The sequence below is a fragment of the Coptis chinensis genome, chromosome 5 (assembly GCF_015680905.1).
Source record: "Coptis chinensis isolate HL-2020 chromosome 5, ASM1568090v1, whole genome shotgun sequence".
Classification (NCBI taxonomy): Eukaryota; Viridiplantae; Streptophyta; class Magnoliopsida; order Ranunculales; family Ranunculaceae; genus Coptis; species Coptis chinensis.
Genome location: NC_141460.1, coordinates 96,346,083 through 96,488,833, shown reverse-complemented (window position 1 = coordinate 96,488,833; position 142,751 = coordinate 96,346,083). Strand labels below are relative to the sequence as shown.

Genomic DNA, 142,751 nt, shown 5'->3' with positions numbered 1-142,751 from the left:
TAGCGATATCGACAAAAAATGTGAAAAGGATGAGATAATTTTATTGTTTTCACATTTTTGGCTTGGTTGTAGTGTTCCATTTCGGAAATCAGTTTCTGAGTTATTAGCTCGATGGAGAGTACATCCTTTACAATTATCTCCTGGCTATTGGGCTATATTTGCTCGTGTAGCGAGAATTTGTAAGGTTTATCAAAATAGTATGTCGTCAGACCTTTTGTTTGAGTTATTGAAGCCTCCTGACAAAACAAGGCCTCTTCTAAAAGTTATGCATTGGGATATCATAACCATCACAAACCAGAATTATCGGTTTTATGGGATGCCTTCAACTACAAGAATGCGAAAATTGTATGGTTTTAAGATTAAAGGCAATTGGAGGTTCAAGATATTGATTATCCTAACAATATATCAGGTAAGATATTAACTTAATATTCTTATAATTATAATTTTAAATAGTTAGCATCACATTTTGATTATCTTTTTTTTTTTAGGGGATTTTTCAAGTTTCCAAATAAGTCGGTTAGTTTAGCTTGTGAGATGATAAAAAGAAATTTGTTAGTTTGTTTAGTCATAATGCGATGTCATGATCTTTCGTTTCCGATCGATATAGTAGATTATTATCATGATTTAGAAACTAGATCTACTTGAATGAGCCTAGGGAATTAGCACCTTCGCGGGTCAAAGAAGAAGAAAAGAATATTATTGTGGATGATAGCAAAGGTGAAGATGACGAAGAAGTAGAAGGAGATGACTCGAGGATAGTGGACAAGAAAATATTAGAAAGAAGAAAAGAAATGTACGTCCAAAAAAAGAAGGAAAAGAAAATGGGGATAACTCAAGTAAAATTGAGGAAGAGATTGATAGTCGAGAACCGGTGCACGATATAATATTTCTTTTAAATATCATATATGTAATACCTATAATATGTTTTGGAATGATGTTTCATTGTCACAGGTTTTTTGTCTTCCCGTACATAAAAACTACCGATGTGCTTGATATTAATGATGATGATGATGATATCGGTGGGGAAGCGATGACTAACAAAGATATTTGGACTTGATGTTAGTGTTGATCTTGTTTCTGTGATTTTGAATAATATTCGTTATTTATTGTTTAATGGTTCTTTTGGTAATGTAGATGGAAAAAGTTGACGATGGTGGAGATACAATGGGTTCAGCTTCTGTTGTCAAAATCAATTTTGGACTGCCAACTTCTTTTGGTGGAAGTAGTATTGGAGTTCCAACACCTGTTGTTGGCACCAAAGCTGGTGTAGCAACTTTTGCCGATGGCACCATTGCTGGTGTGTCGAGTTTAGTATCAACTGTTGTTTGCACTAGTGCTGGATTGCCGACTTCTGTTGTTAATACCGATGCAGGTATGTTAACAGAAGTGTCAACGATTGTTGGTACAAATGCTGGATTGCCGACTTCTGCTGACACCGATGCAGGTGTGTTGTTTCGACCAAATATGATCAAAACACCAAGTGTTGATGAAAAAGACGAAGAACGTAGAAAAGTAATTAGAAAAATGATGGTGATCGGGGGAATGATGAGACTGTACTTTGCGGTTGCCTACGTACCCAAATTATTAGTGGGATCAAGTCTCAAGAACGTAGTTCTGAATGAAAAATAGTTTTGTATTTATATAGGTAGAGTAGAGAATCCTTGTAGCTCAAGTATTCTTGTAGCTTTAGTCATTGTGATAGAATATAACTCTCAACTGATAATTATCTCTTTGATAAGAAATGAATGAACTGACATAAATCAATGTACATTATTGGCAAGCCATGTGACTAAGGTTCAGCCTTAGACATACACGAAGAGTTAATGGCCCCATACATTGATCCATGGTATTGCAAATTGGGCTTTAGCCATGTCGATTAAATGAATAAAATAGAGACTCTTACCAATGGACGTTCGCCACGTAGGTGGGGGTCGAAACACCGCCCCCTCTTTGTCATGCGAACAAAGTTCACATGGCAAAGAAGAGAAGAAAAATCAAGGAAAACTTGGAATAAGAAAAGAGTAAGCGGAATGTATAACAAAGTGTCGTGTGAACGTAAACGATAGGAAAATGGACAATCGGAAAAAATTCGTGAATTATTGGAAACGAAATAATGTCAAATTAACGTATACGAAAGTGTCGTGGTGAACGTAAACGATAGGAAAATGACAATCGGAAAAATTCGTGAATTTATCTCGGAACGACATAATGTCAAATTAACGATATACGAGGGCGAATGTAGTTAAAAAAATGGTTGAAAAATGCAATCAAAAATAAAATATGCACAAAAAAAAATTCCAAAAGAAATTGAGTGCGAAAATGTACCGAACGCATGACGAACAATACGAAAAGTTGATTTCACGACGCCAAGCAACCACGAATAGCGATACTAGGATTAGACCATTGAAAATAAATGTAGGAGCAATATAGTAATAATAGTAATCAAAGGAAGTTAGCTACTAATCGGACTCAAAGTGTTCGGATGAGATAAGAATTGAGAGTAGAGATGAAGTTGGAGTTGGAGAAGAATCCCACCAGTACTTAAGTCGGTTTGGATAATAGAATTAGATAACACATATACCACTGAGTCTCCCACCGTACCATAAACTGTTTTGGATGAGTACTGTGCTTGTCTATTTATACGGTTTTAAAACTGATAGCCACCCACTTTCTCGGTCTCCTCTGCTTTAAAGTACCTTCTTTCCTCATCTTCTTTTTTCTTGCCTTGATGTTTATGGTGTCGTGATTCTTTACATGCAAAGATCTGCCACATGGATCATTCTGGTTTAGAATGTGAGTAGTTGGCATCGAGTCCATCTTGGCATCTGAAAGCTCCACATGTTACATGCAACTATTAGTTTTCTCCTTTACTATGAGCTCTACGCCTCGTGTGCTGGTGAGGAACAAGCGAATCAATGCCCTGGTGACAACACCTTCTAGGCACTTTGTCAAATATAAAGGCTGGAAATGTTTGGTCTTTAAGTCCTATACAGAAACTCATGGACACAGGACACCCAATTATGTTTCGAATATTGAGGCATGTTAAGTTGAGGCAAGTGGACGCTGAATATTGAGGCATGCTAATATTGAGGCATGTTTAGCTTAATAATACGGATTGAACGGCGACAAAATACCACCAAATTAGGGGAGGGGCAGTCATGGAAGGTCGGTGAGAAAAGTAACATGTTGTAATTGGAAGAAGTTAAAAACAGAAAACGTGAAGGAAAAAAATAATGGATTTGAATATTGAGGCAAGTTAAGTTGCTTTTGATTTTTAATGAGCTTAATAGATGAGAGTAGAAAGGGTCGGGGAATCCCTGTACATGACACAGGAACCTAGGTACATAAAAACCAATTGCCGGAGAAAGGTATCCAACGACCATTGATAAGCACTGGCTAGTCTGGCAGGTGCAATATATACCGGTCACGGAGGAAAAACGCGAGGCATGTTAAAAGTAAGATGACGATAACTTATATGTATTTCTTTCTATTTCTAAAGTGCGAATTTTTCTTGGGTGTTTTGTATCCGACATTAATCGAACTAAGTTTGTAGGTGAAATTGATATGCTCAATAATGGAAAGACGAAGAACTTAACTTAGCCCGACCAATCGAAATACCAAGGACACCGGCGAACGCAGTAAATAGAAAGCAATAAAGAAAAGAAGGTTTGGATCACTACTGAAAATAAAAAGACGAGCAAGCAAGAGAAATTGGGTAATGCCCTTAGAAGAAAAACAGAAACCAATGGAATTTTGGTCCAGAAAAACTGACGAAAACCGACCAAAAGTGTCGGTAGGGAGGACTTGTTGCTGGAATTCGGTGAGTTGTTGAGTTTGTGGAATAACTTGATGTTGGAGATGGGGTTGAAAATTAGTGGTGGTGGCATAAAATTGAGGAGTGGAGGTGGTTTGTTGTTGATGAGTGGTGATGGAACGAAGTTGTCGGAAATCATCTGTTTGAACGTCGAAAATTTTCGATCGGAAAATTTCGCTTAGAAGATCAGTATATTGATTTAGAAAAAATAATGAAGCTGTCAAAAAAAAAAAAAAAAAATTCACTCGGAAAATTTCTCGTAGAAAGATCGGCACAATGCTTTCAAAAAAATAATGAAGCTCTTAAAAATTTTCGCTAGGAAAATTTTTCGTATAAAGATCAGCAGAATGACTTAGAAAAAATAATGAAGCTGACTAAAATTATCGCTAGGAAAATTTATTGTAGAAAGATTGGCACAATGCCTTAGAAAAATTAATGAAGCTAACGGAAAGATTAACTCGGAAAGTTATGCTCAGAAAGTTCGACTTAATGCCTTAGAAAAAATAATGAAGCTGGATAAAGTTTTCGCGAAGACAGTTGACGTAATGTGAATTTTCGCCGCATGAAAAAAACGATGATACGAAAAAATTATATTCATAAAGAGTCGGCGGAGAAAAAGTTTAGCACGTAAAAACGCCAATAAATGTCGAGAAGAATTAAAAGAAGTTTGTGAAAGTTTCGTTGAGAAAGAGCCGCACAATGCCTTAGAAAAAAATAATAAATGCGGAAGATAGTTAACCGAAAAGTGCTAAAAGCGAAGCAAATGCAGATTTCAAGAAGAAAAACGAAGATTTAATCGAAGGCGACCGTAAGACAATTGACAAAGACAATTGATTAGGTAATTGTGTGAATGTAATACCATAGAGCTAAAACTTTTTGATGAAAAATAAAAATAAAGTATGAGTTTGTTATTGAATATTGTTGTTGTGTCGATAAACATACCCGCGAAAAACCCAACAATGTTGTAGATTTATGTAGTTGAAATGAAATAACGAGGCGCCCAAATGCTAACTTTAAACTTGCAAAATTAGATTGAGCGAAAAAATACTCCGGACGCCAGAACGAAGCGAAAACGGGGGGTAACTTCATCGACATGTTGACATAAGCGAAAATAACCGACTAAGCGAAAATCGCTCAATTTAGACCGACGAAATTAAATGTGGTAAGTTCGTCCGATTTTGTCGTAAATATAATACTGACTAAACGAACGTAACATCGTTCAACTTAGACGCGAAATTAAACATGGTAATTTTGTCGATTTTGTCGAGCCGATAATAACGACTAAGCCGGCGTAAAACGTTTCATCTTAGACCCACGAAATTAAACATGGTAATTTCGCCCGATTTTGTTGTAGTGATAGTAACGACTGACTAAAAGCGGCGTAAAAGCGTTCAACTTAGATTGACGAAATTAAACGTGGTAATTTTGCCAGATTTTGTTGTAATGATAATAACGCGTAACAGCCGTTCATCCTAGATTGACTAAATTAAACGCGTAATTTCGCCGGATTTTGTTGTAGCGATAGTAACGACTAAGCGAAATAAAAGCCGCCATCTTAGACCCATCGAAATTAAACGCGGTAATTTCGCCGATTTTGTTGTAGTGATAGTAACGACTAAGCGAACGTAAAAGCGTTCAACTTAGATCGACGAAATTAAACATGGTAACTTCATCAGATTTTGTTGTACCAATAGTAAACTAACTAAAAGCGAAAAAGTGTTCAAACTTAGATCGACGGTTAAACGCTAAACGCGGTAACTTCGTCAGATTTTGTCGTAAAGATAGTAACGAACTAAGCGAGCGTAAAAGCGTTCAAACTTATACTGACGAAGCTAAACGTGGTAACGCCGTCGATTTTGTTGAAGCGATAGTAACGAACTAAAAAAATAAAAGCGTTCAAACTTAGACCGACGGCTAAATGCGGTAACTTCATCGATTTTGTTGTAGCGATAGTAACGAACTAAGCGAAGCGTAAAAGCGCTCAAACTTAGGATCGATCGAAGCTAAACACGCGGTAACCTCGTCAAATTTTGTCGTAAAGATAGTAACGAACTAAGCGAAGCGTAAAGCGTTCAAACTTAGACTCGACGGCTAAACGCCAGAAACTTCGTCGATTTTTGTTCAGTAGCGATAATAATGTTGCGATGGAAACAAAATTATGTCATTATAACCGGCGAAAGAAAGACTTTTATTGATCACCAAATATTGAAAAGTGCAAAGATGATAAATGTAAAAGAAACTATTGAACCGAAACGGACTAACAAATTTTTGTCCGGGTTTTTCGATCAACTTGTTAATTTTGTCCGCTCACTTAGTAAAATAACTTGTTGCGACGAGCAAGAAACGAACACCGCCGTGGGTCATTCGAAAATAAACCAACCATGTCAAAGCCCCATTTCGCAAAATGACCAAGGTTTGTGGATTGATGATGCTTCGTCATGAAGTTGACCCATATCATATATCATGTGTTTGACAAGGCACACACTTCTCGACAAACGCTTAACATCCTTTGGCATGTATGGCCACCAATACCATTGATCATTGCTATGTGGAGCCGGTGACTTCGCCGAGTGGTGTTCACATAGTCCCCGAATGAATTCCTTCGAGGCCTAGTAAATTATTCGCTCGCCAAACAACAAAGGATAGGATTGGTGATTGTCTTCAGGCCGCGGATAGAGTTTTTAGTCATCAAGAATTCCCGAGCATCGCCACCGCGATGATCGCCGCCGGTAGATACCGAGACATTATCGCCAAGCTCGTTGAATCATCTTACAAAGATAAGTGGTTAATCCAAGTTGTCATAACAAATGACGAATTTGATTTTCCACGGATAAGTATGCGATAGAATCAGGATGACTTACATCATAACGCGGATATTGTATAATACTGATAGATGTAAAATTTCATGCAATTCGTTGAACGAAGTCCAAATAACGCCCATTCTATCATTGCGAGCCGCATATTATCATTCAAAGTAGCTAGCGACTAATTTAGAATAATTAATCGTAACTTAGTCGCCCCCAACTGAAGAGTTGTGCGTATATCGCAAATGACAGTTTCGTACTCGGCCATATAATGTGAAGCGTTAAAAACTCAAACGTAGAGACCTCGCAACTTCATTCAACTTCAAGATGACAAAAACAAGACCGGAGGCAAACTTATTATGTGAACTATCGGTGTAAATCTAGCAAGTAGCTGATATATCCGATAAATATTTCAAGTCATCGCCCCCGGGAGGTAATGACATTAGAGATCGACGTTTTCCTCATCGAGTAATGCTTTCGACATAGGAATATCATCAATAAAAAAATCAGTCATTAGCGAAACCAAAGTTTGTCTCTGTTTAATTGTATGAGTGTCAGAGACAATGTTGTAACGCTAAGGTAACTTTTCCATTCTGCGACTCGATCCGTAGATATTGCGAAAAAACTTGCGCAGCGGATATTCGATCAGTATAAACTTCGACTATTCCTTCCTTGAAAGAAGCTGAAGACATCTAACAGCATGAAACAAAGCCAATGCAATTTTTTCAATGCAAGAATGCCGCCATTCAGCTGATATAAAAGTCTTACTAACAAATAATATTAAACGACAACATCATGTTCGCGATGATCGTCAGCAATTGCATCGGGACCTTGAGCTCTTCTAGTATTCGTCATAACTTTTGTAGAACGTGATCGTCGGTTTTGAATAAGAACCGCAGACGGCGCCAATTATGTTTCGACCAAATATGATCAAAACACCAAGTGTTGATGAAAAAGACGCGAAGAACGTAGAAAAGTAATTAGAAAAATGATGGTGATCGGGGAATGATGAGATCAGACCTTGCGGTTGCCTACGCACCCCCCATTATTAGTGGGATCAAGTCTCAAGAACGTAGTTCTGAATGAAAAATAGTTTTGTATTTATATAGGTAGAGTAGAGAATCCTTGTAGCTCAAGTATTCTTGTAGCTTTAGTCATTGTGATAGAATATAACTCTCAACTGATAATTATCTCTTTGATAAGAAATGAATCTGGACATAAATCAATGTACATTAGTGGCAAGCCATGTGGCTAAGGTTCAGCCTTAGACACATGAGTTAATGGGCCTGTACATTGATCCATGGTATTGCAAATTGGGCTTTAGCCCTGTCGATTAAATGAATAAAATAGAGACTCTTACCAATGGACGTTCGCCACGTAGGTGGGGGTCGAAACATGTGTCAACCGAAGTGTCTACTTTTGTTAGTGCCGACATCATTGTTGGATCAACTGTACCTTCTTCGTTGCAGCCAGGGATGAGCGGTTGTTCTACAACACCTATGCTCATCACTCCAGACGTGCCAGCCTTGGCAATTGAATGTTAGATGTTGAATAGCTATTTAAATAGTATTTACTGATTATTATATATTATTATTTTAAAACCTTTTGTCTAATATTTCAGATCCAGAGTTATTGTGTTTGGATTATCAACGGCGTAGATTTTGGAAAAACCGCTAATATGTTGAATTCAAAGCTTGCAGAGGTAATTTTAGTGTGTGTGTGATTATTTTTTTTTTTTTTTTTGAGTAACACATTATTTTTTCTATTAGGTCGAGCTTGGGGATTGTGCCAAAGAAATCTTAGAAGCAAAAAGAAAATTATAAGATTAAAACCAGTGAATATGCGAGATTGAGAAATATTTGGAAAGAGAGAGCTCATCTTCGTGAGAATGAACATTTGAGAGGAGTAATTTTGAGAAATGAAGTAGTTTTGCACCACTATGAGATGAAAATGAATATCATGAAAGTTGAAGTCTAAAAAACGAAATCAAGAAATTGTTGTTCTCAAGGAGCGTAAGGTTTTGAGTGATGAAGTTGCAATTTTAAAATGTGAGAAATTGGAATTGTCAAAACAAGTTTGCATGGTGAGGGGATTAGAGGAGACTACAAGGTACTATTGGAAGAGAATGCATTTTGAAGAAGGAGTTAGATGAATGTCATGAGAGGGTGAAAATTTTTAGAGTAGGGTGTGAAGAGAAGGATGATATAATTGAGAAGCATGCGGTTGAAATTAAGAAATCAAGCTGTGTTGCGTGAAGCATCGGCAAGTGTTGGACTTTGGAAATCAAGAGATTCGAGAAACGGGAAAAATTGCAGCAAAATGTCGGATTATTATACTATGTGTTATAGGAAGTTGGAAGATGTATCTCCGCCGGATCTATTAGGTGTTCCAGTTCCCAAAGGGAGGATAGCATTATGCCGCAACTTCTTGAGTGAAGTTTTTATTTTTTATTGTTATGATGATGTGAGGTTAGGTTACGGTTTTTTCTTTCTCGATTATATTTATTTTTTCCACTGTATTCATGATATTTGGTTTTTATCTATTTTTTATTAGATTGGTAATCATAATAGGTCGGTCAAAATATATAATAGTTGGGTAATCTGGCCTTGAGGTAGGTCGGCAAAATAGATATAAGTATTAAGGATAATGTAATTGGGGTGTCGCCGACCCCATAATATAATAACGTAATGAAATTTGGGGTGTCGCCGCCCCCATAGTGTAATGATAACGTAATGAGTTTTGGGGTGTCGCCGCCCCCATAACGTAATGAAATTTGGGGTGTCGCCGACCCCATAATATAATAACGTAATGAAATTTGGGGTGTCGCCGCCCCCATAGTGTAATGATAACGTAATGAGTTTTGGGGTGTCGCCGCCCCCATAACGTAATGCAATTTGGGGTGTCGCCGCCCCCATAGTGTAATGATAACGTAATGAAATTTGGGGTGTCGCCGCCCCCATAACGTAATGCATTTTGGGGTGTCGCCGCCCCCATAGTGTAATGATAACGTAATGAAATTTGGGGTGTCGCCGCCCCAATAGTGTAATGATAACGTAATGAAATTTGGGGAATCGCCGCCCCCATAGTGTAATGATAGAAATTTGGGGAGTCGCCGCCCCTAAAGTGTAATGATAACATAATGAAATTTGGGGAGTCGCCGCCCCCGTAGTGTAATGATAACATAATGAAATTTGGGGAGTCGCCGCCCCCGTAGTGTAATGATAACATAATGAAATTTGGGGGGTCGCCGCCCCCATAGTGTAATGATAACAAAATTTGGGATATTTGATCTCTAGTTAAAATGAAAGATGGATCGAATTTTATTGAATTATAAAATGATTACAATGAATGAAAAACAAACATTCAACGATAAAACTTTTTCAAATGAAAAGCATTCCATGGCTTGGCAAATTTTTCTCCGGTGATTCGACGAAGGAAATAAGACCCTTTAGCTGCTGCCCTATCAATGATGAACGGTCCTTCCCAATTCTCCGACAAACTTCCCGTGATTCAATGAGCTTCGCTTTGCGGCTAAGTACCCAATCTTCCGGTTCAAAAACTCTTGAGGCAAAGCTTTTATCATATTTCATGTTTCATGGTCTGCCTGATATTTTATTAGACATTGTAAAGCTTCTTCGAAGTTTTATCAATTGAAGTCCGCCACCAAAGTTAAGAGCAAAGATCATTGTTACCAGGTTGTAATCGCTTCGTCCTTGTAGTTGGTGCAATTAATTCTGCCGGAGGACAAAGATCCATGCCATAAGCTAAATTGAAAGGGGAAAGATTGGTAGAATGCTTTGGAGTGGTGCGATAAGCCCAAAGCATCACTGCAACAACTCTTTAACCCAATTTCCTTTTGCTTCATTAAGCTTTTTCTTCAAAGTCGAGAATCGCCTTATTGGTTGCTTCGCTTGTCCATTTGCTTGTGGATAATATGGAGCGGAGAAATTATGCTGAATTTTTAGTGAGGCGCAAAATTTGTGAATTTCTTCCGCATCAAATTGTTTACCGTTGTCAGAGACGATTGTAGATGGAATTCCAAAGCGACAAACGATGTCTTTCCATAAAAAACGTCGTACATCTGTTGCTGAGATGTTGACAAGCGGTTGAGCTTCTACCCATTTAGTGAAATAATCAGTCGCAACCAATAAAAATCGTACACTTCCAGGAGCCTTTGGTAGGGGTCCCACAATATCCAAGCCCCATTTCACAAAAGGCCAAGGGCTTAGAATTGGGTGGAGTTCCGTTGCTGGAAGTTTGCCCATATTTGCATGTTTTTGACATGGTATGCATTTTTGGGCAAATTCTGTTGAGTGTCTTTGCATGCTAGGCCACCAGTATCCTTGAGTCATGGCTTTATGTGCAAGACTACGTCCCCCATAATGGTTTCCACAAAGTCCGGAGTGTATCTCTTCGAGAACTAGATGACCTTGATCTTTGAAAAGACATCTGAAAAGAGGACTGAAATTATTTGCTTTCCTATAAAGTAGGAGATTTCCTTTAGAATTTGGAATTATGACAAATTTCCGTGCATCTCTTTAATTTTGTAGGAAAGTTTAATCGAATCCTCGTAGAGTTCCATGTTGTAGAAATTCTAAATAAATAGGTCTCCAATCATCTGGTGAAGTGTCACCGTCGGTAGATTGGAGATCCAAATGTGGTACTTCTGGAGAATTATCTGCTTCGTGGGACTCATCTTCCATATCAACATTGATTTGGTCGGCATCATGTGTGGGTGGAGAATCACTCTCAACAAGATGATCGGCCAGACCTTGATGGTCGGCTAAATCTTCTTGAGCTGCTTCCTCTGAGTGAGATTCTGAACTTGTGCCGGCCGATTGAGCTAGCTCTTCTCTCTTTCTTTTCCTTGTTGTTACGGCATTCATTTGGTCGAATTCAAATTTTCGAGATGTCATCTGGAAATAGCATAGATGAGCAATATATAAGTTTTGAACATGTTCTTCTATGACAGTTATGCTTGGAAAAGGTTGGAAATCAATATAGATTTTTCTTTCATTGTTAACATCAACTGCGGCAGAGAGATAGGCTAAGGCATCGGCATGACGATTATCATTATTGAGAGCTACCGTGAACAAAGAATGGATTTGAAATGAATGGATAGCTCATGCATTTTTGACATATGCAGCCATCCTATCATTTCGAAAGCAACAAAAGATCCACCAAATTGATTCGGCAAATGCTTTGAGTCGCTGAATAACTCAATTTTTGTCGCCCCCAGTCAAGTGCCGTTCGCGATTGCATAAAGAACCGCTTCATATTCAAATTTCATTGTTTGATGCACAAAATCCGGTATGCTAACAGATTTTTCAATTTTCTCGCCATCGTCGGATCAAAACACAACCAAGGCCCGAACCTGATTTGTTCTTGAACCGTCCCGTGTATAGTCCATAAAGTAGGTCGGCACTTTGTGGATGGATCGGCCGATCCTTGTTGTGGATTAGGAGGAGGTTCGTCAAACCGCTTCTTCCATGGTCGGTATGTCATCGACAGGAAAATCGCCATAAGTGATGCCATTAGCGGGCCTTTCTCGATGATCGGGCTTTGTAGATAATTTCAGAGGCACTCAAATATGTTTCCCATTCTCGCTAATCTGCTCGAATCAGCATTTCAAGAACTTTTCTCAAGGGTATTCAGTGTAGACATTGATGATACGTCCTGAAAATAAGGCTTTAATCTTCGCGGCACTATGGACAAGTGAGAGAGCTATTTTCTCAATCTGTGAATACCTTGTTTCGAGTCGTAAAGGTCTTACTTATGAAGAAAATTGGTTGTTCATTTTCATCATCAATGAATAAGACTCACTCACGCCTATTTCGATGTCGCCAAATAGATGCCAATTGTTTGTCCGTGGTCGGACTAGCAAGAATTGGGCTACCGCACTAGGTATTCTTTCATTTTCTCAAAAGCTACGTCACACCACTCATCCGTCCATTTTGGGGATCCCTTAATGGCTTGGAAAAGGGGTGGAGCCGATCCAATATTTTGAGATAAATCTACCCAAAGCGGCTATCCTACCCGTAAAGTTCTTTGGATTTGCTTCTTGGTTTTTGGCGAGGGGCATTTCAGTAATTGCACGGATTTTATCGGGTTAGCTTCAATGCCTCGCTTGGTCATAAGATATCCAAGAAATTTTCCGATGCTAATCCAAATGCGATTTTGATGGATTTAGACGATTCAAATATGCATCGGCCGATCAAAATATTTTTGCAAGTGATGAAGGTGTGATGACTCTTCATGCGACTTGATGACCATATCGTCAATATAAGCTTCCATAAACTTGCCTAAGAAGTCCGAAAATGATGTATTAATGAACTTCCGATATGTTGCGGTGCATTTTTTAGACCGAAAAGGCATTACCTTATAGCAAAATAAGCCTTGGTCCGTTATGAAAGTTGTAAGTTCTTGTTCATCTTCGCTAATGCAATTTGATAAAATCCCATTGAGGCATCCATAAAAGAAATTATTTAAACCCCGGAAGTGGCATCAACCATTTCAGAAATACGAGGCAAGGGATACGGGTGAACAGGACATTTTTTATTGACATCAGTAAAATCAACACAGATTCTAAGTTTCCCATTTTTCTTAGGGACTGCTACTACATTTGATATCTATTTCGGATATAGTACAAGCCTAATAAAATTAACACTTAGAAGTTTGTCGATTTCTTCTTTCACTTTGAGCTTTCGATCGGGAGCCATTCGGCGAGGCTTCTGACGCACTGGCTTTTGTGTTTTGTCGATATCCAGCCTGTGACATGCAAGTGAAGGATCAATCCCAGGCATTTGTTCGACCGTCCACGCAAACACTGTGCAATTTTTCTTCAAAAGCTCAATGAGATTATCCTGTTCCTTCTTGGAAATTTCCGCAGAAATAAAAGTGGTTTCTTCTTCATTGTTGCCGATCTGTACTTCGAGGAGTCTGTCGATGGTCGGGGGGCCACCTAAACGCTGTTCCATAGCGTTTACCCGGCCAATGGAATTCTGTAATTGCTACTTTTTTCCATCGACATTTAGGATGGTGTTACCCTCACCACACCAGAATGGTCAATTCCTAACAGACCACTTTTTTCATTTCTAACGGATATATCTGTTACCAACTTTCTTACGAATATATCCGTTACTTATTAAGTTTTTCGTTAGTATATATCCCAAATAAGATATTTTAATTATTTTTTAATATATGTTTTAGCGAGAAAAAGAAAATAAAACAAAAGAACAAAAAACAGTAGCGTCTAAATGGTAAAGTTTCTGCCCGCAAACAAAAAAAAAAGTAAAGTTTAACGAGGAAGACAATGTTTTCCTTCCTGATCTATCACTCGAAGAGGAAAGGCTCGTCTGTTCAGAAGAACAGAGGTACTCTACCATCTGATTTCCTTATTGTTCTTAGATTTAATCCCATGCGGTTTTCTTAAAATAGTGTTCATAGATTTTAGTGATTTTTCAGGTAAAAGGCGTTTCTTTTATATAGCTTTAATGGTGGAGACCAGGTAAGCTCTCGCTCGATCTATTTTCTCTCATTTGTCTAAATCTATACATTTTTTTAATTTCACTTCTATTAAGTTCCAGCTATTCAACCGACCGCCTTGCGCTTGGAGCACCAATAATTTTCTAGGGTTTTATGAATTTCGTTAAAATTAGGATTAAAAGCTTGAGATTTCGCTATTGAAGCAAAAAATCCATTCCAATATGTTTCTCTTTCCCGAATTGAGATTCTTCTGTGTAAAAGAGTACTAGCTAGTTGGGGATATCTTGCATTCATTTCCAATTTGAAGGTAAGAACTTTTGCTTGCTTTGTTCCTTTTTAATTTTTTGTATTTGTTTATTCTTGCTTATTTACATCTTTGTTGTATTTTACATTTCGTTGATGTTGTGATTTCTAATGGTGAATTGGCTAATCAGGCCGTGGGTGGCAGTTCTGATTTGGTTCTGAGGAGTTCAGAACCGAAATTGAATGCTTTTAGGATTGCTAGTAGTACTGAAACAGTTCAAGTGACTGGTGTTGTTAGCTCTCCAAAGAAAGCTTCTTTGCTGAGAGCTGGAAGTGGTAATTTAGAATGCAGGTGAGTTTGCTGGGACACTAGCTTTTTAAATTTGTGGTTTATAGATTATCATATGCTCTTTCAGCTTTATATAAATATGAAATATCTTATAATGTGTCGTTTTATAAACAATGACCACTTGCTAGTTGCTTAACATAGACTATAGAGAGTATGAAAATGCATTTGTTGAAGTTATTAAAGTTAAATGTATTTAGAATGAGAATAGCTAATTACTATCTAGTTCACTCATCCAAGCGTAAAGTATATTGTAAGATGTGTATTGAAGTCGTCCAATTTATAACTTGGTTACTTGTCAACATGTGTTCATGGCTGATTAATTCTTCTTTTATTCACGAATAATGCTCGAATTATATGAATAGCTACTGTACCTCATAATATGAACGAATGCATGAATCCTGTGTGTTAACCATATGTGGTAATCCTGATAACAGAGCAACCGTAGTAGTGAAAAAATAAATAAGAACGAAGAAGAAATATGAGTATCATATAAGCACGCACAATTATGTTAAGGTGCCCATTTCTACAGGCTTGTTATAGTACTGGTTCTTTGAATTGTATTGTTTCTCTTTTAGCTACTCTATATATCCTATATAAGATTTTTCCACCTGAAACTGAAGAAACTCTAAATGGCCCAGCTGTAGCAGCTTTGAAACTAGAGCAAATGGGTCCTGTGACAAAGAATGAATGGGTGACGGTGGGTACAATGCTTCTTGCAGTTTCATTGCGGATCTTTGGGTGAGTTTCAGCTCCATCCTTTATGTTTATGTTGCTCATCGTGACAAAATCTTTATAAACATGCATGATTTACAATCGGATTAGTGAAGTATTTGGCTTTTTAAGCAATACAAGCGAGAAGCAGAAATAAGGAAGTGTCAGGCTGCTGACATGTATATTTGGACCCTGTTATGTGCATGAACTTAGTGTAGACTCCCCCCAGAATTGAGTGTCCTTGTTTTTGGGGTGTGATGAATCACTTATAAATGCTTATCGGGTTCTTACATTCTATATGATTCACGAAATCTTGAATATTGTTGTAGCTTGTCTTCACTTATAAATAGAAATTGATGCGTCTTCGTTGATGTACAGTGCCGATAGATATCAGCATTTTGGCACTACTAGAGCATTTTAAGTATGCTACTGTAGTATATACCTATTACTATAGCAAGACAAAAATGATTAAGAACCATACAATGAAAGTCCTTGAAGTCTTGAACTTTAAGCATAGGAGAAAACAGAACAGAACAATGACAGAGAAGCAGGCGCATAGAATGATAGAAAGCTTAGATTGATAGGAATAGGAAAATAAGTAGTTCGGTTAAAAATAACTCCATGAGCCCATAGTACTTGAGTAGCTTAGCTATGTTTCTGTTTCATAACACAACATGCACAATAATTTTGGCTACCCATAATTTTTTATCAGAGAGCAGATGCAGAACACTATTCTGCTTGCATACCCGTTTAGATGGAATGCTAAAAGAACATTTGACCAGTTTGGGACTCCTTGTCATACCACATTCTCTACTTTGCTGAAGTTGGAGGAAGTGACGTGTGCACTTGAAATTTATGTTTGATTTTCTTTTGTAGGTCTTGAAAGACAGTTCTAAAGTAGAAGCCAGTTTGAGTTCCAAAAAGAGTGTGCAGGGGCCAAAAACAGATGAGAAGTCAAAAGTAGACTCGAATTCAAAGAAGACCGATGAGCTGGAGGCCATCTCAAACGCAGAGACGAATGATAAGCTAGAAACAGACACAAGTTCAAAGAAGAATGCTCCTAAGGTAGCCTGCTTGTTATGTTGTGTTGCAGTTCTTTATGTTCCATCCTTTAGATGCATGATGTCAATTGTAGCTGTGTTAAGCTCTTTGGTATGGTCGTTATAATGTCCACACTATGACATCTTGGCTGTGTTTGTTTGGATCTTCCAGAAAAAGGGTGGGTCAGATGGTAAAGTTACCGAGGAGAAGAAAAAGGCACCAGAAAAAGAATCAACTGCGAAGGATGTTGAAGTTAGCGTTAGTTTTCTTAATATACAAGTTGGCCTTATTCGCAAAGCCTGGAAGCATCCATCTGCAGACAGGTATACCTAATAGAGTTCCTCTTGTTTTTCTTGATTTAAAACTTGTTTTTACATTTTGATATTACCATGGAGGCATGAAGTCATTTCATTATGGCAATTTGTGTACATAAATACATATCGGTAGTGTTCATAGTATTATCTTGTAACCTTTTCAGGGTAAGCCTACTTCCAAAATTACACATTTAATTACATGTTTATGGAAGAAAGTTGAACTTTAATTTTAATACATATTTGGCCTAAAAAAGTCCGTGTTGAAACTCATCTGACAGAAACCAAGTTACAATGGAATAAACCTTATATAATCAAATTGTGTAATTAAATAATTTAGTGTGATTTCGCCATATGTTGATATGCGAAGAAAGCTACACTTGCTGTTTGAACATATAATTACCTTGACATGTGTAATAATCTATGAATATATGGCCATACAGAGGTTCTAATTGTTAGAGATATAGTTTTAGGATAGTCATTTATGTCCTATGTTTGGGGGTGTTATTCTCATGGTTAATTTGCAGGACATGTGGTAAGAGAGGTGATCACTGGACTACACAGTGCCCTTTCAAGGATCTTGCTCAACCACAAGAAAGCTTTGTCGACAAACCTCCCGCTTCTGAAATCGCAGCACCTAGTTCTGGCACATCAAAGGGAGTTTATGTTCCTCCTAGTCAGAGGGCTGGAGCGGACAGGATATGAGGCGTAGGAATGATGAGAACTTGGTTCGTGTTACCAATCTCTCGGAGGACACGCGTGAGCCTGACCTACAAGATCTCTTCAGCACTTTTGGTCCTGTAAGCTGTGTTTACATTGCTTACGACCAGAAAACTGGCATGAGCAGAGGCTTTGGTTTTGTCAATTTTGTACACAAAGGTGACGCCGAGAAGGCTATTGCAAAGCTCAATGGCTATGGTTATGACAACCTCATCCTTAGAGTATAGTGGGTCTGCCAAGAACAAACTAGTCGATTGTTAGTTGCTCCTTTTCGAAATGTCAAGATGAGGTCCGCATTTGGTAACTTTTTTTTTTTATGTATGTATGACTATCAAGTTTTTATGTCTTAGATTGATGACTATATTTTTATAATATTGTTTAATTGATTGGTGACTTTGTTTTTTGTTATTCATTTGTTGATAGTTTGTGGAATGTGATCTTTATATCATATTTGCTAGAACTAGATGTGCATGGTGGATAATATTTGACTCAGGAAAAAATATTTTTTTTTTAGTGGTTATAGTTTACTAACGGATATTTTCGTTACAAACAATAGTTAGTAAATAGCACATCTATTACTAACGGATATATCTGTTAGAAATGACAAATGTAATCGGTCCATTAACAGTTAGCTATCTGTTACAAAGAATTTTAGTAACGGATATAACTGTTACTAAAATTATTATCAGTAACGGTTATATCCGTTACTAATTTTGGCCTAAGTGAGAGTGACGCCCCAGAGCTAACAGATATAACCGTTAGTAAAAATATAAGTAACGGATATAACCGTTAGTAAAAGCCTTTTCTGGTGTAGTGCCTTGACTTCCGAATCTTTATAATCTTCGAGTACAGACTCATGGCACTTCAAAGCTGCTATCTGATCACTTCGAACTTTGCATACCCTACCATCACACCGTAACTTGATAGCCTTGATGAAAAGTAGAAACGACAGCTCCCGTTAGAGTGAATCCAATCTCTTCCCGAATGACATTGTAGGAGGAGTTACAATCCAAGAGAAGAAAATCAATTGTAACTTCCTTGTTCATTAATGTCACCGAAGAGAGCATCTACCAACCGATGTTCTTCTTTGTCCCATCGGGCCAATGATAGGATTTGGATCGGGAACTATCATTTTCTCGGGAGGTTGAGTCCTTTGTAACAACGCTTTGTAGATCACACTTGCCGAACTACCTGTGACGATCATGATTTTCTGGACACGATGAATTCCAACAAAAGCTTGTATTACAACGGCATCATAATGAGGATGGTGCACTCTATCGTCATTGTCGTCCAAATGAGAGAGGTCCTTCCTCATAAGTTTCAGATTACCCATTCCGTGGAGAAAATCATATCCACTATAAACATAGTGGTGGCTGAGATCGATGATCTTGGAGTGATTGAAATTTTACTTACCGGGTGTTAGACATTGAATCAACTCGCATGACCGACTTTGATTACATTGTGTGCGTAACGACTAAAGCTTGTTTCGTTTTACCCAAAGACGTAATCTCGAGCATACCCTTCTCGATCAAACCTTGGATTCTACCCCTTAGAGATCGGCATTGTTCAGTTTCATGACCAAAATCATCGTGAAATTTGCACCACAGGGATTTGTCACGTGTAGCCTTGGTATCTTTGGAGAGAGGAAAAGGTAGAGATAAGATATTCTTTCCCTTAATCTTCTCATAGATAACAGACTTCGCTGAGGGCGTAAGCTTTAACTCGGAAGTTTCTTTTGTTCTTTGCCGTTCCATTGTTGTGGCCTACCATCACTCTTTGACTTTTGATCGGTTGTTTGTTGAAAATTTGGTTTTTGACTCTGTTCCTGCGGCTTGCTTATTCGATCCCTATCTCTGTGAACTCGTGCCGATGCATCATCTTCAACTCGAATAAACTATTGAGTTCGAGAGAAAAGTTCATAACGAGTTGTTGGGACGTCTTTTACAATAGAGTTGTAAATGTCGTCCCTATCATAATTAATGCCTTCCTTGAAGGCATAAATGACAAGAATATCGATGCATCCGGGATTTCAACAAATGCTTTCGAAATCTCGCAACAAACTTACCGAGCTTTTCTTCTTTGTTGTTTAATCTTGAATAGAGAATCAATATGTTTCGGTTCTTTCCAGTTGACGAAAATGCTCTCAAAAACTTGTAAGCCGATCGATAAAATTGTGGATGGATCTTTCCTCGAAGCATGTTAAACCATCTCATCGACTCAATTCCAATGAGTGTGGACGGGAATAATTTGCAAAGAAGAGCATCGTCGAAAGTCCATAAGATCATCTTGTTTCTATAATTAACAAGATGCATCAAAGGATCTCCATCAATCTCATCATACTTTTCGAATTCCGGCTGCTTGAAGTCCTTGTGATGAACAGTTGTTTGGATTCGGAAAGAGAAGGGAGAATCGATACCACTCTCGATAGCAAGATTTCGTATTTTATTTTCTCGTGACTCCTTATCATTTACAGCTTTCAATATCATTTCGTGTAGACGTCGTTCAGAAAATAGAACATTCTCTTGACGATGGTCACGACCGAACTGTGGACGTTTTGGCCAAGATTTCTTCAGAGGAGGTGGAGTGAGTTCTCGTCGACCCGTCCATGTAGGTGAAGGTGACCGAGCCAGTAGAGGAGTTCGGTTCCTTCGTCTTCTATTGTGAACATCGGGAGAATACTGGACGAGTTTGTCAACCGCCACAACCATTTTCTTGACCTGATGCAAGTGAGTCTCCATCTCCATGGCTACCATTGTCAACATACTTTGGCCGACAATGAGCTCTTGGATTGGGACTACAACTTGAGCGACTTGGTTGTGAACCGAACCGCCAGTGAATAGTGTCGTTGTCGAGATCGGGCGATACCGCCTTTATTGCGACGAGGACTTGCAGTGGTTTGCCTACCCCTTCTATAGCTTGAGGTAGGAACTTCATTGGTTTTTCGTTGGTTGGGTAGTCTATCTTGCCGACCTATATGAATATTTTGCCGATCTCCCTTTAGTACGGTTCGAATCGATAAAACCGGTTTTCGCCATGAGATCTTTTGTGAGTTGGTGATCCCCGACGAGGTGGTCGCATCAAGGTCGGCAGAGGAGTTTGTGGATTAAACTACGATTACACCGAAAGTGTAGGCTTTCGGCGCACATTTTGTTTGCTTGTGAAGCCTTTAAGTAGTTTACTTCGCATCGCGGTTTCTCTTAGTGCGGGAGTTTGTACTTCGAGTCTTTGACGATGATGCTTTAGTGTTCAAACGATCCCAAACACTTTTTGCCGTAGACCCTGAATCATCTTCGAAAGTTGACGTAGTCGCTTTCTTGATTGTTATTCTTGCTCTCCAATTGTCGGAGACGAAGGTCTACCTGAGTTGATGGATCGGATACATGAATACCCACTCTCTCAGTCGCAGATGGCCGAGGACCATCGGACTTGGAAAGTGAATTCCCAGCAGAAGGTGAATGCTGAACTTGTGAGGTAAAAGGGATACTTTCACCGTTGTTTGTTTTTCGAGAAGCCATTGACGTAACTTTTGTTTTGTGGTTGAGGGTAGGAGCACAGACGGCGCCAAATATGTTTTAGCAAGATTTGCCAAAACACACCATTGAGGTTGGAAGTAATGTTTTTTTTTGATATGGTGAAGGAGATGGTGATTGGGGAAAGATGAGACCGACTTCGGTTTTGAAGTTGCCTCTACGCACCCAAAGATATTGTTTGGGATAAAGTCTCGATTAAGGTAGTTCGGAAAAAAATGACGGAAGGTTGGATTTTATAGGTAGCATTGGTGATAGTTACTTCCTCGCTCTCCAATATTCCAATCGTGGGATGAAGTTGAACCGGCGAGAACTCGGCCCAATCATGGGATGAAGTTGAGAGGCTGGCGGACAACCGCCACCGTGGGATGAAGTTGAGAATTAGCGGAGAACCGTCGGGTTCGTGGATTGAAGTTGAGAATCGGGCGGAGAACCGGTCCGTTCGTGGATTGAAGTTGGAGAACCGGGCGGGACAACAGTAGCTCGTGGAATGAAGTTGAGAACTGGCGACATCGGTCACTCGTGGGATGAAGTTGAGAACTGGCGGGACATCCGGCCGATCGTGGAATGAAGTTGAAGAACCGGCAGAGAACCGCCACCGTGGGATGAAGTTGAGAACTGGCGGGACATCCGTCACCTCGTAGGATGAAGTTAGAACTGGCCGGAGAACCGTCGGTTCGCGGATTGAAGTTGGAGAACCGGGCGGAGAACCGGCTTTCGTGGAATGTGAAGCTTTGAGCATGGGCTTTTTCAAAGATAAGCTCTGAGCATGGGCTCTGAGCGTGGGTTTGTTTATAGTTGGGCTCTGAGCGTGGGCTTGTTTATAGTTAAGCTCTGAGCATGGGCTCTGAGCGTGGGCTTGTTTATAGTTGGGCTCTGAGCATGGGCTCTGAGCGTGGGCTTGTTTATAGTTGGGCTCTGAGCATGGGCTCTGAGCGTGGGCTTGTTTAAGTTGGGCTCTAATCGTGGGCTTGTTTATAGTTAAGCTCTGAGCATGGGCTCTGAGCGTGGGCTTGTTTATAGTTGGGCTTATATTGGGCCACATTTGTGGGGGCCGGAACAGGGACCTTGGAAATTTGAGAATCAAATTCTCAGGTTAACAAAGTGGAAGCCAGATTTTGATACTAAAATCCAGCGCATTTCTCATGCAATGGTGTGGGTTAAATTACCTAAACTAAAACAACAATTTTGGGACTATGAAATACTCATGGCTATGGGTAGATGTATTGGTTTCCCATCGGAATTGATAAAACAACCTGCAGAGAGAGATTTCGGTTTTATGCAAGCATCGGGTTGATTTAGATCTTTCTAAACCAATTCCAAGCCGATTATAGTCGGTTCCGGATGGACAAGACTTTATCCAGAAAATGAACTCTCAAAGCTTCCAAAATTTTGCTCCCATTGCAAAGTCAATTGGACACTTGATGAAGCGATTGTAAATCTCTACAGAAAGAGATAAGAAATGAGAAAGACATAAACCGGAAAAGGAACCGAGGCAAGAAAATCAGCATGCTACCGGGTTTAAAAATCATCGAAGGAGGCGAATGTAAATCAAAAATAATAATCGAAGCCGGAACTAGTAGGGACAAAGACTCACGGGTGTTCCCATTCCTACTCCAATTTCTACCGCACCGGGGATACATTACCGAAAATGTGGTGGGTCTAGAGGCCGGAGATGCACAAACACAAGAAGTCGAACCGATCACGCTTGATGCTATACCACAAGTTGGGGTAGCAGAAAATATAGCTATTGATGCCGTTGCATTGCTTCCACTAGTTGGGGAATGCAATAAGTGCATCCTTTGAATGCACCTCAAGCCGCTGTTACAGACTACTAATCGCTCTCTAGTCACGCCGCAAATTCTGTTTCTCCAAACTACATTGCAACTCCACTTTCCGAGAGTTACTATGGTGAAGATCCAATTGTGCCGCAAAGAGAATAGTCGAAAGACTTATTCCTATTCTCCCATTGCAAGGACTATGAAGAGTGGAGCTTTAGAGCCAGATTCCTCTTCAACGACGAGAATGGCTGAGTCCAATTCTTCTTCCACTACTGGAAAAGGAAACAGGCTCAAATTATTGAATGAGGCAAATTCACTGCTAAGATCGGTTAATTGGGTTGAACTCGCAGATGAAAATGATAATGCCGAGGATGGTAAAGAAACATGGCAGACCGATAGCAATGAAAAAGTATAAACCTGCATGGATGGTGCAGGAGCATGCTGATGATGAGGATAACTCAAAGGATGGTGAGGAACCATGGCAGATTCAGAAGAAGAAAGGAAGCAAGACAAAGGGGAAAGATGTCGATCCGACTCCTCGTCCACCCAGAGCTAGAAACATTCCCGCAAGATATAAATTAATTACTCTTATTGGAAACACACATGGTTTAGAAATTAGAATGAAGGCTTTATCACCTTCATGGAATATATTTTGTTGGATTCAAAGTGGGAACTTAATCCAGCCCGGGTGGTGTTTAACCTCTATATTGTAACCTTATTATTATATACTAGTAAGCGGGCACGTGCGTTGCACGTGTTTCAAAGATAATTATTTGGGAAAAGAGTGGGGATGGTGTGTTATTTGCTAACTCATCAGTCATTTACACTCAAGAAAATTTTGAGCATACCACTGCTTTAGAAAATACAAACAAAGATTTGCATTTTTTACCAAAAACACAAAGATTTGCATTTACATTGAAATCCAGTATGCTCAAGCAAGTTTTGAATGACATTCTTACAAATAAACTTCTGTTTAATGCTTAATATATTTAGTTACAAAAACGAAATTGGCATAGCCTTGCAGAAAAAAGAACTTCACATTGGCGTTCTCACAAAGATGCTGCTAGCATTTGAAACTCTCATAGACGTCAGATGTGACCCATATGGACCTGTCAATGAATTTCTTTGCCTGACTGAAACAAGGGAATTTTAGGTTCATTCCTTGGGTGTTTACAAATGCCGCCTTGGGGTTAGTATGTCACAGATCAACGGTTCATTGTCTCTTGCTGAATGTGGCGGTTTAAATGCCTTACATCATAAGAATGGAAAGCTTCAGGGCACGTATGTCGTAGAAAATAAAAATTTGCTGAAATGGCCAAGAATCTAAGATTACCTTAAACTGTACATAAGTCCTACTTGTAGAAGCTCATACCCCATTAAAGAAAAGTCTATTTACATGCACATATAGATGAGTTACAAAACTAATTTCTTGTTATTCTAATGGGATATATATATATATTGTAGAGAAAAAAGAGTTTTTTCTGTTTTTTACGTTCAGAGCTGCGCTGGCCAGAGTTAAGCGACCAGCTCGGAAGAAGCGCCAGCGCCAGTCCTTTTTGTGGGCTTCATTAAAGAATCAGCGATTTTGGTTTTGGTATAAAAACAAAATCAGTTTTTGAAAACCCTAACTTTTCCAAAACCAAGAAAGAGAGAGATTATAAGAGAGCAATTCTTTGTGAGTTGAGTGTTCATTCTTTGTGAGTGAATTGAGAGACTTGTGTAATGTTACTCGGGACATCCAAGAAAGCTTGGAACTTCGCGAAGTGTGGAAGTAGGCAAATTGCCGAACCACGATATATCTCGTCTTGTGGTTTGTTCTTCCTTTACATTAATTGTTTTACTTTATATGCTTGTTATTTGATATTGAGAAGTGTTGGGATATTGCTTGGAGGGTGTTGAAGTCTTGTCTAGTGTGAAGGATCGATCTTTGTGTAGGATTGATCCGTTTGTTGTGGGTAACATTGTTTCCGCACTTATATATTCACAACATATATGAATGTGGCTTTATTTGTTGTTTAGGTGTACTCAAATGGAGCAAATATTTACTTTGTAATACTTGTGTAAACATCTAATAGGGGTGTACTCAAATGGAGCAAATATTTACTTTGTAATACTTGTGTGCAAACATCTAATAGAACCACAGTATAAAATTAGATCATGATGGTATTAAAAATCTATGGCAATAAATACAAAGTCTTAATTAATATTTTGACCAAGATGGTCAGATGGTGTTACTTGGTTGAGGGCCTTCTAATTCTAAACGAGTGGTAGTCTTCTAAACATAAGTTCTAATGCAAACTTTTGTACCTTTACAGTTTTGCATGCATTCTAAATGTAGTTAATAAATATAATTGTGGATTGCATGCAGGTCAACTCACAATAAAGTTTCAACTATGAGTATCTAGCTAAGTTGACAAAACTATATATAACAAAATTGCTAAGAATCCAAGATAAGTACCTTAATTAAATTGTGCATAAGTTCTACCTGTAGAAGGTGATAGTCCTTTAGGTAGTGAGCCTGAGAGTCACAAAACTAATCTCATTTTCCTTTTTGGTCCTTTGTCTTTGTCTTTGTCGGTTGTTGGTCGGTAATTCTTTTACTGCTTCATTATAAGCATTAAAATAGTAAAAATAAAACAAACTAACATAAATAGTAAACAACTTCTGTTTGGAAAGCATGTAGGTGTTAGTTTATACTAAATGCATGACCGACCAAGTCCATAGGACATACATTTTGTATAAACCACTCTTAAACAAAGAAAATATTTCTTTATGGTAATAATCATATAAATGCACGCGTAAGAGTAATCAATAATAGAAAATGTGTTAATAAGGTGCATTCGGACCTACTTACCCATAGGGGTTTGTTATGTCCAAGATTGATTGGATGTTGTATGCCTTGGTTTTTTACCAAACAAAAATCATTAATCACCACCCTTCAACCCTCTGAATTAGGACGACGGAACAACACGTTCATTCAAAACTCTGGAAAACATAATCAACTTAGAAGAGATCTTAATTTGCAGCACATATTAAAGACAAAGAAACCTATCAAATGAAGAATCAGTGTATCCAATATCCACTAATATGCTATAAGATGATAAAACCATGCCTTAGGATCAAAGATATGGAAAAAAAAAAAAAAAACACAACAACAACAACAACAATTTTCTTTTCATGTGTCCCATTGGAATGAAATTCACTAAAATATGAGTAGGTTCAGTGTATTTAGAGGGTACATGAAGCTAACCATTTTTCTGTGACAGTTTATGACCTTTAAAGGTAAATGTTGCCTTCTCCAATCCGTACAATACCATTAATCATTTTAGGTAGGCCAACCTTCAAGAGAGCGCAAAATTTTGAACAAAACAAACAACCGAATTGTAGTTACTCAAAAGCAAATAGCACACTGTAGTTCTTATAGACCATCGGTCTATGTTGATATTTTTCATAAAAACGCAACAGGCGAATCATTTCTAGAGGTTTGTGTTTAGTTCATCGTTGTATGCTGAAAATTTATGCAATAACAAAAGTACATTGATCGAAAATTCATTCTATAGAGCATTTCACATTTCCAAAAGATGGACATTCATTGAATCAGAGGAAATTAAATAAATACCAAAAATATTTCCTGGGTGCAATTTATTATGTTGGTATAGGTAATCTAAACTATATGCCTGGTCATGGTCAGAGTACGTTAAAATTTCTAGCTAGCATACAAAGAAGTTACTCAGCTTCTCTCTATTTGGGCGTCTAGTGGTTGTCAAAAGGATCTTATACTTCAAATTACGATAGAATATTACATGATGTCAGTGGTTGATAAACAGTCTTCAACCATGGGATCAAAGAAATGGTCAAAGTCATTCTAAACCATCCAAATAACTAAGCACTTGGCATAATGATCATGAAACAAAAACTGTAGTATGTATTCCATGTTCAGTAATTCTACTAAACAACTAATATGTGAGTTGCATACAAAAGATCACCCATTAATGACAAAATTTATACAATCCAAATTTCAAGTACATTCTTAGGTTCTCAAAGAGACCCAAGCGGAGATTGTACTGATCGAAGTGGTACATCATTAATTCCGACAAATCCAAAAACCGAAATTTATTAAATTTCGACTCCTATCACATTTGGAATTTCGGCTGATTTCAGAATTTCAGATATTTCAACTCTATATTTGAAATTCTGGTTTTTTTAAAATCCGAAATTTCGGGCGGAATTCCGAAGTTTCATTAGGAACCAGGAACTATGGGTACATGTGAAACTCAAAAAGAAATTTAGTTCTCACTACTAAAAGTGTCAAATAGGTGGTAGTGCCGAATAGACACAGTTGTTAGAAAATTAAAAAGTTCATGTCGGGCAGTCAAACCTATAAGTATAATCAGTTGGCAAACAAAACATATAACAGCAAGAAAATAGAATATATACGTGATGAGAATGAACATTCAATAACCTTGATAGTCTGCTTATTGGTATTGAAATGGGTATAAAGCGATCAGTGCACACTTCTTCTTGAGTATGTTCAGAAGCATCTTCTCCTCAACTTAATTCTTCGTGTAATTGATTGAGTAGTAACGCCTGTTCAACCTATAAATCGATTACTTGCAGACGATGTCATCAACAAAAAAAAACAGACTAAGATTCATTCACAACTAAGTTCATTAGCAATTAACAACACATTACGTTTACAGTCTACTCAATACATGCAGTTCTCTTTACAGCAATCACCCGGTTCCAAGTTCTCATATATGATCTAAGTAGTATTATCCTTCATCAGCTATTAAGTTGCTTTCATTTGGATATGATTGAGTTTTCGGAATATTGCCATGTTGGATACTGATACACGGACCCATGTCAATGCCTCTGGTTTGCTAATGAAACAAGTACTAGTGCTTTTGGATTGTTCTTCAAAATAAAAGTCAAGGCTGTATTAATCAGTTGTGACTTCTATTTATTTGTGGGTTACTGAGCTTGCTTTGGGTTTGATGTTTGAAGATTAAAATGATTATTGCGCTTGTTAGTTTACATCGTTGTCCACTTGCATTTAGAAATGTGTTCGACTATCAGACTAGGCCATATCTTAGTTCAAGTCTTGTTAGGACTTATGGATGCATTTGGTAATAGTAGCGGTCAGTTATTTTGAGCCCTTCAGTGGATGGGCTTTCTCCTCCTGATTTTTCTGTTTTAGTTTCTTTTGGCCCACATTCTAGATTGTTGTATCCAAGTGTGTGGACGGTTGAAGACGGATTAGTAGTATTTTCTAGTTAGAAAACCTTGGAAAGTGATTATGAAATTTTTGTATGTATTGTTGAAAGAAATGAAAGGAGTTGTATTCAGGAAATTTATTGTACAGGAGAAAAAGTTGCGTGGATGACAGAGCAATAAGCATTGGTCATGGTTTATGTTGTGAGGATGTCGTGAGATATGAAACCGTTTAAGAATTGGCCAAAGTTACATCATAACATCAACAAATGAAATGCATAAAGATTGTACATGAGTCTTAGTAGTTGATGGGGAGATGCGAGAGATAAAAGTGCATACATATATTGAAGTAAATTTACAATGTTGAAATCATCTCTCGCAATGCCATAATGGTTAGAGATGGGAATTTCTTAAGACTAAATGGTATGCCTGTAGAAACTTGGAACTATATTGGATGTTATTGGTTTGTCTTGGCTAACGTAAGTTTTTCAGTAATAGTTGGAGACTTAAGAAGATACATCAAAACTTTTCATAAGAAGAAAGCAGACACAATTGAGAGATGGGATGGTATGGCATTAGAAACTTGGAACTACATTGGATATTATTTGGTTGTCTTGGCTTACTTGAGTTGTCCAGTAATAATTGAAGACCAAGAAGATACGTCAAAGCTTTTCGTAAGAAGAAAGCAGACACAAATTGCTAGTCATTGAGGCATTTTCTTAAGATCAGAAACTTGGAATCTGGAACTGTGCGATCTTCTTTCCAAAGAGAATGTGGGTCGGCCTAACTAATGTAAGGCTCATTTACAGAAAGACTTGACCACTTGACCACTTAGGGTCCATCTAAAGTAAACTTCAGTATTTCACTTGAGGCCATCCTATAAGACCATCTAAATACTCCATGACTAACCCGTGCCATCATACCCACTTGTTTTGTCCTAACCATGCCACTTCTAATTCCTCCAAAGTTCTGACTCGGATTAAGTTGTGTGTAAATAATATGTATAAATTATTTTTGTTGTTTATTTATAACAATTTCTTGAATCTGACAATTCGCCAACTCGATACGATTCACGATTCGCAAAATATAGAAAACGATCCGTGAGTTGACAACTATGTTTGGAATTAGGTTAAACTTAAACTTATAACCGTTGCTTTTAGTCGTGAATAATAACATGTATTAAAACTTATTCTAACAAGTCATCTGAAAAAGAAAAAAAAAATGATGATGTTTACAACTCAAGATCCTTCAGGATTATGCCTCACCTGAATTATCCTTCGATATTGTAAAACATTGTGGGGGGGACTGAGCAATGTGTTACTCGCCATAATTAATGGCGAGATGGGTTACATCGGTGGTGCTTACAAGTAGGGCGCACTGGAATGGAGTTGTACTTTGTTTGACATGGAGGGGGAGATCGGCGTGCTGGAGAAGACAGGAGTCGGTTGCGAAGACGGAAGGGGCTAATCTGATCTGGAATGAGGAGCTCCATGTGTCAGGGTTAGAGTGGCTAATGTGGGGCAGGAGATTGACAGTTAGATTGTAGGTATTTTGTTGTAATTGGGTGTTTGGGCAGGGTATGTTTGTAACAATGGCGTACATGTAATTTCTTTGTACTTGGGTCATTGCAAGTACCCAGACCAGTACTTGGGTAGTCTGGGGTCTTTGGAGAATTAGCTACTTGCTGATCATCCATATGTAATCTTCTTGATGTTATTTCTAAATTATATAAATGAAACCTTTATATAAGACTGAATTTCTAACATGTCATCTGAAAATTTAATGAACTGTCGTTGCATCATTTTCTATTCTAGAGTAGGCAGATGTAATCTGATACACTTATTTAATGTGTCCTTTCTGTCTTCTTAGAGAAGATAGATCAATGATACTGTTGTATTAGGCTTCTGACTGTCGATGTCTTGTTAGTTTTGCCAAGGGTTTTAGCCTTTTAGGTTCAATAATAAGACAATAATACCTAGGATACTGGATCACCTTACTCTTCATCACTATGAGTCCAGAAGCTGACATTTTTCTCTTGCTCATTTTAATCGTGGCAAATAGTTGCCATTGGCAATTCGTTCAGCAGTTAGTTTATCCTTGATCTATATACAATATGAAGTACTTTACCTACTCTTCTTTGTGCAGTTTCGGATCTTTTGCTGTTATCTTCTTTGTAGATATTTTAGTTCCGCTGGACAACTATATATCCAGGAGTACAGCACATTTCCTGTCATGCAAAGATCCAGACTACCAGAGAAGCCTTTGGAATACGCTCTCATCTGTAAGCTGTTCATGTCCAATAATTCTTGTTAACTGAAACATGTGTTAAGTGCAAATATATGGCGCGTGATACGCAGTAGATGGATCCTCTAGGGAGCTAGCCTAGGCTCACCTACTCCTGTGCAGGCCTGTCATTATGTGCATGACAATAGACAATAAGATTGGCTCCCCCATTCTAAAGACCTTTGATTTTAATTAACTGTCTATTTGCACCATGGAATGGCCTGCCGCCTTAGGCGCCATTGGCAGCCTTAAGCCACCTCAGCGCTGTCTTGGGCTGCTGTCTTTGGCAACATAGCAAATTAGGAATTGTTGTTTGCAAGGAACTGCTCAAGATACTGTTCATTTTGTGAAACAACAAATTGTCTTAAAGGTTAAACTCCTTCATTTAAGTCTTGTTGAACGGTTAATTTGTTCAAGTGTAAATGGATGGCGCTGTTGTTAACACATACTTGATATATTTATCTTCTGTGCTGGATATTGATTGCACAAGATAATGCATGTTTAGATGTATTTTTGTAGTATTTGTACCCATTATTTTCTGTATTAACATGTTTGAAACCATTTGTGTGTGTTGGGTGGGTGTGTGGTGGTGGTGGTGCGTGTGGGGGGTGGGGGATTAGGCAATAGCCTGGACGCCACGCTCAGTGCTGGTACCTAGCTCGCTTCTTCACCCATGAGCATAGGGTGCATGCAAAAGAATAAACTTTTGTATTTTCCGGCAATTAGATGGCTTAGTATTCTTTAGTTTCTTTTTGTTTCTACTCTTGTTACAATCACTTGTTTTGGTATGCAGATCATGGCAGATAAAAATATGGTGGACAGTGATATAGAGCCTGCTCCTAAGCTTATTCAAGTAGTCTTTCAGAATTGCAGAGGCCAAGTCGATCAGTGGATTGAGCCATATCTCAGAATCACAATTGAGCGATTGCGTCAAACAGAAAAGCCTTATTTGAAATGTCTCATGATGCAAGTGGTAAGAATAGTTTTGTATATGGTATTTACTGATAGCAAAATATAATCATGGTAGTAGAATCCCTTCCAGCATGAACTATTTACGGAAAGATTAATGACGTTCTGAAGGGTTATACGGTTATATCATTCACATTCTGCTGAGCCATTCCTAAAAATCAAAGAGTACTTTTTATCCCCTTACCTTCAAGTCGTTTACTGGAATATTGGCCCAATCCATGTTAATGGGACAGTACCTGGATTGATATTTCTAAACCAATTTTCCCAATTGCAAAAAGTTGGTGATGATGATGTTTGACATTTTCTTCATTATATTTTACTGGTCATTTTCACGTAGACATTGAGGTTATTTGGAGGTGAAGGTTTCAATTAATACCTTTTTTCGTTTGGCAGATTTCTGATGCTCTTGACTATAATGCGACTTTGACGCTTAGCATACTTCAAAAGCTTGGGGTCGCAACAGAGGTTTTTAACCTGTGGTTTCAGATGTTGCAACAAGCGAAAAAGAGTGGCATGCATGCACATTTTAGAAGGTAGCTCCAATAACTCTGACCCTTTTTCTGTGGTTCGTCTGTTATTTCTTGCCAACCTTTTATTAGATAGATGCTGATGGAGCTTTTACTAATATGTTTTCAATTCCGGGGTACAAGATAAGAAAATTTGCTGCTTGGGCTTGACATCACTTTTTGTGCTTCCTGGAGATAAGTTGCCAGGGGAGGCTTTGGGGCGAGTTTTTAAGGCAACATTGGATCTGCTTGTTGCTTACATGGATCAAGTGGCAGGTGGTTCATTGAACTCTGTATTTCTAAAGTGATATTATTATTATTATTGATTCTTTTTTGTATTTCGAGTTGTGTATTGTGCGATGCTGCTTCTTCTCCTTATCTGCTTCATCTTTATATGAACAGAAGCAGCAAAGCAGGAAGACGACGAGGACGCTGATGATAATGGAATGGACGGTTTCCTAACTGAGGATGAAGATGATGATGAGGAAGGGTCTGACCGGGAAATGGGAGATGAAGCTGATAGTGTTAGATTTCAGAAATTAGCTGCTCAGGTGTGTCCGATTTTGGCTTTTAAAATGTTTTCAGATTTCAGTATTACACGAGTGGTTGAAGTCTTTTTAATGACTGAAGTCTTACTTAAAACTTCAGTTCAGTGGAATGAGATGAAAAATTGGCTATTACAAACAAGGTAACTAATGTGCAAGGGAAATATAAGCTGCCAAAGCTGAGTATTAAGTATTAACGGAGGCATGAAATGAGCACTCACCTGAGTAAATGCAATAAGTTATAGATGTTGATGAATGTACCAAATCTTTCTACTATGCTGTTGTTTTCAACTCCTGGTTACACATGAAGTCAACCCGATGTTAAATGACTGCGGGCCTTGTCAGAAATGTTCTACTACTCGGATAAGAGGGTTTGCCACTAGTCACTAGTCAAGAGTCCGGCTTTGGCATTTCTGAATATATATTTGAACCCTTGTTTGTGCTCTTTACTGCTTTTGGATAAAGGACATTAAATACACATGTGAAAATGAAAATGGGAGAACCAGGAGTTGAGCTGTTTTCTTTTCCCTGCTTTTGTTTTAGTGACATGCAATGATTTGAATAGGAGAAGTCCTAGCATTAAATTGTTTAATTTTCCATCCTCTAGTAAAGAAAAAAGAAAATTGATTTTAATTTTATATTTTTCTAATGTATTCGCACCGTCTTCAAATTTTTTTTTTCTGATTGTAGATGTTGATCCTCGTCACTGCTGATTCTATATTACAGGCAAAAGCTTTTCGTTCAATCGAGGATGACGATGATTACAGTGATGATGAGGAGTTGCAGTCACCAATGTGGATACCATCAAAGGTAATTTGGACTCAAACTTTGAGTTCTCTTCAATTGTGTTTTCAATACCTGACAATGTATTTGCTTAAAGCCCTCCAAGGTATGGACCCAGCAAGATTCCAAAGCCTTATGCAGATGCTTGATTTTCACTATCAGGCGTTAGGCTAGTGGTGTGGGCCGTGTGGCTCAGCATGCTGAACAGAGAAGAGCAGAAATTGAGAAAGATAAAGTGAATAAGGCAGAGTTGGCTGCCTCATGATTTAAGTTGTGTTCAACATGTCGTCAATTCAGTTTTGATTGTCTCCCTATTCTTGCTGGATCCATCTAACATGTGCTAAAGCGAGAGCAGTACAAGATCCGTTTATTATTTGCCGGCATCTTCTCTAGAAAATATTGAATATTTGCACAGTTACCAAACCATACTGACAGTTACCACTTTCCTTGCTTGATTGTAGAAAAGTTTGAACTAATTTATTTATTATTACCAAGCAATATACAATGAAATATAGATAGCTGTTGATTTTTCCAAACCCTAATTAATGGATGGTGATAATTGACTTCAAACATAAATTTGAACAATGATTTATTTACCAATGTGTTGATTTAGATTTGGTAATTAATAATTATATATTCTTAAAACGGTAACTATATTTGATCAACTATTTATTTCGTATTGATTTAGATTTGGTAATTAATAATTATATATTATTGAAACGGTAACTATTGTTTTGTAATTCATAATTCCTTTTATGATTTCACGGATTCTCGGAAAAAAAAGATTTAATTCCTTTTATGATATTAAGGCACGATTTACGGGTGATTATATTATGGCACAATTTATCTCCCAAATGTACATGTGGAGTTTCTATTATTGTAACTCTGTGGTTTTGGTTTTCTAACAGGGAAATCTAGGCTGGAACCGCTGGATACATGTAACAGGTAACAACAGGTGTACGATAGGTTAAAAGTCAAGAGTCAGAGAAAAGCGGCACTCTGTCTCCCCGTGCGTTTCAAACTTCTTTTGCTATCTATCTAACCATCTAACCTCTTATTAGCCATATTTGCATTCTCCTCCCCATAGTACAAAATATCCCGATATATCGCGATATTTGGGAATATCTATCCATATTTCAGAAAAAGATATATAAATATCACGATATGTTAAGAGATATATACGACTGCAAATATCTACGATATTTTGACGATATTTGTGATATTTGGGGATATTTGGAGATATTTAGCGATATTTTGTGTATATAACAATTTTATTTAATATTTACCATTATATTTTAAATAAATATAAATAATGTATCATGATATATCAAGAAATATCCACAATATCCACGATATTTGTCGATATTTTGGATATATCCACGATATTTGCATGTGAAACAATGTCAAATATCCCCAAAGAGAGAGATATATCCACGATACATATCTAGAAATTGAGTATCGATAAATACCCATATCCTGATATTTTGTACTATGCTCCTCACAGCCTCCTCTCCTATCTTCTCAACCTTCTTTCTTTTCCTTCCTTTGTTTTCATGTGGCATCGTTTATCCAGTAGTATTTGTATTTAATCATTATGGTTTTGTTTAGTTGTTTCAATTTTGTGTGTGATGTGACAAGTTGTTGTGCGGTGAAGAATTCAATGACTATGGCCTCTGATATGGGTGCATCCCACATGTTAATGCCTATGTCTAGATCTTGTGTTTCCGAGCACCAAATTGTCAACTACAGTCACCAGCATATGTCTTTGATGCTTAAATTTTTTGTTTTACCTTGTAATTTGGTTTTTTCATTTAGATCTGAGGCCTTTTTAATTTTGTTTTTCTGTATGTTTATATATATGAAAGATGATTTTTCAATTGTTTGCCTAGTTGTTTCAATTTTGTTTGTGATTTGTGGAGAATTTTATAAATATGTCCTCTGGATCTGTGTGTGATTGCCTGGAACATGAAAGTTTTTTTTTTACGCTAGAAGTATGATAAAAAAGAAATTACTCTTTCATTATTATTATTTTTTACTCCTAAATAATTTTGACTCGTATATATAATATAAAAAATGTTAATTTTGACTCTTATATATTAATATAAAAAAGTGTTAATTTTGAGTCTTATATATTTATAAAAAATTGTTAATTTTGAGTTTGACTTTCTATTGAATAATAAACTAAACCCTTACATTCTTTTCTTTTTCTCGATAAACTAACCCTTACTTCTAGCGCTGATTCCCTTCTCCTTCCAAAATTGTCTCTCGGACGGGATATCTTCTTTCTCTCTCGGTGATATCTTCATTCTTCTCTCGGATACCCATCTATTTCTCTATTTCTAAAATGACTTACATTTCTAAAATGAATAGACTCCGAAACTATATTGTTCCTTTTCAAAGACCCTTTTTTTATTATTTAAATGATAGACAATAACATAAAGTGTCACTGAAAAAAGTATTTAGAAATAGTTATCGAACATGAAAGTTTTTTTTTTAAGCTAGAAGTATGATAAAAAAGAAATTACTCTTTCATTATTATTATTTTTTACTCCTAAATAATTTTGACTCGTATATATAATATAAAAAATGTTAATTTTGACTCTTATATATTAATATAAAAAAGTGTTAATTTTGAGTCTTATATATTTATAAAAAATTGTTAATTTTGAGTTTGACTTTCCATTGAATAATAAACTAAACCCTTACATTCTTTTCTTTTTCTCGATAAACTAACCCTTACTTCTAGCGCTGATTCCCTTCTCCCTTCCAGCTTGTCTCTCCGGACGTGATATCTTCTTTCTCTCTCAGGTGATATCTTCATTCTTCTCTCAGATACCCATCTATTTCTCTATTTCTAAAATGACTTACATTTCTAAAATGAATAGACTCCGAAACTATATTGTTCCTTTTCAAAGACCCTTTTTTTATTATTTAAATGATAGACAATAACATAAAGTGTCACTGAAAAAAGTATTTAGAAATAGTTATCGAACATGAAAGTTTTTTTTTTTTACGCTAGAAGTATGATAAAAAAGAAATTACTCTTTCATTATTATTATTTTTACTCCTAAATAATTTTGACTTCATTATATATAATATAAAAATGTTAATTTTGACTCTTATATATTAATATAAAAAGTGTTAATTTTGAGTCTTATATATTTATAAAAAATTGTTAATTTTGACTTTGACTTTCCATTGAATAATAAACTAAACCCTTACATTCTTTTCTTTTTCTCGATAAACTAACCCTTACTTCTAGCGCTGATTCCCTTCTCCCTTCTCCCTTCCAAATTCCTTCCCTTCTCCCTTCTCCCTTCCAGCTTGTCTCTCCGGACGTGATATCTTCTTTCTCTCTCAGGTGATATCTTCATTCTTCTCTCAGATACCCATCTATTTCTCTATTTCTAAAATGACTTACATATATTGTTCCTTTTCAAAGACCCTTTTTTTATTATTTAAATGATAGACAATAACATAAAGTGTCACTGAAAAAAGTATTTAGAAATAGTTATCGAACATGAAAGTTTTTTTTTTACGCTAGAAGTATGATAAAAAAGAAATTACTCTTTCATTATTATTATTTTTTACTCCTAAATAATTTTGACTCGTATATATAATATAAAAAATGTTAATTTTGACTCTTATATATTAATATAAAAAAGTGTTAATTTTGAGTCTTATATATTTATAAAAAATTGTTAATTTTGACTTTGACTTTCCATTGAATAATAAACTAAACCCTTACATTCTTTTCTTTTTCTCGATAAACTAACCCTTACTTCTAGCGCTGATTCCCTTCTCCCTTCTCCCTTCCAGCGCTGATTCCCTTCTCCCTTCTCCCTTCCAGCTTGTCTCTCCGGACGTGATATCTTCTTTCTCTCTCAGGTGATATCTTCATTCTTCTCTCAGATACCCATCTATTTCTCTATTTCTAAAATGACTTACATATATTGTTCCTTTTCAAAGACCCTTTTTTTATTATTTAAATGATAGACAATAACATAAAGTGTCACTGAAAAAAGTATTTAGAAATAGTTATCGAACATGAAAGTTTTTTTTTTACGCTAGAAGTATGATAAAAAAGAAATTACTCTTTCATTATTATTATTTTTTACTCCTAAATAATTTTGACTCGTATATATAATATAAAAAATGTTAATTTTGACTCTTATATATTAATATAAAAAAGTGTTAATTTTGAGTCTTATATATTTATAAAAAATTGTTAATTTTGACTTTGACTTTCCATTGAATAGTAAACTAAACCCTTGCATTCTTTTCTTTTTCTCGATAAACTAACCCTTACTTCTAGCGCTGATTCCCTTCTCCCTTCCAGCTTGTCTCTCCGGACGGGATATCTTCTTTCTCTTTCAGGTGATATCTTCATTCTTCTCTCAGATACCCATCTATTTCTCTATTTCTAAAATGAATAGACTCCGAAACTATATTGTTCCTTTTCAAAGACCCTTTTTTTATTATTTAAATGATAGACAATAACATAAAATGTCACTGAAAAAAGTATTTAGAAATAGTTATCAATCAAGTTTTGTGAAAGATTTAGGCAGTTACTTATCCCTGAAAGGTTCAGTCCTTCTGGTAAGCTAAGCTAGTCCAATCTGGAGTACCAAGAACACAGCATATTTTGGAAAGTTGATATGTTTCACTGCAAATGCACACCAATAATCTTTAGTATCAAGTTCTGTTTTTACCAAAGATTCACTCCGCTGTTCTTCCACTCTAGATATTTTTGAAGTTTGAACTTATCCACTAACAAACATCTTTCTATTGCAAGGGAAGGTATCCCTCTAAACCCACTGCAGCCAAGGTAGAAGCCAATAAAATTTCTTGATAGCTCTGATGAATTTCTGAGCTCATCAAATTGCCAATTCAGGCTGGACACAAGCACGCAGCTTGCTGTCGTGCATTTAATTTCCCTCATGCTAGCTACATGTAATTGTGCAATTATCTTTGCACATTGATTTGAAAGCAAAATTGTTTCTACTATTCACCAAAAATTTATTTCATATCCATGCAAAGAACAAAGGACGCCTAAGATTTGGATAATAAAAATACCTTTCACCAGGAAAAATAGGAAATGACGTGAAAAGCTCAGCTAAAATTGCGCCAACAGCCCCACATATCTGCAAATCAATTATTACTCAATTAATGAAAAGATATAAGAATACCCACATCAATATAGTAGTACATGAATGGCAATAGATAAAACAAACTAGCAAAAAAAATTGAAATATAACAAATAATAGTTAAGCCTGATGAAAATGCACATATTTGTTTCTAAAATGACTAACTTCAGGGGTATATGGTCAACCAATATCTGCACACCGGCAGAGATATCAATACATGTTTTCCTCGACGAAAGTACGAAAAATGATAATACAAATGTTATAAAAGTAACTTCGATTATCACTTTGGGAGAAGAATTTCGAGCAAACAACTCAGTTCTTTGTTTCTTAGTTTTCTTCTTAATCTGTAAACAGATACATAAATAAATGGCCTATATAGCCTTTAAAGAAGACTCTAGATACTAGAAACCTCATTAACTATATCACACATTTTAATTAGACTTTTCATTATCCTAGATACAATTTAACTTTCACCAAGACTCTTTGACTTCTAGAAATTTGGTTTAGTTTTCCAACAACAGATGCCTCATGAAAGTAGAGAATGCTAGCTTGCACATCAAGAGCAAAAGAGCTTGCTGTTGGTTCACAAAAAATTTCATGACCATTAGTTGTTTGTGCAGGGAGAGGACTTTGACATGCAAATTATTTAGATCACAATAGACGATTTATTTTATTATTATATTTTTTCATTAATTATATTTTTTTAAATATTTGATGATTAATTGAGGATTGTTTGATTTAGAGAAAAGGTAAGGAACCACATACCAATAGCAGGAGTGACAGAGTGTATGATGATGATTGCAACAAGACCTCTGGTGCTCGGTACCTTCAGATATAGGACAAGAGATGAAGAGAAATGATAAATAATGTTTATCATGCCCAAACCAACTTGCATGGATAGCAGAAAATGTGGTAGTACAGTTCAAAGCTACTCACCAGCATGTAGAAACATAGTCGGTGTATGGTGGTGGCTTTGACGATACTTCTCTTGCCAATCCAAAATCAGCAATCTTTATTTTCTCGTTAGTCACCAGCAGATTCTCTGAAGGCACACATTTTTTTTTTTATCACTTCCCATACAAATAATCTTGTATTTTATGTGAATGCGTAGAAACAGATGTTTACTACACAAGTGAAACAAGTCAATACAAAGCAAAACATACCAGGTTTCAGGTCCCGATGAAAATATCCATTGCTGTGCATGTATGAAAGTTCTTGTAACACTTGAGAGATTAGGCTTCGTATATCTGCCTCTGGGAGAGGGCTTTGCCTACTTCTCATGATATGGAAAAGATTAAATTCCTGGAAACACGGCGATAAGAGTAAACTATATATAAAAACGGTCAAAATTGCATTGAAAAGAAAACAAGCCTTACATCTTATCGCCATAAATACATAAAATGATATGATGCTAAATTTCTAGATTAATTCATCACATACTAAATCCAAGTTTCAGGCAGTTGACCTTGTAAATCTCAAGACCTTACCATGTACTCAAAGATGAAGAACAACTCCTGATTCTCCCGAACACCTTCCTTCAACTTAACTGTAGAGAAAAAAGGCGTATTTTTCTTTTTCATGGCTAGAGCGCACCTGCCCCTCCGATGGGCGCGACCCTCCAGTCTTTTGGGCACACCGCAAGATACGATGGAATTCACCAGCCCAACCTCCAGTGTTTTAGCACTACGCCTCACGATGAAAGCGACCAGCCCAACCAATTTCAGCCCGAAATTCACTGTTTCGGAAGCTTTTCCGAAATAGTATAAAAATAGGTTTTTTCTGTAGAAACCTAACTTTTCCAAAACCAAGAAAGAGAGAGATTATAAAAGAGCAATTCTTTGTGAGTTGAGTATTCATTCTTTGTGAGTGAATTGAGAGACTTGTAATCTGTTACTCCGGACATCTAAAGTAAAGCTTGGAACTCGCATGTGGAAGTAGGCAAATTCTTAGAACCACGATATATCTCGCCTCTTGTGGTTTGTTCTTCTTTTACATTAATTGTTTTACTTTATATACTTGTTATTTGATATTGAGAAGTGTTGGGATATTGCTTGGAGGGTGTTGAAGTCTTGTCTATTGAGAAGGATCGATCCTTGTGTTGGATTGATACATTTGTTGTGGGTAACGTTGTTTCCGCAGTCATATATTCACAACAATTGGTATCAGAGCGTAAGTATACGACCTAGGATTTTGAGTTTAGTGCTCGAAATTTGTGTAGACAAGGTGTTCGATTAAATTCCGAGGTGAAATTTCTTTTTTTGGGTTATTATGTGTAACTTGAAAGATGGCTCCCAAGATGTCAAACGCAAGGTTTGAAGTAGAGAAGTTTAATGGAAAGAATAACTTTGGGATTTGGCAAGTCCAAGTAAAGGACATCCTCATCCAACAAGGTTTGCACAAGGTTTTAAAGGGGATTAAATCTAAGGCGGCGCGTATGAGTAATGATGATTGGGAAGAGTTCGATCTTCAGGCTTGTTCATCAATCCGATTATGTCTTGCTAATGAGGTCATGTATAGTATGATGGGAGAAAATACATTACCGCCGGTATTTGGCTCAAACTAGAGTCTATGTATATGACCAAGAGCATGATCTAACAAAATGTACCTTAAGAAGCGTCTTTTATCGGTACATGATGGTCAATGGTTCAACGATGCAAGAGCACGTTAGTGAGTTCCGTCGGCGTCTAGCCGGATTATTTGAATGTTGGTATGAAGTTGGATGATGAGGATCAAAGCGGCATGTTTAATATTCTCCTTACACGAAAGCTATGAGCATCTAATGACTACATTCATGAAACGAGAAGTTGTCGATCTTGGACGAAGTTCGAGTGCACTTCTTTCTTATGAGTTGATGAAGAAGACACGTGTAGAGAATAGCATTGATACAGTCGGGGGCTAGTGGCAAGAGGAAATTGCATTATGAACAAATTATTCAAGTAATGAGAATTCTAGGTCCAAGTCAAATAAGCCTTTAAAACATGTACGGTCTACAATTGCAATGAAAAGGGACATTACACGAAGTAATTGTCCTCACCGAAGAAGGAGAACAAGAGATGGTCGAAGAAAGGTAAGGCAAAAATTGAGGCAAATTATGCTTGTTTCTCAAGAGGATGAGTTAGGTCTCCGTGTCCACACAAACTATATGACCCGAAAGGTGGATTCTTGATTCCGGATGTTCCTATCATATGTGCCCTAATAGAAAGTGGTTTACTTTTTATGAGAACATTGATGGTGGTTCCGTTTTAATGGGTAATGACGTTGCTTGTAAGACGGTAGGAATTGGAACCATACGGGTCAAGATGTATGATGGTGTAGTGAGGACTTTAACCGATGTGAGACATATTCCTGAGCTAAAGAAAAGTCTTATTTCTCTTGGTACCTTGGACTCCAAAGGCCATAAGTTTGTGGGCGAAGGTGGAGTCCTAATATTGTTAATGGCTCTTTAGTTGTTATGAAGGGTAAAAAATATGGAACCTTGTATACTCTGATAGGTAGTATGGTGATAGGCGATGTAGCAGTGGGTGCATGTAGTAATGATTATGAGTGCACTAAGATATGGCATATCGTTTAGGGCATATGAGTGAAAAGGGTTTGTCCGAAGTTGGCAAGCGAGGTTCTTGAAGAACTTGAAGAAGCCAAGTATGGGGTTCCGTGAGCATTGCGTCTATGGGAAGCAAAGCAGAGTCAAGTTCAAGTCAAGCAAGCACATCGACAACAGCATCCTTGACTATGTGCATAACGGATGTTTGGGGACCCTCCAGGTGGCTTCAAAGGGAGGTAACCACTATTATGTCTCATTCATTGATGATCATACTCGCTATGTGTGGGTGTATATGATGAAATTGAAAGATGAAGTATTTGAGACATTTAAGAAGTGGAAGGCAAGGGTTGAGAATCGCACAGATAGGAAGGTAAAGACATTACGGTCTGACAATGGTACTGAGTATACCTATGGACCTTTCCAAGAGTTCCCGTGCGAAAACAGGAATTGCCGCATTAATCGGATAGGGGAGCCACAGCAGAATGGAATGGCGAGAGGATGAATAGAACCTTGCTTGAAAGAGCAAGATGTTTATTGTCTAATGCCGCCTAGGCAAAAGAGTATTGGGCGATCACGGTGTCATGGCGTGTTACTGCATAAATAGGTCACCAAGCATACCATGCTATAGATTGCAGGACACCTTATGAGGTGTGGTCAGGTAACCGAGCTGATTATAGTATTTTGCGAGTGTTTGGATCGACAGCTTACTACCATGTGAGGGACAGCAAGCTAGATCCTAGAGCTAAGAAGGCCATATTCTTAGGCTTCGCAAATGGGGTAAAGGGATATAGATTGTGGTGTGACACTACCTCTTTTTGTGTATGTAGATGGTATATGATCGTTGAACAAAAGAGAAGCGTATCAAAACCTAACTATCCCTCAATAAGTAAAGGATGAGTAGGGTATCGTTCCACTTTTAAGTGTATGTTATGTGAAGAACAGGACTGGAAAGGGGGTTTGAGGGATTAAAAACTAATATTGTAGAGATTGTAGATTCTAATGCTAAACTAAGCTAAACTAACTAAACTATTGAGAATTTATAAGAGAGGGAATTCAAGAGATTAGAATCCACCAATACTTTTAATCTATGATCTTACGCTTCATGGTTGTTCTTACAAGTAGACTACAATTAGGCAATCGAAATGAGTGCCGATACCGCACAGGATCGAAAACATCGTTAACAATTAATTCTACTTAAGGTTGTTCCTATGTTTATGTTATTAATATCTTCTTTCCTTTTATAAGCTCGGGCACCATTCAATGTATTACCAAGAGCAACATCAAGGAGTACTTCCCCAATAAGGCCCCCACCCCTGAGCTACCCTTCTAGGGCAACACAAAGAATACTTCCCTAACTCTAAAGAATTATACTACTAGAAGAAAAGTAAAGAACACTAACATGATATTAATATTGCAAAACATAAACCCTGTTCTATACTTCCATCCCCTGGTGTGGGCAATGGAACTAATAACTACAAACATAAAGAACTAACCTGATTGAAGAACACCATGAACCAGAAGAATCATTAAACTTAAAGCACTGGCTTCATCTTCTCCCTTGAAGGAGAAGATTAGCCTTCCATAAAGAAGGAAGAACACGAAGAACGAGAAGAAGAAGAGTTGAAGAACATAAGACTAGAAAGAATAATTTATTAAGACTCTCTGCCTCAAGTTATGGAGACAAGAATATAAGTGAATTGGCCAATTACATGAGGCACTTAGGTCCTCTATTTATAGGGGTTACAATGAGCTCTAGAAGCATTCCAAACCGTCATTTGTTTCCTAATACAAATAGGTTTCTTTCAGAGTCCAACTTCATGTCCAAAACTGAGAAGGAATTGGCTACAGTGTCGATTCATGCGTCTGGACGCATTATTCATGCGTCCTAGACTTAATCAATGCGTCTGGGCTCGATCTATGCGTCCCAGACTCAATCAATGCGTGCGGGCGCTTGATCCATCGTCCCCACGCGTAAGCCGATTTTCTCTTTACGCTTTCTATCCTTCTATCCTCTTTTGCGGGCTTTGGTCCAAACAACGAACCCTTTGGCCTTGGGCTTCCAAATAGACTTTAATATAGGTCCAAGTCGCATATTTAACAGCTCCAATTCCTTGGCCTTCTCCATGATTGTCCACGGGCCTCCCATGTGATACTTAATGCTCCGAATTGCTTCGTTTTACCCCATTTTCTCTAATATTCTACAAAAACTCTCTTTTTACCTGTAGAGTCTTAAAACACAACTTATAAACACTATTAGTCCACTAAGATGGCTAAACAAGAGGCATAATCGAGGGTTAAATAGTACTTTTTGAGCACTTATCACAACTCCCAACTAGCCTTTTGCTAGTCTCTTAGCAAATAAGATAAAAAATAGATAAGTGATCAAAATCACATCCTAATAACAAAAAATAAAATCCTAACTCATTTTCAGCGGGCATCGCATTGCATTTACCATATGCAACAAGGCTTTAAACCTTTAAGTTCCCCAAAAGGACGAAGTTATAGTCTCGTGAGGGTTTTTTAGGTGATATACCCACAAAATCAATCAATAGCATGTTCAAGAATGATAGTATTTTTCGAGAGAGAAATTCCTTACCCACTTAGTGCTTACTCCAATAGACAATCTCCATTGCTAACTACATTGCTGCAAAGACTCATAGATTATGATGGGAGATAGTAAAAATTGACAAAATTCTCAATCAAGGCTTATGTGTGTACTTAGTCAATCTCCTATACTCTCCTATCTAAGAAACGGAATCACTAGTTTACTATAGGTAGATAATCTCGACTTTCAATCCTCACTAGTCATACTCTCAACAAGAATCTCTCAGAATATGGTCTACTATTTTACCTCATGTATGTGGGGAAAAGAATAATGCATATGAACATCCCACATACTACCTTGAAGAACAGACTTCTGAATAAAAGTAGTCTCATGGAAAGAATGTCAATCACATATGAAGTGTCGGGTCCTTCACTTTAGCATCCTCTCACCTATTCTAGACTTAGCATTACCATCTTTGAATGATAAGTCATGGTTGTAACTTGGCTTGGGTATTGGTTTATGAAGGAAAGGTAAAAAGGATTCTAAGGTTGTTTCAAAACACTAAGGGTTTTGCTTCTTTCTTTGGAAGATTTCTTCAAATTACGTATTGCAGAGAAAAATCTTTCCTTAGCTTTTCCATCCATTCCATTTCTTTTTTTTTTTTTTTTTTTTTTTTTTTTAAAGCTCGGTGGTATATCCTTGATTAGTACTGGATATGCTTGTTTTCCACTAACTTATTTCACTTGAACAGAATGATGGACTTCATTGTATCTCTCTGATATTTCCTTGTAATCTTCCTTTTGTGGTCTTTCTTCCTCCTTGTGCCCCTTGTATTCTCAGAAACATATAGGTATGGCTGATAAAGATTTTGGCTATACTCCTTGTCTGGAGTTGGGTGATGGTTAAAGAGTTTTATGAAAGAAAATGGCTTATTGTAAGGCTCAAAAGGGTTTAACATGATGGTCCTACTAGGTGGGATAAAGGTTGAATGGGTTCACTACTTGACTTATCAAGATGATACTGTTTGAATAGACTACAAGACCTAATGGCTATCTCCCGGTTGATGTCACTTAAGTGATTAACCAAATCAACGAATAATGAGACTATATTACAAACGACATAAAGAACTCGAAAGATGATGAGTCACTAAGACTCGGATTTTTTCGTAAGAACTCTCCAAAGAATGAGTATAAAGCTCAAGTCTCACGGGCTAAGTCTAAAAAAATTCTACTTCCAAATTTACTAGGGGTTTAAATCTCTCTTCTAGCAAAAAGTACACAAACTCCACCAAAGATATTATGGTGGTGCCTTGATAAAGAATTCTATCAATAAGAACTATGTCCGAGCATAATAAATAGTCTAAGCGGTAATGAAATCAATAATATCAACTATCTATCAAACTCAACACTAAAGCGTTATAGAATATATATACCGGACTCATCATTAAAATTCATTTTTCTCATGCTCTTCGATATAGTAACAAAAATATTTTTGTTTTTTGAAAACTAATTTTCAAATTCATTTCTCAAGTACACCCTCCCCTACTTATGCATGCATTGACCTCAATGTATAAAGAAGTAAATGAAATGGATGAGAAAAAGTTAGGATATTACCATTGATGCCGATATCGAATTAGTTCAAGAAACAAATTTTTAGGTCTTTTACGTCGGATCCCCAAGCGTAATGTGAGTCTTTTAAAGTCGATCCTCAAGACTTTTGAGTCCTTTATAGTCAGATCCTCAAGACTAGTACTCCCACCCACTCGGTTCCACTTTGTTGGAATTCTTCCGATCTCTCTCGGCGATGTGATTGACAAAAGTATACCTTGTACCAACAATTTTCTCTTAATGGTCAGAACCCAGACAAGTTTGAATGGCAATTCTTAAAGAACCTAGCTTACGCACTCTCCTCTTATGTGCAAATGGACTTTTACCGAACCCTATAATGAGCCATACAAATTATCTTCCTTTGAAGGTCAACAGGGAGTAAATCCCATAAACTAACAGGTGGGGAATACTTAGGTTTCCATCTCAAAACCGATCTTTTCGACAACATGCTTACTTCTTGTAGACATTTTCGCTCGATCTACTAGAATTCCTTCCAGTGAGATCCCTTCCTTTACCATGAAGTGACACTTTTCCCCGTTCGGAACTAAGTTGGTATCGCAACAACGTTTAAGGACTAAGGAGAGATGATGCGCACAATCTGAAAAGGACATGTGAATGTCTTCTCTTGGTTCTCGTGGTGAATATGGATCTGAAAGTATCCCGAAAATAACCATCAAGAAAGCGGTAGTAAGCTTGTCCAAATAATCTTTCTAATATCCGATCGATGAAAGGCAATGGAAAATGATCTTTCCTCGATCGCTATTTAACTTCCTCATGTCGATGCAAACTCTCCGGTCCAAATCAACTCGGTTGGAATCAACTCATTGTTCTTATTCTCGATTACTGTGGTTCCGGACTTCTTCGGCATATCTTGAATTGGACTAACCCATTGTCTATCAGAAATAGGGTAGATAACGTCGGCGTCAAGGATTTTGACAACCTCTTGCTTAGAAGTCTTGGAATCCTCTTCCAGATGAATCCTATGTTGAACTATCATAGGGCTGATCCCCTTGATATCATCAATTGTCCAACCTATAGCAGACTTGTGTTCCTTTAAAAGTGCTACTAACCTGGATTCTTGCTCAGATTAAATCGATCTGATGACTGGCGGGTAGGTTCCCAAATCTCCCAAGAAAACATACTTGAGTGTAGACGGCAAAGGCTTCAATTCTAGCTTAGGCGGCTCCTTCTTAAGCTCTTTAGGTGGTCCATCAAGCATAGGTGATTCAAGCTTTTCTTTGAACTTGATGTCATCCATGACAGGTGATGAATCCAAATTTGCATTGATTGACTCAACACTAAGTTCCTCACAATTTGAGTCTGTCAGAGCTTTCAACACTTCGTCAGCAGGATATGAATGATTCTGATAATCCTGTGCTAACGCTTCAATCATACAAACCTCGTTCACGCGACACACCTCCCCGGTTCTTTGCCGCGAACGTATGGAAAATATTGGTTTCAACTTTCATATTACCAAAGGATAATGTCATATTACCGTTTCGACAGTTGATGAGTGCATTTGCAGTGGCTAAGAATGGTCTTCCTAGAATGATTGGTATCTGCCTACCAGATGTAGGTTCTGTGTCTAGTACTATGAAATCAACCGGATAATAAAAGTCTTCGATCTTGACTATGACGTCTTCAATGAGTCCTCTAGGTATCTTCATTGATCTATCTGCCACTTACCGTAAAGTAACATCGATCGGTTTTAGATCCTTCAAGCCCAACTTCTCGTAGATCGAAATATGGTAGAAGATTCACACCGCACCCAAATCTAATAAAGCTTGTTCCTCCAAAGAATCTCCACCGCATGCATATAGCAGTTGGACTTCCGGGGATCTTTTAGTTTCACAACCGATAGATTACGTAGGTACGATGAACATCTTTGAAGATAAAAGCTTCTTTCGAATGTTGGTCTTCTTCTTTACTAGATCTTTCGAACTTGGCATATGAGGGAACTTGCTTGATGGCGGTCGAAATGGGATATTAATCATAGAATTCTGAAATACATCGCAAAATCTCCTTTGTATCGGGTCATCCTCGCTCGGTATTCACTAGTTTCGAACGGGCGGTCTTTGGCGGATTCTTCAATATCGGTTCTCTCTTCTTTTCGGCTTGGCTTTGGTAACAATTAGTGGAGTGACGAGGTGGAGTCACTCGTGATGGCTTCTTCTTTACTTAATTCCACAAGAGTTCCTTCAACTTCTTTTTGCAACAGTTTTCTTGGCCGAGGTTGCCTGAACACTAGATATATCCGGAATGTTAGAACCAGGTGGGATGGTGGGGACATAAGTTACCTTAGGTTCCACGTAATCTTTTCCCTCGGTTCATAGACAATCTTGTTATCAACTTTCTTGCCCGACCTCCAGTGGTGACAAAGATTAACTTGTTCATGAGTAATCTCCGGTTATCTACCGCAGGACACCTCTTCCTTTCGGTTTGGCTCGGTTGGCTTGGTAATGTTCCTTTTGATCTCTCTGTCAAAGGCGGCAGAATTTGCCCTATCGGCCTTGAATGACATTAAAGTTATTCTCCAACTTCGGGTTCTTTGATTTGTCCGTTTTTAGCTCATTGACAATGGTGGTGATAGCTTCTTCCGGATGTGGGATAACCGCTTTGCTTTCCGAAAGCGTAGGGGCAATATATCCGCCATAAGATCTCGGTACTAACTCTCTGTTTGTGTTGGCTTGGTATTCTTTGGTTCTGGGTATGACCGTTGATTTCGGTATGGTTCTTTGGCGGTTTTGGAACCGATCATTGGTTATTCGAACCCCGATTTGACCGATTTTGGAATCCTCGGAGGAAAATTCCTCCGATTTGTATTTTGAGGCTTCCAATAATTACGTCCTTGATTGAACCGGTTATTTCTTCCTAAAGAGTTGATACTACATGCCTCTGCATTAGTATCCAGATAGTACGAACACTCTTCAGTGGTGTGGCCTTCATCAGAACATAGCTCACAAATTACATAACAAGGCTTAGATGGCTGAGGTTTAGCTTGGAAATTGGTTGGTTTTGGAGGATTCATGGAGAACTGATCAAACTTCTTGTTCAGATTTTCAAGTCCTGTTGATAGGCTTGCCATAATTGATAGCATTGCTTGATTTGGGTCTTCTTGAATTTGGTTGCCAAATTTCTTCTAAGACCCCCACTCCACTCTAGCTACGTCCTCGTTGCTAGTACTCCATTGTTGAAGTGTCTTCACTAAATTTTTCGAGAAAGTTGTAAGCTTCCTCTCCATCCATGATGTAAATTTACCTTGATGCATTGGATCATCATCCGCTTGTTCATAGTAGAAAGTCCCGAAAAGAAAAAATGAGCGGTGTGCTCTTATCATAACCATGATGTGGACATGAGACTAGCAGATTATTGAATTTCTCCCAAAAATTGATGATATTCTTCACCACCTTCCCTTTGAAATTGCCGATGGCTTTGCATGGCATGGCATCTGCCTTTTCAGGGGTAGAACTTGTTCATAAACTTTGTTCTCAACTTCTCCCCAGTTGTTGATTGAATTGATCGGTACCGCGGCGCTTAACCATTCGGATGCTTTACATTCGAGTGAGAGTGGAAAAAGAATTAACTTGATACTCTCATCCCCGATATTCTCGTTCTTGAAAGTTCTCGAGGATGATAGAAATTTGTTCATGTGAACATAAAAATTTGAACATTATGCGAACCATTGAACTTTGGAAGCATAGAGATTACCGATGCTCGAAGTTCAAATTGATTAGCTTCGCCTCTCGGAAAAACAATACCGTGGGGTCTCCAATGATTGGCGAATAGAAATCGCCGGCTTCTTCCTCTGTTGTGGTTTGCATGGGTGGGATAGCTTCGGGGATTATTGGTGTCCAAAACACCTCCATCATTGCTTGCGGCCATTGTATCAATCTCGCCTAGTATTCTTGTGAGTGGGTTGTTAAACCTTGTCCACTTTGTTGTGTTCTTCTTGGACGATGATATGGACGACGGGGCATACACTAGAAAATTATACGAAAAATAACAATAAACTATCCTACTATGCAACTATTCTAACTTATACTAGAATGTAAAACTACTTTTCTTCAACTGGGTTGGGCTTTGCAGCTAGTACCTCGCCCGTTGTCTAAAGCTTTCTCTTCTAGGGCTATGGTGAATCACTTGGATTGCTTAAGTACCACTGCCCACGCATCTAAATAGTCCGCTTTGTCAAGATTCAGACAAGAAACACTAGAGTTTGATTTTTCGCTGTGTGGGCTTACAACTTCAATTGTTGAAAAGATCCTAAATGCAATTATACTAGAAAACAATAAAACTAAATATGATGCAACTAAACTAAGAAAGCAATAAAAAGAATGAAGATTCGACTAACCTGGATGGTAGATCTTGTCTTCGAGATGTCCTTCAAGCTTCTTTCTTTCTTAAAAGGATGGATGATGCGGCTAAAATTACCTCAAGATCCAAAATTCTAATCTTGAAAGAAAACCTTAAACATAAACAACTTAAAACGGCAGCGGCGCCATTCACACTACCTCTTTTTGTGTATGTAGATGGTATATGATCGTTGAACAAAAGAGAAGCGTATCAAAACCTAACTATCCCTCAATAAGTAAAGGATGAGTAGGGTATCGTTCCACTTTTAAGTGTATGTTATGTGAAGAACAGGACTGGAAAGGGGGTTTGAGGGATTAAAAACTAATATTGTAGAGATTGTAGATTCTAATGCTAAACTAAGCTAAACTAACTAAACTATTGAGAATTTATAAGAGAGGGAATTCAAGAGATTAGAATCCACCAATACTTTTAATCTATGATCTTCTGCTTCATGGTTGTTCTTACAAGTAGACTACAATTAGGCAATCGAAATGAAGTGCCGATACCACTTTGAACTAAACATCGTTAACAATTAATTCTACTTAAAGGTTGTTCCTATGTTTATGCTATTAATATCTTCTTTCCTTTTTATGTAAGCTCGGGCACCCATTCAATGTATTACCAAGAGCAACATCAAGGAGTACTTCCTAATAGGCACCCACTCGAGCTACCCCTTCTAGGGCAACACAAAGAATACTTCCCTAACTCTAAAGAATTATACTACTAGAAGAAAAGTAAAGAACACTAACATGATATTAATATTGCAAAACATAAACCCTCGTTTCTATACTTCCATCCCCCTCAAGTGGCAAATGGAACTAATAACTACAAACATAAAGAACTAACCCGATTGAAGAACACCATGAACCCGAAGAATCATTAAACTTTAAGATCGGCTTCATCTTCTCCCTTGAAGGAGAAGATTAGCCTTCCATAAAGAAGGAAGAACACGAAAGAACGAGAAGAAGAGAGTTGAAGAACATAAGACTAGAAAGAATAATTTATTAAGACTCTCTCTTCGAGTTCCGAGACAAGAATATAAGTGAATTGGCCAATTACATGAGGCACTTAGGTCCTCTATTTATAGGGTTACAATGAGCTCTAGAAGCATTCCAAACCGTCATTTGTTTCCTAATACAAATAGGTTTCTTTCGTGAGTCCAACTTCATGTCCAAAACCGAAAGGAATTGGCTACAAGTAATTTTATCATGCGTCTCGGGCGCGTTATTCATGCGTCCCTGGACTTAATCAATGCGTCGACGCTTCGATCTATCGTCCGGACTCAATCAATGCGTCGACGCCGATCCATCGTCCCGACGCATAAGCCGATTTTCTCTTCTTACTTATCCTTCTATCCTCTTTTGCGGGCTTTGGTCCAAACAACGAACCCTTTGGCCTTGGGCTTCCAAATAGACTTTAATATAGGTCCAAGTCACATATTTAACAGCTCCAATTCCTTGGCCTTCTCCATGATTGTCCACGGGCCTCCCATGTGATACTTAATGCTCCGAATTGCTTCGTTTTACCCCATTTTCTCTAATATTCTACAAAAACTCTCTTTTTACCTGTAGAGTCTTAAAACACAACTTATAAACACTATTAGTCCACTAAGATGGCTAAACAAGAGGCATAATCGAGGGTTAAATAGTACTTTTTGAGCACTTATCATGGTGTCTAGAAGACCACAAGTTCCTGGTCAGCAGAGAAGTTACCTTTGATGAGACTCCCATGTTATCTTTCAGTAAGCCGGAAGTAGCTGGGCAGAATGGTGAGTCTATAGAAGTTCAAGCTACTGAGCTTGAGTTGTCTGATGCGGTAGATGACTGGTTAGATCATGATGAGGTACCAAATGATGGAACCACACAGCAACAGGAAGAAGAGCAAGAGCATCCGCAACTTGTAATGGCTGACCCTAGGCCACAGAGGCAAGTTAAAGAAGTGCACAAGTATGGGCATGGGAAGCCGGTGAAACACTATGGTCAGGTGGATTTAGTGGCATATGCACTGAATATCGAAGATGATGAGCCAGATAGCTTCAAGGAAGTTGTTAGAGATGCTCATTACGTAGATTGGTTGGTAGCTATGCAAGCGAGATGGAATCTCTTGATAAAAATCACACATGGGACCTAGTTTTATTGCCAAAGGGCAAAAGGACTATCGACAAAGAAATGGGTGTTCGAAAGAAAGAGGTCCTTCCCCGAGTCCGACAAGATCGGGTACAAGGCAAGAGTGGTAGCAAAGGGTTTTTCACAGAAGGAAGGAGTCGACTACAATGAGGTATTTTCCCCGGTGGTCAAACATACGTCCATTCGTGTGTTATTGAGTTTAGTTGCTCACTTCAACTTGGAGTTAGAGCAACTTGATGTGAAAACTGCTTTCTTGCATAGGGACTTGGAAGAAGAGATCTATATGAGACAACCTGAAGGGTTTGTCGTTGCTGAGAAAGAAGATTATGTATGCAAATTGAATCGGTCACTGTATAGGTTAAAGCAATCGCCCAGGCAATGGTACAAGCACTTTGACACATTCATGATGCAACATGAGTACACCTGAAGTAAGTATGACTGCTGTGTCTACTTTAGAAGGCTTCGTGGTAATGACTTCATCTATCTCCGCTTTATGTGGATGACATGCTTATTGCTTCCAAAAGCATGGTGGAGATAGACAAGTTGAAATCTCAACTTAGCTCGAAGTTTGAGATGAAAGACTTAGGTGGAGCCAAGAAGATCTTGGGCATGGAGATTGACAGAGATAGGAAGAAGCGACGGATAGTTGTATCTCAGAAGAAATACCTTCAAAAAAGTAATTTCACGATTTGGTATGGAGAATGCAAAGTCGGTTTCTACACCTTTAGTTGGGCATTTTAGGCTTTCACTAAGTTCTCTCCTAGTTCGGGGAGGAACAAAAGCATATGGCTAATATTCCTTATCTGCAAGTGCCGTGGGTAGTTTGATGTATGCTATGGTGTGCACACGCCCAGACATTTCACAGGCAGTTAGTGTTGTAAGCAGGTATATGGCAAAACCTGGGAAGCAGCATTGGGAGGCAGTGAAATGGGTACTAAGGTACTTAAAGGGTACCTTGGATGTGGGATTAGCTTATGGTGGAGGCACTTGTTATGTCAGTGGGTTTGTGGATTCTGATTATGCAGGTGATCTAGATAGACGACGATCGACTATTGGTTATGTGTTTATGATGCATGGTGCACCGGTTAGTTGGAGGTCTATGCTACAGGCTACAGTTGCTCTATCTACTACTGAGGCAGAGTATATGGCAGTGAAAGAGGCACTATGGCTTCGAGGTCTTCTAGATGATATGGGTATTGAGCAGAACAGTATTGCTTTCTATTGTGATAGTCAGAGTGCTATTCATTTGGCGAAGAACCAAGTTCATCATGCTCGGACCAAGCATATTGATGTCCGTTATCACTTTATACGGGATGTCGTTGAGGATGGTGATGTAGCACTTGAGAAAGTGGACACCCATGACAATCCTGCTGATATGTTGACGAAAGTTGTCACCGGAGTTAAGTTCCAACACTGTTTGGACTTGCTCCAAATCCTACATGTTTGAAAGAGCCCTGTGTGGGCATAGTCCTTCGGGGCAGTTGACTGCGAGTCTTCCTTGCTGGATGTGTTCGGCTTGGTTTTATGTGTTAAAAGCTCACCGAGGTGGAGAATGTAGAGAAAAAAGGCGTTTTTTTCTTTTTCATGGCTAGAGCGCTCAAGCCATGGGTGCGACCTCCATCTTTTAGGCGCTACGCCCTACGATGTGGAACCGACCAGCCCAACCTCCAGTGTTTTAAGAGCACCACAGCTTCGATGAGCGCCGACCAGCCCAACCAATTTCAGCCAGAATTCATCAAGCTTCTAAGCTTTTCCGAAATAGTATAAAAAATAGGTTTTTCTCAGTAGAAACCTAACTTTTCCAAAACCAAGAAAGAGAGAGATTATAAGAGAGCAATTCTTTCTGAGTTGAGTATTCATTCTTTATGAGTGAATTGAGAGACTTGTAATATGTTACTCCGGACATCTAGTAAAGCTTGGAACTCGCAGTGTGGAAGTAGGCAAATTGCCGAACCACGATATATCTCGTCTTGTGGTTTGTTTTACTTTATATACTTGTTATTTGATATTGAGAAGTGTTGGGATATTGCTTGGAGGGTGTTGAAGTCTTGTCTATTGAGAAGGATTGATCCTTGTGTTGGATTGATCCGTTTCTAGTGGGTAACGTTGTTTCCGCAGTCATATATTCACAACATTAACAATATTGGGGTGATTCAATTTACAAAGGGACTGTTTAAACTAGAAACAGTGAGAGGTGCTCTCATGTCTGTCCCAGCGAAAGTTGAGACAAAGCTTCAGCTTCAGGTAATTCCTCCCGAATAGGAATAGAATTTGTCCACCAATTAGCATCAGCAGCCCCTGATCTGAACCAATTTTGGCAAACTTGTCAGCCACAAAATTGCTCTCTCTATAGCTCCAGTTAAGTTTAAAACTTGTGTTTGAAGCTAGTAGCTCCTTGATATCTGTGATTACTGATCGTACATCCCAAGGAATGAGTTGAGAATTCCTCACAATGCAATCGTACATATATTGTGAGTCAGTTTCAAAGATCACATTCGACATCTTTAACTTGTGAGCTAAGTATAAACTGGTTCTCAAATACGGTTGTCTCTTGATCCTCTACAAATTCCAAGTAGGAAAGCACTACATATGTGGACCTTTCTAAAATCAGTATTCCTTAAGACGCATTAAAGGTCCATCCACATTAAATTTTAGAAACGGAGGAGGGGGTGATTGCCAAGATATAGCAATAGTTGATATATATGTGGTGGATGTTGAATGCAACCGAATGAGCCCATTAGTAAACTTCTTTGCTCTTTGAATCAGTTCTCAAGTGAAACGATGTGGCTTGTAAAAGAAATGATTGAATAATTTAAAACTTAGCACTCAACCTCTTCAATGGAACTTTCCCCGTTATTATTCTTATTATTTCTCATTGCCAAATCTCCCCTAATTTGCTCTCCCTCAAACTGAAAGCCACAAAAAAAAAAATACCTGATTGTCTCTCTGCTGCCGATTATTATTAGAGCAGAATAAAAACCCTAAACCCAAGAGCAGAATAGAAGATCTATTTGGATTCATGTTTGAAACCATACTTCCGAAGTGCAAATTACAAATTTAAGGTTAGTAAAGAATGTAAGTTACTTAAACCAGTATCATAAAAAATTGATGTGTTATAAAAATCAACTGTGTCCAGTTATAGGGAGGGAGACACGGAGTCATTTAAAGGAGTCAGAATTGAGTTATGGATGCAACAGGATATGACGTGGTCATTGGCAATAGTTCAACATTTTATTAGTTTTCATCCAGCATTGTGATCTTCGCTTTTATCATCAAGAGTGAAATGACATGAGTTCTGTCATTTTTATATTTGTATTGCTGAGTAAATAAGGTTTGTGTTACTTGTGGCCCTACGGGAACTCAATATAAAAACGTGTTTGTCAGTTAAAGAAAAAAAAATAACGCTGAAGGTTTGTGTGCATGTTAATAAGTATTTGTGGATTGTAGCTTAAAGTTGTCTTTCCTGTAATAACTGTTGTTTATGTATTGTGCAGTATGTGCAGCCTGCTCACCAGTGCATGTTGGGGGCATCTAAGGTCTAGAGCTTTTGAGCATTTTAAGAAAGGACTAGAAAATTCATTTAACAAAGGAGAACCATTTGCTGCATCAGTTCATGTGTCTACCCAGTCTTGCATGTTTGAATTTGATAAAGGAGCTGCAAGTGGGCTTAACTCAAATCTATAGTTATCCAATTTGTTAACTTATAATGGTGTCATTCTTGGGCTATAGACAGTTGACAAACTTCTTTACAACCATGAGTTGTGATGTCCAATTGAAAAAGTTTCTTTTGAAGTATTAAATTATGTTTGTTGTGTTGCCGATATACATGCTTAATACCCAGCTCATGTGTGTTTTGATTTCCAGATGCTGCCATACAACAAACCAACTGGAATCCTACAAAAGTCAGAGAAAAACTTCGACGTGATATAGAAGCACATGCAACATCTGTCCGTAGTGAGAAATTAATTGTTAGAGTTGAAAGCCAAATATTATTGTACCTAAGATTTCATTTTTGTAATCACTCCAATTAAAGCATGTTGAACCCGTAGAAATATCGTCCTTGATACACCTGCTACTTTGAACTGAAAATTCATCAATGATGCTTTTATGATTTGTAGAAACAACTCAGTGAAGCACTCAGCTCATTGAACCCGTGGAATCCCTATTAGATGTTTATGGTCGAGACACTTGGGCATCAATTAGAAGATTACTTCGATGTGAAACTGAGTCTGCTCTTGCAAAGTTCTCAACTTCCCTCTCTGGTTTTGAGTTGGACCAAGCGACTTATAATGGAATGGTTCTGGATCTACAGCAATTCGCGAGAAGTCTTGTGGAGAAAAAAGCAAAAGAAGAAGCTGGGAAGGTGCTGATCCGAATGTAGGATAGGTACCTCTGTTCATCCTATAAACTTTGTATCTACTTCATTTTTCCTTTATTTTGTTTTTAACCATCTTTTTTTACGTTTTGGTTTTCAACAGTGTTCAGTCATGACAATGATTCAATGCCAAGGGTTTGGACTGGGAAGGAAGACATTAGGAAAATAACAAAAGATGCACGTGCTGCGGTATTACTATTCTGAATACTATTTTATACATTTAGGCACAGGATTTTGAGTTTCATAATCATCTGCATGTGGTTTTGTTGTAACGGTCACCAAATTAGTATTAATGTGTTGCAGTCCTTGAAGATTTTGTTTGTAATGGTTGCATTACGCTTGGAAGACAAATCAGATAAGATTGAGAATGTACTATTTTCTTCTCTAATGGATGGAACTGTTTTTGTTCCTGGGTCTCAACAGAGCAGTGTAGGAATCTCTGCAGATCCGCTTGCCTCAAACATATGGGAAGAGGTATTATATTCTTTCCTTCTATGTTTTTGTCTTTAGGTAATAGTTCCTGAGTAGTGTGTTAAAGAAAAGTTTTCTTAGGTCTCCCCAATAAGGATGTTCTGATTACACCAATTCAATGCAAGTTTTTGTGGAGGCAGTTCAAAACTGAAACTAAATATACAGTGACTCAAGCTATTTCCTCACAAGTATGTTACTTCTTTCGTACAATAGTTTTGTTGTTTGGTTGTATTGAAGCCATATCATATCATCAGAGGTGTAATAACATTAAGGAGAGGGGACATCGCACGTGCTGTTAATATTTCTCGAGTTCTACTATTATTTGTTTCTGACGGGTTACTCGCTTCAGTCTATTTTGCCTATAGCACGTGCTACAACTATTGCTTAATTTACTATTATGTTGTGGGATTTGCCGTGTTCTGAAACAGCTATATTATGTTGTGGGATTTGCCAATAACAGCTACGTACGAGTCTTCGGCATATGTTCTTACAAATTTTATTTGATTGCTTACGTTTTCTTCCTTTAGTTTTGAGTCTGTTAAATCCGCGATTTTCAAAAAGAATTAGAGAAGCATGAGGATTAGAGATATCAAAGCTCATTGCAATCCCCAAATTACAGACATGATGATCAACGGCGGCGATGAAGGTTAGTAGAGGTTGCTGAAAATGGTTATTGGTATTTGGGTATTTCATGGGGTTTTTCAAGAAATTTTAAAGCCGTTTTGGGTATTAACTCAAAAAAGTTGCAATTGTTGGAGGGTCTAATCGGTTCATTTCTAGGCTTCATGAGTCTATTGTTATGTTACAACTTATATGGTGTTCAACTTCCTACTAAATTGATTATAAGTTTTAACTCTTCAAGTTATGGAGTCAGAGGCATAGTTGAGTAATATCCAAACTAACTCGAAACACCCTAATGTTCATGTATCAACTGGATAAGGCATGAACTTTGGTACTTCAATTTTTATTTTATTTTTTATTTTTTTTTTGCATGGTCTTATTTCTTTGGTTAGCTCCTGAATCTTGATAATGACTTTGAATTCTTTTCAGGACTGAACTCTGCCGTTTCAGTGGTGCTAAGATATATCTTGGCAGGGGTATCAGATTTATGTGCGCTGATTCTCAGGTAAGTTATGGTAGTAATAGTTTCGTTCATGTATGGTTGTAGTTTACGTGGCAATCTCATTTTCCAAACTTTTCAAGTAAATTGTTCTTCTTTCATGCCCTCAGGTTTTCCTCTATTTAATTTCAAAATGTAAGAGGTACTTCCACAACCGCCTCAAGCCTTCAAAGCTTACCTGGACGGCCACGTATAGGAAGCAACATAAGAAGGTGAGTTTATATTTTTCTTCTTGCCCTGTCATTGGTGTTATTGGCCATGCATATGTCTTCATGGTTGATTTTAAATTTTTTGTCTTATTTCGCACGCATGGCAGGACATTGCTGCAGAGGCTGTAAAGACAAGGCGTCACGCCACAAAGAAGCCATACTCAAGGTTTATTGTTGGTGCTACCTTGGAGGTTATCCAGAAGAAAAGAACTGAGAAGACTAAAGCTCCTGATGCAACTCGTGAAGCCGCTCTCCGGTAAGCTGTTTTTCTCCTTTCTTTGATGATGGCTAGGAGGAATTTGTCTTTTGCTGTTATGAGCATGTGCACAATGCTGTATTCAACTTCCAAGCCTTTTTTTTTTTTTTTTTTTGCATTGTATTAACCATTATTTTATTTTGGGGGACAATGAAATCAAAGAGAGGATAAAGAAGACAAAGGATTAAAAAGAAAGCAAAGAAAGCTGAGGTGATGGCCAAGTCACAGAAGACTCAGAGTAAAGTGCCCAAGGGTGGTGCTGCATCAAAGGGTCCCAAACTTGGAGGTGGTGATGGAAAGTGCTGAGCTGCAAGTTCTATCTGAATTGGCAAGGAGCTATTTATCATCGCTTGGTAAAATCTTTATTCACCTTCTCTACTATAGATATATATTGCAATATTATATTACATATATTACAATATTACATATATATGGTTTGTTCAATTTGCCTTTGAATGGAAATTATAGGGTGTGTTTGTTATGATGGAAACACTATGGAAAGGAAAGGAAAATAAGAGTGGTCCACCTTTTCCATAGTTTTTAAGGCGTTTGTTTACCCATGGAAATGAAATGGGCTTTTTCATATGGAAACAAAATCATGGAAATGGAAAAGGTTTTGTGTCCTTAGCTAACCCCTGAAAATTTTGTGGAAAGGAAAGGAAAGGAAATAGATAGATAGGGACTTACTACTAATACACCCATGACCCAACAATACAATTATTCCTTTCCATAACTTTTGCAAACAAATATGATTATTCCTTTCCCCAGTTTACCAAACACATACCATTTAAAATTATTTCATTTCCATTCCATTCCATAGTGGACCACCCATTTTATTTCCTTTCCTTTCCATGAGTTAAAATTTAACAAACACACCAATATATGTATTTATTCATCATGGAAGACCAAACCAAAGTGGGAATTCCAAGAGCAGGGGCATGGCGAGCATTATTGCGTTAGAATCGCTATGGTATATTATTTTTATCTTTAGGAAGACCCTGTTAGAATGAACCTTGGATTTATTTTCGAGGACAAACTACTACTCCTTAAATTCAATGGAAAATGAAATTGTGAGTTGTGGGATGAGATAATCTGTCGTTAAAAGGTTTCCCATTAATGTTGTTGATTACTTTTGGAACTTTTAGCAGGTGTTTCAATTGGAAAGTTAAGCTTCTGTGTTGCATAGAAAAAATCATAACGATCAAGGTTGTTATGATGTTTTTCAGTATATATGACAATACGGAGGATTAAGGTTACAACATCACTACTTTAGCATGATTATAATAGTTACAAAATGGTCTTCATTTCAAATATGTGCTCTCAAATTTTTTCCTAGCAGAACCTTTTGATTGTTGGGTTAGCTCTTAATTCATGCTAATTGAATATGGTGTGTTCTTGATTTAGCTCGTGGTTTCATCAATTCCATTTTTGGTTCTGACAGTAGCTTAGTTATTATGACATGTTGACAGGTATGTAGAGGAACTACTTTCTCCCATCATCTTCCTATAGCAGTCACTTTTGTGTTTTTGGGTTGCTCAGCTCATGTCCAAATGGAGAGAGGTCAACTGAGGTAGATTTTTTTTTCTCCCATTTACATTGAGATGATCCTTAGGTTACTTAGAGCATCTCTAGGTGGTAGTATAACATGTATTTTTCTTCATATTTGAAGAAAAAATTTGGAATTTCTCGGAATTTCATCTCTAGGTGGCCTCATTCATGGTCGCATAATCTGTCTGTTCGCATTCTTGTTCACAAATTTGGCAATTTGGATGTGGATGCGGAGCGACAATAGTAATGTCGTGCACCAGTACCAATGTCGCCATACTTTTTTTACTTTGACTACAACTACAGCACGCCACTACCACTGTCGCGCGCCACTACTACTGGCGCATGCTCCAACGGGAAGAAAACGGGCAAAAAATGACCGGATTTCTACCAACTATATTTACACTCATTGCCTTCTTCATTTTACATACACTCTCAACTCAAACATTTTTATCAAACAACTTAACCATTTCACATCAATCCTTAACAAACAACACACACACTCATTGCCAAAAAATGGATCATGAAGTGTATGAGATGTTTCCCCTTCAATCTTCATCTTCATCTTCATCGTCGTCTTCTTCTTCATCTTCTCCAGCGGAAGCTCGGTAGATAGTCTTGATGAAGAATATTGCAGATACAGAGGATACTGGCAACCAGGCGTTGAGGCATTTATGTGATGCAATTATCAAATTGTACGGTTCAGTCTACTTGCGAAGGCCAAATATTGCAGATACAGAACGCTTGCTTGCACATTCTGCCATACGTGGATGGCCGGGTATGTTGGGAAGCATTGATTGTATGCATTGGGAATGACATAATTGTCCAATTGGATGGCAAGGTGCTTACAGTGGTCGTTCTGGAAAATGATCTGTTATTCTCGAAGTTGTTGCAACCGAAGACCTGTGGATATGGCATTCTTTCTTTGGGATGCCAGGGTCACACAATGACATCAACGTGTTAGACAACTCGCCGGTATTTGAGCACGTGATCAATGGTACTTCTCCACCAGTTTATTTTGATGTAAATCGACATAGCTATAATATAGGTTATTATTTAGCTGATGGTATCTATCTTGACTATGCGGCATTTATACAAACAATTTCAAACCCTAATGCTCTAAAGACGAAGTGGTTCACAACGATGCAAGAAGCTGCAAGGAAAGATATTGAAAGAGCTTTTGGGGTTTTGCAATCTAAATTTGGGATTTTGGCAAAAGCTTGCAAATTATGGCATGTGGAGACAATGGGTACTGTTATGAGAGCATGTATCATGTTGCATAATATGATAATCGGAGCTAAGAATAAAAATTATGAAATGAGGAGGTACATTCCTGATCTAGAAGAGCAACCACAGATCCCACTTACTTGGGAACACTACATTGAGGGGACTCTACGAGTTCAATCAAAGACTATGCATGATAGACTTAAAAGCGAACTTGTCGAGCATCTATGGAGCATTAGGGGTGACCGACATTGATTGTTGTAATTTAATTTCGTACATGCATATTTATTTTTAATCATCAATAAACAATGTCAATCAATTTCTATATATATATATATAAAATTAAAGTTTATTCATATTAAAAAAAAGTTACATAGTCATAGAAAATAAAATGATTAATATTAATCACTCACATTACAACACTCTAACTACTCTTAACCTTTTCCATTACAACACCTAACCACTCACATTTTCCACACACTAAACACTTCAATAGATCAAGACCTTTTCCTTCAAGGTTCACAAACTTTTTCAGCTCTCTAACACCATCACAACCATTTAGGCATGATATCTGTGCATATGGGCAATATCTATACCAATGATCATCCTCGCCACAACACGTGCATATTAACAAACTGTCTTCATATATATATATTCCATACCAGGACATATACCATTTGGACATTTCAAAAATCTGACTTCTTCACCATCTTCGTTGAAACTTCTATGTATGAGCATATAACCTTGACAATGTGGTGCTTTAGGACACCTTTTGTTCAGATACTTGCATGATAACGCAAGGTGTTTTCTTGAGGTGCAAATTTGGCACCTCTCTTGATCAAGTGTATCAAAATAACAGGATTGTTGAGTTGATTCGGCAACGTCGGTATGTTGGCTAATTTTTTGCAATGATGAAGAAGAAGTCATAGTTGTGGAGATAGTTTTGGAGTGTTGGGGTGAGAATGAAGCAATTTCGTAAAAGTTTGGACTTTGTATTTGATAGCACACGCCATTAGTACTGGCGTGCGCCAGTATCAATGTCGCGCGCCAAAACTAATGTCGCGCAGGGTGGGCTCGTCAAGTGAATTAGCAGGCGAAATTTGCGACCACCTAGAGTTGGTCGAAATTTGCGACCAACTTCTTCAAATATGAAGAGTATGCTACCACCACCTAGAGATGCTCTTAGGTGAATGTTTACTATATGTATGAGCTTCAAATAGGGCTTCAAAATTTTTTTATTCAAAAGTTTCTTTATCAAAACTGTATGTATTCTTACGTAGATTTAATGCCACGTTCACTGTAATTTTGAATTTATATAAGGGGGTGGTAACCGATTTTTTTAATGGTATGGTCCAAAGCATGCATGCATTCTTCTATTTCCTTTAAATTCATCACATGTTACTGGCGACACCATTGATAGATAGGATAGGAGAAAACATTGCACACCTGAAAAGAAGCATGACCATTAGTTTAATATTGTACCTAATTAACAGATGGGTAGCGAAACATAAATAACATGGTCATTTGTAGAGATTAACCAGAACTCACAATTGTAAGATGGACGAAATGTTATTGCATATATAGGATATCTATGATATATTCACCTTAAACGCGGTAACAACCCCTTTGAGGAGCAAGCATAGTTTTTAGCATAATATGACTATGGATAGTCAAGGTATATGACTTTTTATTTTCACCAAGTAGGACCTATTTCTTTGAACTTCTGGACACCATATTTGTTGGAGGAGATGAATTTTGCTTCTTTAGTTATTTTATCACTCAGGCTTCATTTCGTTGAATCACAAGTTCCCCTTCATATGGACGAGTTCATATATTTTTGGCTAAAAACTGAAGGCTTCCAATGGAGTTTGTATCTCCTATTTAATCAGAGCGACCATGTAACAACTGGACGCTTCCAATTGAAACTGTTGGACACTTAACTTTGAATCAATCATTAATGCAAAAAAAAAAAAAAAAAAACGGTATTTCAATTGTTTAGAACTTTCAATTATCTAACTAAACAATATGAAGGGGAACTAGGAAAAAAAAATCATCTGCACACAATTTAGACCAATCACTAATGAGCCATGAGGAGGAATAAACCTTCCTGCAGCCTCTAGGTGAATGATTTTTGACAAATAACAAAAAACAGAAAGTCTATATACAATTTTTATTAAAAATTGTGTCATGTTAATTTGTAGAGATATCCAAGTGGTAGGGGAGGAAAAAGAACACATTATACTTTTTCACACCAAGACATCGACAATTTCCATTAGCACTTCGTCAAGTTCGTGCTGCTGGTGAAGGTGGATATTGGAAGATAACGGGAAGTAGTGCAAAAATTTACGGCAAAGATGGGAATGTCGGGTACAAGAAGCCCTTCAACTTTTATAGAGGGAGGCCTGGTCGTGATGAAATGACAGATTGGATTATGCATGAATATATATACAGCGTGGATCAGGAATGGTGGTAAGAAAATTTACATTCAGTACAACAATTTTTCATAATCTTTTAATGTTTTGAGACTGATTCATTAGTCGATACCTGCTTTCATATTCCAAAGTGTTTTGATTGGAGCATTTTCAACCATACTACTGTTTAATGAGCATATGCATATGCTAAACTGCCTCGCATCACTTTCTTAGTTGCTTCTGACATAGGTATTACTTATTTATTGACATGTTTGTAGAAGCAGATTTTTTAACTGAATCAAAGAAGGATAATTTTATTTCAAACTAGAATTGTGACTATTTGTTAGGAACGCAGGGTGGACCTCATCCATTTCTTCATTAGTTGTAGCTAATCTTACTCTTTATTTTGTTTCTATACAGGCCGATAACATGGTGTTGTGCAAGATTGCTAAAGATGACGCTGAAAGTCGGAGAAATTATAAATCCGTGAGAGATCTCCTCAAAAGATTAAAAATGTAAAATTCTGTAAGAGATTGATGGAATGGACATCTTAAATTTTCTTTACCTAGTAGTATGGTATATCATGTTTCTATTTTTAAAACTGCTTTTGTATGCAAAAATTTGGTAGAATTGATGTTGTGATCAAGGACAAAAACAGCATGCATTAGTGCAGCCACACATCAGCAGAATCTGACTTACAGGCAGCAGAAGATATTGCACATCAGCAGAATTGATATTTGTATGATGTAGTAATTGATGCCACCACTTCTGCAAAGATATATCATCAGAATTCATAACGAATTGCATGTTTTACTTTTTGACATTGTTTTAACCAGAATCCGAAGATGAATTGCATGATTTACCTTTTAGCAAGGAGTTAGCAAAAAGGGAGTCACTCACTCTGTCAGACTACCAATAACACTCCTTGACTACTAATAGCAGTCAGGCATTTGCAGCAACTCGTGTTCATCCTAAAAATCAATTTAATTATGGTTATAAGTTGTAACAATCCTTTACAACTGATCGTCTTTCAAATTTCCAAATAAGATGTTGAGGGTCAAAGGATTATATTATAAACACAATCCAACTATGTCCTTCACATCGGCCAAAATTTGAATTGCACTACAATCGAATCACCGCTTTAAAATTAGCGTCGCGTCTATCCCGACGCTAGCTCTCCATGCATCTATCCCCGTCGCAGTCTTGGACAAGGTACCAAAGACCATCTTGCTTGGAACCCAATAAGTTAGTGTCTTGGCTTTACAAATTCAAATGATGTCTTTGGCCGATTACAAGCATTTTTATTTATCTATTTCTGGTTTCAATCTCAAGAAAGGCAATGGGTGACTCTCCCACAGTTCATTCGGTCACATCAGCACTAATGCTTCAAGCACAACGGGGGTTTGATACGACAAGCATTCTACCTCCAAACTACTGATATCTCCACCCCGGACATAATGATGTTCTGGGCTGTCCTCTAATATATATATATATATAGAGAGAGAGAGAGAGAGAGAGAGAGAGAGAGAGAGAGAGAGAGAGAGAGAGAGAGAGAGAGAGAGAGAGAGAGAGAGAGAGAGAGAGAGAGACGTTAGGGTTTCTACTTATTTTCACAATAACCATTTTTTATGTGTTTTATGATAATTTGGTACCTTTATAAGAAGCATACCGAAATTTTGATTTGGCTACTTCTTATGTCCAAAGTAATTTCTTATTATAAGAGGTTCCTTTTCTTCATTGCATTAATTAATAAATTAGTGAAATAGTCTAATAAAAATTATATCAGTAAAATCATTTCAATGTATTGCTCTGGTTACCTGCACATCTACAGCATTACCAAAAAAAAAACCACCCTCGCTACAGTAATCATTTGTATTCGTTTGGAACCCTTGCAACCACCCTTGGAACCCTTGCATACTTCGCAAAATTATAATCATGTGTAACGCACATGTACTTTTGCTAGGTCTCAGCCAATTAGGATTACTAAATGACCTCCTCCCCCAAAAAAAAAAAAAAAAAATTCGGATAGGACATCATTAGGTAACCCAAGACCAGCTGGTGCAGGAGTGATATACAGGAATGAGGGGCGGGTTATGCGAGCACCTACTTGCAGGTTGCCAAAGAGTACAAGTTACTTGGTTGAATGTTGGGTCATCCTTCAGGGTATTTAGAGCGCAGTGGAGCAAGGATCTCTTAAAATATAGATTGAATCTGAATCCACTCCAGCTATACAAACTTTGGGCGTTGAGGTGCAAAAGGACACGAGCTATGAAAATTTCGCAGAAGGCACTATGGTTAAATATGGAGCAGCTTAACTCTCCTCTTGATAACTATGTTCACATTCTCTTCAATAAGTTTTGTGTATCGTTCATGTGCAGAGCACGTGCATTTTGCTAGTAATAAATAAAACTTTCGTAGTTATCTAAATCATATTAGGGAGTGGGTTCTTCTTGATATACTGAATTTGACTTTAAAAAAAAACACAGCTATGGAATAGTGGACTCCTTGCAGTATCGATTTGGGGAAGGTGAGCAGTTCGCGTTTCATTTTTGGATTGAAGTCATCTTCCCCACCTCATTATTTCTCATTGCCCATCATAAATAATTACATAAATTAGTGGATTTTGAGCTTCAACAAGCATCAGTACCAAATTTACAGGGGAAAAAAAAAACGAAATGTGTGGTCTGAATGAAAGAGAGAAGAACACAAGTAAAATATCCACCGTATCATTCAACTAGTAAATTTACTGACAACGCAGAGCAGGTGATGCTATACTGGTATTATGTGGGGTATTATGGACAATTAAGTCATTTGGGGGCGAGCTTATAGAGGGCCAACAGTGACAACCCTAAGTTAATTGCTGAAAAGAATTTTTAACTCAGTGGTGCACCAAAAGAAATATAGGAAAAGTTCTGCATTGTAACCATGGTGTCATAAGCTAAACATCCTGAATTCCTGATCATAAAATATTATATGCCCAACAGTCCCACTTTCTCAAGTCAAACTAAAGTACAAACATCAACTAATCTAGCCAGATGACTAATAAGAGAGAGACTAGTCAGTCGCCTTGGACCACTGCCTCCCCGCAATCCGGTTGTTGAGCACACTAGGGCGAGTTTTCTTTGGGAAATCGAGAAACATTGCTTGCATTGCTCTAAGACTTGACTGAAAACAAACGTTCTGCTGCCAACGCTAAAAGAATGAAACAAAAATCACAATCAATTACCCAAGGAAGGGGTGGGATAATAATAATAGTCATAATAATAATAATAAATATAATAGCAATAAGGAAGATGAAAGAAAATAACACCACCCATTCTCTTCATGTTTTGCGCTTGTGAATCCATTAATTTCACAATTATTTCTAATGATATGAAGCAAAAATACACTTGTACAAAACTAAATTACCATCAGGACTCAGCAGAATCTAATGGTCGGGACTATTAACTTGACATTCTTAAAGTTTGTGTCAATTTTTCCTCGAGTCTTTCTACATGAACAAACTCTAAAGAACAAACTGACGTGGCAAGCAGAGAGACCTTGATTGCAGTACTTCTTAGAGCAATACACACGCACCCTTGTTTGATGAGTGCCACATCAGTTTGTTCAAGAGAGTTTATTCAAAAGAGTTTGTTCATATAGAATTTTTGTTTTTCCTCAGTGACCACTCTTACTAGTGTTTAATCTCTTTTCTTTTTATTACGGATAGAAAGTTCTCTTAAAAAACTGGTTCGTCGAGACGAGAAGAAGATCAAATGATTGAAGATGTACCTAACTGGAAAGAGAGACTTCCTCACTATTTTCTGGGAGGTTGGAAGGGTCGAAAGCAACAGTATGGAAATGGCCTGTGATTTAGGAAGTGTTACGTCAGTTGATTGCCAACTCAGTGATAGTTTTAACCATTGGTTTTCGTGAAGGGTCCAGTTCTAGGGACTCAACATTTTTTGACTCAGTTTTAACTCAAGTTTATGACCCTTAGATTGGTTCCATCTAAGGGTCTAGATTTTAACAAGAAAACCACTAAAACTGATGACGTCATGAAACTATTTCTAATCTATTTTTTCCTCCAAATTTCTCTCTCCTATCGTGTTCTTTTCTCCTTCGATTGCAGCCTTTTTACAAGGAAAAACATAAAAAAATAATAATAATAATACATTGTAAAAGGAATCAGTGAGTTATTCTTCTTCAATACGTTTTTTTCCATCTTGTTCATCATAAAATAAGATGCATAACTCATTATCAAAAAAAAAAAAAAAAAAAAACGTGAAGAAGATGCATAACTAAAATAGATCAATCTTCATCCTCTTCTCTTGTATGTTTTAAGCTTTACAATTTTTACAATTTTTTTCCAGAACACTAACAAATAAAACCTTGGTTTAATAAAGATCAACCTAGTTAATTCTTAATGCAAAATTTTAACATTTTTCATTTTTAACGTTTAAATCTCATATTTATGGTTTCATATTGGGTAAAGAGGAATGTGAATTGCAAAGATATGAATCTGGGCATTGTACTTTGAAACATCAAGAAGGAGAGAGAGAGAACTGGGAGGAAAATTAGAGTAGAGGATTCATTCATGACGTCATCAATTTAAGATGTTTTCTTGTTAAAATCTAGACCCTTAAATGGAACCAATCTAAAGGTCATAAACTTGAGTCAAAATTGAGTAAAAAAAAGTTGAGTTTGTAGAACCGGACCCTTTGGTGAATTAGAAGGCTGCCCGAGTTTGAGTGTTTCTACAGCAACACACACTTTGAACCGAAATTGTGAACACAATGACGTGGCAAGCAGAGAGACCTTGATTTACAATACTTCTTTGAGAAATACACACGTACCCCCTGCCTGATGAGTGCCACGTCATTGTGTTCACAAGTTTCGGTTCATTTTGTGTATTGCTAAAGAATTTTTGGCCGAGTTTAGTACAAGCATTGAATAGAACCTTCTTAACATAGATCTTTTATGATCGGTACATAGATCTTCTGTACATAGATCTGACCCCATGTAGATCTTTTCTGATCGTTATATTGATCTTCTTTCTGTACATAGATCCCAGCCCATATATGTATGCATGGAAATGGGATTGATATACCAAGGGATTTAAACAGAGGCAAGATCTCAGCCCCACTGATATGTTAAGCCACACATAAAAGTATAGATGTCTTGGGGGCCCTCCACTTATCACCATTTGGTTTTAAGTTGGATGCCTATCTTATATAATCCTATAAAAACATTCAATTCATTTTGAAAATTGAACAAACATGGGCTGCTCACTGTTGGATGAACTAAAAACTCTGGAACAAATTTAGACTAGGTTAGGAATGTCGACACAAGCTGATTTTTTCTAACAATGACATGCATAGCAGAAAGATCATCTGCACCGAAAATCAGCACCTAACCCACTTCTAGAAACCCTTTGTGATAACGTTAGTACAAAACCCTTTGTATATAAGTTCCATCCCCAACAAACATATGGACAGGATAGCTACCCATTCCCTTTCACTCTGTCCCATGTCATTATCTTCTCTTCGTTTTATAGAGGCCTTCATCTCCCTCTCACCCATCACCATTCTCACTACTACTGCTCTCTCAAGGACTCCGATCCAAACATTCTTCCCTCCAATGCAATGCAGAATCGTAGATATAGTACTGCTTGGGTGATGAAAATAGGAGAATATTGTACCTTGCTATGTTGCCAGTTTTGTGATGTGGGGGGTTGTGGGGCTAGGGTTCTACAGTGGATATGTGAGTTTGATCTGCTAACCAGACTTAATTTTGATGTGTATTATATGCTCTTTTTGTGTAGGCATGTCAACAGAAATGTGAGTTGCAGTTGGTATATGTACCTCGACATCGAGAAAGAGTCCCATCGCAGAGCAAGCATTGTCATCAATTTTAACATTATAGTCCCGAGCTTTCTCCAACAAGCGCTGCAAGAACTCTGAACGACGCGCTAGTTCTTTGGTCCTATCCCAGGTAGTAAATGACTGGTCCACATCCTAATAAACAGCCCAATAGTTAGACGCATCCAACGATAGGTGACAACAAAAGGAAATTAACAATTCTTAACAGTTTATCTACTGTGGCAATTAAAAGTAACAACAAATAACTAAGAAGCAATAGTAAACTAGAATCTCATGAATTCCATGTTATCGTAAAGGCTTGCAGGTAAAGATTCAAGCGAAGTTGGAGAGAAACGAACTGTTTACAGCCTTGGGCTAAAAGATGCAAGAAGGAAAGCAGGTGGTAAGTATTATATGTGGAAGATGACCGAGTTAATTAAATTCATGGAAAGTAAAAGGTGGGACCATTGGACCAATGGGACCAATGGGAAGAAATAGTTGACACCAAGGATAACGAAGGAAAAGTTGCGAAGTCTATGATGAGTTTGCAGAGTTTACTAGTTCGCATCAACCAAATATATAATAAATATGTTATATAATATCTATCTATTTCTGGAATCGCAAGGATTTGAATTTAAAGGATTAGACATCTATAGAGCCTCGAAGTGATGACGTTTTTTGGTTGGAAAGAAGTCATTGTTATCTCAATGTTATTTAACATATAAGGCCAAGTTGAATAGTTTTGACCCTGACGTCAATCATGACATGAAGGCTGATGCTCTGGCAAAGAAAGGGGATGTGCATTCTTTTCTAATGTTAACACTAATATAACATAATCTGTTAGTTGTTTTGGTTTTACTTAAAGTAATGCCTCTTCCCAAAATTCCTTTCACTCTCATCAATGTATTTCAACATTCTATTGAATGAAAGACCATGACTACTAAAAAAGTCAGTAAGGTAATTTACTCCATTGACAACAGATCTACCTTAAAGGCGTTCACAAAACAAATCAAAGCACATAACGACAAGTTCTAAGAGAGGAGGCACTCAAATCTTCCATGCAAATTGCATATGTAACTCTAACATGGTTACCTCAATGAAGGCACGAGGATACGGACAATTCTGTGTCTTTGACAATTTCAGAAGGTATTCTGCAGCAGTGCGGCCATCCCGTCTGCCAGTAGCCTGAATGACTTCCGCTATATTAGGTATGCTAGTCATTGGAACTCCAGCTGTCATGCCTATATCAAGGATGACTAAGCGGGGCCAGTCCTTATCTATCTGAAAGAAGATATTTCTAGGACTCAAGTCAGCACCAATAAACTTGTTCACCTGCAAAATATCTATATTATTAAATAAAAACATCTAGATGCTATCAATATTAAAGAGATTGTGTATCAGTGTATATGAAGCTTACATCCCTTACATGGTCAGGCTAGATTGACATGCTTCATAGAATTACAAATTGACATCCCTATACACAATATGTATTAATATAATTAGTTCTGGAGAGTATCTCTCCACCATGGACATCATCTTCCGAAACAACACAGATCTCTGTGGTGGGGAGAGCATCTCCAAAAATAATAATAACCATACTAATACTAATAATAATAATAATAACTCGCGGTGTATGTCCATTTTTGTACATGAATATGTGTGCAAATATGGACATGTGGATTTATTATAGGTAATAAAAATCAAAGGTGTTGATAACATCATCCCTTTCCACATCTATCATGTCAAATGACCTAACTTGCAAATTACACATATGAGGTTGTGAATATGGAATAGGAGCTAAAAAAAAAGATGCCCAAACCCCCCCCCCCCCCAAAGAGCTTCAGCCATTATAAAGAGACCAAGCACTAAGATCTATTGCTACCGCCTCTACAAAAGCAAAAAAGCCAGACCAAGACAACGGACCGTGTAGTCACAAAAGAGCATATTGCTAATTTACATCATAAAACAGGCCACTGAATACTGCTTGGGGGGTTGCATCTACTTTTTCTACTTAATAACTATTATTGGAATCCTGTTCCGCCACCCAAAACAAACACGTTAGGTCCACATACATGAAAACCTTCAAATGAGAAAATTTTAAAATAGTAAATATGAACTATGACCCTCCACCCACTTGTGCAATGATTTTGTCACGAAAGAATCAACAGAAGCCCCATACAGGTATGATCAATACCCATATCCAGTATATAAAAGTTTTGAAGGTTTGAAATTGGGAACTCCTAGAAGCACTAACACGGTTTAGTGAAACCACACTGCGTGTTCTTTGTTAGGTGACGAAGACAATAAAATCATGCAGGCCGGTGGCTGTCACAGAAGAAAACAAGATGCAGATATACAATTATTTAATTTATTTCATAGAAGGGTTTAAGCATATTGTACCACAAGCGTCGTGTGAAGTGCAAGTGTCCCATCGTGAACAATGACCATTCTGTCTCTCAAATTTGGCATCCGATCACTATCACCCTTAATATAGTGTGCAAGACTTTCCCCTTCCTCAAAAGCCTCTACCAAGACATCAGGATGCACAAGAGGATATAGAGGCCGTACAAAATCTATATCCGTAGATTTTTCAAACATATGATAGAAACAACTCAAAAGCGCAGCTTTCTGGGAAAGATCGACTTCAGACCCCATGTAAACTGCAAACTGCTGTAAAGTTTCATCAAATCTTGGTGACTTAAATGAAGTAGGGAATAATGAACTCAAAACTTTGGCATAAAACCGAACAATCGACAAATCCTTCATAACTGATTCGTCGACACCAGGATGCCTAACTTTTACAGCAACCACACGGGTCTTTTCTGCTTTGTCTGGATTATCACATCTCAAAGTAGCTCGATGTACTTGGGTAACATGTCCAGATCCTACAGGTGCCTCTTCAAAATCTTCAAAAATTTCCAGAAGTTGGCGCCCAAATGCCTTCTCAACAGTTTTTTTAGTGTAGTCGAAACTATGCTCTGGCGCTTTGATAGTTTGAAGCTTTGAGAGCTGAACGCATAGATCAGTAGGGAAGAGATCTCGTCTTGTAGCAGCCCACTGTCCCCATTTTATGAATGCAGGACCTGCTTTCTCCAGAGCAACATAGACAAAATAAAGCCATTTTTTCCTAAACAGAGGACCAAAAGAATATGCAAAAGGCATCATTGCTATCGCTGGCGTAAACAGAATGGAGAGGTAGAAAGCTCTAGCAAGCAGTTTAATAACATCTAAGAATGAAGACAGCCAGTTGGAATCCTTCCCGATTGATGGCGCAAGCTTGTAGTCCTCTGGAAGATGAAAACCCAGGACCCTTCCTTTCCATTTCCAGACTAGACCTCCTCCAACCAAAGTTGTACAGTAAAGCATCTTTGCAGGCGTCGACCTCAAGAAGGGCCAGCAATAAGCATCAATAAGAGAGCGCTTGGAAACAAACTGAAAAGGATGATTCGTGGTCACCAAAGAAGTATTATTATTGCACCGCAGGAGATGAGAGGAGAAATTGCATGCAGCGTTTATATTTCCATGTTTTGCTGCCTTATTATGCATCATCATCAGCAAGGGCCTTAACAAAGACATTCTGCAAATGGAGGGAAAAAACTGATATAGGGTAAACTTTTAAACCAAAAAAATCATGATAATAACAATGACTGAAAAGATGAATGGTTTTAGTGCAACTAATTACATACAACTGATTCATTCATTCATCAATGTAAGAAATAATCCAAATAAAAATCAAAGTTATTATTAATCAGAATTTATACAGTATCGACATAAATTGTTATTATTAGGAATCTCTATAAATTGTCTTAGTCTTCTAAAGATTGTTCCGACATTCAGAAGAATTTTTTGATTGTTCCGACATCAAAAAATTGACTATTAATTCGAGATTTTAATCGGGTGTTTTGCAGGCCTTGATCCAATGGTCTAACTATAACTTAATTAAAACAGACTTTCTCACTTTTCAAATAACAACCAAACAACCGAAAACAGATTTTTGTTAAATGAATTCTTTGAATTTAAATTCAGGGTTTTTTATTTCCACTTGAAACAAAATTCTGCGAACCAAACACAGCCATTGTTTTTAATAAATGAAACCCACGGCTTAGGGTTTGTGTAGCAGTCTTTACTTAGGAGAATAAATTAAAGAACTCACTTGAAAAGCTTGGTGAGAAAGAAAATGACCAGAGAGTGTGTGTGAGCGTGAAACCAGGTCGGTGAGAAAACCTTTTTAATAAGTTGAGTAAGCAAAAATAAAAGAACAAGAACTCACCTGAAAAGTTTGATGAAAAAGAAAATGGCCAGAGACAGTGTTGTGTGTATGAAACAAGGTCGGTGAGAAAACCTTTTAGACACAGTGATAGGAAAAAAGAGCGGGAGTATTTGTCGTTTTTCTATTTACGGAAAGTTTGTTTCGTTTCTCGTGGTGAGCACGTGTTAACACGTAAACAGCAACGCCCCATTCGGTTAAAAAAGACACCTGGCTATCTGGATTAGCAAATTTACATACAAAGATTGTCCACGTCATACAACTAATTACTAAAATTTTGAGCGAAAAACCGGAAGTTTCGAAAACTTTTGACGAAAAATTAGAAGAGCAAAAGATAAGTTTACATAGACCTTAACCCAAAAAACCAAATTCGTCAAATGAGAAAAAAAAAAACAAGATCAGTGATCGGTGCTTTCATCTTAGGAAACCCTCATACATAAATGGCTTTTACCTTTCCTGTTATTTATATCATTCTTCTCTGCAGTCTACGGATTGCGCACTCTCTAAGCTAACTGTGGAATGAGACTGATCTTCATGACCCCCTCCGTTCCTGCAAGCAAGCCCCCATAGCGCGTGCTTACTCACCTCCCTCTTCGCCTAGGCAATAGATTGGTCCAAAGACCCTCCTGACTACCCTTTATAGGTATAACTACTCGATTTATTGATTGGTTTAAATGGATTTATCTGTTTTCTGTAAATCTAAGTGTTGGGTTTGTTTGTTTGTTTGTTTGTTTTTTTGTTTTTTTGTTTTTTTTTTTAATATTGATTACTTTTACCAACAATTCAAATTTGGGTACAACAGATAGATTGGTGGCAATAGTAGTTTAGTGAAATCTATTTTGTTGTTTAAATAGATTGGTGGAAATTTTGTTGGAGCGAAGAGTCGAAGATAACCAAAGTCCTCAAATTCTACTCAATTTTAGATACGTTAAGACCAGCAAGTTATGTTTATGTTGTGCGTCGACCTAGGTACCCAATACAATTAAGATTCAAATTTTGGGTACAACAGATAGATTGGTGGCAATAGTAGTTTAGTGAAATCTATTTTGTTGTTTAAATGGATTGGTGGAAATTTTGTATAAGTGAAGAGTCGAAGATAACCAAAGTCCTCAAATTCTACTCAGTTTTAGATACGTTAAGACCAGCAAGTTATGTTTATGTTGTGCGTCGACCTGGGTACCAAATACATTTAAGTTTATATGATGCCATATGATGAAACTTATTTGTATCGAAACCTCGAGGCATTGGTGTGCACAGTTAATATATTTAAAGCATGTTTAGTGATTTTTTTTTTGCATAAGTGTATGTTACAGTTAAGGAAACGTAAAACTTCAACTGCTTTGATGTGTGCTATCTGGAATCACATTAACTGGAATAATTGCATTAATTTGTACCAATTAGCAGGGTTAAATTTTACGTATTATCTCTTACTTTTGATTATTGTGAGATTGTCATGATGTAGTAGTATACATAAGGACCACGATATGGTATACTTTTGAGTAGCCTAATTTTTTGATTACTATGGTATATGATTATATTACATATGGAATTGTTGATTATTAACGAAAAGTTATTATTATTGATTTTTCGTTTGAATTGAGCAAATTGCACACATATTAATCGCACTTCCCGTGAGAACTACTATTCTGTATTCAAAATTTTCTAAATAAACCGTCAGCAACCCAATTCAAATGATAGTGTATAGATATTGATTGCTACGTTTCTTGTTATACTCCAAAAGGCTTCCATAGGTACGATCAGCCACTGCCACAAAGAGAGCCTCGGTATCTACGCTGAAGGATATTCCTGCAATCTCACCGAAAAGATCAATCTCCTGCTTTCTCAGACTTTCAGTTGTGTATCATAGATGTGAACAAAATCTGGCTTTGGCTCAAACATTGCCATGAATCGGGCATCCGAAAGTGCTCTTATTGCTCCCATCCTACCCTTGAGAACAACAAGGATCGAGAAGGATTCCTCACGTCCCGTGAGTCCGTGATGTGTCACGGTTACCCGGTAGCTAGGATCCTCGCCATCCGGGTGCCACGCCGGGCTAAAGAATATTCCAAATGTCCTCTAAGACTCCCAACCACCTCGCAACAAAATCAATATCAGCCTTCTCGGATATAACCAAGTTACCACCATAAATACTAATTGAGATTATACTAGTTGATTATGCAAGTATTGCACTTACTTTTCCCGACTGAGCATCAGCAATAAGGCAATTCACATTGTCACCGAGAACAGCAAGCAGCTTTCTATCAGGGCTAACAAAAGTGTTCTACAGCAGACATCAAAGAGTTAGCAAAATATTCCAAATATGACAGCAAGTTGCTTGCCACAAATTGTGTTAAATTGGTTGATGTTGCAGTGTACTCACATTCACGGACCAGGGGAAGGTGAACCGACCAAGGCAAGCAAAATTTTCAGTGTCAAAGACCCTCACTGCAGCATCATTGTTTGCCGTCATTAGTCTTACACTCCATCTGCTCAACGTAAGTAAGAATTTCTATTGCATGGTTTTCTTTTGGTAAATATCTAATTTTGACTATGCTTTTCTACTTTGACATTTCAACATCAACATTGTGTAGACCTGATTTTACCTGTTGTAACCTAGCTTGAAATTCATGCTACTTCACCTATTTGCAAGACAGATTATTAAATGTGACATGGGGAATGACCTTAAAATAAAGATACATCATTGGAATAGCTAGATCATGCTTAGATAACTTCAAATTGGACACTGCTGGCGCTCTTTTTGACTTCAATGATTGCTTTTGTTGTTTAGTATGCCTATTTTACTTTATATATTTCAATATTTGTATTTTCTTGCCTACATGAATGCTTACATATACAGAGTTAGATACTTACATAAATGAATTTTTAGGAAATTTTGTACCATAAAGATGTTTTATCGCCTTTAATAATAACCATGTACCATGGGTTAATATTCCGTACTGCAGTCTAATTAATATTGGAGTCTATGAGTTTTTTTCTTAAGAGTTGAATCAGATTCAACAGTTTGGTTTTACCCCACTGTTGCATCTGCTGAGTTGTTGAGAAATTAAGCATGTATGTTCATTGTTAATGTCTAACACTCTTCGTGTTCTTTTTTGCTCATTGAATATTGACTTGATTTAATTGATCTTCATTAATACTCCATTATTTTCGGTATGATGATTAGCCCTTTCTCGACTATTAAGACAGCAAGTTTATTTTTGCAAGCCATTGAGATTTGCTGATAACCTTTTCAAGTTAGTCTTGAATTATTTTTCTTATTGCATTTCAGCGAAGTCAAATCTGGATCAAGACATCAAGTAAAATTTATAAATCCTCTTTCAGTTTTGATGCAATCTCTTTCAGAAAGCGTATGATTTTGTGTTGGTGGAGATGGTGGATAGAGGGTTCATGCCTCGGAGATTTACTTTCAATTGAGTTGTGATGCCTGATGGTCAGTTTAGAACCTGAGGCCTTACTCCTTAGCATGTAATGTAACTTAAGTGTGATTGTACTGATATGAGTCATTTCTAACTTAATATTTGTTTTACCTGAAACAAGAATAATCAGCAAGAGATTGCTTTCATATATCTTTTCATGCTAACTTTACATGGTGTGTTTCTTTTTGTCCATTAACTATTATCTTTATCTTCTGTTTCAGTATATAGCAAATGCTTATAATTAATTAGCTTTGTCACCTTTGTGGATCTGCTCTAGCAGATTTAGGCTCTTTTTAGCCTTTACTAAGATGGTTAGCATGGTTGCACTTCCTACTTGAAATGGCTTTTAGTATGTTAATCACCAATCCTTATGCACCTTCCTTTATGCCCTGCGATCATTTTCTCAGCATAATTTTCTATGTAGTGGGAATAAGATAATACTTCACTTATGAATTGACAAACAAAAGACTGTTAAACAAGATCTCACAAATAGATTAAACAAGTACATAGTACTAGAAGTTGCTAAAGTTTAGAGATGAGTTCAACACTTTCACTAGATGTTATAGAATACGAAGAATTGCACTACAGTATGTTCCAACTAGATGAGAAATGGCAAAATTAATTTCATATCTGTGTTATAATTACAAAGCAAATACAAGAGCTTCACCTTCGTTTCCAGCAACACAGTCCATATCCACATCTGTATTTAATTTAAGAGATTTAGACGTGAAATCAAGTGGTATGTTAAAATAACCAACCTCAAACATGAAAAAGAAAAGAAAATCCTCAAGTCTATACATGAATACACAAACTAAACTTCTAATCAAATAGGGAACCCTAATCAATTTAAACCTATAAATACACCACAACAATGCCTCAAGTAAAATAATTTTAAGAAAACTTATCATCATAAACAAGGATTCATAGCTACTACAAAAAAAAAAGGTACACATTCCAATAAAAAAAATCAATCTTATTAGATTTTTAAATAATATTAGTTAACATGTGTTATTTTAATCCATGAATTAAGCATAAATATTCGAACATATAGTTGTATGAATAGGTTGAACCAATTGCATCATCGATATTCTATCCGTAGGTAAAAACACAATGGCAGGAATACTAGTGAGCGCAATAAGTAGAAAATAAAACAGTTATACCCAAATTTCACTAATCCCACAATATTTAACCAATAAATCATTCATACCCAATGTTTCGTTGCCATACCTTTAATTTCAGCCCAAAACAAATTAGAATTAGCTTCAAAGGCAATAACAATATGGTTACCCATTCATTTTTACTACAAATGCCACATCCATAAAGCATAGTAGTTTTACCAATACATGAATCAAATAAAGTTTTCCAATATTGCCTATCAAATTTTTATAATTATGTCATATCATGTCTAATAAGTTGATATATTGTTCTAAATAAGGATCTACAAAAAGCATAAAAAGGTACGATTTTTTAAAACAAGTATATATATATTTTTTCTGAATGTGTATTGCTACATTTAGTTATTTCGATTAAAAAAATAATCTTCTACTTACTACAATGTGAACATAACATTTTTTCTTGGCTATCTTATACAAAAACACATAAAAGGATTACTATAGAGATGAGAACAGGGCAATATTCATGAGGGATTGAAGTGTCATTCAAACCTATGCTGGAAGAAATAATGAAAAAGCTAAATCTAGATCAACCTGTTTATGAAAGTTCATTACACAGCGAAATGTACAATGCAAGCGTCAGGGTGAGAAATTATGTAGTTAGTGTGGAAGGTGTGTCAAGCGAAAGTTCTTTAAAGAACAACAAGAAAGAATCGAATTCCTCGAGAAATCAATGAATATCAAACAACGAACAGAGGCAATTTTTTTATTTAATATGATTTTTCATATGTTATATATCACTAACTTTTTAAAGTTTAGGTTGGAAGAATTGACTATGAACAATGAAAAATCAAAGAAAACAAGAAAAAGCATATGAGGTACCCGTTTCTATAAACTCGGAATCTTTGGGCTTCCCGGCAGTGACCAAACTTTACACCTTTAAAAAGGACTTGAGATCTCTGCAACCGGGTACAGAGATCATCTCTATAACCGTGTTATCTTGCCGTTGATCCGAATTCGAGATGTGTGTGTGTGCCTTGATACTTGTGTGTGTGCTCCGAGATGTGTGTGTGTGTGCCGAGATACGAGATGTGTGTGTGTGTGGTACAAAGATCAATCTCTGTACCCGGTTATAGAGGAACCGGACTCCTTTAAAAAACATAAAAAAGTAAGTTTTATGTGTCTGCTTTAGAAAATTCAGCATAGAAGAAAGCAATTGATTTTCTACGCAGTGAGATAGGATTTGAAGTAGTAGACTATAACTACGAAGAAATAGAAGAAATTTGCAACAAACTTGAGATTGCAGAAAAGAACGACATATTTAGAAATCAGTGCATACAAATTCAGGAAGAAATTCAGAGTCTGAAAGAAGATATTGTATATTTAAAGGCAATTATAAAAAGGGAAGGGTAGAGTTATGATTCTCTCTACGTAATTATCTGTTCGATCTTAGAGATGAGATGACTTATCAGACATTTTTACATATATGGACTCATATTTTTAGTAATAAATGTAATCATTTTTTAGCCAAGGTTTTGTGTACAAATGGAGTTTAAGAGCTATCCCCAATCATCAAACCACAAGGAAAGAATGACAGGTATCTTTGAACAGATAAATTGCTCTAATCATGTATATTACAAAAATAAAATCAGAGATTAACTAATGGGTTTTATCAATGTATGCTGCTTCCCTTTTAATTTGAATGAGTGATTAAAATAATTTTCATATCTCATAGTTATGTATAATTGCTAATATTTTTTAGAATAATTTAATATAACGGCACCCGTTCGTAGGACGGGTTCGAAAACTAGTATATATATCAAGTCGGTACTAGTTTTCAATCTGTTCAGTTGCTCGATCTGTTCAGTTGCGACCTTATAATGCAATCACATTCTCTTGTCCAATTGCTGTTTTTGTTTCGGTATTCCTCATTTATCCATTAGGTCAATCTGGTTGGTTCTTTGCACCCAGTTTTGGTGTAGCAGCTATATTTCGATTCATTCTCTTCTTCCAAGGATTTTATAATTGGACGCTGAACCCATTTCATATGATGGGAGTTACCGGGCGATTAGGCGCCTCTCATTATCGCTATTCATGTTGCTACTGTGGAAAATACTTTATTCAAAGATGGTGACGGTGCAAATACATTCCATGCTTTTAACCCAACTCAAGCGGAAGAGACTTATTCAATGTTACAACTGTTTTCGTCAGAAGTGTCTATTCCGAATTTCGAACTTTTTTTTTTTTTTTTTTTTTTAATCTGTGGAACCATATCATCAAATAAAATAGACAGATTCTAACCTGAGACTCGCAAATGCAATTAGGAAGGAGCCAGGTCAAACCGCTATAGCACAACTTCATAGGCAAAATAACAAAAAAAATATAGCAACAAAGTAACACCAAAGAAGAGGTTAATAATGCACCTCGGTGATTTTAGACAATGACGCTGCTTCTCAAAGTAGGATTGGGAGGTCACATTTTTCCGAACATATCCCGGCTTAAAAAATTAAAGTTTTCACTTAAGGCCTTAAGGGTGACTGGACAGTAGCACTGATGGTTGAAGATAAATCAGAACTACTAACCTAGCACCCTTCCATATACAAAAAAAAATAAGAAGCACTGTTTGTCTGTTTCTACTTACAGAATTATTATTCACAGCTTACGACTAGTGATACCGCTAATTGCCAGCACACCTGACACCTCTACTGAAGTTTAAAGCTCTCATAAAAGAGACAATCAAAATGGCTAAACAGTAGAGGATGAAATGGGTCACCATGAATTTAAGGAGGTTTATTTCTTCGTGTCAAGGTATGAGATATGTTGAAACTTAGACCACCTCCAAGTGCAGCACAATGTTCCACCTAAAGAAAACAAGCATCTTTAGATTATGGCAACACATAACATTCACCACTTTAGTTTAGTGCTCCAAAGAAGTTTATTATCAAATGGCTTCATAGTAGCGGATGACATGGGCCACATACTGAACCAAGGACGTTGATTTCTTTAAGTAAAAGCATGTCTGCTAAGAGCAACCAATATCCAAAAGTCTGGTTGTAGAATCTAACGGAGGGTCTCAACTTCATTTTGGAGATGTAACCAGAATTACTGTGGGAAGGCCCAGTCAGAAGAGACATACTATTAATCCATTAATCGTAAGTAAATCACATACTTTTAATCTAAAGTTAGATACTATCGTGCTGATAACGTGTTAGAATTAAACCAATTTGAAGAGAACACCACACTAACTTAATGTGTTAAAATTAAACCAATTTGAAGAGAACACCACACTAACTTAACATGTAGAGAATGAGATAGAGAAAATTTTTATTCATTGAGGTAAATCTGAATGGGAGGAGGTTACCTTTATATACAACTAACTAACCTCCTTTCTAAGATAAAGGATTAACATGATAAACAGTAAGATAGAGGATGATCAGGATAAACACCAAGATAGCAGATTATCAAGATAACACATATCAATAGTGGGCATCCATATAAGCTCACGGATTTCATAACAAATATTACATTATAATTCTTTTGATTCTTTTGACTACCGGGAACAGGTGCATAGCACCGGTAGCCTGCTTTCCTTCAGTTGGTTTCATGTTTTCAACCCATTTTTGTATCTGAAATTGGTTTTTTGCATTAAACAAAAATGGAGTATGTTGTTACGCAAAAATTGGTGCAAGTTATGGACCGACACATTTCAAGCCTAAGCCTTTAATGGTCAGAAGATGCCTTATGTTATAATGGCTAGATGGAAGGTTCCTTATCAAAGTCTACAACAGACGAATATAACAGAAAATTCAGGGAGAGGCAGAAATTGGCCGATCGATTCAGTGGCACCTGAGACCCATCTTTATTGAAGCGGCAAAATACCTCTTTCTATCTAAATTGATTATCGTAATAATTTGTATTAGATAAGAGCATTTGCAATGCAGGCGAAAGTTATCCCCTCCTTATTCACCGCCACCTCAGCACTTATTCACCCCCTTTTCACCAAAACGGAATGCAAAGGTGAATAAAATATTTCGGACGGGATGTTAGATTCCGTCTGGAGGTTTTTGATAGAGACGGAATATAACATCCCGTCTGATTTTTTGTCTAAAAAAAAAAAAAAAAAAAAAAACTCGAGACGGAATGAAACATTCCGTCCGAAAAAAATACACCAAACGGAATCCAACATCCCGTCCGAAATTAACAAGTCAGTCACTATCTCGGTGGAAGATTTCACATTGTTTTGAACTGGGGAATAAAGTCACGGGTTATTCACCCCTGCATTGCATAACGTTTTTGGTCCTAACCCGGTGAAAAAAGTCACAAACCCCCTTTATTCACCTGAATTGCAATTGCTCTAAAGTCGCTATTTGCGGAGTTTGTTTGTTTGTTTATTTATGTATTTTTCTTTAGTTGTTTAAATTAGATGCCGGTTGCACTAGATGTTGCTCGGGCATATATCTAACATTAAATCCTGTAACCATGTCATATTACTAAACATATTTATGGAATCATTTCATGTATGTTCTTACCTCTTTGTAATTGTCTACTACCGATTGCAATCAGAACTATCTATTGTTTAGTCTTTCAAACTCTCAAATGATTTTGCCTTTTCATGAACCGGGCATGCTTTTCATAATAAAATTCACTATGAGGCGAATCAAACTAAAGTAAAATATCAACTAAGAGATCCTAGTCGCGGCATTATCGGACCAATCGCCCCTCTCATTCGGTTTGTTGAGCACACCACGCATTTAATGTGCATTGGGAAAACGAGAAACATTGCTTGCATTGCTCTAAGCCTTGATCAAGACAAACGCTTACGCTGCCAACGCTATAAAAATGAAACAAAACCATGATTAATGGAAGGGGTGGGATAATAATAATAATAAGAGGGAAGGGGTGCGATGAAAGAAAATAACACCACCCATTCTTCAATGACCATCGACTCACAAAATCCAATGGTCAAGGCTATTAATCATTGGAGTTATCCCTCACATGAGGAGAGAAACCGAGCCGGAGAGAAACGGGCTAATTCGGAAAAAGTCGAGCGCATTCCGGCCAGATAGAAGCGCGACTTCGCTTCCAGTTTCCAAGTAGAATAGGGCGACCATTCAAAAAGTGGCCAGCCTCGGCTTCCAGTTCTTGGTAGCGACTCGGCGAGGGAGACCAGCTCGCGCATAATTTTTGTGGGCCTTGCTACAGTACCCGCGAAATTTGGTTTTTGGAGATAAAACCAAAATCAAGGTTTTGGAAAACCTAACCAAAACAAGTCAGAAGGATTGGAATCCAGACTAAAACAAAGAAAGATAACCTTTACAGAGATACAACCCTGCAAAGAGATAAGAGTGATATAGTAAGGTGAGAGACTGAAAAGGAGAGATTGTAATCTTCCTTCCCACTTTATTAAGAACTGGCTCTTGTGGAAGTAGGCATCATTGGCGAACCACGGTAAAATCTTTGTGTTGTGGTTTGCTTTTACCGCTTTACATTATTATCCATTGTTAATAGTTGTTTAGCGAGTTGGGCATGTTAGTATAGGTTGTAGTTGATATTTAGATTTTGTCCGAGTTGAATTGAGTTCATATACAAGTTATCCGTGGTAGTGGGGAACCGATTGGTATTGGTATAATCCCCAACAAGTGGTATCGAGCCTTGGTTAGAATAGCCTAGGGTGTTATCCGAATCTTGGTCGGGGTGTTTGACGAAATTCCCGAGAGAAGATTTGAGGTTAAATAACTTGTAGAGATGGACCATTCCGTGAACACTTTCGTATGATGAGTCCGAATAGGAAGAACTACACCATCCGGAAAGCCAAGATGGAAGACTTGCTATACCGCAAGGACTTGGCACTTCCCATTGAGAATGAGGGAGTAAAACCGAAAAAGACCGATGAGGCCGAAAGTGGAAAAAGCTTGACGAAAAGCGATTGGATACATTCGACAAAGGGATTGACGACATTGTCTTTCACCATGTGGCCTAAGAGACTACGCCTTCACCGTGGAAGAAACTCAAGACCAGTATGAGAGGAAATCGGGTGGAAACAAAGTGCTAGTCGTTAAGAAGTTTGCGCATTAAGGCACCAAGAAGGTTCTTCAATGTCCGAAAGCATCTTAATGAAGTACGTAATATCATCAATCGATGCATTTGATGAAGATCAATTTGGGAGACGGTTGAGGCTTTGTTTCTATTAGGCTCTCTACCCGAAAGTTGGGAGACATTAGCGCTTCTACATGGAGCGACCAAAGGATGGAATTGTTACCATGGAGATGGCTACCACGCCTTTGTTGAATGAGGAGACTAGAAGGAGTGCAAGAAGCAGCTCTTCTAACTCGCAGGTCCTTTTCACAGAGAAACGGGGAGAGGTCGGGCGAAAACCATCTCGCTCTAGAGGTGATGATGTAAGTAAATCTAGGGGTGAAACTAGAACTCCTAAGGCGCAGAGGCAATGTTACTATTGTGCCACCAAAGGCCACTTCAGATATGAGTGCGAACACTCAAGAGGGATGAGAAGAACAACCGTGGTACATGAAGACATGGTGCGAGGAACGGAAACACAGCAGAGATACTACCGCGACTAGTCGACGACCTAGTGGGAATTGTGTCGGTTGATTGGTGTGTGTCTTTGTCTTAGTACCTCATGTCGATATCTGAGTGGGTGATAGATACGAGAGCATCCTATCACGCCACACCGCGACAGGGATTCTTCACTACCTACACCTGTGGTGAATATGGTGAAGTAAGGATGGGTAAAAAGTGGAGTCTCAAGATTATAGGCATTGAGATGTTCATGTACAAACCAATGTCGGCTACACCCCTCACTCAAGGATGTAAGACATGTCCCCGACATACGTTTAAGCCTAATTTCGGCCGGAAATTAGATGATGATGGCTTTGTAAACTCGCTTTGGTAACGGGTATGGAAACCGAAAGCAGGTTCCATTGTAGCGTGCCGGGAAAGAAAACTTGCTCTCTTTACAAAACACGCTAGTTTGTGTAAAGCGGTTTAATGCGCGTAAGAAGAAGCTTCATCCGAACCGTGGCACAAGAGACCGCGGTCACATGGGCATAAAAGGGATGGAAGTTCTTGCTAAGCAAAAGGCCATGCCGACATTAAAGGTACACATTTAAATACATGTACTCATCGTTTGGTAGGAAAGCAACACAGGTGTCTTTCCAAAGATTCCCGTCTCACGTAAAGGACACCGCCCTTGAACTAGTGCACAATGCACTTATGTGGTCCTATGAGAGTGAAGTCCCACCGTGGAGCTTCAGATTTTGACATTCATTGATGATGCATCAAGAAAGATATGGGCCTATAGTCCAAGACCAAGGATGAAGTACTTGGCGTGTTTGAGAAATTCCACAAAGATGGTGGAAAGAGAGACCGGAAGTTGTTGAAGTGTATTCACTCGGATAATGGGGTGAGTACATTGGGCCATTTGAAGAGTATTGCCGAGTCATGGGATTCGGGCATGAGCGCACCGCTCCCAAGACAATCAAAACAGAATGGAATAGCGAGAGAATGAATCGCACCATTGTAGAGAGGATAAGATGCATGCTATCTCACTCTAAGCTACCTAGAAGCTACCGGGTAGAAGCAATGCGCATGTTGCGTGCATGTGATCAATCTGTCGCCGCAAAAAACCTCCGAATAGTGATTATCCGCAGAGAGTATGGTCAGCAGAGATGTTGATTATGGATACTTGAGGGTATTTGGGTGCAGGGCATTTGTGCATATCCGGGCGGATGAGAGATCCAAGCTTGATGACAAAGCCAAGCAAAGCATTTTTCCGGGTTATGGAGATGAAAAGTTTGGTTACAAACTCTATGATCCGATTAACAAGAAGGTAATCCAAAGTCGAGATGTTGTGTTCTTAGAAGACCAAACCATAGCAGACTTTGAGGAGGGTGAGAAGCTACGGGCTTTCACCAATGATCTTGTTGATTCGAACCAGAAGTTCCTACCGTGGAACGTTGCAGAAGGCATTGAGAATGCAGAGAACCATGAGTTTGAAGCTCATGATGAGAATCCTATTGCTCATGATGGGATAGAACCTATTGGTATAGAAGATGCAGATGAGATGCATGAACCACCACCGAGCAAGCAGCGAAGTGCAACCTCCCCGAGGCACCGGCCAGATGGGGCAAGGGAGGTCCGACAGAGGGAGAATAGCTTCAACCAGGTATCCACCACATAATGCACGCGCTACTATCGGATGGTGGAGAACCTATGTACTATCAAGAGGCACTTTGAAGGTACGCACAAAGAAAAGTGGTTGAAGGCCATGCATGACGAGATGGATTCTTTGCATAAGAATCACACTTATGAAGTTAGTTGAAACCCACAGGGAGAAAAGTTCTCAAGAATAAGTGGATATACAAAGTCAAGCATGAGGAGAACAATCCTCACCCAAGGCATAAAGCTCGCCTTGTTGTGAAGGGATTCGGCCAAAGGAAAGGAATTGACTTTGATGAGATTTTCTCTCCCCAGAGTGAAGATGACTTCTATCCGGTGGTATTGGGTATGGCCGCAAGTATGAACCTAGAGGTTGAAAGCAGCCTAGATGTTAAGATGACTTTTCTTCATGGAGACCTTGAAGAAGATGTCTACATGGACCACCCGTAGGGTTTGAGGTCAAAGGCAAGGAGCACCTAGTATGCAAGCCGATAAAGAGCTTGTATGGGTTGAAGCAAGCACCGAGACAAAGGGTACATAAAGTTTGACTCCTTTATGGTGAAGCAAGGATACAAGAAGTCCGCTTCGATCATTGTCGCGTTTGTTCGAGATTTCGGATGGAGATTTCATTGTGCTATTGCTGTATGTGGATGATATGTTGATAGTTGGCCCAAACATCAACAAGATATCCAAGCTGAAGAAAGACTTGAGTAAGTCCTTTGAGATGAAGGATTTGGGTCAAGCAAAACAGATACTTGGGATGCGGATCACTCGTGACAGAAAGAGTGGAAAGTTGTGGCTTTCTCAAGAAAGCTACATTGAGAAGGTGTTGAAGAGATTCAACATGGATCAAAAGCGCTGGTCATTGTCCGCTTGGTGGCCAGTTCCATTTGACCAAAGAGATGTGTCCTAAGGGTGAGCATGAGCAGAGTCGATGGAAAAGATTCCTTATGCATCCGCAGCCGGCGGTTGATGTATGCCATGGTGTGTACTAGACCGGATATTGCTTTCGCCCATTGGGGTGGTAAGCGATTTCACAAAATCGGGTAAAGAGCATTGGGAAGGTGTTAAGTGGATATTGAGATATCTCAAAGGCACTTCCAAATCATGTTTGTGCTTTGGTGGAAGTAAGCCCTTACTTGAAGGCTACACCGATGCGCACATGGCGTGATGTTGACTGATGAAGTCCACCGGTTATCCGGGTTACTTTTGCGGGGGGAGTTTCTTGGCAATCTAAGTTGCAAAAGTGTGTTGCCCTCTCCACTACGTAGTTTGCATATTGCAGCCACCGAGTGTTGCAAAGAGTTGCTATGGATGAAGAGGTTCTTCGACTAACTAGGGCTAAAGCGTAAAACAGTTTGTAGTTCTATGTGATACCGAGGCGCCATCCACTTGAGCAAGAACTGAAGTTTTCATTCTAGATCCAAGCACATACACGCGTCGTTATCATTGGATTAGAGAAGTACTTTCGAAGACAAGCATTTGTGGTATCGAGAAGATCCATACCGACAAGAACGGGTCGGATATGATGACCAAAGTCTTACCGAAAAGGTAAGTTTGATGTTTGTTGTGCTATTGCCGAATGGCGGCGACACTCCTCCCGCTGATTTGGCAATTGCATGGAGGTATCCCCCTCACCGCTCGAGGGGAGATTGTCGGAGTTATCCCTCACATGAGGAGAGAAACCGAGCCGAGAGAAACGGGCGAATTCAATTGGGCGAAAAGTCGAGCGCCCGCCAGATAGATAGCGACTTCGCCGAGTTCCAAGAGAATAGGGCTTAACCAAGGCCAAAGTGAAAGCGCCACCCGCCTTCCAGTCTCAGTAGCGACTTCGGCCAGAGGGGAGCCGCCAGCCAGCATAATTTTGTGGGCCTTGCTACAAGATTCGCGAAATTTGGTTTTGGAGATAAAAACCAAAATCAAGGTTTTGGAAAACCTAACCAAAACAAGTCGAAAGGATTGGAATCCGACTAAAACAAAGAAAGATAACCTTTACAGAGATACAACCCTCAGAAAGAGATAAAGTGATCTAGTAAGGTGAGAGACTGAAAAGGAGAGATTGTAATCTTCCTTCCCACTTTATTAAGAACTGGCTCTTGTGGAAGTAGGCATCATTGGCCGAACCACGGTAAATCTTTGTGTTGTGGTTTGCTTTTACTGCTTTACATTATTATCTGTTGTTAATAGTTGTTTAGCGAGTTGGGCATGTTAGTATAGGTTGTAGTTGATATTTAGATTTTGTCTGGAGTTGAATTGAGTTCATATACAAGTTATCTGTGTAGTGGGAGAACCGATTGGTATTGGTATAATCCCCAACATTAACTTGGTATGGAATTGGCCTGTGATTTAGGAAGTGTTACGCCAGTTGATTCCCAACTCAATGATAGTTTTGGTGAATTAGAAGGCTGCTGAGTTTAGTACAAGCATAATAGAACCTTCGTTACATATATCTTTTTTGATCGGTACATAGATCTTCTGTACATAGAACCCCTCCCATATCTGTATGCATGGAAATGGCATCAATATATCAAGGGATTTAAACAAAGACTTTTAGGAAGGGCCATTGGTGAACCTACAAGATCTCACCCCCACTGATATCTTAGGTCACGCATAAACACATATATAAGTCTTGTGGCCCCTCCACGTATCACCAATTGGTTTTAAGTTGGATGCCTATCTTAAAAAACCTATAAAAACATTCAATTCATTTCAAAAATTGAACAAACATAAACTTTGGAACAAATTTAGACTGGTTAGGAATGTCGACATGAGCCAATTTTTTCTGAGGATGACATCCATAGCAGAAATATCATCTGCACCCAACCCACTTCTAAATTCCCTTTGTTAAAACATTAGTACAAAACCCTTTGTATATAAGTTCCATGCCCAACAAATATATGGACATGATTTCCCTTTCACTCTCTCCCATGTCATTATCTTCTTTTCGTTTTATAGAGGCCTTCATCTCCTTCTCACCCATCACCATTCTCACCACTACTGCTCTCTCACAGACTCCCATCCAAACATTCTTCCCTCCATTGCATTGCAAAATCGTAGATACAAAGAGTCCCATCGCAGAGCAAGCATTGTCATCAATATTAACATTATAATAGTTAGACGCATCCAATGATAGCTGACAACAAAAAGAAATGCATGATCCTTAACAATTGATCTACTGTGGCACTAAAATGGAACAACAAATAATTAAGAAGCAATAGTAAACTAGAATCTCTTGAATTCCATTCTATCATAAGAGCTTGCTGGTAAAGATTCACGAACTGTTTACAGCCTTGGGCTAAGATGCAAGAGGGAAAGCAGGCGGTAAGTATAGCACATGTGGAAGATGACTGAGTTAATCAAATTCTTGGAAAGTAAAAGGTGGAGACCAATGGGATGGCAAAAAATAGTTGACCCCAAGGATAACGAAGGAAACGTTGCGAGTCTATGATGAGTTTGCAGAGTTTACTGGGGCAAAGGTAGGACAAGAACAGACTTACACAGGAAGTTAACACACTGGTACCAATCATCCGTTCATGATAAACAAGGAATCGGAAAAGAAAAAGTGTATTAAAAGAAATAAGATTAGAATGGCAGGCTGTGTTTCCATGTAACTGCCAAATAAGCTGTATCCATGTAACTTCTTTGTGGATACCATCAAAGGTAATTTGGACTCAAACTTCGATTTCTCTTCAATTGTGGTTTCAATACCTGACAATGTATTTGCTTAAAGCCCTGCAAGGTATGGACCCAGCAAGAGTCCAAAGCCTTATGCAGATGCTTGATTTTCACTATCAGGCGTTAGCTAGTGGTGTGGCTCAGCACGCTGAACAGAGAAGAGCAGAAATTGAGAAAGATAAAGTGAATGAGGCAGAGTGGTGTGACTCAGCTGCCTCATGATTTAAGTTGTGTTCAACATGTCGTCAACAGTATGAGTGGAGTAGGGAACATCTGTTGGATAATTAGTCTGTTCAGACCTCTTAGGCATCTCTAATAGGGGGTGTAAACCGTATAGAGTGAAAATTTTACACCCCAAATGTCAAAAAATTCTTTCCAATGGGAGTGTCAAAAAAATTCCACTGGAAATTTTACACTCCAAATGTCAAAAAATTCTTACCGTAGGTAATAGAGTATTAGTTGATAGAGAGGGTGGAGAATTCCCCCTCTCAATATGAGATAATAAAAAACCCAGGCGACACTCGAACAGACGTCTGAGTAAAAAAAAATTCGGACGGTCACTTTAAGTAACGTACCTTTGTAATTCTAAAGTAACTTTTTAACTCGGACGTCACTTAAAGTGACTTCCCAAAGTGACGTCCTAGTTTAAATTAAAGAAGGACGTCTAAGTGAGATCAAATGGTAGCATCTCGTGCTAATAAGGTCTAGGTGTTTATGGAATTATTGTCGAGCACACCTTTGGTGCCTCTTATATATATATTTTTTTCTGTTGATCTTTTCCTTTGGGATTCTTTCAAGTGTTATCATATCCGTCCCTACGCTAGGGCTATTAAACCATCTCTAGAAGCCCAATCCCCGTCAAGAAAACGTCCGAGTTTAAAATCTAATTTTTTTTACACTTCTCCATTGGAAAGTATAGAGTGTGGATATTTATAGGCTATACAATAGTATACAATTAGAGGTGTAAAATCCAAATAGCACCTACGTGGAGCCTAAGTGGAGGTGTAAATTTACACCCCATTGGAGATGCCCTTATGCGGCTTCGAGTTGCCTCTGGTTTTACTCATTTTTTGCCCTTTTCTTTAAGTTGCATGATTGCACCTATTCATATTTGTTGGGGAAATTGTTTTCCCTTGTTTTTACAATTGGTTCCAGCTTAGTTTGAAATATAGATAGCCGTTGATTTTTCCAAACCCTAATTAATGGATGGTGAGATGTAAACTAGACTTTATTTTCATTGACCTTCAAACATAAATCTGAACAATGATTTATTTCCCAATGTGTTGATTTAGATTTGGTAATTAATAATTATATATTCTTGAAACGGTAACTATATTTGATCAACGATTTATTTCCCAATGTATTGATTTAGATTTGGTAATTAATAATTATATATTATTGAAACGGTAACTATTGTTTTGTAATTCATAATTCCATTTATGATTTAATTCCTTTCATGGATTCTTGGAAAAAAAAAAGATTTAAATCCTTTTATGATATTACGGCACGATTTACGGGTGATTATATTATGGCACAATTTATCTCCCAAATGTACATGTGGAGTTTCTATTATTGTACCTATGGGGTTTTGGTTTTCTAACAAGGAAATCTAGGCTAGATACATGTAACAGGTAACAACAAGTGTACGATAGCTGAAAAGTCAAGAGTCGTGAGGCAGTAAGGCTGAGTCCAATGACTCTCTATCCTTTTAAAATTAAGTTAAAGTCAACAGATTTTTACTCTAGAACAGAGTAAAATAAAGATAGAGAGTAAAATCCTTTGTATATATACAGAGAAAATTAATGATAGAGAGTAAAAATTTGTTGACTTTAGCTCTAATTTTAAAGGGATAGAGAGTCATTGGACTCAGCCTAAGAGTCAGAGAAAAGCGGCACTCTATATAATGGCACCCGTGCGTTTACAAACTTCTTTTGCTATCTATCTAACCGACTAACCATCTAACCTCTTAGCCATATTTGCCTTCTCGCAGCCTCCTCTCCTATCTTCTCAACCTTCTCTCTTTTCCTTCTTTTGTTTTCATGTGTCATCGTTCATCGAGTAGTGTTTGTATTTAATCATCATGGTTTTGTCTAGTTGTTTCAATTTTGTTTGTGATGTGATAAGTTGTTGTGCAATCAAGAATTCAATAACTATGGCCTCTGTAAGATGTCCAAACGAGTAACTGACCCGGTTCGAATCCGATTTTTTGGGTTTTGAACGGGTATCAGATTACTCGAACCCGGACTGGTTTTCAGCGGATTGGGTTCAGAGTCAGGTATTTTGTTGAGAAATGTGACCAAACTCTACTCTAACCTTATATTTTGGGTATCCATCGGGCTCGGGTTTGGATTTCGGGTAGAAAAAAACACGGTATAAATGAAAAAAGAATACAATAAGAAACTTTATTTGAAATATATATCTACATTTTATTCCTTCTTCGACTATCCACCAATCCTTTAAACAAAATAACTTCTAATGAACTTGGAAGTAATTATCACCTATACTCGGACATAATTATTTGATATGATTTAAAAATAGATGGACTCGGAATAAACTATAAACACATGATCACGTGCAATTACTGAAAAAAATTGAAATCTAGACATAAATTTTTTCATAATCCAATATATTAAATAACCCATCATTGTAAACATGAATGAGATCATAATTCAAATATTCATTTAACTCTTTTTTTTTATATGAGATTAGTAGTATGCAATTGAAACCAGATTTCAGTCCGAGTTCAATTTTGGGTTTTTTAGCCTTTTTAACGGGTTTAGGGCTAAATTATCGAGTCGGTCTGGGTTTAGAGAGTGTGACCAAACCCTACCCTATATGTTTCGGTTTGGGTTCGGGTTCGGGTTTTGTCAAGTTTGGACAGGGTTCGATGCGAATATTTTGTTAGGATTTTGGGCAGGTTTCGGGCAAGATAGACATCCCTACGACCTCTGATTTGGGTTCATCCCACATGTTCATGCCTAGATCTTGTGTTTCTGAACACCAAATTGTCAACTACAGTCACCATCATATGTCTTTGATGCTTAAAACTTTTGTTTGACATTGTAATTTGGTTTTTTCATTTAGATCTGAGGCCTTTTTATTTTTATTTTTTATTTTTTTTTCATGTATGTTTATATATATGAAAGATGGTTTTTCAATTGTTTGCCTAGTTGTTTCAATTTTGTTTGTGATGTGATAAGTTGTTGTGCGGTGAAGAATTCAATAATTATGGCCTCTGATCTGGGTTCATTCCACATGTTCATGCCTCGTTCTTGTGTCAGAGTACCAAAGTGTCATCTGTAGATACCAACCTGTCTTTGATACTTCAACTTTTGGTTTATTTTGTAATTTGGTTTTTTCTTTTAAATCTATTATCTTATAATTTTTTTTCTATATATCTTATATATAATGGGAAAACTTGCCCCCGTTATTAGTCTCCGTATTCTCCTTTTTATACCAAGATTTTTAATCTAAAGGGTACCCAAAAGTTTCACCCACCAAATCTTAGAAAGGCTTTAAGTGTAAGGGTATCTTTGTCATTCAACAACAAACTTAAAAAACCAAAAAAAAAACGGAAAAACACGGTAACTTCTCCATTCAAAATATGCGCGAGCCAAAATACACCGTTTCAACCGCATCTCCCATCTCTGCCTTCTCCATCTCTAACTTCTAAAACTCCATTACAAACTCCAATTTCATTTTCATCTTTTAAAATCCATTACTAACTCCCATTACAAACTCCAATTTCATTTTTTTATCTTCTCTTTTGTATATTCTCTTCTCTACCTCTTATTATCAGTCTCCTTTTTTTTTTTTATAAGAATTGCACTGACGCAATGGATCAGGTTAGTTTTACACATGTCTTTTTCTAACCTAATCCCTTCTTAGTTTAAGCATTTCGTTTGTTTATTTTATATCATTTTCATTTTTGTGTTTGTTCATGTGTTTCAAACGAACAAATGTGAGTCGCTGTCGGGTGTAAGCAACGAATGCCTGATACTCAAAGAAGGCATCTGCGTAGTATTAGGGATAGAAATAGATATCAAAGGCGGTTTCAAACACCACATTCGTCTACTCATACAGCAGGTATTCACACAACATAATTTTTTAATCAAATTCTCTTTGTGGGTGGAGGTCTTTGTTTATTGACAATCATTTGTCTCGTTCTTGCTTCCCGCAAAGATCATCACACCGCCGCTGCGTGTCGCCTTACCAACATTCGTCGACAGGCTAGATACACAAACACTCCTAACAATCGCATGCAATTAGGTATTTTGATTTTGATTTTTTGGTGGTTTCTCATTTTAGTGCAATTAGGTTTCTGCTTTAATTATGTTTTCTGCTTTTAAATTTTATCATAGTTTCTGAGTTAACTGCCTGTTTACAAAGTCTACAGATTATCAGGATGTTAACACTCCTACGACATTATGTTTTCTACTTTTATTTTTTCATTGTTTCGAAGTTAATCGCACTGCTTTTACAATGTCTGCAGATTATCAGGATGTTAACACTCCTACAACATCAGCACCAATTCGATCACAAATACCTTTAAGGATAAACACTGGGTTTTATAGATGTGCTAGGAATTTTGTTCAACCTGAAGACTTTGAACCATACATTTTACCTCAGCCTAGAATTTGCAACAGCTGTGGAGCCAAACAGTTCGTTCATGAAACCGCTGAAATATGTTGCTCAAAAGGAAGAATAAATCTACCGGAGACCAACCAAGCCACCCTGAATTAGTTCAACTGTTTCGGATGGGATCGACCTTTGGGCAACATTTCAGAGAAAATATCCGTTCGTACAACCATATATTTGCATTTACTTCAATGGGAGTTTATTTTGATCAAGATCTTGCAAATGGACGGGATGGCGTATACTCATTTCGTGCAAGAGCGTCTATTTATCATAGGATTGGCAGTCTGCTGCCTACAGCTGGTAGAAGGCCAAGGTATTTACAGATGTATATCTACGACATCGATCATGAGGTAGAAAATCGCATGCTGAAAACCAAGCCTTATAACGAATGTTATATCTACGCTAACAAATATCCTTGACAACTGTAATAACCCCTTTGTCGGCGTGTTTAGACAACTCGGCCAAAGAGATGATTTGCAAAATTGTCGACTTATTATAAAAGAGTTGAGAACTGATCGCCGAGATCATGCATTGCCAACGACACATCGCAAGTCGCTGCAATATTGATTGGAGATAATGATCCGTATGATTGGAACCAAGAGATATTATTGTTCAAACACAAAAAGCCAGGCCAGCTCAAAAATCCCAGATACCCCTGGATATTATGATCCGTTACAATATCCTTTAATGTTGCCTTTTGGTGAATATGGTTGGGACTTGGGTGTGCATCGTAGCAATACAAGAAGAATAAGTTGTCGCAGTTACTATGCGTATATTTTGCAGGTATGTATAGACTTCATAAAACCAAATAAGCTATGTGCTTCGCTTTGATATTTTGATTGTGTTGGTTGCTACATTTTGGTTTATTAACAATACTATGTGGTATATGTTATTGTTGTTAGACAACTAACTTTTATTACTTTCATTTGTTAGAATCCTTCCTATCAAGAAAGAGAGACGTTCAATCGACCTATTTTCATTGGTTCGTCATAATTTTAAGAATATACATGATTTGACGACTTTACTTTTAAAATAATAATTAACTTAAAATGTTTTAATAAGTTGATATGTTCTAAAATTCACAGCCTGCTATTAGAATTTCTTTTTAAAAAAAATTGGTGAAAACGTGTTCTGGAAGGGTTCGGTGGAAGAGAAAGGACACTTTTTCCCGTCAATTTCCATAGTTCATTACATTTGCTTATAAAAAGCTTTTTTTTTTTCCTTAATTTTTTTATATGCCTTTGTATACGCTGAATGTTCTTTGTTTACTTTTGAGATATGGATTGAATTTGTTGTGGAATTTGTTGGATTATAGGCAAACGCAGTTTCACTTCTCTGTTAAGCGAAACCCGTTTTGGAGTTCTTGGGTTTATCATTTATTTTGATATAATCATATGATGTTTTTGCATTCTTCTGTTGGAAATGATTTTTGTTTTTAAATTTCAAATTATCAAAGATTTTGTTGGAGAATATCAACAGTTTAAGTATACGATGTCTTTTGCTCATTAGTATTGCCCCGTGTAATACAAATTCTAAATTCTCATGTTCGCTGCTACTCAGATTCGCCCTTCTGAAGTCTCATTGTTTTTTTTGGGATGTCGCCTTCTACAACAGTTTATAGTTGACATGTGTGTCAAAATTGAGACGATGAAAATGAGATTTTATCGGGATAATCAGCAAACTATTAGGTCCGAGTTGTACCAGGGCATTCAGGATGCACTAAACTCTGGGGAGACACATGCAGGTACCTTATATTTTTCATCCTCTATAATAACATCATCTTCACATTGGTTTTCTTCATTTTACATTGCCTATTTATTTAAAACTTAAGAATATTCACTTATTATGAATAGGCAACATTGGCAAAAGGATAATACTCCCACCTTCTCATATTGGTAGCCCTCGGGATATGCATCGCCGCTATCAGGATGCAATGGCGTTGGTAAGGAGGTATGGGAAACCAGATTTATTTATAACTGTAACGTGTAACTCATCTTGGCATGCAATTACTCGAGAAACAGAAGTTGGCCAACGTACACAAGATAGACCTGATTTAGCCACTAGAACATTCCATTCTATTTTAGAAGAACTTAAGCTTGATTTGTTTCGGAGACATATTTTGGGTCGAGTTATTGCACAAGTTCATGTTATAGAATTTCAGAAAAGAGGCCTGCCTCATGCTCATTTTCTGATCATTCTACATGAAAATGATAAAATACACAATCCTGAGGATATAGAAAAAATTGTTTCTGCTGAAATTCCCGATCCCAAAACTGAACCTGATTTGTATAGTGCAGTAAAAAATCATATGATGCATAATGCATGTGGAACTGTTAATAGGAGCGCAGTTTGTATGAAAGATGGTAGATGTAGGAGTGGATTTCCTAAGTCATTTGCACCTACGACTTCGCATGGTACTGATTCGTATGCTACATACATGAGGCGTGATAATGGAAGACATGTTGGTATAGGAAAATACACGTTAGACAACCGTAATGTTGTTCCGTACAATCCTTATTTGCTATTAAAATATAACTGTCATATTAATGTTGAGATTTGTTCAAGCATCACTTCAGTTAAATATTTGTATAAATATGTTTATAAAGGACCTGATCGAGTGTCATTTGGAGTTAGTACTAGACCATATCCAAATGAGGATGAGATTTCACAGTTTGTAAATGCCAGATGGATCTGCCCCCCTGAGGCTTTTTGGCGATTGTATAAGTTTCCTTTAAATGGCATGTTTCCTTCAGTTGTTGCCTTGCAGATACATTTGCCAAATAAGCAACAAGTTTCTTATTATAGTGGTGAACTTATTGAAGATATATTAGATGATGAACACAGATTGAAAACCATGCTTACTGAGTTTTTCAAAACCAATCTTATTAATGAGGAGGCGCGCCAATATCTTTACTTAGAGTTTCCCGAATATTTTTATTGGAATTCCACTCGTAGAGAATGGGTTCGTAGAAGTAATAAACGTAGAACAATTGGAAGGATTGCCACAGTTTCTCCTATGGAAGGAGAACGATATTATTTACGTCTGTTATTGTTACATGTGAGAGGTCCCACTTCTTTCAATGATTTGCTAACATTTAATGGTGTGTCTGTTGGTACTTTTAAATAATCGGCTGAAAGAAGGGGTTTGCTTGAGCACGATGGCAGCATTAGAAGTTGTTTAAGAGAGGCTGCAAGTACACATATGCCTCTTTCTTTAAGAAGATTGTTTGCAACCATTCTTATTTACTGTCAGCCGAGTGGAGTAAGGCAACTTTGGGATGAATTCTACCCATTTATGATTGAAGACTACGCTCCACGCAATGATAGAAATGCTAATACTGAATTATTCATTAATCGTCTTCTAAAGGACCTTGATCATATTTTGTCTGAAAAACAAAAAAGCACTTCTGATTTTGATTTGCCGGAAATGACGGGGGACATTGATTGAGATATTGAATTAACACGGCTTATTATTGAGGAGAGATCTATACAAATCCCTAATGAAGAGCTCATGGCGCTTGGGGACCTTAATGTTGAACAAAAGCAAGCTTTTGATAAGATCGTTTCGGTTGTTCAACAGAAACAAGATTCTATTTTTTTCATTGATGGTCCAGGAGGCACAGGTAAAACATTCTTATATAGAGTACTTCTTGCATCTCTAAGGAATGATAACCATATTGCAATAGCAACAACGTCATCGGGAATTGCAGCCATTGCATTACCTGGGGGAAGAACTGCACATTCGAGATTTAGCATCCCGATAAATATTGATTCATTGTCAATGTGTAACATTTCTAAACGGTCTGCGCTTGCCAAGCTTTTGTGTTATGCAGATATACTTATATGGGATGAAGCGACTATGGCTCATAGACATGCATTTGAAGCGTTAGATAGAACCTTAAAAGATATCACCGACTCTAATCTCCCTTTTGGCGGAAAAGTTATTGTTCTTGGTGGTGATTTTCGTCAGACTCTTCCTGTTGTCCCGCGATCTACTAGAGCTCAAGAGATAGACGCATGTGTTGTCAAGTCATCGTTTTGGACAAAAGTAGAGGTAATTTCTTTAACACAAAATATGCGTGCAAGAACTGATCCAATGTTTGCTGATTTCCTTTTGCGTATTGGCAATGGTAATGAGCCATATATTGATGATGATAATATGATTAGATTGCCTGATGATATTGTCATGCCTTGGACTGGTGAACAATCAATAAACGATTTAATAGATTTTGTTTATCCTTCATTAAGTATTAATGGATGTAATGAGAATTACATTATTGACAGAGCTATTTTAACACCGAGAAATGATATTGTTGATAAACTTAATAATAAGGTGATAGGGCTTTTCCCTGGAGAAGAAAAGACTTATTACTCATTTGATATTGTTCCGCCTGATCTTCAAAACTTATATCAACAAGAATTTTTAAATTCAATTGCACCAGGAGGCCTGCCACCGCATCGTTTAACTCTTAAAAAAGGTTGTCCAATCATGCTTCTTAGGAATATTAATCCAAGTATAGGATTCTGTAATGGCACAAGATTAATTTGTCTACGCTTTTATGATAATACTATATATGCTGAGATTTCATCTGGACAGTTTAGAGGTAAGCGAGAGTTTATACCGCGTATACCTCTAAAACCAAATGTGAATGAACAGATGCCATTTAGTTTTACTAGAAAACAATTTCCAATAAAACTTAGTTTTGCTTTAACTATTAATAAATCACAAGGACAAACTATTCGAAACGTAGGTATATATCTTCCTGATCATGTTTTCTCCCATGGGCAGCTATATGTTGCGTTGTCAAGGTGTGTTTCACGGAATAACATTAAGATATTGGTAAAAAATGGATCCTTAAATAGACGTGTTGGAACTTATACCAGAAATATAGTGTATCGTGACGTGTTGCTTTCAGAAGGTGATGATATGAGTGATTAATATTGCAAGAAAATAATGTTTATTCCTCTGCTAGCTTCTATATTTAATTGTATGCAATGATTCCTATGTGTCTTCTTAACGTTTACATTTCACCCATGACTACATAATATTTCTTCCCATAATGTACTACTTTTAGATAATGACACTAGCAATTCTTAATATTTAAATTCTACGCAGTTCCTCTGATAGTTTGTATCATTATTACTTTTTCCCTGTTTTATTATTTATTCTTCTACTTTTTTTCCCTACCTTTTACTATATGAAATATAATGTGCTCTCTTTACGTAGTGCGCTCAGTGGAAGATTGCATGTATTTATTCCTATATGTCTCATTTTTAAAACATTTAACCCATGACTATCACCATAATTAATATAAAAAAGTTTTTAGCTCCGCCAGTGCAAAATCCGTTCTTGCATTGCTGGTCCCAAGCCCAGATAAAGGAGGAGGGAAAACAACTTTACTATGCTTTTCTATACATCAAAATGGTATCTATGGTTGGTGTGCCTGTAACAACTTTCCTGATGTTGTTGTTCTGCCTTTTCAACTACACATTTACAGTGGAAAAAATCAAATTAGACAAACTCAACATGCAAGTGTGGGCTATCCCAAGATATAGTTTTCATGTTAGCTGTCATATTTCTTCCAATCAGCTTATAACTGTGATTGTGATTAGTATTTTAAGCTTAATGGTTCTTGAACTGTGTGTGTACGTACATAGTACAAGTTAGAGTCTCAAAAATAAACATATCAATAGCTTGATTGAGAAAGCTATACAGGGCGCTGCATTGAAAGGAACACTTGACCTACTAAACCAGGTTAGTTCTATAGTAGCATCTTAAACCAGATACGATTTCTTTTTGTAAGTTATTATGTGTCGATTAATTGCATTATACTTCTTTCAAAAGGGGGAGGACCTAAACAAAAATGGATGGACAAGTTCTTCATGTCCAGGAGCTGACAGTTGTGTTTGCAGAGGAAACTAGAAAAAAACCTGGTGAGATGAGGGCAACGGAACGACAGGGGTAAACTTTGGATTTATGCTATTTTTAAAAACTTTGATACTGTATTTTCCTAGGTTTGTTGCTATGGTTCATGATTAGTTTGATATGTGTGTTGTGCAAGAGTTGTGATGTACGAGCATATATAACCCATTAGATATATCGTTGAACAGCTGTTATGCTTACGGAGCAAACCGTTGATGTGTATTTCGGATTTGATTTATGCGTTTCCATACGATCAGTAGATTGTCCTTTTTTGGAATTCAAGTGTGTATAGTTCCATTTGCCCATCATCTAATAAGTTTTCTTTATATTCTCCACGTGATTACCTCTTACTTTTAAATTGCGCGCAGTTTGTTCAAGATATACAAGTCATCACATCTGTCTTTTGTTACATTAACAATTGATTGTGACTCTGAAGAGGCCAATAGAGTCAATGGTGGCACAGAGGATGGGATACGGACGTGTTTTCAGACTTAACGAATCGCAGCATCCTTCTTAACACATGAATTATATCATCGACACACATTGGCGTCGCTCTAATCAATGCAAGATACCTGCAAGTAAGAAACAATACTCTACTCCTACAACCATGTTATGCATGTATTTAGTTCGAGCCTAACACCATCTCAGCTATTCGACATGCAAAAACTACCAGGTCATCGTCCCGCATACCGTTAGTCATATGGAAAGCTATTGACACAGTTCTGCAGCTTCATCTGGTAAAAATGTGATTATCAGATTACTTAACACTTTCGCATTTGGCCTCGAACAAGAGGTTTCAATGACGGAAGCAATGATACCGGTCGCGGCTTAGGACATAGACATAGCCATAGCCATAAACAAATACAGCATTGTGATGGAAGTCCTTGGCCATTGTGGTTATCTCAATGAAGCAAAAGCTGTTTTTGAAGATATAAAACAGAAGAATTGGGATCCAAATGCACCTGTGTACGGTCTCCTGTTAGATTTATGGGGAAAGGCTGGAAAAGCTGATAAAGCTCGCAGATGGTTTTAGGCTATGGTTGACGCAGGCATTTGCCCTAATGTTCCCACATGCAATTCTCTTCTTAGTGAATTCCTTCGGCCACCCAAGTTACAAACTTACAAGTTGCTCCTCAGCTGCTGTACAGACAGCAGAATTCATGGTAATATGATGTTTGGTCGTGAGCTCATGACAATCACTGCCCACGCTGCTCATGCATTTCTGGTGTCCATGCCAGCTGCTGGACTCCATGGCTCATGCCTCCAATTGTAACTTCAAGCTCATAGGGGCTCGGTACTTCAGCAAAGGAATCAAAACTGGGGATATAGACATGTGTCTGTCATTCAAGGTTAAGCCGAGACACTTTTACGGCTATGGAACGCAAACATCCTCAACAGCTGCAGATAAATCTGTAATCACTGCACCACTCCTTCGACTTTATGATAGAGAGGAGATATTTAAGAGAAATTTCAAAGAAAGTACGACTCTGCAACACAATGTTGAAAAAGGTATGGTGGCTACCATGCTGCTGGATGGCTGAACTTGGTGGATGAGTACTGGGAGCGAGGGAATATGCTCAAGAGTCTAAACTCCAGAATTATATCAAATCGATAATGATAGAATGTATTTGAACGTATTGTACATGTCAACTGATTTCTGATTCACTTTCAGTTTAGAACGGATCTGACGTCAACTGCTATTAATCACTGCAAGGATCCAGATACGGATTGAGGACAATACCCACAGCATTTTAAACTGCTATGGATGTCACTGAAAATGATCTCCACGTCGCCGCAGCAATTTGATGCATATTCATCAGATAGTGGTCACACATGGTTCAGCTCAGAACATCCCGTTTAAGCTCCAGGGGGGGGCTTCTCATTGGAGATGTCGACTGATTTCAGCCGATGTTTAGCATTAGAGGTTTTCCCCTGGAATTATCCGTGAAATGGTTGTTAGACAATGATCAGAATTCATCTCTATTCCCAGCAAAGGCTGGATGTGGTGGCCCCTCTGATTACTCTTCTTCTGGTTTCGGATCGAGATCTCTTCTTCTCAGATGATTAGCTATGTTATTATCTAACCCTTACCTGTTTGTGAAGAGTAGTTGAGTGTAACCCTATCACACTTCAGCTTGCACACACAGTCACATGATGTCTCTAGGTCACTTTAACTCACTTATTTCGATGACCATTTTTAGAAGAAAATTGGTGCACATTCTTGCACATTATTATGCCCTTTTATCTGTCAATTGCTAGGAAATCCAAATTGGAGTGCGAGAAATAAATTATCGCTTTTGTGTTGTTACAAGGATGCATTTTTAATAAACTTGAGCTGTTCATGTCATAAAACACTACATTTGCAAGGTCAGCGGTAGATGATTGCTTTTACTTTTGAACTTATAATAAAATACCAATAGCTTCACTGTGCATCTCTGGACCCCTCCCATATTCCAGGCTCATTCTGTTTATCTTAGCGTTAGAAGTTACTTGCTGATCATATGTATTGTTGATTCAATAGTGTCTATTGTTGCTAAATTTTACTTTGCCGCAGGGAGCCACGTGGCTTTGGTTTTGTTCCATATGTGGATCCTGATGATGCTGCAGAAGCAAAATATCAAATGGATGGACAAGTTCTTCATGGCCGGGAGCAGACATTTGTGTTTGCAGAGAGGAGACCGAAAAGAAACCTTCCGAGAAGAGGGCAAGGAACGATTGTGAGGTAAACTTTGGATTTATACTTCTTTTTAAATCTTTGATCTTGTTTTTCAAGTCTACATCATATTTATCATAGTGTTTAGACCGAAGTTTGCTCTTGAACTCTCTCCACTGTTTATTAATTCTTTGGAGGATTTGAGTTTTGTTGGTCGAAGAGACAGTATAATAATTTTGTTTTCAAAACACTAGATCAATAAAATATATGGTAATTGCAATGCTAAGAGGTCACACTGAAAGAAGCCTGAAACAGACCGTAACAAGCTTCCATATCATAACCTTGATTTGGTCAGGGACATCCTTCGAGTGCGAAATTGGACAGTGTTTTCACGCGTTGAAATGGCCCATTTTCTTTGCCTTGGAGAAACCTAAGATAACAATAAAAATCAGACGGCAGCCAGAACCTTTCTTTCCAAGCTCTAGAAATCCTCAAACCCCTTCGTATAATGACCTTAGATTACAGTATCTATCAACATCACATCCAGCCACAAGAAGTTTTAAAAAATATATAAATAGAATTAAGAAACCTTTCAACATGAATAGGGTGTTGTTGAAAGATGCCATGATGCATTTTACATCTACTATCATTTGTTACTGGTTTACACATTTTATATTTATTTTGTTGTTTTCTTTCTCCTCCGCTCTCTTTTTCTATTGTTGTTATGTTGGAAATTTTAGTTCATTAAATTAGATTAGATTAACTTGGAAAATGTTGTCTTTAATTGGAACTATTTATTGTACTACACCAAAGAAAGTAGATTGTGCAGAGCGTCGTTTTTCAGGTCTTTCTACCAAATGAGAGCATAAGATTTGATACTAACAAGGGTCGCTGGTAGCTAGGTAACATGGTGGAACCAGTTTCATATAGAAATTGCTATTATAGTACAGACTAGCCGAAGTTCATTTCTTTGTTAAACACTTGAACCACTTAGTATCGGGGTTTAACCTAACTTGCTAAAACACACTATTGAGTATCCAGATCCTTCGGTAGAAGTAGAGTTTTAAGGAAAAACATCTTATTTTGGTGCTCGGTTAAAATTGTCATCTCAGACATACAAGGATCACTCATTCAACCTAATGGCTTAACTTCCAAAGAATATCACATGTCCGACTAGCCGCTTAACCAGGTTGTTTGCAATTAGAGTATTACAGCTACCCATTTTGTTAAAGAGCATTCTCATGTAATCAGTACACTATCATTATGTTCCTCTAAATGATATCCCACATGCAACTGACTTGCTAATGCTGGAGGGATCTTTCACACTTTCCGATGTTATCCAAAATGACTATACTATTATGTTCACAATTCTTTTCTATCAATCCTGAACTTGGGAAAGGCAAGAAAGTGGCAGTAATAACATCCCTAAACAACAAGTAAGAACTCCAAAATTAAGCATTATTACTATGAGAAAAGTAAACACTGCGTATAAGCATGATTACTATGTTATTTTGGATTCTTTGGTTTCTATGAATGTTCTATGGAAAAGGAAAATCTACTGCTATTCTTTGTTGATAGAAGAACCTAGCAAGGCATGTTCAATACTCTTGCATACTAATTGACAAATTAAATTTTCTTTCATGACTCGATAGTCTCTCATTCCAGTAATGTCATTGTGTTTAGGGATCACTGTTGAATGAGCTTGCCATAGCTAACAAGAGTTTAGGCAGAGGCACCGTTCTGGCGATGGCTAACAAGGCAAAGAAGAATGGAACTTGACATAACCAACTCCAAAGGAACACGTGTCATATATAGAATGTAGTAAAAGTGGAATTCCTCTGATTCTGTATGAACCGAAGAAGGTGGGATTTTGACTTCTGTTAGTATGCTGATTGGTAAACTAACAAATATTTGAATACCTTGAAATCAATACTGCGTCAGAGTCACTTAAGTTAAAGCCTCCTGTTGTAGATTTAAGTGATGATGCCACTGAAGTACAACAGAGTCGTTTTCTTCAAGATTCAGATAATAGCACGTCACCATGCTCTTTGCAACCTGACACTAAAGTGAGGACTGATGGAAATGAGGATCAACCTGGAGGGAAGGCCAGTAATTTGTCTTCAGCACTTATTGATGTCAAGCTGGATAGCACAGAGAACTTGGATCAACATCTTCAAGATTTCTGTTTCTGAACAATTATTTGAAGTTCTTCGGTTTCCAAGACGGTGACTACCAATATACCATATGATGAAGGTGCCGTCAAGATGTCAAAAGCATTAAGCTATTCTGATCAAGTTTACATGATCAAAGGTATGATTTCCATCTCTGGCGAATAGTTACGTTTTTCCCTTCGAAATAATGATGGATTTGATCCATATAGTGAAACCACGTGCCCGTTTATAACTGTTATGGTTATTAGTTAAATATTTCAGCTTGATATATACGTTGTGTTTACACTTTCTAAAATGGATGTAAGATCATCCATCAATAAACTTCATTCCTTATCTAATTTTAATATATATACTTATGTATATGCTTTAATGTGAATGCAAACACTATGATTGATAGTCTGATGCTAGCTAGAATTGCATTACATCATATCATAGATTCTTCAACAAGTTAATGAAACTTCAGTTAGATGACTTGAGCCACTAAGAATGTACCCCTACAATTCCTCTCTTCCTTATTTATTTTTTGTTGTTCATTTAATTGTCTAACAGGCCCTTTGTTTCGCCTTTGCAGTAGCTATTACAGATGCACTAGCCCGAAGAGCACTATGAAGAAACGTGTAGAGAGATCATTTCATAATCCATCAATTGTTATAACAACATATGAAGGCCAACATAACCGCAAATGCTTCTAGACTGCTGGCTAATCCGATGTTCATTTCACTGCCACGGTACCAAGTTTTCATCAAGAGCTACTGATGCAGCTTCCTTGCACTAGCTGGGCGAGGATGCTCTCTCACAAAGGCGTTCAACACAATATTAGATTTATTTTGCTGTTGCAACTTTTACTGAAATTGGCGAGACCTTTGATTATAAGCTATTTTTGCTTTTGTTAACCATATATTTCATTACTCGAATTATATTTTTTCACATTTATTTGTATTTAATCAGTAATAATTCATTTTTGAATCAAATTTATAGAGGTTATTCACTTCGATTATTTAGTAATATTTTCCTAACAACAAAAAAACTTTTCGGAAGCAAATAGTTGATACTTTTTCGTTTTTATCTGGAAAAAATGGGCTGGCCTGTATACAGGGCCGACCAAACTTCTTTGCTGCTGTATCTAAGGCAGTTGCTTAACTACATCCCTTAAAGCCAAGAATCGAGGTTACAGTTTTCTACATTTGAACAGATATACATCCTTCGAACCGTTCAGAACACAAATTCAATTACTTTATACGTTAACCGTCCTAACTATCCCTGTAAGAGGTATGATGATCACTATAAATACTGAGAGTCTTGCACTTTCAAATCCCTCTCTTCTTCTGCTGCCTTTCCATTTCCAATTGCATCCTTGCGAAGAACAAAGAACCATATCATTCAAAAAAGGTTTCTTTCTAAATCTTTTCTATTTTATATTACAAGTTTTTCCCCTGCTAATTCATTATTTTTCCTCTATGCTAATTCGCTTCACTGTACTGTAGGTGCAATTAGATATGGCCATAGAAGAATATTTTCGAGTGTCTGAATTAACTGACAAAACTCTAAAGTGTCAAGTTAAAGTTCGTGTCACGAGAAGATGGACTGTAGGCAGTAAAGACTCGCAAGATAAGCGGAAGAGATTTGATGTTGTCCTAATTGATGAACGAGTAAGTCGTCTGAGTAGTTTGCATTTCCGCACATTAAGTTTTCCATGATATGAAACTGCTTTAATGCTCGATTTTTGCCAGGGAGATCAGATTCAAGCAATTGTTCCTAAAAACCATTCAAACACATTCTTAAATGTTCTTCACGAAGGACACGTATATCATATTGAAAACTTCAGTGTGCAAACCAGAAGAGATTCATATCGCCCGATTCAACATGAATTTATTATACTTATCAGATGGGACACTATTGTCAGGGGATCTTCCGAAGCTCACCCGGAAATTCCGCTATACAAATTTGACTTCGTTGAGTTTGACAATGTTAAGCTGCTTTCGAAAGCAAATACAAATCTTAAAGGTAATCAATTGCAACAATATAACTACTTCAATTACTTCAGCAAATTCCATTAGAAATAACTAATTGTTAAATATTTTGTGGTAGATGCGTTTGGTGCACTTGATGGTGCTTCAGAGTTGATGTTTCGAAAAGGACTCATGCTGAAAGAGATCTTCTTGAAGAATGCCAGGTTTTCATTTAATGTATGCTCATTTAGAATTTATAAAAAATCATAACCAAATCTATATATTAACACAACATTATATCATCTATGCAGTGGAACTGAATTGAAAATAAATCTCTGGGAAAATGCAATACAATTGTTTGATAATGTGATTAAGTATGCAAAGAGCGTACCGGTGTTGGTTGTCACTTCGTTAACTGTTGGGAACTATTACGGTGATTATATTGGATATTTTAATCTATATAGCACATTTTTTCCTAGGTTATTGAATCTTAAATCTTTTCTTTGTCAGATAACTGTTTCCTTAATTCAACAAGCACAATGCAAATCTACGTCAACTTGGACATTCCGGAAGTATCGGATTTGTTTACAAAAAAAAAAAAAAAAAAAAACACTTCCATTAACTATACATTGCTTAAGTTTAACAAAATGTTCTATATTTTTTTTAGCTCCACTTTTGAAGAGAGAAGTATTGCGATGCTACAAGGGTCATCATCAATTGAACGTAATATGAAGGATAGATCATTGAGAAACAGAAAAACTCTTTCACAAGTTATTCAGATGTTGAACGCTGAGTTTGTTGTAAGTTTACTATACATTTGTCTAATGTCTAACTTTAATTTAAATTTTCTCAATGTACTTACGCTCCGTGTAGGGACAGATTTGCACATGCAAAGCAATCATTTATGATATCGTTCATGATTATCAACCGTTCTATATGTCTTGCACCAAAACTGGTTGTCGGAAGAAATTGATAGATAGAGATGATCACTATTGGTGTGGTAATTGCAATAACAGTATTCCGTCTCCAGATGTGAGGTATGAATTAAATTTTGTTTTACCATACTATTCGTTTAACACTGTTATTTATGAACTTACTCTGATAGCCATTTATTTTAGATATCAATTGAAAGCTCGCATTCGAGATGACACACAAAGTTCCCTCATAACAATATTTGGCGAAGAAGTCGGCGTTACTAAAACATCCAAATTGAGTTGGAAAAGCTTATAAAATCGGTATAGCCATTCACGGCATTATAGTTTTCACATTACAAATAAATAATTGTGACATACTAATTCTCTTTTATTGAATTAGACAAATGGTATTGAGACTGTTAAGGCCATAATAAATGCCATTATCGGTTCTTCGATGGTATTTGAGATAAAAATTAGCCAATACAACCTTCAAAGTCAAAGCGAAGTGGCTTTACACTAACAAGGTCTTCCGGTGGATTACACACTTGAGTATGACCAAGTACCGGATCGATATAGAACAGTAATAAGATTTATTACTCTAGCTTTCAATTACATGCTTATTAAACATTGGCAGCCATTACATACATTAATTTCGTTACATAATCTTATGATGTGCACTCAGGTGACAGATGCATCACAAATTGTTGATTGTACTTTCCAAGAACATACACCTAACAGCTTGAATGAGAACGCTGCAGATCTGCTGAAAAAAAATGTGCTCATTTACCTTAATTCTACTGCCACAGACTAAAAAGTATATATTCGCTTCCAATTTACTTGCTTCACTGATTTATACTAATTCTAAACATTTGTATAGCAGGAGCTTTCTTTTGAAAAGTCAACCGATATTCCTAAACCCTCAAATAAAGAAAAACGGTCTAAGAGAAAGTACAAGAAGCAAGCTTCTATGGTATGTTACTTCTATACATATTTTCCTTTTTTCAACAAAAAAAAAAAAAAAATCGCTTATACTCTTTCTATTTATTTGTCAAAGGCATACTCGATTGGCATATCAAATGAACCTTCCCAGACTTCAGCTATAAGAACTCCTTCTAAAAGGGTGCGCAAGATAAAAGAATCTAAGGTATTAAAACTTGACTTAAGATATATATATATCATTCCATTATTATTCTACATGATTATTCGTACTAACTAAAACAATATCCAAATTCACTTTGTTTATAGGACTGAAGATTGAAGTCGTCAAATAATTCTTAGGCAATTACTGATGGGTCAGATCAATAGCAGCATCGTCCGTTTTCCATTTTATTTAATTTTACATCCTAATATTTACTTAGTAGATTAGACTACAAAAACTCCTTTGATGGTTGATGTTCTTTTATTACGATATATGTGTGCTGTGGTTTTGTTTAGATGTATAACAAAAAAGATTATTGTTGTGTTATTGTTGTATGCCAATTCTATTAATAAAAGGGAGTTCAATGGTTCATTTAATTTTGTATCAAACCCTGTCAGAGATGATTCCAAAAATAGCCATGTTGCTGCTGAATCATTAGAGTCACCTGGAGGCACTATTGCAGCAGGAGTAGCTGTTTATCAAGGTACGGTGTCGAACTCATTGCACAACTTTAATTAATCTAGCAATCTCACTGGCAGTGTTGAAGGATTTTGGAGGACCTGACGTCTCCAGTCTTCCAAAAACCTATCTATTGCCACAAAAGATCTCTAAATGCAGCAATAACTACGGTTTAAAGTCAATTTGCATGTGGGCCACAGTGATGTACCATGCATATGAACACCGTGCGTTGCACTACTGAATTAGTATAGTTCTATTGGCACATCATCTGACCAGCTTTCCTTATATTCTCCACGTCTTAACCTCTTTCTTTTAAACTTTGCGCAGTTTGTTCAAAATAAGCACGTCACTCCGCCTGACTTTTTCTCCATTAACAATGGATTGCGACTCTGACGAGGCCAATAGAATCATTGGTGTCGCAGAGTATGGGATATGGATTGTGCTTTCAGACTGAACAAAATGCAAGGAACAGTCTACCATTGCAACGCTTTCATCATATCTCTGTGGATCCATGGCAGTTCCAATATTCTAACACCATCTCAACTATCCGAGTTCACGGACACCATGGCAGTAGCAGGAACTACAAGTTCACGGTATGATGTGATTAAAAGTAACTGCAGCTTCACCCTGAATTCCAGCTCTAGATTTAAGTGATAAAGATCCAAGATACTTAGCAGACAAGTTTTCCAATTTCTGACATGCTAGAAGGGACACAAATGCTTCCACTATGTCATGCCTCATGTACAGAATGTGCATACTTCCCCACTTGCAAGAAAAGGTGGTAGGAGATATTATGGAGGCAACCTAGCTGTTACCGAATTCTTAGACAAGACATGTTGCAATATCTTCGCGTTTGCTCTATCCGAGCCTCTTAGTACCGAAGCGTTACGTTCATGTCCGGGTCGATGGTCGCAGATTGGTTTGTCACAGACAGCCGATCAAGGAGACAGTGGGAGCTTTCTCATTGTTGAAGTCCACTAATTTCAGCAGATGTTTAGTCAGGTTCTGATTTGGTTTTGGTTTAGATGAGATCTTACATCGACTCCTATTAATCATTGCAAGGATCTAGGTAATCTCGCTTTCCTCATACGTATTTCATTTCGCCTTTTTTTTTTTTCCTTTTGGTTTTATTTTTTGCTTCTTTTCCCATCTTAAGTATTAAGCTAATATCGCTACTCTCGCATGTTCTGAGGTTCTACCGTGGTTGCGCGCTTCATTTTCAGTATCATACTCAAAGGTGAGTTTAGTTTTTAAGGGATTGTTTCAATTTAAATAATGCTACATTTTCTTTGAAAGACATTCAATGAGTACAATGTCCATACGATATCTTTGCAATTTGGTGTGCCTAGATTATGAAGCTAAGAAGAATTAAATCAAGTCTTACATATAAAGCCGATACTTGCTTCTTAACTTGGTTGCAATCAAGTCTTATATATTAAATCAAATCTTACTGTTCTATTCTAATATATTGGTTGCAATTAGTTTTTTGGTATTAGTTTTGTCGTGCTTTGAATTCGTTCTCATAAAGGTTTGGCTTTCTTATTAACAGAGTACCAGAGAACGAGAAATAAGCAAAAGCAGACGTCGATAACGAACAATGCATGATGCTCAACAAGAACAGAAACATAGGGGATAATCACTATTAAAGAAGAACCTATCAATACATTGTCGATGATCAAGTACAAAGTACAAATTTTCTCACCTTATCAATACTTGGTTTACCTTAGTGGTTTTTTTCATTTCCTAAACAAATTCAAGGGTATACTGCCCATGCAAAGACTGAATCACTAGATTATTAAGAAAGAAAAATGAGTAAGTAGTGACTACTTAAATTCAATTCAATATTGAATTCGGTCGATCCCACCTACCATATGCTGCTATGCTAATATATAGGTGTAATAGGTACTAAAACTTTTGTGTAGCAGTTTTGGTTAGCTTTAGATAAAAGGCGATTTCCCATCAGGAAGGTTCATTTCAAATGCACAATTCTCTGAGTATATCTGTTTCGCGAATTCTGTAGAGCTCGAGTTCTTTGCTTTTCAAGATTATGGATGCTAAATCTGCGTTACCAGAAAAACATTCCTCCAATGAAAATTTTCTCCAGGGGTCAGTTGGTGTGGTCAAACTTTCTAAGGCTGCCTAGATTGCCTTTCTGTCTTTTTTTTCATTTCGTTATTTGTTTTACCAAGCAGAATGTGGAGATTTACAAACAAAGGTGAAGAAATTGAACAACGAGAATAATACTCTAAAAACAGAGCTTCTGAGACTTGTTGAGGCGTGCCAGAATATCGAAATGGAAAATAGTTCAATTAAGGTTAGTGATTATATATCTTTCCACTTAGTGCTCAGCTTTTTCTCTTATCGTACGTAAATGTTTATACTTCAAATTTTGTATCCTGCTGTGATTGGAGTAATTGGAGTAAATGTTTAAACTCAATGTGTCCATTCTCTTTAATGTAATTGGAGTTTGCGTACAACATTAGAACCATCTGATATGATGTTTTCTAACATATCCATTTAGTCTAAAAGGAAAACCGCAAGAATCCCCATGGTAGTAGTTAGGAGTTCCCAGTTGGAAGTTGGAACCTTGCAATGCTTTATCTTAGTAAGAATAGTATATAATGTGCTTTTATATAAGCATATATTTCTATTTGAATGTGAAGTGAAGTATTTCTACCGAAGTTTTTACGCTGAAACAGGTGGATTTGAAATAGTTGTACGGAGAAGAACTTACATCCATTCTCGAAAATGACCAAGTTGAAGATGGCCATTCGGGGGTATTAAACCCTGAGAGGCTTGATAGCGGTGAGGGAGAGAACAAAATACGGGATTGTTCAGGGGGGAGCAACTCAGTTTCTGGTGGATATCAATGTTGTGGTTTGAGATTGGAGCATGTAAACGGTAATAGGACTGAATGCTGAAGATGGATTGGACTATGTCGTTATTATTATTGTACTAAACTTACTATTGTTTTATTATTTATGGTTATTAGATATTTTGTTCTTGGAATTTAATTTGTAATGCAAAGCAGTTGATGTTACTAATGTCTACTAGATTTGCTCGCCATGTAATAGTGTTTGTTATGATATTGGTAAACAAACACTTTCTTTGAAGGCCCCTCACGATTCATTCTGCAGCCTCCGCCTACCATGTAGTATAACCATTGTTGCTTACTACGACGATGCACTTCAAATTGTGCTTTAGATGCTCCCTTTGTCCTAATCCTTCAACTTAGATAATATTGGAACAGGGAATTTCAGTGGAACAGAAAATCCCCGATCAAACATTAGCCTCGTCATACCTAGCTACTCTTAAGCCAAACATGTCCTCAAAATGGGAGTGGAAGCACTCGGCTAATCTAGACCTTTACCACGCCAAACAATTTTGACAACAACTATTTCAAAGAACCTTCAAAATAATCAAGGCCTTCTCCAATCAGATCAAGAGTTGTTTTCAACCACTTTGCGGCTGCCACCATTGTCATTGTTAACAACTTCGTCAATAATCGGACCGCATTTTTTGAGCTTTGCACGTCTATATGATTAATATGGGCAACATTAGCCCATTGACGAAGCAAATGGAGAAATTAGATCGGATCAGTAAGAAAGTTTATGGAAGTTAAATTTGTTATATGGATCAAAGTAATTATTATGCCACGGTAGAATGTGTAGTTGTATTAGTATTTCGTCCGTTCATTCTTTGAAAGCAATTTACACCGGCAGTTTTAAATCATACAAAGCGTAGTAGAGGGGAAAACAAAAATAAAGAAAAAGACAAAACGAGCTACAAATTGCACGGCTATTCCTCTCTTTTTTTCTCGGACGATATCTTTTAAATTTTTTATTAGATTATAATAATTAATCAATTATTTATTTTATTTCATACAAAAGCCTCCGAGTGGTTGTACAAAGTTACACTCACGTTGGCAAAGAAAATATGAACATAGATATTTTGACGCACCTGACTGAAAATTTTGTTCAAAATCATTGTTTGAGTTAATATCATGTTTTTTATTGTTACATTTTATTATCATGCGGTCTATCTCTGCGCGGTATGAGTGTTTCCTCTCTGAATAGCCGCTTTAAATTATAATAATCAGCCTTATATCTGTTTTAACTTATGCCATTATAGCATGTTCTCGACCTTTTAATTAGAACTTGGGAAGTGACTATCGAATTGCCTAATTAGTGTCCAATCATTGGTGTCTCCTCAGGTCGTTATAGACGTAATCATCATCATGCCAGCAAGATTCAAACTCCATTTCCCATAATCCCATGTAGTACGAGGAGAGCAACTCAGTGCCAATAACAAATGTGCACCCACTATCACAGTATTCCCACTTTTCCTCCAGTGCATATATGGACTATACCACGTGTGTGAATTGGATGCTCCTGCTTTGTCTGTACAAATATGAAGGTTCACCAGTCGTGAGGAGCACTATGAATTTTTTATCATGACGTCTATGAAATATTGACAGTTATGAATAAATTTTTTCCATTTCCCAAGTCACCACCACTACCAAGTACAATGACATGTCACCAACCAAGTCACAGCGTCACCACCAAATGGCAGTCGACGCCAGGTGCAAGCGTGGCAGTACTGTTCAAGTTGATTTTGGAACCACTCTGGTGCTAATACAGATATTGAGTCCTCACTTTAAAGATTTGGAATTAGTTCCAGTGATGTGTCGCTTAATCTAGGACTTCAACATAACGGAAAACTCCTGGAGAACAACCGCTTTTTAGTTTGCGACTTTGCAAGCTGCTAAAATTTGGACTACAACTATATCACACTTTCTTTTTGCCCTTTCTTTAATTTATCCCTCTCAATTATTTTTGGTAAATATATATGAATGGAAAATGTAACTTTGTGTTAACTAGCTAGATGAGAACATATATTACATAAAACAAACAAAAAATAATGCATATTTCAGTTTTTCCTTATGTGAGGAATCCTATAGTTTAACCTGATTCACAATCAACTTGCAGTTCAAGCTTTTGTTGGGTGTGTCATGCCTTGGTAGCTCAAAGCAAAATGGCAGGAACAGTCTACCATTGCAATGCTTTAATACGACGATGCACTTCAGCTGTGCTTTAGATGCTCCCTTTGGCCGAATCCTTTAACTTAGATAATATTGGGGAAATCAGTCCCATCGCTTTGTGTTAGAGCTCGTTTCTATCTAGCTTCTGATACAAATATTGAGTACTAACTTGAAATATTTGGAATCAGTCCCAGTGATATGCCGCTTACTCTAGATGTAATTCAACGAAGCAGCTAGAATCAATAATTTCTTACTTCTATGCGCCTCCATACAAATGGATTGAAAAAATTCAACCCTCCATCATTTGAATCATTCAATCTTGCCACATAGCCATCTTATCGAAAGCTATTATTTACACATTCAATTCAATCCACATATTATATCCGACTTAAATGTGAACGTTTCTAAATTTTAAAAAAAAATGACTTTATTCAACGACAAAAAAACAATTGCTAATGAATTCGCTAGATCATTTTGAAGACAATAATAAGAAAAATGTTATTCTTCTTGCATTTTTCTTTAGATATTTTAATCTTCAGTTAATAATACACATTGTGTTGCACAACATGATGTAGTATTTTTATATCTTACAGGTAGTACACTCATATGAATCCAACAATGTTCATACATTACATATAAATGCTCGACAAGAGAATTACACAACTAGCAGCACAAAGGTGAATTTCCTCAACATAATATCCATTTTTTAGGTAAATTAGTTTGTGGCATATACAATACTAATTACATACTAACTAAATTACAGGCGGTTAAATACCTCTTCAAATATATTTATTCGCAACATGACAAAGCAGCAAAAAACGTATCAAACAAAAAATAAAACTAACGTATTCAAGTATTTTTTTTTTTCGCTTATTGAAGTTTCATTCAGACAAATTTAATATGTAATATTTTACATACATAATACATAATTCTTTCCTTTCATTTTTTCCGTCCCATTTTTCATTCCTAGCACGTGCGTTGCACGTGCCCGTTTACTAGTTTATATAATTGAAAGATGGTTATTAAATTGTTTGCCTAGTTGTTTTGTCTAATCTTTTTAATTTTGTTTGTGATGTGATGAGTTGTTGTGCACTACTTGTGCGGTGAAGAATTCTATAAATATGTCCTCTGAACTAGGTTCGTCCCACACATTACTACCTGGTTCATTTAGTTGTTTGCGCCAAAGTTGTTTTTTTTACGCTAGAAGTAATAAAAAAAATATTAATTTTACTATTTTATTATTTTTTTTTACTCGTAAATAATTTTGACTTGTATATATTAATATAAAAAATGTTAATTTTGATTCCTATATATTAATAAAAAAAAATGTTAATTTTGACTCTTATATATTTATAAAAAAAAATGTTAATTTTGACTCCTATATGTTAATAAAAAAAATGTTAATTTTGACTCTTATATATTTATAAAAAAAAATGTTAATTTTGACTCCTATATATTAATAAAAAAAAAATGTTAATTTTGACTCTTATATATTTATAAAAAAAAATGTTAATTTTGACTTTCCATTGAACAACGACCATTTTTTAACTATTTGAATGGTAAACAAGAACAAAAAGTTCTTTCAATGAAAACTTTATTGAGAAATGGTTATCAATCAGATTTTGTTAAAGATTTAAGTTATTCTGCCACGGTTGCTGGTGCTACAACAATTATCTATACCTCGTATTCAAATCTTCATAAAACAACAACAAGGGTTTTTTCTGATATGAAAACAAATGTTAGGGTACATGAGTTTTTAATTTGGAAAGGGGCATTGGCCAATGGGTCGATTTTTTTTTTCAAATGATTGTCTAGTATTTTGTTTGAGAAGATTAGGGGAGTCTATTTTTGCCAAATCTCAGTTCGTTTTTGACTGGTGGGCTTGCAGGTGTTTTTGAGTTACTTTTTTTTTCATCATTATGAAGTTTTTCGTAAACTAACGAAGAGTAGTGGATGTTCAATCTTACTTACAAGGTTATGTGAAGCAGTTTTCTGTTGGTGGCTTGAGGGGTTTGCACAGTTATTATTTGTTTTCTGCCCTTAGGATGTTTATTAGGAGAGGGGTGCAGATTGGAATTTTTTATTAAATTAGTGAAGAATTGAAAGATAGTTGGAATTTAGGTTACTATGTGGAGGACCTTCTCATTGGGAGTGGGATTGTGGTGGGAACTTTTTTAGGTGAGGCTATATACCTACCAATTAGGGGGTAGGTTGTTGGACTCTTTAGCTGATCCAATGTCAAGTTTTGTTTTTTGTTTTTTGTTTTTTTAATGATTAAATGTCGAAAATTAAAGGCCCGTATAGGCTTAAGATTTGAATGAGTTTAAAAGACTAAAGTCTAATGTAAATTATATGCTACTATAACAAAGAGTATGGTTTTATAACAAAGACAGTTGGAATTTAGGTTACTATGTGGAGGACCTTTTCATTGGGAGTGGGATTGTGGTGGGAACTTTTTTAGGTGAGGCTATATACCTACCATTTAGGGGGTAGGTTGTTGGACTCTTTAGTTAATCCAATGTCAAGTTTTGTTTTTTGTTTTTTGTTTTTTGTTTTTAGTTTTTAGTTTTTAGTTTTTTGTTTTTTGTTTTTTTTAATGATTAAATGTCGAAAATTAAAGGCTCGTATAGGCTTAAGATTTGAATGAGTTTAAAAGACTAAAGTCTAATGTAAATTATATGCTACTATAACAAAGAGTATGGTTTTATATGAAGTCGATATTATTCAACTATTACGTACTTTTGTAATAAGCATATTTGTATGTGTTTATTATTTGAGTTATGGTAAATGATTTTCTTCATTTCTTATAGTATATGTGTGTATTAGTGTATTACTATATATATTAGGGAAAAAAAAGTATAGCGCCTAGCCCGTCTAAGCACTGCCTAGAAAGCCTAGGCGCTCGGCGCTCTCCCACCGCCCAACTACCGCCTAGCGTTTTTTGGAACACTGGTTATGCTTGAATTGGAAATTTTTGCATTATCTAAAACCATCACTAACAGGTACAACATAAACGAGATTTTTTTTTTCTTTTGTAAGAAGATATTGGGTTCACAGTGAAATCTTATAAAAGTTGAAGAAAGAGATTCTGTATCTACAGCCTTTATTTTTTGTCTCTACAAATTCACTTTTACAAAATTTGTGTATACTTTTGCTCGATTCTTGTTTTGGTTCACAATTTACATATGCTGTGAAAAAACTTCCTAGAGAGAGATTGAAGATTCATAGTACTCTTAAATACTATGGCACGTCCAACCAAGATTGAATTGCACCGGTACCGGCCCAACCTATTCGTATATCGTTTCTTCAACTTATTTTTTCATTTTGTTTCCAGGAATGGCCAACTTTTAAAGTTGTCCAGTGTTATCCTTCTGCAACGCAAAAAATCATAAATTTTCAATTCAATTGGGCTTTGTTCAGTTTATGCAACAACTAGGGGTATCCCTGAGTTTTCGGGGGCCCTAGGTGAGTTCCTAGAATGAGACCTAATAATCACAAACAATTTCATAAATAAAATGGTGCGGAAGAGTGAGTTGTTTTTTTTTGTCTCAAAATTTTTTTTGATTTAAAAGTTGAAAATTTACATACAAAGAGTGTTAACTCAAGCGACCATTCACTAATTCATAAAAAAAAAAATCGCGTGTAAATCAAATTATAACATATATATCAAGTCGGTACTAGTTCCGAACGAAAAAATACATGGCACACACATTGATGAAGGGAATTAGAGTTCTTAATCTTGTCCCGTAGTTCCTCTAAAATTTTGCTTCTAGATAATCAATTACATTGTTATCTAATTGGAAAGCTTTAGTGAGAACTTCACTTGGGATATTACAATTTGATCCGAATACGGCATTGGCTATAGTTACCGAACCTGGATACTGACTGCCGAATGCAGCTATGGCTATAGCATTTCCATAACCCATGTTTCGTTGAAAATGAATGAGACCCATTGGAAAAACAAAAACATCTCCCTTTAGAAGGACTTTGGAAATTAGACGATTTTCAGGATTCGACGTAACAAAACCAACATGAAGTGTCCCTTCCAATACTGTGAAGATCTCGCTGGCTCGAGGGTGATAATGTGGAGGGTTGACACCACATGGCGCGAAGTCTATGCGTACCATGGAAATTCCAAGAGTGTTGAGTCCTGGTAGTTGAGCCACATTGACCGGGGTGATCTTGGATCCTAAGAAGTTGGATGTGTTTCCAGGTAAGTGTGTTGGAGTTATCCCTCACATGAGGAGAGAAACTGGAGCTGGAGAGAAACGGGCGAATTCGGCGTTGGAAAAGTCGAGGCGCCGCCCTTCCAGATAGAAGCGACTTCGGCCGAGTTCCATAGAATAGGGCGACCAGCTCAAAGTGAGCCGCCCGCCTCGCTTCAGTCTTCAGACGACTTCGGCCGAGAGGGAGCGCCCGGCGCTTCAGCATAATTTTTGTGGGCCTTGCTACAGTACCCGCGAAATTTGGTTTTTGGAGATAAAAACCAAAATCAAGGTTTTGGAAAACCTAACCAAAACAAGTCAGAAGGATTGGAATCCAGACTAAAACAAAGAAAGATAACCTTTACAGAGATACAACCCTGTAAAGAGATAAGAGTGATCTAGTAAGGTGAGAGACTGAAAAGGAGAGATTGTAATCTTCCTTCCCACTTTATTAAGAACCGCTCTTGTGGAAGTAGGCATCATTGGCGAACCCGGTAAATCTTTGTGTTGTGGTTTTGCTTTTCTTGCTTTACATTATTATCTCATTGTTAATAGTTGTTTAGCGAGTTGGGCATGTTAGTATAGGTTGTAGTTGATATTTAGATTTTGTCCGGAGTTGAATTGAGTTCATATACAAGTTATCACGTGTAGTGGGGAACCGATTGGTATTGGTATAATCCCCAACAAGTGGTATCGAGAGCTTGGTTAGAATAGCCTAGGGTGTTATCCAAATCTTGGTGGAAGGTGTTTGACGAAATTCCCCGAGAGAAGATTTGAGGTTAAATAACTTGTAGAGATGGACCATTCCGTGAACACTTTCGTATGATGAGTCCGAATAGGAAGAACTACACCATCCGGAAAGCCAAGATGGAAGACTTGCTATATTGCAAGGACTTGGCACTTCCCATTGAGAATGAGAGAGTAAAACCGAGAAAAGACCGATGAGGCCGAAAGTGGAAAAAGCTTGACGAAAAGCTATTGGATACATTCGACAAAGATTGACGACGGTGTCTTTCACCATGTGGCCCAAGAGACTACGACGCCCGATCATGGAAGAAACTTCGAAGACCTTTATGAGAGGAAGTCGGGGTGGAAACAAAGTGCTAGTCGTTAAGAAGTTTGCGAACCACGAAAGTACCAAGAAGGTTCTTCAATGTCCGAGCATCTTAATGAAGTACGAGAATATCATCAATCGGATGCATTTGATGAAGATCAATTTGGGAGACGAAGTTGAGGCTTTGTTTCTATTAGGCTCTCTACCAAAAGTTGGGAGACATTAGCGGTTTCTCTACATGGAGCGACCAAGGATGGAATTGTTACCATGGAGATGGCTACCACGCCTTTGTTGAATGAGGAGACTAGAAGGAGTGCAAGAAACGACTCTTCTAACTCGGAGGTCCTTTTCACGAGAAACGGGGAGAGGTCGAGCGAAAACCATCTCGTTCTAGAGGTGATGACGTATAAATCTAGGGGTGAAACTAGAACTCCTAAGGCGGAGAGGCAATGTTACTATTGTGCCACCAAAGGCCACTTCAGATATGAGTCTGAGAACAACGAAGAGGGATGAGAAGAACAACTGCGGTACATGAAGACATGGTGCGAGGAACGGAAACACGAAGCGAGATACTACCGCACTAGTCGGCGACCCCAGTGGGAATTGTGTCGATTGTGGTGTGTCTTTGTCTTAGTACCTCATGTCGATACTGAGTGGGTGATAGATCTGGGGAGCATCCTATCCGTCACAATCACACCGCGAGGGGATTCTTCACTACCTACGGTGTGGTGAATATGGTGAAGTAAGGATGGGTAACGGTGGAGTCTCAAGATTATAGGCATTGGAGATGTTCATGTACAAACCAATGTCGGCTACACCTCGACACTCAAGGATGTAAGACATGTCCCCGACATACGGTTAAGCCTAATTTGGCCGGGAAATTAGATGATGATGGCTTTGTAAACTCGTTTGGTAACGGGGTATGGAAACCCGGCGAGGTTCCATTGTAGCGGCCGAGGAAAGAAAACTTGCTCTTTTACAAAACACGAGGGCTAGTTTGTGTAAAAGCGAAGCGAATCTTGCGCGAAGAAGAAGCTTCATCTGAACTGTGGCACAAGAGACTGTGTCACATGGGCATAAAAGGGATGGAAGTTCTTGCTAAGCAAAAGGCCATGCCAGACATTAAAGGTACACATTTAAATACATGTACTCACTGTTTTTGGTAGGAAAGCAACACGGGTGTCTTTCAAAGATTCCCGTCTCACAGAAAGGACACTGTCCTTGAACTAGTGCACACAGACTTATGTGGTCCTATGAGAGTGAAGTCCCACCAGGGAGCTTCGTACTTCTTGACATTCATTGATGATGCATCAAGAAAGATATGGGCCTATAGTCTGAAGACCAAGGATGAAGTACTTGGCGTGTTTGAGAAATTCCACAAATGGGTGGAAAGAGAGACCGGGAAGTTGTTGAAGTGTATTCGCCGGATAATGGGGGTGAGTACATTGGGCCATTTGAAGAGTATTGCCGAGTCATGGGATTAAGTCATGAGCGCACCGTTCCCAAGACACCGCAACGGAATGGAATAGCGAGAGAATGAATCGCACCATTGTAGAGGGACAAGATGCATGCTATCTCACTCTAAGCTACCTAGAAGCTCTTGGGTAGAAGCAATCGTCTGGCCGTGCATGTGATCAATCTGTCGCCCGGCAAAACCTCTGAATAGTGATTATCCGCAGAGAGTATGGTCGGCGAGATGTTGATTATGGATACTTGAGGGTATTTGGGTGCGGGGCATTTGTGCATATTCGAAGGATGAGAGATCCAAGCTTGATGACAAAGCCAAGCGGTGCATTTTTACGGGTTATGGAGATGAAAAGTTTGGTTACAAACTCTATGATCCGATTAACAAGAAGGTAATCCAAGTCGAGATGTTGTGTTCTTAGAAGACCAAACCATAGCAGACTTTGAGGAGGGTGAGAAGCTGAGGCTTTCACCAATGATCTTGTTGATTCGAACCGGAAGTTCCCTACCGGAGCGTCGCGAGAAGGCATTGAGAATCACGAGAACCATGAGTTTGAAGCTCGTGATGAGAATCCTATTGCTCATGATGGGATAGAACCTATTGGTATAGAAGATGCGATGATGAGATGCATGAACCACCACCGAGCAAGCGAAGTGCAACCTCCCCGGGCACCCGGCCGGATGGGGCAAGGAGGTCGACAGATGAGGAGAATAAAACTCAACGGTATCCACCACATAAATGCGTGCTACTATCGGATGGTGGAGAACCTATGTACTATCAAGAGGCACTTGAAGGTGCAGACAAAGAAAAGTGGTTGAAGGCCATGCATGACGAGATGGATTCTTTGCATAAGAATCACACTTATGAAGTTAGTTGAGAAACCCACGGGGAGAAAAAGTTCTCAAGAATAAGTGGATATACAAAGTCAAGCATGAGGGAGAACAATCCTCACCCAAGGCATAAAGCTTCGCCTTGTTGTGAAGGGATTCCGGTCAAAGGAAAGGAATTGACTTTGATGAGATTTTCTCTCTGTAGTGAAGATGACTTCTATCCCGGGTGGTATTGGGTATGGCCGCAAGTATGAACCTAGAGGTTGAGCGACTAGATGTTAAGGCGGCTTTTCTTCATGGAGACCTTGAAGAAGATGTCTACATGGACCCGACGAGGGTTTGAGGTCAAAGGCAAGGAGCACCTAGTATGCAAGCCGATAAAGAGCTTGTATGGGTTGAAGCAAGCACCGAGACGATTGGTACATAAAGTTTGACTCCTTTATGGTGAAGCAAGGATACAAGAAGTCCGCTTCCCGATCATTGTCGTTTGTTCGAGAGATTTCCGGATAGAGATTTCATTGTTATTCTTTGTATGTGGATGATATGTTGATAGTTGGCCCAAACATCAACAAGATATCCAAGTCGAAGAAAGACTTGAGTAAGTCCTTTGAGATGAAGGATTTGGGTCAAGCAAAACAGATACTTGGGATGCGGATCACTCGTGACGAAAAGAGTGGAAAGTTGTGGCTTTCAAGAAAGCTACATTGAGAAAGTGTTGAAGAGATTCGACATGGATCAAGCGGCCCGGTCCGGTTGTCCACTTGGTGGCCGGTTCCGCATGACCAAAGAGATGTGTCCTAAGGGTGAGCATGAGCAGAGTCGATGGAAAAGATTCCTTATGCATCCGCAGCGATGGGCGCTTTGATGTATGCCATGGTGTGTACTAGACCGGATATTGCTTTTCGCCCGTTGGGGTGGTAAGCGATTTACATCAAATCGGGTAAAGAGTATTGGGAAGGTGTTAAGTGGATATTGAGATATCTCAAAGGCACTTCCAAATCATGTTTGTGCTTTGGTGGAAGTAAGCCCTTACTTGAAGGCTACATCGATCACGGACATGGCGTGATGTTGACTTCGATGAAGTCCACCTCCGGTTATCCGGTTACTTTGCGGGGAGCGGTTTCTTGGCAATCTAAGTTGCAAAAGTGTGTTGCCCTCTCCACTACGAAGCCGAAAGTATATTGCGACCACCGAGTGTTGCAAAGAGTTGCTATGGATGAAGAGGTTCTTGAACTAACTAGGGCTAAAGCGTAAACAGTTTGTAGTTCTATGTGACGTCGGGCGCCATCCACTTGAGCAAGAATCCGAAGTTTTCATTCTAGATCCAAGCACATACATGTGCGTTATCATTGGATTAGAGAAGTACTCGAAGACAAGTATTTGTGTATCGAGAAGATCCATACCGACAAGAACGGGTCGGATATGATGACCAAAGTCTTACCGAAGGTAAGTTTGATGTTTGTTGTGCTATTGCCGGAATGGCGACCACTCCTCTCCGCTGATTTGGCAATTGCATGGAGGTATCCCCCTCACCGCTCGAGGGGGGAGATTGTTGAGTTATCCCTCACATGAGGAGAGGAGAGAAACGGAGGCGGAGAGAAACGGAAAAGTCGAAAAGCCGAAATACCGGATATAAATGCGACTTCGCCGAGTTCCATAGAATAGGGCTAGTGGCGGGCCCTGCCCTTCGCCACCTTCCAGTCTTCGGTAGCGACTTCGCCGAGGGAGCGCTCGAGGCAAGGCATAATTTTTGTGGGCCTTGCTACAGTACCCGCGAAATTTGGTTTTTGGAGATAAAAACCAAAATCAAGGTTTTGGAAAACCTAACCAAAACAAGTCAGAAGGATTGGAATCCAGACTAAAACAAAGAAAGATAACCTTTACAGAGATACAACCCTGTAAAGAGATAAGAGTGATCTAGTAAGGTGAGAGACTGAAAAGGGGAGATTGTAATCTTCCTTCCCACTTTATTAAGAACTGGCTCTTGTGGAAGTAGGCATCATTGGCCGAACCACGGTAAATTTTTGTGTTGTGGTTTGCTTTTACTGCTTTACATTATTATCTGTTGTTAATAGTTGTTTAGCGAGTTGGGCATGTTAGTATAGGTTGTAGTTGATATTTAGATTTTGTCTGGAGTTGAATTGAGTTCATATACAAGTTATCTGTGTAGTGGGGGAACCGATTGGTATTGGTATAATCCCCAACAAAGTGTAGCCCAGAATAGAAGAAATCCTTTGCATCAGCAAGTTTTGGGTCCTTGCAGAATTTACCGTTCACTAGTGCTGCCACACAAACACACAAAACTAGTACTGAGATAGATGAATAATTTAACAAACGTACAATATTTATAAATAACCAGGTTTAGAAGCAGAAATTTTGGAGCAAGTACTCTGAAATGTATATGTAAACAAATTATAAACACCGAATAAGTATTCAGAATGTGTGTGATTCTCAAAAGAATTTTTATCCACTTTCCGTTGCACAAGTAAGGTATTGCCTCCGGCCATCTAGTATAAGATACCTGGGCTAGCAGAATCAGCGACACAAAAATCTTGCAAAGGACTTGGCTCAAAGGCAAGAGCAGTAGAGCAAGTTAAGGCTAGTAGGCACAATATCATGATATAACTGGCCATCTCAAAACTTGAATTTTGAAAAACACAAAGGAAGTGATGGTGTAAGTAGCATGAGTTATGAAATTAGCATAGATTCTGCTGAGCCATTCCTAAAAATCAACGAGTACTTTTTTTCCCCTTACCTTCAAGTCGTTTACTGAAATATTGGCCCAATCCATGTTAATGGGACAGTACCTGGATTGATATTTCTAAACCAATTTTCCCAATTGCAAAAAGTTGGTGATGATGATGTTTGACATTTTCTTCATTATATTTTACTGGTCATTTTCACGTAGACATTGAGGTTATTTGGAGGTGAAGGTTTCAATTAATACCTTTTTTCTTTTGGCAGATTTCTGATGCTCTTTACTATAATGCGACTTTGACGCTTAGCATACTTCAAAAGCTTGGGGTCGCAACAGAGGTTTTTAACCTGTGGTTTCAGATGTCGCAACAAGCGAAAAAGAGTGGCATGCATGCACATTTTAGAAGGTAGCTCCAATAACTCTGACCCTTTTTTTGTGGTTCGTCTATTATTTCTTGTCAACCTTTTATTAGATAGCTGCTGATGGAGCTTTTACTAATATGTTTTCAATTCCAGGGTACAAGATAAGAAAATTTGCTGCTTGGGCTTGACATCACTTTTTGTGCTTCCTGGAGATCAGTTGCCAGGGGATGCTTTGGGGCGAGTTTTTAAGGCAACATTGGATCTGCTTGTTGCTTACATGGATCAAGTGGCAGGTGGTTCATTGAACTCTGTATTTCTAAAGTGATATTATTATTATTACTGATTCTTTTTTGTATTTCGAGTTGTGTATTGTGCGACGCTGCATCTTCTCCTTATCTGCTTCATCTTTATGTGGACAGAAGCAGCAAAGCAGGAAGACGACGATGACGCTGATGATAATGAAATGGACGGTTTCCAAACTGAGGATGAAGATGATGATGAGGAAGACCGGGAAATGGGAGATGAAGCTGATAGTGTTAGATTTCAGAAATTAGCTGCTCAGGTGTGTCCGATTTTGGCTTTTAAAATGTTTTCAGATTTCAGTATTACACGAGTGGTTGAAGTCTTTTTAATGACTAAGTCTTACTTAAAACTTCAGTCCAGTGGAATGAGATGAAAATTTGGCTATTACAAACAAGGTAACTAATGTGCAAGGGAAATATAAGCTGCCAAATCTGAGTATTAAGTATTAACGGAGGCATGAAATGATCACTCACCTGAGTAAATGCAATAAGTTATAGATGTTGATGAATGTACCAAATCTTTCTACTATGCTGTTGTTCTCAACTCCTGGTTACACATGAAGTCAACCCGATGTTAAATGACTGCCTTGTCAGAAATGTTCTACTACTCGGATAAGAGGGTTTGCTACTAGTCACTAGTCAAGAATTGCCTCCGGCTTTGGCATTTCTGAATATATATTTGAACCCTTGTTTGTGCTCTTTACTGCTTTTGGATAAAGGACATTAAATACACATGTAAAAATGCAAATGGGAGAACCAGGAGTTGAGCTGTTTTCTTTTCCCTGCTTTTGTTTTAGTGACATGCAATGATTTGAATAGGAGAAGTCCTAGCATTAAATTGTTTAATTTTCCATCCTCTAGTAAAGAAAAAAGAAAATTGATTTTAATTTGATATTTTTCTAATGTATTCGCACCGTCTTCAAATTTTTTTTTTCTGATTGTAAATGTTGATCCTCGTCACTGGTGATTCTATATTACAGGCAAAAGCTTTTTGTTCAATCTAGGATGACGATGATTACAGTGATGATGAGGAGTTGCAGTCACCAATCGATGAGGTGGATCCCTTTATCTTCTTTGTGGATACCATCAAAGGTAATTTGGACTCAAACTTTGAGTTCTCTTCAATTGTGTTTTCAATACCTGACAATGTATTTGCTTAAAGCCCTGCAAGGTATGGACCCAGCAAGATTCCAAAGCCTTATGCAGATGCTCGATTTTCACTACCAGGTGTTAGCTAGTGGTGTGGCTCAGCACACTGAACAGAGAAGAGCAGAAATTGAGAAAGATAAAGTGAATGAGGCAGAGTGGTGTGACTCAGCTGCCTCATGATTAAAATTGTGTTCAACATGTCGTCAATTCAGTTTTGATTGTCTCCCTATTCTTGCTGGATCCATCTAACATGTGCTAAAGCGGAGAGCAGTACAAGACCAAGTGGAATTTGGTTGCTGCGTTAAGTGTCATCCGACACGGTTCGGAAACAGTATGAGTGGAGTAGGGAACATCTGTTGTCTTCATTATCATGCAGACAGCTTGAAGGTTGTTGGATAATTAGTCTGTTCTTGCCTTTTATGCGGCTCCGAGTTGCCTCCGGTTTTACTCATTTTTTGTCCCTTTCTTTAAGTTGCACGGTTGCACCTATTCATATTTGTTCGGGAATTTTTTTCCCTTGTTTTTTACAATTGGTTCCAGCTTAGTTCCAGCAGAGTTTATTGGTCAAGCCCTTGATCCGTTCTTCTGGCTGAAGGCAGAGGAGGGTCTCAAAAGTATAGAGTGTATATTTGGTTTGGTTAGAGCAGGACACCATCCAGTGAGAGTGTGAGGCGTTCGTGGTTGTATTATCGTCATGCATATTTTGGATAATGATATGGGTTATGGATCTGTTGTGCCCAAGCTATTTGTATATATTTTTGTGAACTGTCTCTACAAACTCACTTTTCCAAAATTTGTGTATATTTTTGCTCGATTCTTGTTTTGGTTCAAAATTTACATATGCTGTGAAAAAACTTCCTAGAGAGAGATTGAAGATTCATAGTACTCTTAAATACTATGGCACGTCCAAACAAGATTGAATTGCACCGGTGCCGGCCCAAGCTATTGGTATATCGTTTCTTCTGCAACAACTTATTTTTTCAATTTGTTTTCAGGAATGGCCAACTTTTAAATTTGTCCAGTGTTATCCTTATGCAACGCAAAAAATCATAAATTTTCAATTCAATTGGGCTTTGTTCAGTTGATGCACCAACTAGGGGTATCCCTGAGTTTTCGGGGGGCTAGGTGAATTCCTATAATGAGACCTTCTGATAATCATAAACAATTTCATAAAGAAAATGGTGCGGAAGACTGAGTTGTTTTTTTTGTCTCAAAAATTTTTTTGATTTAAAAGTTGAAAAACACTGTAGACTGTATAGCTATTTTGTGATATCAAAAGACGTAGAGTGATATGAGGAGAGTAATATGTATATAACCACAATTACTTGGTTTGTCATACTGGAGTGGATTATTCTAGTTTATTTTGGCATCATTTTGGGTCCTTATTTCATCTAAATGTTGTTCAAATGAAGAAGTGTCACTTGATGTCGCATAGAAACTCCAAATTAGGCATCATAACAGATATCAAAGTTGCCGTCCCCTTAGCACTGGAAATTTGAAATGAAACGAGATAGGAAGGTACATTCCCACCCAATTCTAGGCCAACGTGTGCATACGTATTTGGATCTTACTTGTGTGGTTTGTAGTCACTTCAAATAAGAAAATAAGAATAACAAAAGACTTTGGATACTGTAATTCCGGTGTCTTTGTTTTTCAATGAATGGTTGATGATAAAAAAAAACTGGTTTTGTTTTAATTTGATAAACTTCCATCCATGATGAAAAATAAATGTCTTGATGTTGATAAATATGGCCTTTGATATGGGTTCATCCCACATGTTCATGCGTAGATCTAGTGTTTCCGAGCACCAAAGTGTCAACTACAGTCACCAGCATATGTCTTTAATGCTTAAAACTTTTGTTTTACCCTGTAATTTAGTTTTTTCATTTAGATCTGAGGCCATTTTTTTTTTTTCTATATGTTTATAGATATAAAAGATGGTTCTTCAATTGTTTGCCTAGTTATTTCAATTTTGTTTGTGATGTGATAAGTTGTTGTGCCCGGTGAAGAATTCAATAATTATGCCCTCTAATCTGGGTTCATCCCACATGTTCATGTCTCGTTCTTATATTTCAGAACACCAAAGTGTCATATGTAGATACCAACCTGTCTTTGATACTTTAACTTTTGGTTTATTTTGTAATTTGTTTTTTCTTTTAGATCTATTATCATATAACTTTTTTTCTATATGTTTATATAATTGAAATATGGTTATTCAATTGTTTGCCTAGTTGTTTTGTCTAGTCGTTTTAATTTTGTTTGTGTTGTGATAAGTTGTTGTGCAGTAAAGAATTCAATAAATATGGCCTCTGATCTGGGTTCGTCCCATGGTTCATTTAGTTGTTTGCGCCAAAATTGTTTTTTTTTTACACTAAAAGTAATAAAAAAAATATTAATTTTACTCTTATTATTATTAATTTTGACTCCTAAATAATTTGACTCCTATATTTTGACTTTCCATTGATCACCATAAACCTTTAATTTCATATTCCCTTCCCGACGAAAAAATAAAACCCTTACCTTCGTACATAAACCCTTACTTTTATATTGCGAAAAGATAAAACCCTTTCCTTCGTACATAAACACTTACTTTCATATTGCGAAAAGATAAAACCCTTACCTTCGTACCCTTCCATTTCTATTTTCCAAAATAAGTAGAGTTTGTAATTTTATCCTTCTTGTTCAACGACCATTTTTCAACTATTTGAATGGGAAACAAAAACAAAAAGTTATTTCAATGAAAATTATCTTGAGAAATGTTTATCAATCAGAGTTTGGTAAAGATTTAAGGTATTCTGCCGTAGTTGCTGGTGCTACAACAATTATCTATACCCCGTTTTCAAATCTTCATAAAATAACAAGGGTTTTTTCTGATATGAAAACAAATGTTAGGGTAGATGGGTTTTTAATTTGGAAAGGGGCATTGGCCAATGGGTTGATTTTTGTTTTTCAAATGATTGTCTTGTATTTTGTTTCAGAGGATTAGGGGAGTCTATTTTTGGCAAATCTGTTCGTTTTTTACTGGTGGGCTTGCCGGTGTTTTTGAGTTGCTGTTTTTTTTCCATCATTATGAAGTTGTTTGTAAACTAAAGAAGAGTAGTGGATGTTATGTTTTTCATGTTATGATCATAAAAAAAAAACATAATATCATAAAAAAAAAAAACATAACATGAAAAATATCAGAAGTCATCACCAGATTTCCAACTAACAAATGGTTACAAGCATGACTTCAAATCAGGATCTCTATCAGACCTACAGTAGAACAGAATAAAAGTTATTAACACTATGAAAACTAAAAATTTAATCTTAAAACAAAAAGGAAATATTCTCACCTCGATTTGAGGATATAAAATTCACCAAAAGCAACTGAGCTCCAAAGAAAAGCAGAGTAAAGCGGTCTCCAACCAAACAAGAAAGCTCCAAAGCTTTTTTCCGCATACATTAGACAAATACAATCACCAACAGTCTTAGGCATTGGATCAGCTAAAGAGGCCAACAACCTATCCCTTACAGTCTTAAATGGTAGGTATATAGACTCACCTAAAAAAGTTCCCACCACAATCCTGCGAAGGTCCTCTACATAATAACCCAAATTCCAATTGTCTTTAAATTCTTCACGAATTGAATAGAAAGTTCCAAAATATGTTTTTCATGTTATGTTTTTTTTTTATGAAAGTATGTTTTTTTTAATGATCATAACATGAAAAACATAACATCCACTACTCTTCTTTAGTTTACAAAGAACTTCATAATGATGAAAAAAAAAAAAAAAAAAAAACACCCCCAAGCCTACTAGTAAAAAATGAACGAGATTTGCAAAAAATAGACTCCCCTAATCCTCTCAAACAAAATACAAGACAATCATTTGAAAAAAAAAAAAATCGACCCATTGGCCAAAACCCATCTACCCTAACATTTGTTTTCATATCAAACAAAGCCTTTGTTGTTGTTTTATTAAGATTTGAAAACGGGGTATAGATAATTGTAGCACCAGTAACTACAGTAGAATACCTTAAATCTTTACCAAACTCTGATTGATAAGCATTTCTCAAGACGGTTTTCATTGAAAGAACTTTCTGTTCTTGTTTCCCATTCAAATAGTCGAAAAATATTCGTTGAACAGGAAAGATAAAATTACAAACTCTACTCATTTTGGAAAATAGAAATGGAAGGGTACAAAATAAGGGTTTTATCTTTTCGCAATATGAAAGTAAGGGTTTATATACGAAGGTAAGGGTTTTATTTTTTCGTCGGGAAGGGAATATGAAATTAAGGGTTTATGGTGATCAATGGAAAGTAAAAATATAGGAGTCAAATTATTTATGAGTCAAAATTAATAATAATAAGAGTAAAATTCATATTTTTTTTTATTACTTTTAGCGTAAAAAAAACAACTTTGGCGCAAACAACTAAATGAACCATGGGACGAACTCAAATCAAAGGCCATATCTATTGAATTCTTCACCACACAACAACTTATCACAACACAAACAAAACGACTAGACAAAACAACTAGGCAAACAATTGAATAACCATCTTTCAATTATATAAACATAAAGAAAAAAAGTTATAAGATAACAGATCTAAAAGAAAAAACAAATTACAAAAATAAACCAAAAGTTAAAGTATCAAAGACAGGTTGGTATCTACATATGACACTTTGGTGCTCTGAAACACAAGAACAAGGCGTGAACATGTGGGATGAACCCACATCAGAGGCCATAATTATTGAATTCTTCACCGCACAACAACTTATCACATCACAAACAAAATTGAAATAACTAGGCAAACAATTGAAGAACCATGCATCTTTCATATCTATAAACATATAGAAAAAAAAATTAAAATGGTCTCAGATCTAAATGAAAAAACTAAATTACAAGGTAAAACAAAAGTTTTAAGCATTAAAGACATATGCTGACACTTTGGTGCTCGGAAACACTAGATATAGGCATGAACATGTGGGATGAACCCATATCAGAGGCCATAGTTATCAACATCAAGACATTTATTTTTCATCATGGATGGAAGTTTATCAAATTAAAACAAAACCAGTTTTTTTTATCATCAACCATTCATTGAAAAACAAAGACACCAGAATTACAGTATCCAAAGTCTTTTGTTATTCTTATTTTCTTATTTGAAGTGACTACAAACCACACAAGTAAGATCCAAATACGTATGCATACGTTGGCCTAGAATTGGGTGGGAATGTACCTTCCTTCCTATCTCGTTTCATTTCAAATTTCCAGTGCTAAGGGGATGGCAACTTTGATATCTGTTATGATGCATGCCTAATTTGGAGTTTCTATGCGACATCAAGTGACACTTTTTCATTTGAACAACATTTAGATGAAATAAGGATCCAGAATGATGCCAAAGTAAACTAGAATAATCCACTCCAGTATGTAAACCAAGACGGGAAGGAAAACCTCCTTCAGTGGCACTTCACTTTAGGTTTCAATAGTTGTTGCTTCTAGAACCTACATCTACAGATTACCCTCTTTAAAGAACAAAGAATTATCAATATACAAATCATTTCACTAAATGATAATGTATCTTTCTGCATATAGCAAAAGCCGTCGGAGCATCAATATCAAACAATCAAACAACTACTGTTATATGAAAAAAAGATTAAGGGTAAAAACACACACACACACAAACCTATTGCTTAGGTACTGAAGAATAAGGTTTGTAACTCTATCAGGTAGATAGCCACCTGCTCGGTTCACATTCAACAAATTTAAGTGACATTCCAAAATCTTTCCAGCATAATTCTTCTGGTACATTTGAGCAAAAGCTTTGCCTTCTGGCTTTTGAACCTTCAGATCTCCAAACCTATGAGGTAACCAATTAACCATGTAAACAACGATAAGTGACAGAAACACTCCAAAATTTATAATCTAATTTCAGAAAACCACGTTTCAATCCAATACAGACCGAGTGTACTGGCGGTTTAAAATGTGAACCGTCCACTTTTTCACTTTCCACCATCCCCACATTTTTCTCAGCTCTGGATCTGTCGGCTGGCCTTCTAAAGGAACGGGCCTTTCCAATATATTTAAGAACAGCACCATCCAGGCATTAAAAACTTTTGATAATAAAGTGCATTAGAGAGCACTAAATCAGTATGTATAGAATTATCTAGAATTGGGGAATATTTTGGATTGTGGCTAGCATTGATATATATTACGATCAGTATCAACTAGTGATATGGAAGGAAATATTCACAAATGTTTCTATGTTATGTATTGTGGTTGTCTATTTAAGCCTCTGAATGGCCCATTGTAATTCAATCTAGCATTGACATAATTTTCTTTCTAAACCTTTCTTCTTCTTCTTCTTTTTTCAAGAAAGGACTTCATCATCTAACTAACTCAATCATATCCACTTTGATAACTTGCAACTGAATTAACTAAATTAACTGAATCGTAAGTTTGATAAATAACTGAATGTGTCAAGTGACAAATCTGTCCTTACGGGGGATTGAATATCAAGTAGAGGCATAGAGCCATGTGTGTCTCCAATCTTTGAGGACTAGCCAAGTTAGTTTTGAACTTATGATCAATTTTCATGTTTCCAGAAAGACTTACAAACATGTTGGTATTCATTGGACTCAAAAAATTTGGTAGCGGTTCTGTTAGATTTTCATATTTGTATTTTCAGTTCTGCACCCCATATAAGTTTTTGTTTTGATCGGTACCCATATAAGTCTGAAAGAGAACTTATTATGAAACCTTATTATGATCGGTACCCATACATAGATGCATATGCTAAAACAGTAAACTACTAAACTTATTATGAAGCCTTCCCTTGAAATGTTGCAAAGGATGTTGATTCCGATGTTTGGATCATGGTCGACAATACGTACAAGGTGGAAAAACAAAATAGATGGCAATAATATGTGAGAAAATTGCTACTTAAGTATATATTTATGCTCATCTGGAAGCCTAGCCTGTAAATATATACTCCACAATGAAACACCATATTTACAATATATACTCCACAATTCAAATTTATATATCGTGAATTGGCGCTTTTGGCGGACCAATTTACAAATGTATTAAAAATAAGTTTTATGTGAGATTAAGCATGATAAAACATGGGCATGGAATATGTATCGGGTTCTTTTCAATTTGATTGTAATTTTCTGCGTATAAAGCTTTTGAATTAACTGTTGTTGTTAGTTATTGAGGAGCCGGATTGGATGGTTCGTAGGGGTGTAAAATGGGCCGGGCTGGCCCAGCCCCCTTATGCTATGAGGGTCGGGCCTGTAAGGGCCAACACTTGAATTATCGACTCTTGCCTCTCCTCCCCACTTTAGAAAATCGTGGGCGGGCCCGAGGGCCGTCTATGGGTCGGGTACATCATTAAACATGTCAATTATTCAAAACTCTTGAATACAACTTGTTTAGACTTCATTAACATATTTGGTTTTTATTAGATTTCATTAATTGATTAACACATTCATTACAAAAATTCTCAAAACCTATCAAACTTCATTAACATATACAATATATATATAATATATTCTATGGGATATAGATATATCCATATAATACAACAGTATCCTATAATATATTCACATATTCTAACAATATATTCATTACAAAGAGAGAGAACCTCTATCAGGACATTATCATAACTGTTAAAAGTATTATAATGTAATTTTGTTTAGAAAATCTAAATATCAATGGGGGCCTTTAATACGGGCTTTGTGAGGGGCTTTAGAGGGGTCGGTGAGGGCTGCCCTCATGTTTCCATATCTAGGCTCTTACTCTCTCCTCAAAACATGAGGGTCGGGCCGGCCCTGCCCTCAAATTGCATGCGGGCTTAAATTTGAGGGTTTTTTTTGTCTATGGGCCGGGTCGGGTTGAGCGGGCTGAGGGCTTGAGGACCGTTTTTACACCCCCTAGATGGTTGTGGTGAGACTGGTGACAGTGTGGCCCATTTATGGCTCCAGATAGGGTTGGCATCTTCCCAACGCAGTCTATGTCACATGGTAACCCGCAAACAACTTTTCTCCATTTCAGCTTTATATGAGTTAATACTAAAATAAAAAAATACATAAATAGATAACAAACTATACACGAAATAAATCAAACCTTAGTGTATAAGCTTTTTCTTAAGTAAATTTGAATAACCAAGTGTACCGTGTTTTCCAATGGTGGTTTATGTTTTACTTTTGTCTTTTTTTGTTGGTTTATGTTTCACTTTTGTCTTTTTTGTTTCTGTCATACGTGACAGTGTGGCATACTTTGTTTTTTTTTTCTCTAATTATGTGTCATTTATTTTTACTTTGTGGCTATCTAAACTGGATAGTAGTATTCCTACACAAAACAAAGTTTAAGTCTTAACTTCCACCAACAATAGTGAGACGGTGGATCATGGTGAAATATAATAGTCGGAAACCCAACACAATTCAAATTCATTATCAACTTAAATTTGAGGTTTGACTTCATCATGGGAAATTATCGGAACCGGACACTAATTTTTATTGAAAATTAGATGGAGTGTGCATATAGTTGTTTTTCAACAACACAATGTAAATTCGATGAATTTGGAAATCGGGTTTGAACGGTTCCTATCACTTAAAGAGTCAATTGTTACAAATAACAAAACAAAATTAAACATACCCATTTGAATCAATGTTAGATTGTACCATCTCTCAATGGGAATATGGAATTATAGGAGAGGGTTATATGAATTTGACTTGAGCATAACTAAAAATTTAGAGTTTGAAAAAACAATTTTGAGGCGTCATTGATTTTTGTATTTTACAAGAATATATATCGATGAAAGTGGTGGTTTAGGCAGTAGGTTTAAAAGAGTTTTGATGGTAGCAGCTGTGATGGAGGTGGGAGTGGTGGCAGCAATGGTGTGTAGCCGTTTGTTTCCAACAATCAAAGAGTTAGTTTTGGGCTGGAATACCACGTGTCAAGTTTAGATAGCCACATGGAAAAAATAAGGGATACATAATTAAAGAAACAGATAAATGGCCACAGAGAATACATAATTAGAGAAAAAGAAAAAAAAAAAAAAAACGTGTCCCACTTATGAAAAAAATGGACGAAAATGAAACAAAAACCAACATTGTAAAACGTGGTAAACTTGGTTACCTAAATTTGCTCAAAAAAAATTTATACACCAATATTTGATTTTGTGTATAGTTTGTTATCCATGCATGCATTTTTTTAATACTAAAAAATAGCTCATCATAAGTTTGTATGGCATTTCCTCTTACAGCATCCACCGACGTGAAAGTTACACTTGTATAAGCATAACATTTTCAAAGTTTTCTTTCTTACGAAGGAAGTGTTTTCAGGAGCCATTTAGAAAAAATTGCATCAATCGAGGTCCCTTTGGCCATGCTTTAATTGATAAGGGTATGTTTCTAGCGCACATAGACCTTTAATTGGTAAACTATACTGACTATGTTATAAATCTTAATGAGATAGGAAGTATATGAAATTTATAATTCCACCTTCATAGACTTTCAGACCCGTAGAGTGAGATTATCGAAAAAAAAAAAAAAAAAAAAAAAAAAAAAAAAACGTAGAGTGACCAAAGTTGAAACCAGAAGGGAACATCCTTATCTAATGTAAATTGTTTGCGTGTTATCGAATTTTTGTAAGTATTCAAATGTTAGGAAAGTACGTGAAGTTCTTATTTGTACAGTTTGAATGTAGCAAAATCAAATCCTACTGCTTACTGAAGTATTTGAAGAGTCATCAACTGAGAAGGTGAATGCTTAAATATCGTGGCGTTGAGGTAGCACCTCAGCAAGATTGGATCAAATTGTGGACAAAACCTGACTATGAAGCTGTAGCTATAGCCTTCAAAATACAAACGACCTAGTACTTAACTCAAAGGGTGAAGTGTATTACATACATACTTCGAAGCCAAGTTGTTTTGAAAGGAAGCATCCCTTTTTTTCCTATTTGTGCCACACAGATGAACAACTCAACATACCATGTTTGAAATAGGGAAGTAGAAGATGGGGGGTTGCTTATATAGTAGACTGTAAGGAGTGTAAAGGCAGCCGAAGCCAGTTGACTATAGTGACACAAGGTATGATCATTACAACATTAGGAGAAAGTGTGGTTCTAACTTCTAACCTCTTTAGTATATGGTTGAAATTTGAATCTGAATGATCTATTAAAGTTTTCTGAACTTTTTGTGTGCAATCTCCAATTAGGAAGTGTTACGGTTGTTGTTATTTTGGTTTCTTTCCTCACGTTTTCATCATTTGTATTGATCTGATCTCTTTTCCTCATTTCCTGATTCCTAATAGTCTTACAATACACTAATGACTACACGTCTACACAACTGAAATGTTTCGTAATAAGAATTGTTTTATCACGACATTTATGTTCAACCAACGGGATTAAGATTACATACTTAATTAGCTTTAAAAATCTAATATTACATTATAATTCTTTTGACTACCGGGAACAGGCCGCGGTGCATAGCACCGGTAGCCTGCTTTCCTTCAGTTGGTTTCATGTTTTCAACCTATTTTTGTATCTGAAATTGGTTTTTTGCATTAAACAAAAATGGAATATGTTGTTACGCAAAAATTGGTGCAAGTTATGGACGGACACATTTCAAGCCTAAGCCTTTAATTAATGGTCAGAAGATGCCTTATGTAATAATGGCTAGATGGAAGGTTCCTTATCAAAGTCTACAACAGCCGGATATAACAGCAAATTCAGGGAGAGGCAGAAATTCGAAGTTGATTCAGTGGCACACAGACCCTTATTGAAGCGGCAAAAGACCTCTTTCTATCTAAATTGATTATCGTAATAATTTGTATTAGATAAAGTCGCTATTTGCGGAGTTTGTTTGTTTGTTTATTTATGTATTTTTCTTTAGTTGTTTAAATTAGATGCCGGTTGCACTAGATGTTGCTCGGGCATATATCTAACATTAAATCCTGTAACCATGTCATATTACTAAACATATTTATGGAATCATTTCATGTATGTTCTTACCTCTTTGTAATTGTCTACTACTGATTGCACTGTAACTATCCATTGTCTTAGTCTTTCAAACTCTCAAATGATTTTGCCTTTTTCATGAACCAGGCATGCTTTTCATAATAAATTCACTATGACGTGTAATCAAACTAAAGTAAAATATCAACTGATCTGTTATAAGCTACACATCAGATGCTAGTCAATGGCATTATTGGACCACTGTCCCCTCTCATTCAGTTTGTTGAGCACACCACGCTGACGAATGTGCTTTGGGAAAACGAGAAACATTGCTTGCATTGCTCTAAGCCTTGACTGAAGACAAACGTTCTGCTGCCAACGCTATAACCGGTGAATTTTCAGTTCGACTCTCGGTCTAAGCTTAAACCGTGGTTGAACCGAACCGGTTCAGCTCTAAACTGGATCACCCTTATATAATTTTATTTTTTTTTTTTTTTTTTTTTTTTTTTTTTGAAAAATTGATAATATGGGGAGTTGAACCTAACACCTAAACAAGATAATCCAAACTCCAAACCAACATACTATTATGTATTTCTTGTATAATAAATTTATTTTGATATATAATACCAATTAATATTGAATTAAAACATGTATTTATTCATTTTATTATTGTAATTATTAAAAAATTTACTAAATAAACATCAATCGGTCCGACCGAGTCGAATCATGGTTGAACCTAGTTGAACCATTTTAACAAAAAATCGGTTCGATCACCAGTTCGGTTTTCAAAACATTGCATAGAACCCTTCCCATATCTGTATGCATGGAAATGGCATCGATATATCAAGGGATTTAAACAAAGACTTTTACGAAGGGCCATTGGTGAACCTACAAGATCTCACCCCCACTGATACATAAACGTATATAAGTCTTGTGGGCCCTCCACTTATCACCAACTGGTTTTAAGTTGGATGCCTATCTTAAATAACCTACAAAAACATTCAACTCATTTCAAAAATTGAACAAACATAAACTTTGGAACAAATTTAGACTGGGTTAGGAATGTCGACATGAGCCCATTTTTTCTGAGGATGACATCCATACAGAAATATCATCTGCACCTAACCCACTTCTAGGTTCCCTTTGTTAAAACATTAGTACAAAACCCTTTGTATATAAGTTCCATGCCCAACAAATATATGGACATGATTTCCCTTTCACTCTCTCCCAAGTCATTATCTTCTTTTCGTTTTATAGAGGCCTTCATCTCCTTCTCACCCATCACCATTCTCACCAATACTGCTCTCTCACAGACTCCCATCCAAACATTCTTCCCTCCATTGCATTGCAAAATCGTAGATATACAGGGCCGGCTCTAGGGCAAGGCCAACTAGGCAGCCGCCTAGGGCCCTCGAGTCAAAGCCCAATAATAAGGCCCCCATTTAGTGCTTGGGTCCAGGGTTTATCTACTATATATCAAATGATCTGGATACAAAAATACTCACAAATAGAGAAATTAGAATAGCAACCAACTACACTAAATAATTTTGGATGCTTATTAGACATTTAAAATATTTTTGTAGCATAAACAACAGGTTACTTAGTCCCTTTTTAAGAATTTGCCTTGGGCCCCCACAATCTCAGAGCCGGCCCTGTAGATATAGTACTGCTTTGGGGACGAATATAGGAGAATATTGTACCGTGCTATGTTGCCAGTTTTGTAATGTGGGGGGTTGTGGGGTTAGGGTTCCTCTTACAGTGGTTATGTGAGTTTGATTTGCTAATCAGACTTAATTTTGATGTGTATTATATGCTCTTTTTGTGTAGGCATGTCAACAGTTCAGAAACATGAGTTGTAGTTGGGTATATGTACCTCGACATCCAGAAAGAGTCCCATCGCAGAGCAAGCATTGTCATCAATATTAACATTATAATAGTTAGACGCATCCAATGATAGCTGACAACAAAAAGAAATGCATGATCCTTAACAATTGATCTACTGTGGCACTAAAATGGAACAACAAATAATTAAGAAGCAATAGTAAACTAGAATCTCTTGAATTCCATTCTATCATAAGAGCTTGCTGGTAAATATTCACGAACTGTTTACAGCCTTGGGCTAAGATGCAAGAGGGAAAGCAGGCGGTAAGTATAGCACATGTGGAAGATGACTGAGTTAATCAAATTCTTGGAAAGTAAAAGGTGGAGACTGGAGACCAATGGGATGGCAAAATATAGTTGACCCCAAGTATAACGAAGGAAACGTTGCGAAGTCTATGATGAGTTTGCAGAGTTTACTGGGGCAAAGGTAGGACAAGGACAGACTTACACAGGAAGTTAACACACTGGTACTAATCATCCGTTCATGATAAACAAGGAATCGGAAAAGAAAAAGTGTATTAAAAGAAATAAGATTAGAATGGCAGGCTGTGTTTCCATGTAACTGCCAAATAAGCTGTATCCATGTAACTTCTTTGTGGATACCATCAAAGGTAATTTGGACTCAAACTTCGATTTCTCTTCAATTGTGGTTTCAATACCTGACAATGTATTTGCTTAAAGCCCTGCAAGGTATGGACCCAGCAAGAGTCCAAAGCCTTATGCAGATGCTTGATTTTCACTATCAGGCGTTAGCTATAGTGGTGTGGCTCAGTACACTGAACAGAGAAGAGCAGAAATTGAGAAAGATAAAGTGAATGAGGCAGAGTGGTGTGACTCAGCTGCCTCATGATTTAAGTTGTGTTCAACATGTCGTCAACAGTATGAGTGGAGTAGGGAACATCTGTTGGATAATTAGTCTGTTCAGGCCTTTTAGGGCATCTCTAATAGGGGGTGTAAACCCTATAGAGTGGAAATTTTACATCCCAAATGTCAAAAAATTCTTTCCAATGGGAGTGTCAAAAAAATTCCACTGGAAATTTTACACTCCAAATGTCAAAAAATTCTTACCGTAGGTAATAGAGTATTAGTTGATAGAGAGTGGAGAATTCCCCCTCTCGCTATGAGCTAATAAAAAACACAGGCGACACTCGAACAGACGTCTGAGTAAAAAAAAATTCGGATGTCACTTTAAGTAACGTACTTTTGTAATTCTAAAGTAACTTTTTAACTTTTTAACTCGGACGTCACTTAAAGTGACTTCCCAAAGTGACGTCCCAGTTTAAATTAAAGAAGGACGTCTAAGTGAGATCAAATGGTAGCATCTCGTGCTAATAAGGTCTAGGTGTTTATGGAATTATTGTCGAGCACACCTTTGGTGCCTCTTATATTTTTTTTTTTTTTCTGTTGATCTTTTCCTTTGGGATTCTTTCAAGTGCTATCATATCCGTCCCTACGCTAGGGCTATTAAACCATCTCTAGAAGCCCAATCCCCGTCAAGAAAACGTCCGAGTTTAAAATCTAATTTTTTTTACACTTTTCCATTGGAAAGTATAGAGTGTGGATATTTATAAGCTATACAATAGTATACAATTAGAGGTGTAAAATCCAAATAGCACCTACGTGGAGCCTAAGTGGAGGTGTAATTTTACACCCCATTGGAGATGCCCTTATGCGGCTCCGAGTTGCCTCTAGTTTTACTCATTTTTTGCCCTTTTCTTTAAGTTGCACGATTGCACCTATTCATATTTGTTGGGGAAATTGTTTTCCCTTGTTTTTACAATTGGTTCCAGCTTAGTTTGAAATATAGATAGTCGTTGATTTTTCCAAACCCTAATTAATGGATGGTGAGATGTAAACTAGACTTTATTTTCTTTGACCTTCAAACATAAATTTGAACAATGATTTATTTCCCAATGTGTTGATTTAGATTTGGTAATTAATAATTATATATTCTTGAAACGGTAACTATATTTGATCAACGATTTATTTCCCAATGTATTGATTTAGATTTGGTAATTAATAATTACTAGCAAGATGCACGTGCTCTGCACGCAGTGTCAAATAATAGAGCAAAAAACATGATTGTTTGTAATTCACTAATTCTCTGTTATTTGAAAACATGATTGTTTGTAAGAGCCAACATAGAGCATAAGACTATTGCGAGAGAAAAGCATATATGCTAATAGAGCAAAAACAATTGCCATTTTAATGCAAAATATTTGCTTTGCCCAGCATATAGCATGCTCAAAAAATAAACAGATGGAGTCCTTCCTTTGTTATGTGATGAAGCTGAAGGAACAATTGGTAATCTGGTAACAGTCGCACTTGTGCTAATTCCATTAGATCAACCTCGAGTCCATTAAATAATATACTTTGTTTAATATCGCGTGTATCATAATTCTTTTATTATGATTGGGAATGTCTTATTATTCAAGTAGTTTCAATATCATCTTCACCATATTG

At 37.2% G+C, this 142,751-nt stretch overlaps 8 protein-coding genes, 6 long non-coding RNA genes and 1 pseudogene across 17 annotated transcripts; 12 read left to right on the top strand and 3 right to left on the bottom strand.

Moving 5' to 3' along the window:
* The first annotated feature begins 13,729 nt into the window (after positions 1-13,729).
* LOC147500573 (uncharacterized) lies at positions 13,730-17,871 on the top strand. Its single transcript, XM_086559373.1, has 8 exons — positions 13,730-13,991; positions 14,083-14,125; positions 14,205-14,410; positions 14,538-14,698; positions 15,334-15,433; positions 16,283-16,471; positions 16,619-16,770; positions 17,286-17,871. Exons 5-8 carry the CDS (start codon positions 15,383-15,385, stop codon positions 17,461-17,463), a joined length of 570 nt encoding a protein of 189 aa, XP_086415499.1. The 5' UTR covers positions 13,730-13,991; positions 14,083-14,125; positions 14,205-14,410; positions 14,538-14,698; positions 15,334-15,382; the 3' UTR covers positions 17,464-17,871.
* A 5,042-nt stretch (positions 17,872-22,913) lies between these two features.
* On the top strand, positions 22,914-33,599 carry LOC147500572 (importin beta-like SAD2 homolog). Its single transcript, XM_086563659.1, has 9 exons — positions 22,914-23,195; positions 23,940-24,067; positions 30,143-30,278; positions 31,074-31,253; positions 31,643-31,781; positions 31,891-32,031; positions 32,158-32,306; positions 33,027-33,110; positions 33,181-33,599. Exons 1-9 carry the CDS (start codon positions 22,914-22,916, stop codon positions 33,250-33,252), a joined length of 1,311 nt encoding a protein of 436 aa, XP_086419785.1. The 3' UTR covers positions 33,253-33,599.
* Positions 33,600-37,650: 4,051 nt separating this feature from the next.
* LOC147500571 (uncharacterized) lies at positions 37,651-39,276 on the bottom strand. Its single transcript, XR_015194706.1, has 4 exons — positions 39,167-39,276; positions 38,996-39,056; positions 38,160-38,227; positions 37,651-37,749 (listed from the first exon to the last, which is right to left on the bottom strand). It is a non-coding gene; the product is annotated as an uncharacterized LOC147500571 (long non-coding RNA).
* A 12,866-nt stretch (positions 39,277-52,142) lies between these two features.
* LOC147500570 (large ribosomal subunit protein eL24y-like) lies at positions 52,143-59,180 on the top strand (annotated as a pseudogene). Its single transcript, XR_015194705.1, has 5 exons — positions 52,143-52,182; positions 58,292-58,374; positions 58,479-58,580; positions 58,685-58,833; positions 58,985-59,180. The product of XR_015194705.1 is annotated as a large ribosomal subunit protein eL24y-like (transcript).
* A 1,819-nt stretch (positions 59,181-60,999) lies between these two features.
* LOC147500569 (uncharacterized) lies at positions 61,000-61,857 on the top strand. The gene is made up of 2 exons (XM_086563658.1): positions 61,000-61,156; positions 61,316-61,857. The coding sequence occupies exons 1-2, from the start codon at positions 61,000-61,002 to the stop codon at positions 61,855-61,857; spliced, it is 699 nt and encodes a 232-aa protein (XP_086419784.1).
* A 5,055-nt stretch (positions 61,858-66,912) lies between these two features.
* Positions 66,913-73,447, bottom strand: LOC147500568 (uncharacterized). The gene is made up of 4 exons (XM_086562161.1): positions 72,254-73,447; positions 70,946-71,185; positions 69,857-70,009; positions 66,913-67,205 (listed from the first exon to the last, which is right to left on the bottom strand). Exons 1-4 carry the CDS (start codon positions 73,427-73,429, stop codon positions 67,068-67,070), a joined length of 1,707 nt encoding a protein of 568 aa, XP_086418287.1. The 5' UTR covers positions 73,430-73,447; the 3' UTR covers positions 66,913-67,067.
* Positions 73,448-76,224: 2,777 nt separating this feature from the next.
* Positions 76,225-77,744, top strand: LOC147500567 (uncharacterized). Its single transcript, XR_015194704.1, has 2 exons — positions 76,225-76,615; positions 77,410-77,744. It is a non-coding gene; the product is annotated as an uncharacterized LOC147500567 (long non-coding RNA).
* An 18,074-nt stretch (positions 77,745-95,818) lies between these two features.
* On the top strand, positions 95,819-98,284 carry LOC147500566 (uncharacterized). Its single transcript, XM_086563657.1, has 3 exons — positions 95,819-95,940; positions 96,718-96,901; positions 97,011-98,284. The coding sequence occupies exons 1-3, from the start codon at positions 95,845-95,847 to the stop codon at positions 98,282-98,284; spliced, it is 1,554 nt and encodes a 517-aa protein (XP_086419783.1). The 5' UTR covers positions 95,819-95,844.
* A 384-nt stretch (positions 98,285-98,668) lies between these two features.
* LOC147500565 (uncharacterized) lies at positions 98,669-100,096 on the top strand. Its single transcript, XM_086563656.1, has one exon. It carries the CDS (start codon positions 98,669-98,671, stop codon positions 100,094-100,096), a length of 1,428 nt encoding a protein of 475 aa, XP_086419782.1.
* A 5,362-nt stretch (positions 100,097-105,458) lies between these two features.
* Positions 105,459-105,754, top strand: LOC147500564 (uncharacterized). The gene is made up of 2 exons (XR_015194703.1): positions 105,459-105,595; positions 105,705-105,754. It is a non-coding gene; the product is annotated as an uncharacterized LOC147500564 (long non-coding RNA).
* Positions 105,755-107,400: 1,646 nt separating this feature from the next.
* On the top strand, positions 107,401-108,367 carry LOC147500563 (replication factor A protein 1-like). Its single transcript, XM_086563655.1, has 5 exons — positions 107,401-107,553; positions 107,635-107,908; positions 107,993-108,077; positions 108,165-108,248; positions 108,364-108,367. Exons 1-5 carry the CDS (start codon positions 107,401-107,403, stop codon positions 108,365-108,367), a joined length of 600 nt encoding a protein of 199 aa, XP_086419781.1.
* A 150-nt stretch (positions 108,368-108,517) lies between these two features.
* On the top strand, positions 108,518-109,038 carry LOC147500562 (uncharacterized). Its single transcript, XR_015195466.1, has 3 exons — positions 108,518-108,653; positions 108,727-108,890; positions 108,972-109,038. It is a non-coding gene; the product is annotated as an uncharacterized LOC147500562 (long non-coding RNA).
* A 323-nt stretch (positions 109,039-109,361) lies between these two features.
* Positions 109,362-111,208, top strand: LOC147500561 (uncharacterized). Of its 2 annotated transcripts, XR_015194702.1 has the most exons (5): positions 109,362-109,542; positions 109,648-109,737; positions 109,822-109,911; positions 110,013-110,389; positions 110,692-111,208. It is a non-coding gene; the product is annotated as an uncharacterized LOC147500561 (long non-coding RNA). The 2 variants fall into 2 exon arrangements; XR_015194701.1 differs by having other exon boundaries at positions 109,362-109,737.
* Positions 111,209-111,815: 607 nt separating this feature from the next.
* LOC147500560 (uncharacterized) lies at positions 111,816-113,375 on the top strand. Its single transcript, XR_015194700.1, has 3 exons — positions 111,816-112,050; positions 112,557-112,678; positions 113,064-113,375. It is a non-coding gene; the product is annotated as an uncharacterized LOC147500560 (long non-coding RNA).
* Positions 113,376-119,145: 5,770 nt separating this feature from the next.
* On the bottom strand, positions 119,146-125,592 carry LOC147500559 (putative germin-like protein 2-1). Of its 2 annotated transcripts, none has more exons than XM_086559371.1 (3): positions 125,481-125,592; positions 125,164-125,241; positions 119,146-119,618 (listed from the first exon to the last, which is right to left on the bottom strand). In XM_086559371.1, the coding sequence occupies exons 1-3, from the start codon at positions 125,590-125,592 to the stop codon at positions 119,161-119,163; spliced, it is 648 nt and encodes a 215-aa protein (XP_086415497.1). In that variant the 3' UTR covers positions 119,146-119,160. The 2 variants fall into 2 exon arrangements, with proteins under 2 accessions (XP_086415497.1, XP_086415498.1); XM_086559372.1 differs by having other exon boundaries at positions 119,146-119,626; positions 125,172-125,241.
* Positions 125,593-142,751: the final 17,159 nt, after the last annotated feature.

Coding starts and splice junctions, on each gene's coding strand:
- LOC147500573 (XM_086559373.1), top strand. CDS start 15,383: ATGGGTGACGGTGGGTACAATGCTTCTTGCAGTTTCATTGCGGATCTT. Junction 15,434..16,282: donor GTTTCATTGCGGATCTTTGG/GTGAGTTTCAGC, acceptor TTTCTTTTGTAG/GTCTTGAAAGACAGTTCTAA. Junction 16,771..17,285: donor AAGCATCCATCTGCAGACAG/GTATACCTAATA, acceptor GTTAATTTGCAG/GACATGTGGTAAGAGAGGTG.
- LOC147500572 (XM_086563659.1), top strand. CDS start 22,914: ATGGTGAAGATCCAATTGTGCCGCAAAGAGAATAGTCGAAAGACTTAT. Junction 30,279..31,073: donor TTTGGAATACGCTCTCATCT/GTAAGCTGTTCA, acceptor TTTGGTATGCAG/ATCATGGCAGATAAAAATAT. Junction 31,254..31,642: donor AATGTCTCATGATGCAAGTG/GTAAGAATAGTT, acceptor TTCGTTTGGCAG/ATTTCTGATGCTCTTGACTA.
- LOC147500569 (XM_086563658.1), top strand. CDS start 61,000: ATGAAGAATATTGCAGATACAGAGGATACTGGCAACCAGGCGTTGAGG. Junction 61,157..61,315: donor TGCCATACGTGGATGGCCGG/GTATGTTGGGAA, acceptor TTGGGATGCCAG/GGTCACACAATGACATCAAC.
- LOC147500568 (XM_086562161.1), bottom strand. CDS start 73,429: ATGTCTTTGTTAAGGCCCTTGCTGATGATGATGCATAATAAGGCAGCA. Junction 71,186..72,253: donor CACTTCACACGACGCTTGTG/GTACAATATGCT, acceptor GATATTTTGCAG/GTGAACAAGTTTATTGGTGC. Junction 67,206..69,856: donor GACTCTTTCTCGATGTCGAG/GTACATATACCA, acceptor TCATTCTTTTAG/CGTTGGCAGCAGAACGTTTG.
- LOC147500566 (XM_086563657.1), top strand. CDS start 95,845: ATGTTGCCTTTTGGTGAATATGGTTGGGACTTGGGTGTGCATCGTAGC. Junction 95,941..96,717: donor ACTATGCGTATATTTTGCAG/GTATGTATAGAC, acceptor GCTGCTACTCAG/ATTCGCCCTTCTGAAGTCTC. Junction 96,902..97,010: donor CTCTGGGGAGACACATGCAG/GTACCTTATATT, acceptor TATTATGAATAG/GCAACATTGGCAAAAGGATA.
- LOC147500565 (XM_086563656.1), top strand. CDS start 98,669: ATGGCGCTTGGGGACCTTAATGTTGAACAAAAGCAAGCTTTTGATAAG.
- LOC147500563 (XM_086563655.1), top strand. CDS start 107,401: ATGGCCATAGAAGAATATTTTCGAGTGTCTGAATTAACTGACAAAACT. Junction 107,554..107,634: donor TTGTCCTAATTGATGAACGA/GTAAGTCGTCTG, acceptor GATTTTTGCCAG/GGAGATCAGATTCAAGCAAT. Junction 108,078..108,164: donor ATCTTCTTGAAGAATGCCAG/GTTTTCATTTAA, acceptor TCATCTATGCAG/TGGAACTGAATTGAAAATAA.
- LOC147500559 (XM_086559371.1), bottom strand. CDS start 125,592: ATGGCCAGTTATATCATGATATTGTGCCTACTAGCCTTAACTTGCTCT. Junction 125,242..125,480: donor CGCTGATTCTGCTAGCCCAG/GTATCTTATACT, acceptor TTTGTGTGGCAG/CACTAGTGAACGGTAAATTC. Junction 119,619..125,163: donor CTATTCTGGGCTACACTTTG/TTGGGGATTATA, acceptor CAACACACTTAC/CTGGAAACACATCCAACTTC.